This window comes from Trichomycterus rosablanca, chromosome 18 (genome assembly GCF_030014385.1).
Source record: "Trichomycterus rosablanca isolate fTriRos1 chromosome 18, fTriRos1.hap1, whole genome shotgun sequence".
NCBI classification, from domain to species: domain Eukaryota; kingdom Metazoa; phylum Chordata; class Actinopteri; order Siluriformes; family Trichomycteridae; genus Trichomycterus; species Trichomycterus rosablanca.
The window spans coordinates 998,535-1,134,271 of record NC_086005.1 but is presented as its reverse complement, the minus strand read 5'-3'; the positions used below and the strand labels follow the sequence as shown (position 1 = coordinate 1,134,271).

Sequence of the window (135,737 nt, the reverse complement as noted above, 5' to 3'; positions counted from 1 at the left end):
GCGGAGAGGTGGGCGCTGATGTCCTGTGAAAGCTCTTCATGACCTTGTTACCTGCTGGCTCTCCCTTTTAGTTCTGCTGTAATAATTCAGGGTGTCGGAGTCTAAAGCTACTCTCTGCAGAACTGATATTTTACCCTTAATGATTCACATTTTAACTCCATTTTCTGTTGTTTTACCCCGAGGTTGAATCCTGCAAGTCGAGACTGCAGTGCCAACAATGCTGCTCCCGCTAGATGTGACGGTGACCTGGCGTGTTTGCACCAAAACTGTTAAGAACTCATTATGGACCTTATCACAGACTGGACTGAATGATGAAGAACTCACATTATTTTTTGCTAGTTATAACCTTTATAAGTTGCTTTGAGACGATGTCCATTGTAAAAAGCGCTATACAAATAAAAAACTTGACTTACTCTTGCCCCTTACATTAGGGGCAATTCAAACTTGTGAAAACCTTCTCTACAGGGAATAAACTTACATACTGAAAACAGTTGTAGTAAAGGTTAAAGTAAACTATTCTTTTACCGGTAAAAGCAGGTCAGAAAAATCCGGGAGTCCTTGTGAGTTCACCATACACAGATGAAAAAGCAAAATGGCTCCAAATCCCAGGACACACTGTGATGATCTTCCTGTACAGTAAAAAGTAAGAAATAAAACATGTGGAGAGCTGAATTACCACAGTCAACACAGAGGGGCCAAAACTATGTTCAACATTCAGTTCAGTGAGGTTGTTTTTAACAATTAAACACTGAAAATAACACAAATATAATATAAACACACTGAAATACAATTAAAAATCAATAGAAATACAATAAAAGCTGCACTTTAGCTTTACTACTTTATTAATGGTGGAGATGCTTGATGTTGGAATAATGTATTCTCTTCAGCACCAGCGCATTCACAAGAGAAGTGACAAAACCGCTTTTGCGCTGCTGTGCCGTTATTTCCTATGAAGTGTGACGACGGTGCACAAAACTTAGCGTGACTTATTGTAGTAAAACAACGAGTGAGGAATGTGATTAGTGGAGGAACTTATGAGCAGTAATAATGAAGAGAAGTTTAGTGCTCCTGTCTCCTTCTTTTACTACTTTAAACCACGTTAAGCTTTATTTTCAACCAGAAGCGTTTTAGACTCTGGGAGAAGCTGATTCTGATTCTGTAACACAAGTTTAAAAGTGAAACAGGGAGGAGAATCCAGATAAACACAGATACATGTGGAGCTGTAACCCTGGATCTGACGCTTATTCCACACTGATGCAGATTCAGCTCAGATTCACACGCTGATCAGCTTTTACTGTTCATTGTTCATTTTTTTAAAACAAACTGAACACGTCGAGTTTAAGGGAACAAATTTCTCGATCAAGGGCGTCGAGTTTCAAAGAGTTTGACTTTAGGTTGAGTAACCGCTGTATTTGTTATGAGGTGGGGAGGAAGGACCCAAGGATGCGGAGGTTTAACTAAAAAGGGTTTTATTTATTAAATCATAAACATAATATACATAAAATAAAAGGAATAACAATAACAAAAAACACTTCGGGGAATCCCGAAGGCAGCCGGACGTCGGGGGCTGAAAAGGAACAAAAAAAGCATACAAAAGAAAAGGGGAAGCGCGAGGCGCGAACTTAGGACTCCTGCCTCCCGACCGGGAGCTTTAACAGCCTGCCACAGCGGCGCTAGTGGCAGACTCGCTCCCGGCGCTATTGAGGCAAAGAGTGGGTTCGCGAGATGGAACACCTCGCGCTGTTGGCCGAAGAAGGGGAGGTAACACCGACAATAGCTGCGTGGCATGGCGCTTTCCAGCAACTTATGCTGGCTAGAGCCATGCCAGCTACCGGGTGTGATTGATTTGCGGGTTTCAAAAGTTAAACGCAAAGGCGCTGTCACCAGCCAGGGTGGCTGGGAAGTGGCCATTTGCTCAAGCGCTCCAGAGGGCGGAACGTGACGCTGTCACCAGCGCTTTGCGCTGGGAGGGGGTCACGTTCCTCTGGGCGCAATAGCGGGGTCTCTCGGTGGCGGCGGCACGGCGGCTCGACGGCTCGGCGGCAGCGGCCTGACGGCGACCTGAAGGCGGCGACCAGGCGGCGGCGGCGGCACTATGGCGGCGGCGGCGGCCTGGTGGCGCCCCACTAGCGGTGGCCCGGCAGCGGCGGCACGGCGGCGGCGGCAAAGTGCGGCGGCACAACCTAAAGATAAAAAACAACAAACATAAAAGGACACCGCAGTGCCAAACAAACTCAAAGAAAGAAAAAAGAATCAGCCAACAAGAGCAGAAGGTGCGACGGCTACAACTCTGCACCTATCCCTTAAATAAGGGAAGGCACAGGTGCAGCCACTTCGCCCTAACGAGCTGGCCAGGTAATTAAAGGCACAGCTCGTTTCTGCTCTGTAAGGCCTGTGGCGTCAGGGAGAGATGGTACATTCCCCTGATGCCACAGAGCCTAACAGTATTATTATTTTTTGAAGTTTGATAGTCTGAATGATTAGTCATGTGACTTTTAGATAACAATCTCCTGATCATAAAGTGCTTATCGGTGGGATCTTTTTCTGCTCAGAAATGAACTTTCTCATAAACACAGTGTGGAAATCTCCTTCTGTAAATGCTCCTGTGTTCTTGAAACATGAAAAGCATTTGACTAGTGAAGAAATGCAAAATGAGCTTGTGCTGAAGTACAGCTACTGACATCGTGCTTACTGACTGTTGTAGGTGCTCTGGTGGCACGGTGGTAAAACTCGCTAGCCCACCAGTGCTGAGATCTCATGAGTAGCCCTACATGCAGACATGATTTGCTAACGTCTGCCGGGGGAAGAGATTCCTCATCACTGCAGTGGCGGCCTCTGCTAACTGGTTGAGGCGCTGCACAGAGACGGTGAATAGTGGACAGCAGTGCGTGACACTTTGTACGTCAAACTGATCTCACGCAGGTGAAAAGAAGCAACTGCACATGTGGATGGTTGTAGGCTTTAGACCTCAGCATTGGGCACATTGTGTCTTTGAGTAATTTCATTTGATGTATTTTCATGTATGTATGTTTTACCACCACTGTACCCTGGCCAGTTTAGAGGCAGGTCTGGTTTTCCCCAAATCACTGCTGCACCACCCGAGAACCCTGACGTACATGACATATATGGACAAAGATATTGGGACACAACTCTTAATTACTGAGTTCAGATATTTTACACACACCCATTCCTATCAGATGTATAAAATTATTGATGTAAAATAAATATGCTTCTATATACACCGATCAGGCATAACATTACGACCACCTTCCTAATTATGTGTTGGTCCCCCTTTTGCTGCCAAAACAGACCCCTGAAGGTGTGCTGTGGTATCTGGCACCAAGATGTCAGCAGCAGATCCTTAAACTCCTGTAAGTTGTGAGGTGGGGCCTCCATGGATTGGCCTTGTTTGTCCAGCACGTCCCACAGATGCTGGATTGGATTGAGATCTGGGGAATCTGGAGGCCGAGTCAACACCTCAAACTGGTTGTTGTGCTCCTCAAACCGTTCCTGAAGCGTTTTAGCTTTGCGGCAGCCTTTGCTTCCCACGTGCATCAATGAGCTTTGGTCGCCCATGACCCTGTCACCGGTTTACCACTTTTGATAGATACTGACCACTGCAGACCGGGACACAAAATGTCACTTGCTGCCTGATACCTGCTAATGTTACACCTGCTCGGTGTATTTGGCAACAGTTTGGATAAGGCTGCTTCCCTTTTCTCCAGTACGACTGTTCTCCAGTACAGAACTCAGTAAACTCATGGTTTGGTTTGACAAGTCTGAATTGGACAAACTGTTCAAAGCCATGACCTTTAACCCTAGTTTTGTCGAACCCTTGTTGAACACAAGTGCCTGACCTCTCAAGTGTTCTGTTCACTAAATAGCCATAAATTCCCACAGACAATCTCCCAAATCTTTCCCAAAAAAGTAATGTCTGTCATTGCCTAAAGAAGAAGGTGGTCCTGCCACATTTTCACTACCCATGATTTTGGAATGGGTACAAATACAGTAGCAAGTCACAAACAAAGCGCGGCATTTAGGGCATGACAGTGACGTGACAGTGCAGACGGGTAAGACTTGTATGGCGGGTTTGTTTAACAACACAATCTCACAAAAAGTTGGGACAGTATGGAAAATGCAAATAAAAATAAAAACACAGAGTTTCTTACATTGACTTTTATTTGATGTCAGACAGGATGAACCTGAGATATTTCATCTTTTATCTGCTCAACTTCATTTCATTTATTATTAAACATCCATTCCTGCATTTCATGCTTCTGGACATGGTTACCATAAGGCTTCTTTTTTGCACAGTAAAGTGTTAAGTATGATTAGTGCAGTAACTCTGTATTGTAGTGCTTGATAAAGGTTTGATAAACTAATCCCTCACCCATGTGGTTATATCAGCTAGTGTTGAGTGGAGGTTCTTGATGGCGTCTGAGGGATGGAAGATCACGAGTGTTCAGATTAAGTTTGCATCCTCGACCTTTACACAATGAAATTCCTCCTGATTCCTTGACTGGTTTAATGATATTCTGCACTGTAGAGGGAGAACATGCAAATCCCTTCCAGTCTTTCTTTGAGGTTCATTGTTTTTAAACATTTCAATAATTTTCTCACACATTTGTGGACAAACTGGATCCTCTGATCATCTTTACTCATCAGAGACTCTCAGCCTTTCCTGGATGCTGCTTTTGTACCAAACCATGATCACAATCACCTGTTTAACATCACATCATTATTTAGTGTTTTCACCTCATTACTAGCCCTAAATTGCCCCCGTCCCAACTTTTTTTGGAATGTGTTGCAGGTCTGAAATGCAGGAATGGATGTTTATTAATAAATGAAATGAAGTTGAGTGGATAAAAGATGAAATATCTCAGCTTCATCCTGACTGACATCAAATAAAAGTCAATAAAAGTCAAGTAAATGTAAGGAACTCTGTGTTTTTATTTTATTTACATTTTCCATACTGTCCCAACTTTTTCTGATTTGGGGTTGTATTTAGTCCTTACTGAAACTCTGCTGCTCGCCTACAAAGACAAAAATGGACCAGCCCCAATCTACCTATTCATCATACCTCATTATATAACCACAAATCTGGCTCATCTTGATTCTCCACCCAGAACATGAGGAAACCGTCAAGCATTCAGGTCTTTCTTTGTACCAGCACCCACGAGAAGTGATGGAATTAACCTCCCCAGGATGAAAGAACTTCTGTTGACAATAACATGCACTTGCTGGCCGTCAGTAATTGTGTATCCTTAAAACCTTGTCTGCCTACACACAAAAATAATGACTTACCTTTATTACTCATGATGCTCCTTCAGTGTCACTATAAAACACACAATACGTTCCTTACATTCACAGATCAGGTAGCAAAACAAGCTTCATTTAATTACAGTAGTTACAGTACAGAAGCTGTTTTATATAGTAAATATGATCAGCACTTAGCAGGAATGTCCACAGTTTTAAGCTATATTATTCCCCCCCTACACTATATATTTTAAATCATTTAAATTTAATAATTTACATCCATTGTTTTAGGAAGCTGAATAATAACCAAGGAGTTCTGAATCTCGTCGCTAGTATGCTAGAGGAATTTCTCGTTATGCCACGTGGGTGCTTGGTAAACTTTTTTTGTATTTATTTTTTAGAATTTGTGCTAAAATGCTTATTTATTGTAAACTATACTGTATTTTGTGCACTTATTATAAAAAGTCACTGGCTAACACGTGCTCTCCTGTATTGAAAACAAGAATTAATATTACAGATGCATTTTAAAGATTAGAATATCAAGAAAAACTTCATTTATGTCTGTAAGCCGTACTGATCAACATTAAATCATTAAACATGGCTTCAAATGTGTCACTTTACAAATAATGAATATAAGGCAAATGACGGTTTGCCTGTTTGAATTAAATTATGAACACAAACAAACATAATCACAATGTTCTGTATTTACATGATCATTCATTCTAAACAAACATTCTGATGAATCTGTTGTGCAGGATTTTACCTCAACTTCAACAAGACGACGTGTATCTCAGCGGTGACCATCAGCCAGCTCGTCTGAAACCTGCTGATTGTTTGTGATCTGCATGCTGGTAGCTTAAACAGGTCAGGAATGAAAGTAACTCGATTAACCAGTTTTACTTTTGCTATAGTTTCCTCCTTCTGTTGTGTCACGAACAAAACTTGATCTCACGATCTTTTCACTGAAATCAAAAAGTCACTGACCTAACTGTGTGCTGTCTGCACGACCGGTCAGAAGTTTAAATGTCCTGACTGGGTGAAGAACAAGCAGCAACAAGCGTCGCAGATCTGAGTCCTTCATGGACGCTTAGCACTGGCTGAATGTCAGGAGTTTACAAAGCTGTAATTAAGAGTGCTCGTTTTTAATAGAGCACTAATTATCCTTAAAATAATATCAGGTCTATTTTAATTATAATGTGTTCATTATGAAGCAGTAATCATTTAATTAAGTCTCTAAGTAATAAAAGTCAGGTAAACTATTTCAGGTTGGTGCTGCTTTCCATGATACGTTTTTAATGACAGTCAGTCAGAACCTTCATAGTCTGTAATGTGATGGCCGGCACGGTGGCTCGGTGGGTACCACTGTCGCCTCACAGCAAGAAGGTCCTGGGTTCGATCCCCAGGCAGGGCGGTCCGGGTCTCTTCTGTGTAGAGTTTGCATGTTCTCCCCATTTCTGCATGGGTTTCCTCTAGGAGCTCCGGTTTCCTCCCACAGTCCAAACACATGCAGCCAGGCTAACTGGAGACCCAGACATTCAGACTCGACTGCATCGTTTCAAATGGCTCTGACTCGACTCGTGACTCACAAAAAATGACTCGTATACAACATAATATGATCCGACAAATAATAATAACGCTCCGGCCGTCTTAACCCGCAACACACACAATGTGTAAATGTTCCAGCCAGCTTCCGGTGTAGTGATGAAGCGTCGCTCCCTACTCCCTACACAGTCTGAAGTTCACTTTATTTGAACATTCTCGTTACCTTTGGATTGGAATCTCACTTAAAGTGGTGGAATACCCTACGTAGTGCACTTCACAGTAACAGATAACGTGAATGGAACGCTCCTACAGAATCGGCGCTAATGGTTGAAAGACGCTTTCTGAACCAATCAGAGCTTCTGATTGTAATTGTTAGTAAGAAATGCTGTTATTTGCATTTATTCGGTTTGTGTCACACAGATGACGTGGTAATGAAACGCTCGATCGGCTTTCTAACCACTTCCTGTTTTACTTCACGACCGGGAAAAGTTTGGAGGTTTTTAATTATAAGCACATTTACAAAATAACGGATTCTGTTCCTAACGGGACGCACGCTTATAAATGTAATAGCATCTGGAAGAACAGAAGCTAAGGTAAGCAGCGGTTATGATTGTTTTTGCCGTGTTTGGGATTTTGGCCGCTGTGCCGTGATTTATCGAGCGCTTTTGTTCTGTAATGAAAACAAAACGTATCAGTTGAAGCTTTTAACTGGAACCTTCTTGTTACAGAAATTACATTCATTTACACAATGAGGAGGAAAGTAAAGACACGAAGTAAAACGGCTAAATACACTCGCTAATCTGTTGTTGTTTTTATCTGAACTTACAGATTATTTCTTTATTTCTACGCTACATTTATAATATATGTTTTGTGTTTGTTATATTGACTCGTGACTTGACTCGGACTCTAGCCTAAAGACTCGTGACTTGACTCGGACTCGTATTTTGTGACTTGTGAACATCTCTGACCTAGCCGCTAGGATGCATAAACCAGTGCATCGTAGTGCCGGTCCCAAGCCCGGATAAATAGGGAAGGTTGTGTCAGGAAGGGCATCCGGTGTAAAAACTGTGCCAAATCAATAATGCGGATCACGATCCACTGGCGACCCCTAACGGAAGCAGCCGAGGAAATAGAGATAAAGTCAGAACCTTCATTTAAAATAAAGATCCAAAAACCGCTGCTATAAATTTAGTACATGTGTTAGTCTGTAATGTGATGGATCCTGAACTATTGCTGTACACGTGCTCACCAGACATTTATACAAGACCACCATCATGAGTGCAGAGAATTTTGAATTATTCAGGCTTATAATTTATGCTGTAATTTATGTAAATGAATGTTTGGTTTGTACCTGAACCTTAATGCTTCTGTAACGTTCTGTGGCGTCAGTGGAACTTACCACTCTTCCCTGACGTCACAGGCCTTACAGAGCAGCAACGAGCGTGGCCTTAAGTAATTGGCCAGCTCGTTAGGGCGAACGACCTGCAGCTGCGGTTCCCTTATTTAAGGGAGCCTCGCCAGGCTGCAGGCGTCGCACCTTCTGCTTTCGTTTCCTTTGTTTGTTTGGCACTTCGGTGTCCGTGAGGGCTGATGGCGGCTCCTCCACGCTTCTTTCTTATGACTAGGTGGTACCCCTGGTGGCACAAGGCCATTCGGGTGTGTAGACTGCAAGGTCGAGGTAGTTAGTCTTTTGCTTTTGCTTCTCTTAGAATTAGCGTGGTGTGATGCCGTGCAGCCCTCGTACTGCTTTTGTTTTCACGCTTAGCCTTTAGCACTAGCGGTAGCGATCAGCGTCGAGCTACAGCGCTGGTTGTGAACTCTGCTATAGTGCTTTTAATTATTATTATCATTGGATTTCAAAACCGCTGGGTGGCGACACCGTTAAGCGTTCGGCTGTATCGCCAGCAACCCCGGTTCGAATCCGCATCTATGAGCTTGCTTAACTGAGTCCCTGCCGGGTTCTCTTGCTCTCATTTGGCAGTGCTCCCACGCTCCTTTCTTTGGACTAGGTGGTACCCCTGGTGGCACAAGGCCATTCGGGTGTGTAGACTGCAAGGTCGAGGTAGTTAGTCTTTTGCTTTAACCTCTCTTAGAAATAGCATGGTGCAACACCGTGTAGTTTTCGTATTCCTTTTATTTTCAACGCTAGTGGGTTCAGGAACCGCGGGATGGCCATGCCGTTAAGCGTTCGGCTGTGATGCCATAACCCGGTTCGAATCCACCTTCTTTTCGGTTTCCTATAACAGACTGGCTTCCTTCCAGCTATGGCGGATGATGGAGTCTTCTGTTCCCCCAAACTGCGCCATAGGTGATTTCGGGGGGCTTTTCAACGCTAGTGGGTTCAGGAACCGCGGGATGGCCACGCCGTTAAGCGTTCGGCTGTGATGCCATAACCCGGTTCGAATCCAATTCCTTTTCGGTTTCCTATAACAGACTGGCTTCCTTCCAGCTATGGCGGATGATGGAGCCTTCTGTTCCCCCGAACTGCGCCATAGGTGATTTCGGGGGGCTTTTCAACGCTAGTGGGTTCAGGAACCGCGGGATGGCCACGCCGTTAAGCGTTCGGCTGTGATGCCATAACCCGGTTCGAATCCAATTCCTTTTCGGTTTCCTATAACAGACTGGCTTCCTTCCAGCTACGGCGGATGATGGAGTCTTCTGTTCCCCCGAACTGCGCCATAGGCGATTTCGGGGGCTTTCTAGTTTTTTAACAGGCGTGCTTCTGCCTGATATCAGAAACCCCCCCTATCATGCATCTAAGTAGTATCGTCATCGGGTTTCGAAACCGCTGGTTGGCGACGCCGTTAATCGTGCGGCTATACTTCCAGCAACCCCGGTTCGAATCTGCATCTGTGAGCCTGCTTAACTTAACTTTTAACTTTCTCTCTTCTTTCAGATCGGTGTGTTTCCACTGCTGTGTCGACAAGCGAAGGGTCCGCCGATCGCTACCTACACTAGCCAACCGCTGTGCTGGGGCTAGGTTTCCAGCGGAGGTTTTTATCCCCGCGTCAGCTCGCTTTAGCGCCTACACACACACACACTTGCTCACCCGTGCTACATTCGCGCGCTGGTAACGCGCCCGGCTCCCTCCGAAACGACCGGGGTTCGTGTCCAGCATCAATTACTTTTTCCCTTTTTGTTTTGTAGCCTGCAGCGCCCAGCGGCATCCATCGGGGTTCCCGATTGGTTTTTAGTTTTGTTATGTGTTTGTGTTCATTATTTTCTATTTTAAAAATAAAATTATTATTTATACAATCTCCGCACTTGAGTCCCTTCTCTCCCACGTAACAGCTTCATATTGTTTTACTCATTAAATAATATGCCTGAAAATATGACCATCACATTTAATATACCAAACTTTATCAGTCAGGATTTAATATCCCATTATTGTTATTATTATTATATTGGTTGTTGTTATTGTTATTCTTCTGCTATTATTATGGTTCTGTAGGTTATACATGATTATCTGTGTATATTTCTGCCTGCTGAAGAATGTCTGTAATCTAACCGGTTTGTTTTCTTTGTTTATGAAGCTGCGCGACTGAATGTGAACTGAATGTGAACTTTTATCACACAATAATGTTCAGGTATTAAAGTGAAAGTGAAACTCGACGTCTAAACCTGTTTATCAGAGGAAAATATTCATCCTGTTTACCATCTTTTGTTCAGACTCAATCCCCAGAAAAACCTTACTCTTAAAATACACATGACTGTATAAAATAATACATTATAATTCTGGCTGATTTATATTGTGATTAAATAATGATCGACTACAACTGGTGACTTCTCTACGCCCATATAAATAGGACTAATCTGACTCCACCCATTAGCCACAGGCGTCATATCAATATAAAAGTATTTGACAAAGAAGAAAGACATCAGGTAAACGACAGGCCGTGACCTCTAAAACCATGACGTACACTGTCGAGTCACATTATTATGACCACCAGCTAATTTCCAGAGTAAGCGGCGTGTGCAGCACGAACTGCAGCTAGACGGGCTCGGAGAGACTCAAAAAAGTCCTGGTAGGTCGTCACAGGTATCCTGGCTGCAGTGCATCCCACAGCTGCTGGAGGGGGTGTGGGAGAGGATCCATAAAGCCAACACCACCATCGAGGTGCTCCCACACATGCTCAACTAGGTTTAAGTCTGGGGAATTAGGTGGCCAGGGTGGTACTTGGGAGTCTCGGTCATGCTCTTCCAACCAGTGATGGACATTTCTAACCGTGTGACGTGTCGCATCGTCTTGCTGGAAGCTCCAACCTGCCCCAGGGGAGATGATCAGAATGTTTGGGTGTACATGATCTGCAAGGAAGAGAGTCTATCACATGGATGCATGGGCCCAGAGCCCATAACGCTGCCACAGCCGTCGGAAAGTAGGGAGTGGTCATAATAATGTGACCCGACAGTGAAGTTTTTGTGCTTCAGTTTGTTGTTTTGTTGCATAATTAAAGTACTATAAAGTTTGATGACCAGATCCTTTACTTCAAAATGTTCAGGTTTTGTCAACAATGGCCAGAATCAAGTGATTAAATCAGCCAGGTCCTAAAGCAGAGAAGCATTCCAACTCTACCATACCACCACCACCACTATGTTTGGCTGTTGATATAATTCTTTACAGAAGATAATAGACACATAACTAACAAGAAGTTCCAGTTTTGACTCATTAGGTTTCTAAAATTGGATGAAATTGCTCTGCATTAGAAATGGCTTTGATGGGAAGCTTTAATTTAAGTGTTTAAATAAACGTTTTCCAAGGCAAAATAAAAAAAACACTATTTAATGTGCATGACCTTTGAGCCAACAAAAACTGTGTATGACACCATCATGCTGCTGTGATAAATAAAACCACATGGGCTCTAGATTTCTTCAAAAAACTGTTGTCACTTAACCATCCACCATTACATTAGGAAAAGCAACCTGAAACTCTATTACACACAGAGGAAGCTGTACATCAGTTCTATACAGAAACAATACCGAGTTCTCTGAAGACAGGAGGCACCAGCACATTCACACATGTAGATCTGCTGGTTTCTTTCTGAATGAAGCAGCATGGACACAGTAAACTCCTGCACACTACACAGCTCTCCCTCACTCCTCATACACACGTCCACTATTCTTTTATACAATTTTACAAAGCATATAAAACACATTCACATAGTTTCATTCATGACTGAAATCTGGTCGGATTCTTTCCTTTGTTTAAGGTCATTTTGGAGAACCTGAAACTGCGATTTAGATGAAGTACAAATCTATTCACATCTAGTCCAATAGAGTAACATAAACGCTCAAGTAACATAAACAAATACAGCCACATCAAAACCACTTTCAATTCATCTGTGATCATAAATCATTATAATACACATTTTACAATCCGACAGATCTCGAAATATTTCATTTAAACCTAAATTACAATCACATAAAGCATGATTATAATGAAGAGAAAGAGCATTTACCACAGTAAGCTTACCCAGACAACACAGCTCTCTCACTTCATACTGTTAGCCGAGAGCTAACCGACCGAGCTAAACATGGTCAAATGTTCACACACGGTCGATATAAAATCTTCACACGGTGCTTAAAACACGATCTGTGTCTCAATCATTATAATTTACAAACAAGATACATGACTTTTATACACTTATTAATACATTTTAGGTGGAGAACCTTTATGATGATGAGGGTTGCAGGAGGTAAATCTAGATATAACGATCATAACAACCCCAGCTACACCACAAACCAAAGATTTATACAATAATCATAATAATTATCTCAAACTATTCAACTTTTAACAACAAAAATGATGCTGTGGCATTCCGTAAAACACCAACATAAAGGTTTAGTAATAAAAGTTCACATCACAAATATCTCATGATTAATATTTGCTTTGCCATAATAATATAAAACGTGTATGTATTAAAATAATAAATATATTCCAGCTACACAAGCTTATCTCAGATAAACCATTAAAATACAGTAAAACGTGTTCTGTGGTCAAATAAGTCCACGGTTCATTACCAGAAAGGCTGTGAAAACTTTTTTTGGAGTGTTACACAATTTAAATTCTAAACGTGTTTCTATTTACAAACTACAATTAACTTGGTCAGTGAAAACATTGGAAATTTTTCATTTCTACTTTTATCAGTTAAATAAAGATTTAAGAGATTTTTTTTACTGCATTTTACAAAATTTATCTTTTACTAAGTTAAATCAAATCAGTAAAATCTTATATTAGAATTAGTTAAAAACTGTATCCGAGTTGCTTGAAGATAAAGATGAAAATGATGAAGACAACATTCGTCCCTCTGATGAATTGTACACATCTGCAAAACAACAACAACTAAACTTTAATGACAGTGATACTTACAAAGACCAGCAATGTTTAAATGTTTAACAGTTAAAACACATCGTTCTTGATTTTCAGCTCTTTTACAAATGTCCAAAAAATTGATAGATCAAAAATGTACAAACATAAACTTTGGAAATTAGGTGATGTAAGTAGCTCTGTAATATAATTTAACTTTGTAGCATGGACTTCAAATTACTTGTTATAATAGACTAACTAGGTTGGTGTTTGAACATCTTTTATTTTCTTTTTTGCCCTGACGGATTTAACAGAATTTCCAGTCTCACTTTGTACATATACGTACAGTCACATCGGGACGCGATCGTTTTGGTCCTATTAACCGGCTGGTCCGATTACACGAACATGCCCTATGTTACAAGACGGGACGTGCTATAATTTATGTAACATATTAAATGTTTATTAAACCTTTATTGTGCGATATACTCACACGCCGGACACTCTTGTTTACGCTTGACTTCATTTCGCCGAAAAGCGGAGATGTGATGGATCCAATAACCACGCTGCTGGTACTGGGTGCTTCGTTGTGGGAAAGAAAGTGGTGGGCGTGTTCACCTCCCGCTGGTTTTGCTCTCGTCAACACAACTTTTGGGATTTCCTGATCCATGATAAAAGCATAAATTCTCCCGGGGAGCCCAGGAATCCTCCCATATCTCGCTGACCCGCTTTGCATCCGCTCTAAGTGGCGACTTGTGGCTTCTTTTTCTTATTCGCTCTCACGTTCTTTGGTCCGATTAAACGGAATTTTGGTCCAAATAAGCGAATAACATTACACGTACATAATAGATTTGTTTCGGTACTTTAGGATTCGGTCCGAATAAGCGGCTGGTCCGATTAACCGGTGGTCCAATTAACCGGATTCGACTGTATATATATATGTTACAAATACAATATATGATCCTTACAATTGTGAAGTACAAAATGGTAGTAATGTAATGGTAATATGTCCAAGATCCATATGTCAAAAGTATACTAATAATTTTAGCCCAACTGAGCAGATAGCAGTGGATCAGTTAGCTGTGTTGGTGGAAGTATAGTATAAAGAAAGTAGACTTGACTGGCTAAAGTTGCTGCCAGTAAAATGATGCTTAGCAAAAATGCTCAGTAATTGTTACTCTAACATAGAAAAGCTAAAATTGTCTTATTTATGTATGTGGTCAATAAAAACACTGAAGGCCCACCTACAAAACCCAGTGATGTGCTTAAACATATTTAAAAAATCAGAATTCTTTACTTCACTGTCGTAGCCTCTGAAATAAATGAAGTCCACTCGAGGATGATGGTCCTTGACCTGTGCTCTGTAATATACGAACAGTGTCAGTAACAACATCATAAAAGGTAAATAAAATAAAACACAGTAGTAGATGAAGGATTTTTACCCTGGTGGGCAGAGAGCTGAGATTCCTCAGCGCCAACTTTCCTGCCAAGGCTTCTCTAACCTGCCACAGCAAAACAAGCAGAAACAGTTTAAACACAGTCGTGAGCAACAATAAAACCACAGCGGCATCCGAGTCTCAATGAGTTCTGCAGATGTTCTTTATTTGTAACTGAATAACTAGAAGATGTTTGTTTTACAACTCACAGATTTGTGTTCTTTTATATTTGTTTGTAGTTTATTATTGCCATCAACAAGACCCTGCCTGGGTGTGGCTAATGAAACTAAACCTGTCTATTAAATATGGTTAAATAGTTGATTTAGCTAAAGAGGTGATTCATGGGTTAAAGGATCTTGGTGCCAGATACCACAGCACACCTTCAGGGGTCTAGTGGAGTGTCGATGGGTCAGGACCAACACAATATTAAAAAGGTGGTCATAATGTTATGCCTGACTGGTGTATGCAACATATGGTGCTGTATGTTTATTAATAGTGCACATTCCAATCACTCAGTCACAGAACAGGAACAGATGCAGAATCACTGAAATCCCCAGATTACACGATATAATGAACACACACCTTACTGTCCAGCAACAGTCCAAATACTAGAATGAAGAAACCCTGTAAAGAGAAAATCATTTTTCATAGATTTATATTTATATTTACAATGTTTAATAATGCGGTAGCAATAAGATGTGAGCAATTCCAATTACAGAGAGAATAAATGTGTATAAAATTAGTACCTGTAGTGAATTGAGCAATGCGAACACCACATGGAGTCCAAACACCGGCGACACCATGGTCCCGATACCGAATCCCCACGTCAGACCAAAGAGAGGTGTTAAGATTCCTACACATTTAGCGATGACCAGCAGGGCGTGTTTCTCATCTCGCTGAACGCTGGCGTTTAATCCTCTCCTCAGGATCTTATACAGAACCACGACCATCACCAGGAGGTTTATAGCTACGATAGTCAGAGCAGGAAGCACAAACCCCAGGAGAGCTTTGCTTTTATCCCAGTTCAGCCAGCAAGCATTAGCTGCCGTGACGTATCCTCCACCTCCAGCTGTAGATGCCACAGTAATGACGGCGATGAGTAACGGCGCTCCGTACCCAACACTGAACGCTGTAGCCATCATCGCAGATTTGGAAAGTCGGTTGAAGACCATGATGGTGCGGTACAGGAGCAGGAGCGCTAACAACAACATCCAGAAGAACAGAGCGAGATAGAAGAAGTGCATGAAGAAGGTTACAGCGGTGCAGGAGGGTACTGGTGTCTTCTCTCCGTTTTTAACAATGGCTGCTCCGATGATGAAGCATATATCTGCGATCAGCAGGGAGACGGCCATGTTAACGATGGAGACGTGGCGCATGTATGATGTTTCGTTTCTTCTTACTGATTTCCAGATGAGGATTTCAATGATGAGGCACAAAACCAAGCAGGCCATTGAAATACCGACGCCGATGTAAGTGATTTTGTCCAAATAAGGCGCAATTAAAGTTAACGGCGACATCAGGATTGAAAAAGAGGTCGTGTGATCGCACTCACATGTAACTGATCCGTTCTGATCCTGTATTAATTTACATCCAGTCGAGTCCCATCCTCCAGAGTTATTCCAAAAACTAAAGTTCCAGAAGACACACTGAGGGTTTCCCAGCGTCGTATTTTTGACAGTGTATTTAAGAGAGATGTTATTAATTTTTGGCTGAGTTTGGACCACAACAACATCTCCATTAATCCTGGTGCCATTGAGACTACAGTCTGTGCAGGTCTGGTTTCTAACAGGTAAGATATTACCAAAAGCTGATAAGACTATAATGGTGATGGAAGTATTTTCCTTGATGTCTGGTATATTTATGTGGGTAGTTAAATTTGTACCAAATTTCTCAGAAATGGATTTATTGGTGGTTTTTCTTGCTATATAGGTAGAGGTTGTTGAAGTGGTAAAGGTCACATCTGAGAGTCTGCTTGCAAAATCCTCAAGAGACTTCAGAAGATCAGAACTGGTGTGTTTGGTTGTGCTGTTCTTGTTTATTTCCACCCATTGCTTCTCTGCTGATCCAAGAACATCCACTGTGTTTAGAAAATCCTAAAATAGAAATTTCAGAGCACGTTAGCAATCTTATTTAGCAAGTGAGCCGTTACCATTTATCACTGTACTGTGGTGTGATAAAGTAACTGCCCCCATTAATGCATATTTATCACACAGAATTACAGTATATCATAATAAAATACATCTAGGCTTGTTTTAGCCAGCCCTGTTATCCTGAAGTTGGTAGCATTTCCCAAAAAACTGGATCCAAAAAAGATCCAAACCTATTTTTATGATTCTATTTTTATGATTCTTAGCAGCATCTCATTCAGGAAGTCATGGCAGATTTCAGGAAGAAAAACATCCATCAAGATGCAGGAAGTGCTAGCTTTAGCTCAGTATGAAAGAGACATGGGAAGGTGGAAAGAAGTACAAAAATAAACCCTGAGTGCAACTCATCATTAAATGAATCAAAACATTTTATTTTATTTTTTTTTATTGTCCTGGTCTTAGAGAAACTATAAAGTTCTAAAGTGGATCCAAAATTCCCTTCTTCCACAGAAATAACAAAGACTGATGTTGAATTAAAAAGTGTTTAGTTGCCGTTCAGGTGGCGCAGCGGTAAAAACCGGAGCTGGATCTCGAGTACCTCGTATCGAATCCAGCTCTGCCTCACCGACTGGGGCTGAGCGGCTATATGGACAACGATTGGCCTGTTGTTCAGATGGACGGGACTAAGGTTAGAAGTGGGTCTACACAGAGATGAGGAAGAAGTGCTCTTAGGGTGTGTCTCTCCGCACGCAACGCTAGGTGGCGCCACACTCGTCAATGTGTGGGTGGCAAGATGCATGCGACTTATACTGTATGTCGGAGCGGATGTGGGTTAGCTTCGATCTCCTCGGTCAGGGCAGAGATCGGCAGAGAGGATGCGTGATGCAAATTGCACAATTTAGGGTTTAGTTGCAGTTAGTTGAAGTATTTGCTGGGGCAAGCTGTAGCCTAGTGGTTAAGGTACTGGACTAGTAGTCAGAGGGTTACTGGCTCAAGCCCCACCACTGCTAGGTTGCTGCTGTTGCCCTCAATTGCTCAGACTGTATACTGTAACTGTAATGTAAGTCACTTTGGATAAAGGCGTTTGCTAAATGTCGTAAATGTAAATGTTATATTGTGTTGTGATACAGGTGTTGGATAACTTTGTTCCCTAAATCAATGAAATATTTTCAATTACAATATCTAAAGCAACTGAAACAGGTCTGATTCTCATTTTACACCATTATATAATGAACATAGTTCTATAAAACCAGAAGCAGATTGAACTTGAGTAAACTTACCAGCATGGTGGCTTCATTAACTAAGATGGTTTGAGAGACGCTGGCAATTTGCTTAAGAATGTCGACGATGGTTAATATGGTCGCTTGTGAGTTTTGGATCACAGAAGAATTTTTCTGAGTAACTTCACTAAGGTTCACCACAAATGTAGGGAGGTCAGTAGCCACTAAATTCTTCAGAGGAAAAAAACAGGTATAAATTACAACCCCAAAATGCAGATAAAAAAAGCTCCTTACATTGACTTTAACTTTTATTAGAAGTCAGACACGATGAACCTGAGATATTTCACTTTTTATCTGCTCAACTTCATTTCATTTATTAATAAACATCACTCAACACTAGCTGATATAACCACATGGGTGAGGGATTAGTTTATCAAACCTTTATCAAGCCCTACAATACAGAGTTACTGCACAAATCATACTTAAAACTTTACTGTGCAAAAAAGATGTGGGTCAGTACCAGGGTCTGTCATGGTATGGGGGGTGTCAGTACCAGGGTCTGTCATGGTATGGGGGGGTGTCAGTGCCAGGGTCTGTCATGGTATGGGGGGTGTCAGTGCCAGGGTCTGTCATGGTATGGGGGCGTGTCAGTACCCTTGATAAAGGTCATTTACACCCTGTGATGCAGCATTAATACAGAAAAGTATGTTGAGATCTTAGAGCAACATGTGCTGCCTTCAACACGTCGTCATTTCCAGGGACGTCCAGCATTCTTCAACAAGGCAACACAAATCCACCTGCTGCACACATTACAAAGGCGTGGCTATGGAAGAAGAGGGTACGGGTACTTGACTGGCCTGCCTGCAGTCCTGATCTGTCCCCAATAGAGAACGTGAGGAGGATTTTACATCCTCAGGATATCGAGCCCCCCCATCTTAAGACGTGTTTGCAGGAAGAACGAGACAAAATAAAAGCTGCAACACCAAATCACTTGGTCTCCTCTGAGCCAAAACCTCTTTTAAGTGGTGAAAAGGAACAACGACATTACAAAGTGGTAAATGCTTTACTGTCCCAACTTTTATTGAAATGTGTTGCAGGCCTAAAATGCAGGAATGGATTTTTATTAATAAATGAAATAAAGTTGAGCAGATAAAATATGAAATATCTCAGGTTCATCCTGTCTGACATCAAATAAAAGTCAAAGTCATTGTAATTTACACAATTAAACACACAATTAGGTAAATCATTTATACAATTATTTTCTGTAAGGTTTGATAAAAGATAAAAGAATAATCGCTATAAAATGAGATTACCTGAGATTCAGTTTTCAGATTTTGAATGACTTGCAGGACACAGTTGTCTTCTATCACCTCCCATTTTCCTGTTGATTTACACTCAGCTGTTTGATAGCCGACCAGGCCGACACCACAGTCAGCAGTGCGGTTGGTTCCCAGAGATCCAACTCCAAATGTACCATCAGAACAGTCAACACTCTCTAAAACACAATGTAACAAACTTTACAAAAATGGAGCTGCTCTTCCTTGAAGAAATACAGGCTGCGAACTCAAACAGAAGGCCGGATGTTCTGGAAAACCACTATACGAGGAGTCAGAATTAAACTGACGTCACTTAATCATAATAAAATTAAATTAAATACAAAAAACTCACTATTTTGTGTTGTAATTTTGATCTTGTTTGATTTGTTAAAACCTCCACTGACAGCTGGATTGAGTTGGCACGAGACTTCAACTGGATCTGGTGTGGCACCTTGGCACCTCTGTTTGTTCATCTTATATTCACATGAAATGCAGCCTTGTGCTGTCAATACAATAAACCACCATCATTTATTTATTTAGCTTAACAACAATTTATGTATTTTTAATCATTAAAGTTTTCATTTAAATTAACAGATTGGATTAATCCACAAATCCTTGTACAATATTTGGTCGAAAGTAAGTGGACACCTGACCATGAGCTTCATTTCAAACCCATTATAATGGAGTTGTCTCCTCCGCCTCACTTTGTAGCTCTTAAAGCCTCCACTGTTTTAGAAAAGGATTTTTCTTCTACAGGATGTTGAAATGTGTCTGGGGGGGGTTTGTGCTTCTTTTGTCATAACAGCATTTGTAAGGTCAGGTGCTGGTGTTGGGCAAGAAACCCCGACTCCAATCAACATTTCAGTTCATTCCAAAGGTGTTAACTGGTTGAAGTTGGTGCTTGTTTAGGCAAATGGAGATACTTTATTGGGTGTCCAAATACTTTTGGCCATATAAAGCTTTAACTGTAACTGTAGAAAGCATGTTTTTAATAATGTACTGCTAATTTATCACATTGAATGAAAAAGGTTGTGTGTATGACCTGCTGAATTGTTGGTACAACCCGAGTTGCTCCATTCCACTGTATAACCGTCCTGAACGCAGCATTGCAGAGAGACGGTCGTAACATCACAGGAAATCACCTTCTCATTGCTCACTTGGATTTCAGGATATGGCCGGACTGTAATTCTCTGCCAGACCACATAGGGCATCGAGTTCTCATATGTTAAGCAGGAATATTCACCTAAAATAAACATTAAAACAAGTATAAAGTTTAATTCTCAGGTTACGTTCATGCTGCAGAAAGAAGAAACCGAGGCTTTCACATCATCATCACATGAAAATCTTCTTCCCCTTAAAGCTTCTTTCAGCATCCAAAAAAGGTGGAAATTAGATGGAGCTAAATCTATAAGTGTCTCTCAGTCTCTCAGTCTTGAGCGATTACTCCTCCTCCTACTGCACCCTCACCGCTTATAACCACAATATAAAAGTGAGGAAACTTTTTAAAGATTTTTCGTATTTACACTTCATCTGTATGATCAACAACAAACATTCAGGCTTCAGGGCCCAGGAGCTTATAATGAGATTAATATAAAACCTGCTTCACTGGGCACAGAGTCACCTACAGTCCAAAAGCTACTAATTTATGACAGACCTCCTCTCCGGATCATTTTCTTATACAGTATATAGTTCTTATTTTATAAAAGACTACAAAGTAGTCAAAAGTATATATGTGTGTGCATATACAGTATATAAAACATTAAAACCACCTCCTTGTTTCTACACTCACTGTCCATTTTATCGGCTCCACTTACCATATAGAAGCACTTTGTAGTTCTACAATTACTGACTGTAGTCCATCTGTTTCTCTACATGCTTTGTTACCCCCTTTCATGCTGTTCTTCAATGGTTAGGACCCCCACAGGACCACCACAGAGCAGGTATTATTTAGGTGGTGGATGATTCTCAGCACTGCAGTGACACTGACATGGTGGTGGTGTGTTAGTGTGTGTTGTGCTGGTATGAGTAGATCAGACACTCACTGTCCACTCACTGTCCACTCTATTAGACACTCCTACCTAGTCGGTCCACCTTGTAGATGTAAAGTCAGAGACGATCGCTCATCTATTGCTGCTGTTTGAGTCGCTCATCTTCTAGACCTTCATCAGTGGTCACAGGACGCTGCCCACGGGGCGCTGTTGGCTGGATATTTTTGGTTGGTGGACAATTCTCAGTCCAGCAGTGACAGTGAGGTGTTTAAAAACTCCAGCAGCGCTGCTGTGTCTGATCCACTCATACCAGCACAACACACACTAACACACCACCACCATGTCAGTGTCACTGCAGTGCTGAGAATCATCCACCACCTAAATAATACCTGCTCTGTGGTGGTCCTGTGGGGGTCCTGACCAATAAAGAACAGGGTGAAAGGAGCTAACAAAGCATGTAGAGAAACAGATGGACTACAGTCAGTAATTGTAGAACTACAAAGTGCTTCTATATGGTAAGTGGAGCTGATAACAAGGACAGTGAGTGTAGAAACAAGGAGGCAGTTTTAATGTTATGCCTGATCAGTGTATATAATATGAGGTTCAGATGTGACGTGATGAATAATTAATGTTGATTAGTTATTTTTGTTAGTTAACATGACAGAACTAGAATATTAATAACTTACCACTGTGTGTAGAAGTAACAGTGTTGATGTTGTAGGTTTCATTTATACTCAATATCTTTTGCCCATTTAGAGTCCAGGTTATGATTTTATTTGTTGAGTTGTTACACTTCAGGGTGAGATTTTCTCCAGGATAAATGTGGACATCATTAAACTCTGACTTATACAGTCCACCATACACTGAAATCCAGAAACATGCACAACATTTACACACCTGTCATTTAATAAATCAAACCATTTGTGGTGTAAAGGAGCAGCGAGTTAGTCCACTGGACTGTAAAACCAAACTGGAGAGTAAAAGCAGTTCAAAATACTTGTGTACATGTGTGTGTGTGTGTGTGTGTGTGTGTGTGTGTGTAATATGATGTTTAGATGTGACTTGTGATACAACAATAATAACAATAAAAGTAATAATCATCATCATCAAAATAATCATTGAACTGAACTTACCACTCCAAGCGATTGAATCACTGCTTACATTCAAATTGCCTGTAGTGAGATTACTAGCAAGTTCCACATTTGCTTTAGTTAAATTAAGTTTATCACTTGATGCTGTAATACTGTAGTCTACAATCACACTGCCGGGCCTGTTAACACACACACACACACACACACACACACACACACACACACACACACACACACACACACACACACACACACGTCATGTTATACGTAGAAGGTGGATGAAGGCATTGTACATTGATTGAAGTGATGTCTTGTGTATGTTGTGTCTCATTCGTCCCTGTGCACAACTGTTATGAGCAGCGTGGCTTTAACCATCACACCACACCAGCTCACAGATAAATAATAAATATTTAACATGAAATGATGTAATAAATGATTTTTACCTAAAACCTGTCACTGTTGTAGAGCCCAAGTATCCTGGTACAGCTGAGTAACTGTTATGGATCTATAAAAATAAGTACATAAATATTTCAGTTACATTCACAGAGTTTTGTTTTATTTATTTCTTTAATCAAAAGTATTAAATTGTATTACTAATGCTGCTTATAATAATAATAATACAAATAATAAAAATAGTAATAATAATGATAATGATTATGATGATGATGTACGTAACACTTACACTTTTCTCGATTTTGTCTTTATATTTTTTGTACATTTCACTTGTAGTGTTGGAGAGGGTAACATCAAAAACCTGGTTTATTTTTATTGAATAACTTAAAACATGTTTGTCTGTAAAAAGAATAAAGCAGATTATATAAACACTGGATCAAATATGTAAAATGATAAAAACTATGTATGATATAGTGTAGATTTTATATATATATATATATATATATATATATATATACAGGTCCTTCTCAAAAAATTAGCATATTGTGATAAAGTTCATTATTTTCCATAATGTAATGATAAAAATTAAACTTTCATATATTTTAGATTCATTGCACACCAACTGAAATATTTCAGGTCTTTTATTGTTTTAATACTGATGATTTTGGCATACAGCTCATGAAAACCCAAAATTTCTATCTCAAAAAATTAGCATATTTCATCCGACCAATAAAAGAAAAGTGTTTTTAATACAAAAAAAGTCAACCTTCAAATAATTATGTTCAGTTATGCACTCAATACTTGGTCGGGAATCCTTTTGCAGAAATGACTGCTTCAATGCGGCGTGGCATGGAGGCAATCAGCCTGTGGCACTGCTGAGGTGTTATGGAGGCCCAGGATGCTTCGATAGCGGCCTTAAGCTCATCCAGAGTGTTGGGTCTTGTGTCTCTCAACTTTCTCTTCACAATATCCCACAGATTGTCTATGGGGTTCAGGTCAGGAGAGTTGGCAGGCCAATTGAGCACAGTAATACCATGGTCAGTAAACCATTCACCAGTGGTTTTGGCACTGTGAGCAGGTGCCAGGTCGTGCTGAAAAATGAAATCTTCATCTCCATAAAGCTTTTCAGCAGATGGAAGCATGAAGTGCTCCAAAATCTCCTGATAGCTAGCTGCATTGACCCTGCCCTTGATAAAACACAGTGGACCAACACCAGCAGCTGACATGGCACCCCAGACCATCACTGACTGTGGGTACTTGACACTGGACTTCAGGCATTTTGGCATTTCCTTCTCCTCAGTCTTCCTCCAGACTCTGGCACCTTGATTTCCGAATGACATGCAAAATTTGCTTTCATCCGAAAACAGTACTTTGGACCACTGAGCAACAGTCCAGTGCTGCTTCTCTGTAGCCCAGGTCAGGCGCTTCTGCCGCTGTTTCTGGTTCAAAAGTGGCTTGACCTGGGGAATGCGGCACCTGTAGCCCATTTCCTGCACACGCCTGTGCACGGTGGCTCTGGATGTTTCTACTCCAGACTCAGTCCACTGCTTCCGCAGGTCCCCCAAGGTCTGGAATCGGCCCTTCTCCACAATCTTCCTCAGGGTCCGGTCACCTCTTCTCGTTGTGCAGCGTTTTCTGCCACACTTTTTCCTTCCCACAGACTTCCCACTGAGGTGCCTTGATACAGCACTCTGGGAACAGCCTATTCGTTCAGAAATTTCTTTCTGTGTCTTACCCTCTTGCTTGAGGGTGTCAATGATGGCCTTCTGGACAGCAGTCAGGTCGGCAGTCTTACCCATGATTGCAGTTTTGAGTAATGAACCAGGCTGGGAGTTTTTAAAAGCCTCAAGAATCTTTTGCAGGTGTTTAGAGTTAATTCGTTGATTCAGATGATTAGGTTAATAGCTCGTTTAGAGAACCTTTTCATGATATGCTAATTTTTTGAGATAGGAAGTTTGGGTTTTCATGAGCTGTATGCCAAAATCATCAGTATTAAAACAATAAAAGACCTGAAATATTTCAGTTGGTGTGCAATGAATCTAAAATATATGAAAGTTTAATTTTTATCATTACATTATGGAAAATAATGAACTTTATCACAATATGCTAATTTTTTGAGAAGGACCTGTATATATATATATATATATATATATATATATATATATATATATATATATAATATAGATTAGATATAGTGTAGATTAGATATAGTGTAGATTATATATATATATATAGTGTAGATTAGATATAGTGTAGATTATATATATATAGTGTAGATTAGATATAAAACTAAGTTATTGACTTTTTTGGTGCTGTAGTGGTTGACCAAAATATCATTGAGCTTTTTATACTGTGTAGCTTCATATAGATTATAAAATGAAAACGTAATCATGATCATTTAATAATGGAGAGATACATTTTAAAAAGTAAAAAGGTTTTAAAAGCTTACTTGTGATTGATGTTGTCGTAGCTGTTGTGGGTGTTGTGGTGGATTCAGTTGTGGGTGTTGTGGTGGATTCAGTTGTGGGTGTTGTGGTGGATACAGTTGTGGGTGATGTGGTGGATTCAGTTGTGGATGATGTGGTGGATTCAGTTGTGGTGGATTCAGTTGTGGATGCTGTGGTGGATTCAGTTGTGGGTGGTGTGGTCGATTCAGTTGTGGATGATGTGGTGGATTCAGTTGTGGGTGATGTGGTGGATTCAGTTGTGGGTGATGTGGTGGATTCAGTTGTGGTGGATTCAGTTGTGGATGCTGTGGTGGATTCAGTTGTGGATGCTGTGGTGGATTCAGTTGTGGATGATGTGGTGGATTCAGTTGTGGGTGATGTGGTGGATTCAGTTGTGGATGATGTGGTGGATTCAGTTGTGGGTGATGTGGTGGATTCAGTTGTGGGTGTTGTGGTGGATTCAGTTGTGGATGATGTGGTGGATTCAGTTGTGGATGATGTGGTGGATTCAGTTGTGGGTGATGTGGTGGATTCAGTTGTGGATGATGTGGTGGATTCAGTTGTGGGTGTTGTGGTGGATTCAGTTGTGGATGATGTGGTGGATTCAGTTGTGGGTGTTGTGGTGGATTCAGTTGTGGGTGATGTGGTGGATTCAGTTGTGGGTGTTGTGGTGGATTCAGTTGTGGATGATGTGGTGGATACAGTTGTGGGTGATGTGGTGGATTCAGTTGTGGGTGATGTGGTGGATTCAGTTGTGGGTGTTGTGGTGGATTCAGTTGTGGATGATGTGGTGGATACAGTTGTGGGTGATGTGGTGGATTCAGTTGTGGATGATGTGGTGGATACAGTTGTGGGTGATGTGGTGGATTCAGTTGTGGGTGGTGTGGTGGATTCAGTTGTGGGTGGTGTGGTGGATTCAGTTGTGGGTGATGTGGTGGATTCAGTTGTGGATGATGTGGTGGATTCAGTTGTGGATGATGTGGTGGATTCAGTTGTGGGTGATGTGGTGGATTCAGTTGTGGGTGATGTGGTGGATTCAGTTGTGGGTGTTGTGGTGGATTCAGTTGTGGGTGTTGTGGTGGATTCAGTTGTGGGTGGTGTGGTGGATTCAGTTGTGGGTGGTGTGGTGGATTCAGTTGTGGGTGTTGTGGTGGATTCAGTTGTGGGTGGTGTGGTGGATTCAGAGGTGGGTGTTGTGGTGGATTCAGTTGTGGGTGTTGTGGTGGATTCAGTTGTGGGTGTTGTGGTGGATTCAGTTGTGGGTGGTGTGGTGGATTCAGTTGTGGGTGGTGTGGTGGATTCAGTTGTGGGTGTTGTGGTGGATTCAGTTGTGGGTGGTGTGGTGGATTCAGAGGTGGGTGTTGTGGTGGATTCAGTTGTGGGTGATGTGGTGGATTCAGTTGTGGATGCTGTGGTGGATTCAGTTGTGGGTGTTGTGGTGGATTCAGTTGTGGGTGTTGTGGTGGATTCAGTTGTGGGTGTTGTGGTGGATTCAGTTGTGGGTGGTGTGGTGGATTCAGTTGTGGGTGGTGTGGTGGATTCAGTTGTGGGTGTTGTGGTGGATTCAGTTGTGGGTGGTGTGGTGGATTCAGAGGTGGGTGTTGTGGTGGATTCAGTTGTGGGTGTTGTGGTGGATTCAGTTGTGGGTGTTGTGGTGGATTCAGTTGTGGGTGGTGTGGTGGATTCAGTTGTGGGTGGTGTGGTGGATTCAGTTGTGGGTGTTGTGGTGGATTCAGTTGTGGGTGGTGTGGTGGATTCAGAGGTGGGTGTTGTGGTGGATTCAGTTGTGGGTGATGTGGTGGATTCAGTTGTGGATGCTGTGGTGGATTCAGTTGTGGGTGTTGTGGTGGATTCAGTTGTGGGTGTTGTGGTGGATTCAGTTGTGGGTGGTGTGGTGGATTCAGTTGTGGGTGATGTGGTGGATTCAGTTGTGGATGCTGTGGTGGATTCAGTTGTGGATGCTGTGGTGGATTCAGTTGTGGGTGATGTGGTGGATTCAGTTGTGGGTGATGTGGTGGATTCAGTTGTGGATGCTGTGGTGGATTCAGTTGTGGGTGATGTGGTGGATTCAGTTGTGGGTGTTGTGGTGGATTCAGTTGTGGGTGTTGTGGTGGATTCAGTTGTGGGTGGTGTGGTGGATTCAGTTGTGGGTGGTGTGGTGGATTCAGTTGTGGGTGTTGTGGTGGATTCAGTTGTGGGTGGTGTGGTGGATTCAGAGGTGGATGGTGTGGTGGATTCAGTGGTGGATGGTGTGGTGGATTCAGTGGTGGATGATGTGGTGGATTCAGTTGTGGGTGATGTGGTGGATTCAGTTGTGGGTGATGTGGTGGATTCAGTTGTGGGTGATGTGGTGGATTCAGTTGTGGGTGATGTGGTGGATTCAGTTGTGGGTGTTGTGGTGGATTCAGTTGTGGATGATGTGGTGGATTCAGTTGTGGGTGATGTGGTGGATTCAGTTGTGGGTGATGTGGTGGATTCAGTTGTGGGTGATGTGGTGGATTCAGTTGTGGATGATGTGGTGGATTCAGTTGTGGGTGATGTGGTGGATTCAGTTGTGGGTGATGTGGTGGATTCAGTTGTGGGTGATGTGGTGGATTCAGTTGTGGGTGATGTGGTGGATTCAGTTGTGGGTGGTGTGGTGGATTCAGTTGTGGGTGATGTGGTGGATTCAGTTGTGGATGATGTGGTGGATTCAGTTGTGGGTGATGTGGTGGATTCAGTTGTGGATGCTGTGGTGGATTCAGTTGTGGGTGATGTGGTGGATTCAGTTGTGGATGGTGTGGTGGATTCAGTTGTGGGTGGTGTGGTGGATTCAGTTGTGGGTGTTGTGGTGGATTCAGTTGTGGGTGGTGTGGTGGATTCAGAGGTGGATGGTGTGGTGGATTCAGTGGTGGATGATGTGGTGGATTCAGTTGTGGGTGATGTGGTGGATTCAGTTGTGGGTGATGTGGTGGATTCAGTTGTGGGTGTTGTGGTGGATTCAGTTGTGGATGTTGTGGTGGATTCAGTTGTGGGTGATGTGGTGGATTCAGTTGTGGGTGATGTGGAGGATTCAGTTGTGGGTGATGTGGTGGATTCAGTTGTGGGTGTTGTGGTGGATTCAGTTGTGGATGATGTGGTGGATTCAGTTGTGGGTGGTGTGGTGGATTCAGTTGTGGGTGTTGTGGTGGATTCAGTTGTGGGTGGTGTGGTGGATTCAGTTGTGGGTGGTGTGGTGGATTCAGTTGTGGATGCTGTGGGTGATGCGGTGGATTCAGTTGTGGGTGATGTGGTGGATTCAGTTGTGGATGATGTGGTGGATTCAGTTGTGGATGATGTGGTGGATTCAGTTGTGGGTGATGTGGTGGATTCAGTTGTGGATGATGTGGTGGATTCAGTGGTGGATTCAGTTGTGGATGCTGTGGTGGATTCAGTTGTGGATGATATGGTGGATTCAGTTGTGGGTGATGTGGTGGATTCAGTTGTGGGTGATGTGGTGGATTCAGTTGTGGATGATATGGTGGATTCAGTTGTGGGTGATGTGGTGGATTCAGTTGTGGGTGATGTGGTGGATTCAGTTGTGGGTGATGTGGTGGATTCAGTTGTGGATGATATGGTGGATTCAGTTGTGGGTGATGTGGTGGATTCAGTTGTGGGTGATGTGGTGGATTCAGTTGTGGATGATATGGTGGATTCAGTTGTGGGTGATGTGGTGGATTCAGTTGTGGGTGATGTGGTGGATTCAGTTGTGGGTGATGTGGTGGATTCAGTTGTGGGTGATGTGGTGGATTCAGTTGTGGGTGGTGTGGTGGATTCAGTTGTGGATGATATGGTGGATTCAGTTGTGGATGCTGTGGTGGATTCAGTTGTGGGTGATGTGGTGGATTCAGTTGTGGATGCTGTGGTGGATTCAGTTGTGGATGATGTGGTAGATTCAGTTGTGGGTGATGTGGTGGATTCAGTTGTGGGTGGTGTGGTGGATTCAGTTGTGGATGCTGAGGTAGATTCAGTTGTGGGTGATGTGGTGGATTCAGTTGTGGATGATGTGGTGGATTCAGTTGTGGATGCTGTGGTGGATTCAGTTGTGGGTGATGTGGAGGATTCAGTTGTGGGTGATGTGGTGGATTCAGTTGTGGATGATGTGGTGGATTCAGTTGTGGATGATGTGGTGGATTCAGTTGTGGATGCTGTGGTGGATTCAGTTGTGGATGATGTGGTCGATTCAGTTGTGGGTGGTGTGGTGGATTCAGTTGTGGGTGATGTGGTGGATTCAGTTGTGGATGCTGAGGTAGATTCAGTTGTGGGTGATGTGGTGGATTCAGTTGTGGATGATGTGGTGGATTCAGTTGTGGATGCTGTGGTGGATTCAGTTGTGGATGATGTGGTCGATTCAGTTGTGGGTGATGTGGTGGATTCAGTTGTGGGTGATGTGGTGGATTCAGTTGTGGGTGATGTGGTGGATTCAGTTGTGGGTGATGTGGTGGATTCAGTTGTGGATGATATGGTGGATTCAGTTGTGGGTGATGTGGTGGATTCAGTTGTGGGTGATGTGGTGGATTCAGTTGTGGGTGATGTGGTGGATTCAGTTGTGGGTGATGTGGTGGATTTAGTTGTGGGTGATGTGGTGGATTCAGTTGTGGATGATGTGGTGGATTCAGTTGTGGATGATGTGGTGGATTCAGTTGTGGGTGATGTGGTGGATTCAGTTGTGGATGATGTGGTGGATTCAGTTGTGGGTGATGTGGTGGATTCAGTTGTGGATGATGTGGTGGATTCAGTTGTGGATGCTGTGGTGGATTCAGTTGTGGGTGGTGTGGTGGATTCAGTTGTGGATGCTGTGGTGGATTCAGTTGTGGATGATGTGGTGGATTCACTTGTGGGTGATGTGGTGGATTCAGTTGTGGGTGGTGTGGTGGATTCAGTTGTGGATGATGTGGTGGATTCAGTTGTGGGTGGTGTGGTGGATTCAGTTGTGGATGCTGTGGTGGATTCAGTTGTGGGTGATGTGGTGGATTCAGTTGTGGATGATGTGGTGGATTCAGTTGTGGGTGATGTGGTGGATTCAGTTGTGGGTGATGTGGTGGATTCAGTTGTGGATGATGTGGTGGATTCAGTTTTGGATGATGTGGTGGATTCAGTTGTGGGTGGTGTGGTGGATTCAGTTGTGGGTGGTGTGGTGGATTCAGTTGTGGATGCTGTGGTGGATTCACTTGTGGGTGGTGTGGTGGATTCAGTTGTGGATGCTGTGGTGGATTCAGTTGTGGGTGATGTGGTGGATTCAGTTGTGGATGATGTGGTGGATTCAGTTGTGGGTGATGTGGTGGATTCAGTTGTGGGTGATGTGGTGGGTTCAGTTGTGGATGCTGTGGTGGGTTCAGTTGTGGGTGTTGTGGTGGATTCACTTGTGGGTGGTGTGGTGGGTTCAGTTGTGGGTGGTGTGGTGGATTCAGTTGTGGATGCTGTGGTGGATTCAGTTGTGGGTGATGTGGTGGGTTCAGTTGTGGATGCTGTGGTGGATTCAGTTGTGGGTGATGTGGTGGGTTCAGTTGTGGATGCTGTGGTGGGTTCAGTTGTGGGTGTTGTGGTGGATTCACTTGTGGGTGGTGTGGTGGGTTCAGTTGTGGATGCTGTGGTGGATTCAGTTGTGGGTGGTGTGGTGGATTCAGTTGTGGATGCTGTGGTGGATTCACTTGTGGGTGGTGTGGTGGGTTCAGTTGTGGATGCTGTGGTGGATTCAGTTGTGGGTGATGTGGTGGATTCAGTTTTGGATGATGTGGTGGATTCAGTTGTGGATGCTGTGGTGGATTCATTTGTGGATGCTGTGGTGGATTCAGTTGTGGGTGGTGTGGTGGATTCATTTGTGGATGCTGTGGTGGATTCAGTTGTGGATGCTGTGGTGGATTCAGTTGTGGGTGATGTGGTGGATTCAGTTGTGGATGCTGTGGTGGATTCAGTTGTGGGTGATGTGGTGGATTCAGTTGTGGATGCTGTGGTGGATTCAGTTGTGGGTGATGTGGTGGATTCAGTTGTGGGTGTTGTGGTGGATTCAGTTGTGGATGCTGTGGTGGATTCAGTTGTGGATGCTGTGGTGGATTCAGTTGTGGGTGATGTGGTGGATTCAGTTGTGGGTGATGTGGTGGATTCAGTTGTGGGTGATGTGGTGGATTCAGTTGTGGATGCTGTGGTGGATTCAGTTGTGGGTGGTGTGGTGGATTCAGTTGTGGGTGGTGTGGTGGATTCAGTTTTGGATGATGTGGTGGATTCATTTGTGGATGCTGTGGTGGATTCAGTTGTGGATGCTGTGGTGGATTCAGTTGTGGGTGATGTGGTGGATTCAGTTTTGGATGATGTGGTGGATTCATTTGTGGATGCTGTGGTGGATTCAGTTGTGGATGCTGTGGTGGATTCAGTTGTGGGTGATGTGGTGGATTCAGTTGTGGATGCTGTGGTGGATTCAGTTGTGGGTGATGTGGTGGATTCAGTTTTGGATGATGTGGTGGATTCAGTTGTGGATGCTGTGGTGGATTCAGTTGTGGATGCTGTGGTGGATTCACTTGTGGGTGGTGTGGTGGGTTCAGTTGTGGATACTGTGGTGGATTCAGTTGTGGGGGGTGTGGTGGATTCAGTTGTGGATGATGTGGTGGATTCAGTTGTGGATGCTGTGGTGGATTCAGTTGTGGATGCTGTGGTGGATTCACTTGTGGGTGGTGTGGTGGGTTCAGTTGTGGATGCTGTGGTGGATTCAGTTGTGGGTGATGTGGTGGATTCAGTTGTGGTGGGTTCACTTGTGGATGTCGAAACTGTTGGGGTAGTAAAAACGAGCATGAACCACTTTTTATGATAAAATATAGTAATATTTAGATGCTGTATATGTGTACAGGATTAACAAGAACTCCAAACCCACAGTGGAATTCAGAAGTGGGAGCATCATGATAAATTATATGATATTATATGATAGTTAATAACTTCTGGAATATTCCATAACAGAACACGCTGTATTGTTCCTGGTCACCCCGTCCACACACCCAGGGTCGTTGCTAAGGTATCTGGCCCCTGATTTTCATTCTTCTGTATTTCCTGCCTTAACCATCTCTACACACCAACATCTAACTCCACACACTCTTCTGAGCTGCTACCAACGATGGTAAAGCCTTTAAACGTACAGGTCCATTAACGGGACTCTCGATAACTTGTGGAACTTGGGTGGTAAAAGCATTTTATTTCATGTGTGTAAGACATTTTATCATCAAACCACTACAATCAAGCTCAAAAACAAAGTGCTGTCAGTTCTAACAGGGTGGTGACCTGTGACGAGAACACACAAAACACCAAACGGCAAAAACGTACATTTGCACATTTTATCATCATTCAAACTTTAAGCCATTAAGAAGCCTGAAGACCCAAACAGAAGACCCGATGTTCTAGATAAACTCCACATATCCACATGATGCTCAGGAGTCCGAATGGACTTAACATCTCTTAATCATAATAAACTGTAATGAAACTAAATATAATGAAATAAAATACTCACCTGTCTGTGTGGTAATTTTGATCTTGTTTGATCTGTTAAAACCTCCACTGGCAGCTGGATTGAGTTGGCACGAGACTTCAGCTGGATCTGGTGTGGCACCTTGGCACCTCGTTTCGTTCATCTGATATTCACATGAAATGCAGCCTTGTGCTGTAAAAAATTTATTTTACTTTGTTACGTTTAGCTGATCTGTAACAGCTTCTAACCAATAAACTTTTAATTGAAACTGCTGATAAAACTGCTCCATAAATCCTTCTGCACTATTTGGTCAAAAGTAAGTGGACACCTGAGCATGAGCTTCATTTCTAACCCATTATTATGGAGTTGTCTTTTCCGCCTCACTTTGTAGCTCTTACTGTTTGTGCTTTTTTACTTTTGTAAAGTCGAGCACTGATGTTAAACAAGAAACTCCAGCTCATAATCGACACTTCAGTTCATCCCAAAGGTGTTAATTGGGTTTGATGTCAGAGCTTTGTTTAGGCAAATGGAGTTTCTTCTCGAGGTGTCCAAATACTTTTGGTCATATAAAGCTTTAACTGGTAACTGTAGAAAGCATGTTTTTAATAATGTACTGCTAATTTATCACACTGAATGAAAAAGGTTGTGTGTAATGACCTGCTGAATTGTTGGTACAACCCGAGTTGCTCCATTCCACTGTATAACCGTCCTGAACGCAGCATTGCAGAGAGACGGTCGTAACATCACAGGAAATCACCTTCTCATTGCTCACTTGGATTTCAGGATATGGCCGGACTGTAATTCTCTGCCAGACCACATAGAGCATCGAGTTCTCATATGTTAAGCAGGAATATTCACCTAAAAAAAACATCAGGTGGCACAACAAATCAGGCTTCAGGGCACAAGAGCTTATAAACATGAGATTAATATAAACTAGCTTCACTGGGCACAGAGTCACCTACAGTGTGAAGGCTACTACTTTATGACAGATGTCCTCTTGGTGATTCTTATGTCAAGTTCATACTACACGACTGGATCTCTTGTAATCGGGAGTCTTTTAACTCAGTGTGTATTTCACACTACACGACTGATCGGTGATAGGGGGTTTCACACTAAACCATCTATCACCAACTGGAATCACAGGCAAGCTTCTCTGCTCTCCCAAACTACGTTTAGTCACAAAAACAAGTGTGAGAAGTGACGAGGGGTTTAATGACACCACGTCCAAAAATGCACGTCAACAAGTAGCGAGCGATCAGAATTTGTGTGCTGATGTGCAGCGTAAAATCAAAGAGAAAAACAAATGAATCTGAGTGGATTTGGCAACACGAGCAGCATGGATTGTTCTATAGTGAGTTGGAGGTTAATAAATATTTTTTTGCAATGCAGTGTGGGTATTATATTTTGTAGTTTGTGAAAGTTTGTGAACCCTTTAGAATTTGCTATAATTCTGCATAAATATGACCTAAAACATCATCAGATTTTCAAGTCCTAAAAGTAGATAAAGAGAACCCAGTTAAACAAATGAGACAAAAATGTTGTACTTGGTCATTTATTTATTGAGGAAAATGATCCAATATTACATATTTGTGAGTGGCAAAAGTATGTGAACCTTTGCTTTCAGTATCTGGTGTGACCCCCTTTTGAAGCAATAACTGCAACTAAATGTTTCCGGTAACTGTTGATCAGTCCTGCACACCGGCTTGGAGGAATTTGAGCCCATTCCTCCGTACAGAACAGCTTCAACTCTGGGATGTTGGTGGGTTTCCTCACCTTAACTGCTCGCTTTAGGTCCTTCCACAACATTTCCACTGGATTAAGGTCAGGACTTTGACTTGGCCATTCCAAAACAAGAACTTTATTCTTCTTTAAGTATTCTTTGTAGAACGACTTGTGTGCTTAGGGTCGTTGTCTTGCTGCATGACCCACCTTCTCTTCAGATTCAGTTCATGGACAGATGTCCTGACATTTTCCTTAAGAATTCTCTGATATAATTCAGAATTCATTGTTCCATCAATGATGGCAAGCCGTCCTGGCCCGGATGCAGCAAAACAGGCCCAAACCATGATACTACCACCACCATGTTTCACAGATTGGATAAGGTTCTTATGCTGGAATGCAGCGTTTTCCTTTCTCCAAACATAACGCTTTTCATTTAAACCAAAAAGTTCTATTTTGGTCTCATCCGTCCACAAAACATTCTTCCAATAGCCTTCTGGCTTGTCCACGTGATCTGTAGCAAACTGCAGACGAGCAGCAATGTTCTTTTTGGAGAGCAGTGGCTTTCTCATTGCAACCCTGCCATGCACACCATTGTTGTTCAGTGTTCTCCTGATGGTGGACTTATGAACATTAACATTAGTCCATTTGAGAGAGGCCTTCAGTTGCTTAGAAGTTACCTCCTTTGTGACCTCGCCGACTATTACATGCCTTGCTCTTGGAGCGATCTTTGGTCGACTACTCCTGGGGAGGGTAACAATGGTCCTGAATTTCCTCCATTTGTACACAATCTGTCTGACTGTGGATTGGTGGAGTCCAAACTCTTTAGAGATGGTTTTATAACCTTTTCCAGCCTGATGAGCATCAACAACTCTTTTACTGAGGTCCTCAGAAATCTCCTTTGTTCGTGCCATGATACACTACCACAAACGTGTTGTGAAGAGCAGACTTTGATAGATCCCTGTTCTTTAAATAAAACCAGGTGCCCACTCACACCTGATTGTCATTCCATTGATTGAAAACACCTGACTCTAATTTCACCTTCAAATTATTTGCTAATCCTAGAGGTTCACATACTTTTGCCACTCACAAATATGTAATATTGGATCATTTTCCTCAATAAATAAATGACCAAGTATAATATTTTTGTCTCATTTGTTTAACTGGGTTCTCTTTATCTACTTTTAGGACTTGTGTAAAAATCTGATGATGTTTTAGGTCATATTTATGCAGAAATATAGAAAATTCTAAAGGGTTCACAAACTTTCAAGCACCACTGTATATTATTGTGCGTTTCCTTTTACACCGTGTCGTGCGTTCTCATTGGCTGTTCGACATAGCACTCATTGCCAGTTGTGAGACTCAGATCCAGATATCTAACAAGCTGAATATCTAATCTCGGTCGCTCGGATCGAGTTATTGATTAGTTCACACACAGCAATTGAGAGCCGAGATTCGATCGCCAAGAGAACGGCGAGTCGCTCCCGAGCCGGCAAATCTAGCGCCAACCAGTCGCCAAATAAGTAAGAAAAAACAATAAATGAGAAGGTTTGTCCAAACATTTGACTGGTTCTGTATATACAAACTAATCCTGAACAGCAGATAGTTCATTATTAAATCAGTAAATAAATTTAAATAAAGTTAGTTAACATGACAGAACTAGAATATTAATAACTTACCACTGTGAGTAGAAGTAACGTTGTTGATGTTGTAGGTTTCATTTATAACCAATATTTCATCATTGCAAATCCAGAGTATGATTTTATTTGTTGAGTTGTTACACTTCAGGGTGAGATTTTCTCCAGGATAAATGTGGACATCATTAAACTCTGACTTATACAGTCCACCATACACTGAAATCCAGAAACATGCACAACATTTACACACCTGTCATTTAATAAATCAAACCATTTGTGGTGTAAAGGAGCAGCGAGTTAGTCCACTGGACTGTAAAACCAATTCACACCACAAATAGTTTGATGTATTTATATCTTGATTTATATATAAAGCAGATTTATATCTTATTTATACAACAGTGATCATTAAATGAATCATTTGAACTGAACCTACCTCTCTGTATGAATGAATCACTGAACACATCAAATCCGTCTGCAGTGAGATTTTTAACAACATCTGAGTTTGCTGAGGTCAAATTAAGTTTATCACTTGATGCTGTAATATTGTAGTCTACAATCACACTGCCGGACCTGTTAAACACACACACACACACACACACACACACACACACATACACACACATCATGTTATAGACAGACAGACAGAGACAGATAGATAGAACTTTATTAATCCAGAGGGAAATTGTTTCGTTACAGCAGCAACTCTACACATATTGCACAACCATACAGTATATATACTGTATATGTATATATTTAATACGTATATGTATATATATGAAATGGTGGATAAAGGCACTGAGGAATTTGTCAGCTTAGAGTCTATAGAGTTAAACGTGTGTGTGTGTGTGTTGCGGGGGTGGGGGGGGGGGGGGGTAGAGGTCGATGATGGCTGTATGTGAGACGGGACATTGTTGAATCTTGTGTAAAATGGCTCGTTTGCATGATCACGAATCCCTTCACATGGAACGGGCCGTTGCTGATATCAGTTGACACTGATCGTCTGTCCATCGATCAAAGTGTTTTGTGTATAATGGCTTTAACCGCTTTAACCATCACACCACACCAGCTCACGGATAAATCATAAATATTTAACATGAAATGATGTAATAAATGATTTTTACCTAAAACCTGTCACTGTTGTAGAGCCCAAGTATCCTGGTACAGCTGAGTAACTGTTATGGATCTATAAAAATAAGTACATAAATATTTCAGTTACATTCAAAGAGTTTTGTTTTAGTTCTGTAATCAAAAGTATAAATTTTTTTTTACTATTGCTGCTTATAATAATAATAATAATAATGATAAAAAATAAAAAAATAATAATAATTAAATAATAATAATGATAAGATAATAATGAAAATAATAATGAAAATAATAATGATAGAATTAATAATAATAATAAAAATAATAATAATGATAATAAATTTAATAGAAATTAAATAATAATAATGATAATAATGATAGAAATAATAATAATAATAATATAATAATAATAATAATAATAATAATAATAATAAAAATATATAATAATAATAAAAATAATAATAATAATGATGATGATGATGTTGATGATGATGATGGATGTTACACTTACACTTTTCTCGATTGTTCCTTCATATTTTTTGTACATTTCACTTGTAGTGTTGGAGAGGGTAACATCAAAAGTTTGGTTTATTATCATTGAATAACTTAAAACATAGTAGTCTGTAAAAAGAGTAAATCAGATTATATAAACACTAGATCTGTGTGTAAAATGATACAAACTATGTATGATATAGTACAGATTAGATATAGTGTAGATTAGATATAGTGTAGATTAGATATAGTGTAGATTAGATATAAAACTAAGTAACTGACTTTTTTGGTGCTGTAGTGGTTGACCAAAATATCATTGAGCTCTTTATACTGTGTAGCTTCATATAGATTATAAAATGAAAACGTAATCATGGTTGATGCTGTTGTGGTCAATACAGTAAACACAGTCAATACAGTAAACCCAACTAAAGCCATAGTTGTGTTTACTGTATTGACTGTGTTTACTGTATTGACTGTATTTACTGTGGTGGTTAAAACGAGCATGAACCACTTTTTAAGATAAAATACAGTAATATTTAGATGCTGTATATGTGTACAGGATTAACAAGAACTCCAAACCCACAGTGGAATTCAGAAGTGGGAGCATCATCATAAATTATATGATATTATATGATAGTTAATAACTTCTGGAATATTCCATAACAGAAAACGCTGTATTGTTCCTGGTCACCCCGTCCACACACCCAGGGTCGTTGCTAAGGTACCCGGCCCCTGATTTTCATTCTTCTGTATTTCCTGCCTTAACCATCTCTACACACCAACATCTAACTCCACACACTCTTCTGAGCTGCTACCAACGATGGTAAAGCCTTTAAACGTACAGGTCCATAAACACGACTCTCGATAACTTGTGGAACTTGGGTGGTAAAAGCATTTTATTTTATGCGTGTGAGACATTTTATCATCAAACCACGACAATCAAGCTCAAAAACAAAGTGCTGTCAGTTCTAACAGGGTGGTGACCTGTGACGAGAACTCACAAAACACCAAACGGCAAAAACTTACATTTGCACATTTTATCATCATTCAAACTTTAAGCCATTAAGAAGCCTGAAGACCCAAACAGAAGACCCGATGTTCTAGATAAACTCCACATATCCACATGATGGTCAGGAGTCCGAATGGACTTAACGTCTCTTAATCATAATAAACTGTAATGAAACTAAATATAATGAAATCAAATACTCACATTTTTGTGTTGTAATTTTGATCTTGTTTGATCTGTTAAAACCTCCACTGGCAGCTGGATTGAGTTGGCACGAGACTTCAGCTGGATCTGGTGTGGCACCTTGGCACCTCGTTTCGTTCATCTGATATTCACATGAAATGCAGCCTTGTGCTGTAAAAAATGTATTTTACTTTGTTACGTTTAGCTGATCTGTAACAGCTTCTAACCAATAAACTTTTAATTGAAACTGCTGATAAAACTGCTCCATAAATCCTTCTGCACTATTTGGTCAAAAGTAAGTCAAATCATGTTAAATCATGTTCAGTCATAACTGTAAGTCGCTTTGGATAAAAGCGTCTGCTAAATGCTGAAAATGTAATGAAAATGTAAAATGTAAGTAAGTGGACACCTGAGCATGAGTTTCATTCCAAACCCATTATTATGGAGTTGTCTCTGGCCAAATACTTTTGGTCATATAAAGCTTTAACTGGTAACTGTAGAAAGCATGTTTTTAATAATGTACTGCTAATGTATCACACTGAATGAAAAAGGTTGTGTGTATGACCTGCTGAATTGTTGGTACAACCCGAGTTGCTCCATTCCACTGTATAACCGTCCTGAACGCAGCATTGCAGAGAGACGGTCGTAACATCACAGGAAATCACCTTCTCATTGCTCACTTGGATTTCAGGATATGGCCGGACTGTAATTCTCTGCCAGACCACATAGAGCATCGAGTTCTCATATGTTGAGCAGGAATATTCACCTAAAATAAACATTAAAACAAGTATAAAGTTTAATTCTCAGGTTACGTTCATGCTGCAGGTAAAAGAAAGAAATCGTGGCTTTCAGGTGGCACAACAATCTATTACACTTCATCTGCATGATCAACAACAACAAACATTCAGGCTTCAGGGCCCAGGAGCTTATAAACACCAGATTAATATAAACCTGCTTCACTGGGTACAGAGTCACCTACAGTCCAAAAGCTACTAATTATTGACAGACCTCCTCTTGGTGATTAGACGAGTTATCTGACAGCAAACCTTGGCATGAGACGACATGTTTTTCTTTAATAGATGCAGTCAAACTATCCCTATTTAAATGGATACAAAGAGGTAACCATTCATTCGTCCCACACAGTGAGAAAGAGCTGAAGGTGTTAAAACAAGAAACAAATCAGAGCCGAGGGGTGGAGACCGAGGGGGGTGTGGAACACAAACCTAAACTCCACATGAGAGTCCACATGACAAGCGACAACAGAAGTGTGTAACAATCACTGACTTTTCTCCTAATAAAAATAGCCAAGCATGACGGCTCGGCTTTAACAAATAACAGCACATCATTAATCATTAAATCAGTAAATAAATAAATAAACTTCGTTAACATGACAGAACTAGAATATTAATAACTTACCACTGTGATTAGATGTAACGTTGTTGATGTTGTAGGTTTCATTTGAACTCAATATCTTTAGCCCATTTAGAGTCCAGGTTATGGTTTTATTTGTTGCGTTGTTACACTTCAGGTTTAGATTCTCTCCAGGATAAATGTGGACATCATTAAACTCTGACTTATACAGTCCACCATACACTGAAATCCAGAAACATGCACAACATTTACACACCTGTCATTTAATAAATCAAACCATTTGTGGTGTAAAGGAGCAGCGAGTTAGTCCACTAGACTGTAAAAACAATTCACACCACAAATAGTTTGATGGATTTATATCTTGATTCATATATAAAGCAGATTTATATATCATTTATACAACAGTGATCATTAAATGAATGGTTTGAACTGAACCTACCTCTCTGTATGAATGAATCACTGAACACATCAAATCCGTCTACAGTGAGATATTTAACAAGACATGAGTTTGCTGAAGTCAAATGAAGTTTATCACTTGATGCTGTAATATTGTAGTCTACAATCACACTGCCGGACCTGTTAAACACACACACACACACACACACACACACACACACACACACACACACACGTCATGTTATAGATAGATGGATGGATGGATGGATGGATGGATGGATGGACTGATAGATAGACTTTTATTAATCCAGATGGAAATTGTTTCGTTACAGCGGCAATTCTACACATATTGCACAACATCCTTTAACCGCTTTAACCATCACACCACACCAGCTCACAGATAAATAATAAATATTTAACATGAAATGTTATGTAATTATGTAATAAATGATTTTTACCTAAAACCTGTCACTGTTGTAGAGCCTAAGTATCCTGGTACAGCTGTGTAACACTTATTGATCTATAAAAATAAGTACATAAATATTTCAGTTACATTCACAGAGTTTTGTTTTAGTTCTGTAACCAAAAGTATATAATTGTATTACTAATACTGCTTATAATAATAATAATAATAATAATAATAATAATAATGATAATAATAACAATAATAATAATGATAATAATAACAATGATGATAATAATAATAATAATTATAAAAATACTAATAATAATAATAACAACAATGATAATAATAAAAATGGTAAAAAATAATGATAAAAATAATAACAATAATACTAATAAAAAAATAATGATAAAAATAATAATAATAAGAATAAAAATAATAAGAATAATAGTAATAATAATAATAATAATAATAATAAAAATAATTAAAATAATAATATAAAGATAAAAGTAATAATAATGATAAAAATAATAATGTAATAATAATAATATTAATACGAATAATGATAACAATAAAAATAATAATATTAATATTAATTATGATAATAATAATAATAGTATTAATAATACTTATGATAATAATAATATTAAACATAAAAATAGTGATAATAATAATAATAATGAAAATAATAATAATGATAAAAATAATAAAAATAATGATTATAATAATAATAATAAAATCAAGCATATTAATAATATCAATAAAATAATAAAATAATAATAATAATAAAATAATAATAATGATAATAATAATAATAAATTATTATAAAAAATAAAGTAATAATGAAAATAATAATAATAATAACAATAATAAAACAAATATGATGGATGTAACACTTACACTTTTCTCGATTGTTTCTTTATATTTTTTGTACATTTCACTTGTAGTGTTGGAGAGGGTAACGTCAAAAGTTTGGTTTATTTTCATTGAATAACTTAAAACATAGTGGTCTGTAAAAATAGTAAAGCAGATTATATAAACACTAGATCAAATATGTAAAATGATACAAACTATGTATGATATAGTGTAGATTATATATAGTGTAAATTATATATAGTGTAGATCAGATATAGTGTAGATTATATATAGTATAGATAGTGTAGATTATATATAGCGTTTATTAGATATTATGTACATTATATATAGTGTAGATTATATATAGTGTAGATTAGATATAGTGTAGATTATATATAGTGTAATTATATATAGTGTAGATTAGATATAGTGTAGATTATATATAATATAGATAGTGTAGATTATATATAGCGTAGATTAGATATTATGTACATTATATATAGTGTAGATTATATATAGTGTAGATTAGATATAGTGTAGATTATATATAGTGTAATTATATATAGTGTAGATTAGATATAGTGTAGATTATATATAATATAGATGATAGTGTAGATTATATATAGCGTAGATTAGATATTATGTACATTATATATAGTGTAGATTATATATAGTGTAGATTAGATATAGTGTAGATTATATATAGTGTAATTATATATAGTGTAGATTAGATATAGTGTAGATTATATATAATATAGATGATAGTGTAGATTATATATAGCATAGATTAGTTATTATGTACATTATATATAGTGTAGATTATATATAGTGTAGATTAGATATAGTGTAGATTATATATAGTGTAATTATATATAGTGTAGATTAGATATAGTGTAGATTATATATAATATAGATAGTGTAGATTATATATAGCGTAGATTAGATATTATGTACATTATATATAGTGTAGATTATATATAGTGTAGATTAGATATAGTGTAGATTATATATAGTGTAATTATATATAGTGTAGATTAGATATAGTGTAGATTATACAGTGAGGGAAATAAGTATTTGATCCCCTGCTGATTTTGTAAGTTTACCCCCTTATCAAAGACTTGAACAGTCTATAATTTTTATGGAAGGTTTATTTTAACAGAGAGAGAAACAGAATATCAACAAAAAATCCAGAAAAAAAACATTAAATAAAAGTTATAAATTAATTTGTATTTAATTAAGGGAAGTAAGTATTTGATCCCCTACCAACCAGCAATAATTCTGACCCCCACAGACCGGTTATGTGCACAAAAGGCACACAAATTAGTCCTGTCCCTGTATAAAAGACACCTGTAACAGAATCAGTTACAAGATCACCGTCAATCGCCCTCGCTCTGGAGCTCCATGCAAGATCTCACCTCGTGGGGTAAGAATGAATCTGAGAAAGGTGAGGTCAGTCCAGAATTACACGGGAGGAGCTTGTCAATGATCTCAAGGGAGCTGGGAGCAGAGAAATGCTGGATATGACCCCAAGAACACCATCCCCACTGGGTATTCCTCTGCCTCCAAACACGGCGAGTGGAGTTGATGCCAAAGAGCTCAATTTTGGTCTCATCTGACCATATCACATTCTCCCAAGCTTTCTCTGAATCATTCAGGTGTTCATTGGCAAACTTCAGACGGGCCTGTACATGAGCCTTCTTGAGCAGAGGGACTTTGCGGGCACTACAGGATCTCAATCCATTACGGCGAAGTGTGTTACTGATGGTTTTCTTGGTGACTCTGCTCCCAGCTCCCTTGAGATAATTGACAAGCTCCTCCCGTGTAATTCTGGACTGACCTCACCTTTCTCAGAATCGTTCTTACCCCACCAGGTGAGATCTTGCATGGAGCTCCAGAGTGAGGGTGATTGACTGTGATCTTGTATTTCTTCCATTTTCGAATGATCGCACCAACAGTGGTCTCTTTCTCACCAAGCGTCTTGCTGATGGTCTTGTAGCCCATTCCAGCCTTGTGCAGGTCTACAATCTTCTCCCTGACGTCCTTTGATAGCTCTTTGGTCTTGCCCATGGTGGTCGAGAGATTTGAATGGAAGAAACTGATTCTGTTACAGGTGTCTTTTATACAGGGACAGGACTAATTTGTGTGCCTTTTGTGCACATAACTGGTCTGTGGGGGTCAGAATTCTTGCTGGTTGGTAGGGGATCAAATACTTATTTCCCTTAATTAAATACAAATTAATTTATAACTTTTATTTAATGTTTTTTTCTGGATTTTTTGTTGATATTCTGTCTCTCTCTGTTAAAATAAACCTTCCATAAAAATTATAGACTGTTCAAGTCTTTGTAAGGGGGTAAACTTACAAAATCAGCAGGGGATCAAATACTTATTTCCCCCACTGTATATAGTGTAAATTATATATAGTGTAGATTATATATAGTGTAGATTAGATATAATGTACATTATATATAGTGAGGATACTGAGCTCTTTATACTGTGTAGCTTCATATAGATTATAAAATGAAAACTTAATCATGGTAGTTGATGCTGTTGAAGCTGTTGTGGTAGGGGGGGTTTCTCCTGTGTAATGCAAACAGGACAAGTGGATATATCTCACAATAGTTGTTTTTAATTGAAATATAATAGAAAAAACATGTTGATACAACATTTAAAGCATTTAGGGATGTGTAATGTGTTATTTTAGTACAGACCATCCCATAAAACATTTTCAAACTGTATAACCACTGAAGTTGGCATTAATTGTGGATTCAATAGAGCAGCCTTCTTTTCATCACCAACAAATACCAAACAACATCATACTGCAGATCTCATAACTCAAAACAAGTCAGGGTTACAAGTGTTGTGACTTTCACTAAATGACCCAAAGAAAACCTTCAAGATGTAAGACAATTCTGGGAATAATGGATCTTTGAAGGGAGCTGGATCTTTAGGTTTCTGGCAGCAAAGAGTAGGTAAAAGAAGCTTATGTTCTGAAGAATTGTTCATGTTCTGAACTGTTATTAATAAAGATTGAGAAGTTTGGATCAGTTGTACTTTTGTTTGGAATACCTGAAACCCTTTTTTTTGTGGAATACTTGATGCGGCCCAGCCGCTCCTAGACTCTACCTCCAGCGGCCCCCAGATAAATTGAGTTTGAGACCCCTGCTTTAAGCTATTAGCCCTTTGATGCACAAGCTAAGCAAACCCCTTCTAATGCACAACATGGGTCAAAAATGACCCAAATTCATCCATTCAAGAATATTTTCATATGCACATTTGTCAGTTATTCATGTATTTGCTGTCTTAGCTAATAAACGCTATCTATACTAGAATATGTAAACAGCTAGCAAGCAAATAGTATTGGACATATTCAAGATTCAAGAGCCTAATCTTTGGTTGTCTTTCAAAAGATCAGTAAATATGTTTTTGACTACAAACACTTACAAATGTCAGTAGTTTCTGTCAAATTCCATAGTAAATAAATGTTGTGCATTAGAAGCGTAGTGATACAAAAATGATTTTTATTAAAAAAGCAAAAAATATAAAACTGAAATAAGGATTTGTGATGATCAAAAACAAGTTAATTGAAAAATTCATGGAAGCTTGAATGACAAAATTAATTTATTGCAAAGATATAGAAAATAAAAACTCAGTTGGGTCACTTTTGACCCAGGTTGTGCATCAAAGGGTTAAGAAGCCTGAAGACCCAAACAGAAGACCCGATGTTGTAGATAAACTCCACATATCCACATGATGGTCAGGAGTCCGAATGGACTTAACGTCTCTTAATCATAATAAACTGTAATGAAACTAAATATAATGAAATAAAATAATCACCTTTTTGTGATGTAATTTTGATCTTGTTTGATCTGTTAAAACCTCCACTGGCAGCTGGATTGAGTTGGCATGAGACTTCAGCTGGATCTGGTGTGGCACCTTGGCACCTCGTTTCGTTCATCTGATATTCACATGAAATGCAGCCTTGTGCTGTAAAAAAATTATTTTACTTTGTTACGTTTAGCTGATCTGTAACAGCTTCTAACCAATAAACTTTTAAATGAAACTGCTGTTAAAACTGCTCCATAGATCCTTCTGCACTATTTGGTCAAAAGTAAGTGGACACCTGACCATGAGCTTCATTCCAAACCCATTATTATGGAGTTATTTGGCCATATAAATCTTTAACTAGTAACTGTAGAAAGCATGTTTTTAATAATGTGTTGCTAATTTATCACATTGAATGAAAAATTTTGTGTGTATGACCTGCTGAATTGTTGGTACAACCCGAGTTGCTCCATTCCACTGTATAACCGTCCTGAACGCAGCATTGCAGAGAGACGGTCGTAACATCACAGGAAATCACCTTCTCATTGCTCACTTGGATTTCAGGATATGGCCGGACTGTAATTCTCTGCCAGACCACATAGAGCATCGAGTTCTCATATGTTGAGCAGGAATATTCACCTAAAATAAACGTTAAACCAAGTATAAAGTTTAATTCTCAGGTTACGTTCATGCTGCAGGTAAAAGAAAGAAATCGTGGCTTTCAGGTGGCACAACAATCTATTACACTTCATCTGCATGATCATCAACAACAAACATTCAGGCTTCAGGGCCCAGGAGCTTATAAACACCAGATTAATATAAACCTGCTTCACTGGGCACAGAGTCACCTACAGTCCAAAAGCTACTAATTTATGACAGACCTCCTCTTGGTGATTAGACGAGTTATCTGACAGCAAACCTTGGCATGAGACGACATGTTTTTCTTTAATAGATGCAGTCAAACTATCCCTATTTAAATGGATACAAAGAGGTAACCATTCATTCATAGTCTGTTTTACCAGCACTTTATCCTGGTCAGGGTCGCACTGGGTCAATTAATGTGTGAAAGACAGGCACACACCCTGGACACTTTTGACATTCTTTCAATGGTTTTAATAAGGTAGCAACCTGGAATGGTTTTTCTTTAAGGTGTTTCTAGAGCTGCTGAGCACTTGTTGGCTGCTTTTCCTTCACTCTGTTGTCCAACTCATGCTAAACCAAATGGGATGGCATGTCCCTGCAGAATGCTCCTCTAAACACTTGATGTTGAGATGTGTCTGCTTCTTAAACTCTGTTAAGCATCTATTTAACTCTAATCTGAGGTGTTGTTAATTTGCAGTTTATTGGGCTGGTAACTATAATGAACTTATCCTCTGCAGCAGAGGGAACTCTTGGTCTTCCTTTCCTGGGGTAGTCCTTACAAGAGCCAGTTTCATCCCAGGTTTTTGTGACTGCACTTGAGGATACGTTCAAAGTTCGTAAAAGGTTCTCAACTGACTGACCTTAGTGTTTTAAAGTAATGATGGATTGTCATTTCTCTTTACTTAGTTGAGTGATTCTTGCCATTATATGGATTGTACCAGTAGTGGATTAGGGCTATTCACTGTATAGAACTGTATACCAATCCCACCGCTGCAGAAAACAACTGATGATCAAGCGCATTACGAAGACAAGAAATTCCTCCAATGAACTCTTGACAACCCTTCACAACTGTTAACTGAAAACCATTCCAGGTGACGAGCTCATGAATCTGATTATTGTGATGTGTAAAAGGAGAGGAATCGATTCTTCTAGATTACATTCTGGTTTGTGTGGGTTTGTGTAACTATCATTTGGGTAAAGCTGTATATAATTGGGGACCTGACCCCATATTTGGTTGGGTGGGTAGCCTCAAGGAGAGGTAGTGTGTGCCTGTTTTCCACTGATTTATATCAGTGATTGAAAAGTTCTTTTTTTATTAGAAAGAGAAAAGAATGATTCCTATAGAGACTCAAGCTCTGTTTGTGTCGATGCCACATTATTCTGGTTTAACACTTTTTTTAGTTACTACATAATTCCACACGTGTTCTTTCATAGTTCTGATCTCTTCAATATTAATCTACAGTGTAGAAAACAATTCAAAGTAAGAAACAACAATAAATGAGAATAAATGTCCAAACATTTGACTGGTTCTGTATATACAAACAAATCCTGAACACAGTGAGAAAGAGCTGAAGGTGTTAAAACAAGAAACAAATCAGAGCCGAGGGGTGGAGACCGAGGGGGGTGTGGAACACAAACCTAAACTCCACATGAGAGTCCACATGACAAGCGACAACAGAAGTGTGTAACAATCACTGACTTTTCTCCTAATAAAAATAGCCAAGCATGACGGCTCTGCTTTAACAAATAACAGCACATCATTCATTATTAAATCAGTAAATAAATAAATAAACTTCGTTAACATGACAGAACTAGAATATTAATAACTTACCACTGTGATTAGATGTAACGTTGTTGATGTTGTAGGTTTCATTTGAACTCAATATCTTTTGCCCATTTAGAGTCCAGGTTATGGTTTTATTTGTTGCGTTGTTACACTTCAGGTTTAGATTCTCTCCAGGATAAATGTGGACATCATTAAACTCTGACTTATACAGTCCACCATACACTGAAATCCAGAAACATGCACAACATTTACACACCTGTCATTTAATAAATCAAACCATTTGTGGTGTAAAGGAGCAGCGAGTTAGTCCACTGGACTGTAAAACCAATTCACACCACAAATAGTTTGATGGATTTATATCTTGATTTATATATAAAGCAGATTTATATCTCATTTATACAACAGTGATCATTAAATGAATGGTTTGAACTGAACCTACCTCTCCGAGTGAATGAATCACTGAACACATCAAATCCGTCTGCAGTGAGACTTTTAACAACATCTGCGTTTGCTGAAGTCAAATTAAGTTCATCACTTGATGCTGTAATATTGTAGTCTACAATCACACTGCCGGACCTGTTAAACACACACACACACACACACACACACACACACACACGTCATGTTAACACTGATCATACATATAGATTCAAATAAATTCACATACATTTCTATACCTCATACATACAGTATCTGCACATGTATCATGTAGTTTATTCTCTTTATCAGGACAAAAACTTTTATCCCAATTACAATCCATCATCAGCATATTAACACTCTTCACACTGTGTACTTATTTAAACGGTGTCATTATTTAAAATGACTTAATTATCCTTTTTATATTTAATCTGAAGTGTTTTTCTAAGCAATTATTGAAATATTTATACTATTTTAATCATTGCACCCCGAGCAGAGTTTAATACGTATGAAGCTCAGGTGCAATAAGAATGATGAGCTACAATTTTAGTAATGTGAAAACTAATGCCATTTACAATACAGATTTACAGAATATACAAACATTTTGGCTATTCCTGTTAGGCATCACAGCAGATAGTTAGGTTTACGTAATGACATGCGCCAGAGCAGAGGTGCCTTATGGGGCTCAAGCCCTGGATGTTTAAAGTTTCTGGCACTGTCTCTGTGCACAACCGTTATGAGCAGCGTGGCTTTAACCATCACACCCCACCAGCTCACAGATAAATAATAAATATTTAACATGAAATGATGTAATAAATGATTTTTACCTAAAACCTGTCACTGTTGTAGAGCCCAAGTATCCTGGTACAGCTGAGTAACTGTCATTGATCTATAAAAAATAAATACATAAATATTTCAGTTACATTCACAGATTTTAGTTTTAGTTCTGTAATCAAATGTATATAATTTTATTACTGATGCTGCTTAATAATAATAATGATAATAATAATAATAAAAAGAAGAATGATAATAACAATAATAATAATAATAATATAATAATAATAAAAATAGTAATGATGATGATGATGGATGTAACACTTACTCTTTGCTCGAATTTTTCTTTATATTTTTTGTACATGTCACTTGTAGTGTTGGAGAGGGTAACGTCAAAAGTTTGGTTTATTTTCATTGAATAACTTAAAACATTGATGTCTGTAAAAAGAGTAAAGCAGATTATATAAACATTGCGGCTCAATATTTAGTGGATTCAGAATGTATTCAGACCCCTTGACTTTGCACACTTCGTTGTGTAGTAGATTTGCAATTCCCGTTTGCAGCTTCCTGCCACTTACACCACACTCCTGTACTGACCATGGAGAGCCTTAGTCTATAACCTCCCACCCTCCATCCAACATGCATGCAGTTATTGCCTGCCTTTATTTACCTCTAGTGGTGCAGTCTCACAGAGAGACGTATCTCTAATGGAGAGTCATGCTATGTTCTCTGTGAATTGTCCACCACTTTTAATCAGGCATCTAAACAGCAGTGGTTGGGCCAGTGATAGCTCAGTGGTTAAGGTACTGGACTAGTAAACAGAAGGTTGCCGGTTCAAGCCCCGCCACCACCAAGTTGCCACTGTTGGGTCCCTGAGCAAGGCCCTTCACCCTCAATTGCTCATCGTGTTCAGCTCATTGTGTAAGTCGCTTTGGATAAAAGCATCTGCTAAATGCTGAAAATGTAAAATGTAAATGGTTGTGTGTGCTTAATAGCAATTAAACCCAGCATTGGACCACTGCATCACCCATGCACCCTATTGTTCATAGCAGATGTCAGATTGGATGATGGGCGTGTGTAAACTAAAATGTCTTGTTACTAAATTATAGAGGCTACAGAGATGGTTGCCTATCCATCAGCTTCTCCCATCTCTCCATCTCTGCACACGACCTTTGGAGCTTTTGCAGAAGGACTGTTGCGTTACTTCTTGTGATTAAGACCTTGCTGCCCACCTTAAAACAATCTGGAGTGCCACAGCAAAGGGTCTGAATACTTTCTAAAAAATGTTTTAGTTCATTATTATCAGTGATTAGATGTAAAACAGCAATTACACAAATCCACAACACAGTAAAGAGAAAAAGTCAAGGGGTCTGAAAACTTCCTGATTATTTGTGTTCATTTAAGTTACATTTAGAGAACTAGAGTATACTGCTAAACTAAAAAATCCAATAACAATTTCTCTGTTTAGCTGGCACATAAACCTCCTAAATAAATAAATTGTTTTAAAATACTAATTAACAAAACGTGCATCATGCCAGTGATTTATTAAATATAAGATAATATTGATGAATGTGTAATGAACACCCAGTAAGAACTCTTCATATAAACTGTTACTTATGATGTTTACTTTGGAATTTTTATTTACCTGCTCGTTTGTGTCTTATGTGAGGATGCAGCCCATCTGTGCAGTTAAACTAAACAATAAAAATAAGCAGGCTGTTTTACTTCAGTTTAAGCAAATATCTACCAATATTATAACTTATCTGTAAACAGTCTTAAAACAGGACAGAACCTTTCAGGAATCAAAATGAGGTCGATGATTAAAGTTCAACATGTATATATATTTATTAACAATCAAACAAAATACTATAAATGACACATAAAACACAAATGACCATAACAATACTAATCTATGCAACACAAAGCAACCAAAGAACCACCTCACCATTCAGCTACTTAAATCATCATCCTGCCACCTCTTAAGACTGGGAAGCCCTTTCAGTCCTGGCAGAAGCTCAACTGATCAGGGCAGTGCATCCACTCCACAGATGAGCTTCAGCCAAACTGAGGGGCGCTCAAGTATGCGAGTAGGTTTTATAAGTGACATTTGTGTCAATATGTAAAAAACAGGTTTCTCAAAAGAGCATCTTGTATAAAAACTGTCAAATCAGGTATAAAGTTCAGTAAAATTCACTGTGGCAACACCTAAATATGGCTGCAGCAGAAAAGAAAACTGATCATGCTGCCTCTGAGGCAATCTGATCTCCCAGGTCGGCTCCCATGGAAGGCCCAACAAGCCATGATAGCAGTGGATGTGGCAGAAACGACTAAATTCAATCATTATGAGAGGTGTCCACATATTCTTGGACAAAAAAAGCATATATAACATCACTGACAGAAAATAAAAAATATTCATATTATCTACCCGGTGAGGTGTTGTGTAGTTATGAATAATTAGTGGGAGGTGCAGCATGTCTATTCATGTCTAAAACTTATTTGAAGTAACAGAAATAGACTTAACATGTAACATAAACAAGGAATCAGGAAATAAAAAAATAAAAAACCTCGATGTACCAGGTTTATAATATAATAAAAATAATAGCTGTTCTATTACTCATGCAGAACCCAGCCCACAATTACAGTAAAACTGTTCTTCATTTACCAGTAATTCTCATCATACAGGTAGTAATTATAGTGCATTATAGCACATAATCAGAGGAGTATAATAAAGAAGAATAGAAGAATTTTTAAAGCAGAAAAAACCTGCTCACTTTACTGTGTGTAAAGGAGGCACAATTGATTAGTTTAGGTTATGGAGGTTAAAACAAATATCAGCTTTACCTGTACTGGTGTTTTTGAGACATTTGAGACCTCTTGTGAATCCACCAAGCTCGTATGAATGTGCAAAAGGGCGACAAATATCAGGTAATAATTTGGTGTTCGACCTGTAAAATAAAAGTGAAAACAGCAGGTTAAATATTTACATTAGAAAAATCATTTAATTAAACTGGTCCACACACTTGACTAAATCATTCATTATGAAACATACACAATATGAAATGTTAATATTATAGCAGGTATAAACTCAACAGTAATGAGTGCACAGAATTTGATTGAAGGTCTATCAGTGCTATTGCTGACCCAAACCTTAAAGAAATTACTTCGATGTTTTATAAGTTGGGGTTATAACACAAGCTACATTACACAATAATGCCGTTGATTTTACTGACACTGATGAGGCCTCACAATGACCCCTGGTCCACCTTAAAAATGGTCATGAGACTTAAACATCGTGTACAGGAGGAGTAATTAATTATGTAAATATGTATGTCTGTAAGAAGTCTGTAAATAAATACGTTCTACCAATAAAGACAGATAACATGCTAAAGCACATTTTAAAACAAAATTGTGAAGGTGTAAAATATCTAACTTACTTTTTCTGTCCATGATGCTTCTGCGAACTTCAGTTCATCCCTGTTGGTCACACACAGCGTCAGGAGTTTCATTTATAAACCATCTTGTTATAAATCAAATCATTCTGACTTCTTATATGTTATAAACAACAGTGAAATGTTTAAAAAGCATCAGTGAACAAACTAACAATATACTCCCCAAGTTGCTGCTGCTGCTGTATTATGTGTATAATACAGCAATTATATTGCAATTATATTGAATTTGAACTGAATTTGTATGAGAAATCTAAACAGTTGAACTACCAACACCTCTAAAGCTGTTGTCAAAGTCAAACCAAACTATAAGGCAAGATGACAGCGCCAATTCAAAATAGTCTCCGCTAACTAATCCACAGCTGCCCCCTTATATGCCATGGGCAATCTACTTGGGATGAGGAATAATCAGCAGGAGACCAAACCTGAGGGGTCGTTGGCATTGGTTGACAATGAAAACAAACATTTATCTCGAACATGTGCTCCTGGAGAGGTGGGCGTGGCAGGTGCACCTGAGTTCCAGGTTTCACATCAATTAATCTGAGAGCCAGAAATAGTCCGGTATTGTGGTTTAGTTTAGTTTGGTATTGTGTTTTAGTTTAGTTTGGTATTGTGGTTTAGTTTACAACCCCAATTCCAATGAAGTTGGGACGTTGTGTAAAACATAAATAAAAACAAAATACGATGATTTGCAAATCCTTTTCAACTCATATTCAATTAAATACACTACAAAGACAAATATATTTAATGTTTAAATGGATAAACTTTTTAGTTTTTTTGCAAATATTCACTCATTTTGAATTTGATGTCTGCAACACGTTCCAAAACAGTTGGGACAGGGGCAACAAAAGACTGGGAAAGTTGAGGAATGCTCAAAAAACACCTGTTTGGAACATTCCACAGGTGAACAGTTTAATTGGAAACATGATTGGGTATAAAGGGAGCATCCCCGAAAAGCTCAGACGTTCACAAGCAAGGTTCACCACTTTGTGAACAACTGCGTGAGTCCAACAGTTTAAGAACAACATTTCTCAACCTGTAATTGCAAGGAATTTAGGGATTTCATCATCTACAGTCCATAATATCATCAAAAGATTCAGAGAATCTGGAGAAATCTGTGCAAGTAAGCGGCAAGGCCGAAAACCAACATTAAATGCCCTTGACCTTCGATCCCTCAGGCGGCACTGCATTAAAAACCCACATCATTCTGTAACGGATATTACCACATGGGCTCAGGAACACTTCAGAAAACCATCGTCAGTGAACACAATTCGTCGCTCCATCTACAAGTGCAAGTTAAAACTCTACCATGCAAAGTGAAAGCCATATATCAACAACACCCAGAAACGCCACCGGCTTCTCTGGGCCCGAGCTCATCTGAGATGGACCGCAAAGTGAAAAAGTGTCCTGTGGTCTGATGAGTCCACATTTCAAATTGTTTTTGGAAATCAAGAGGAAAAGGACGGTCTGGATTGTTATCAGCGCTAAGTACAAAGGCCAGCATCTCTGATGGTATGGGGGTGTGTTAGTGCCCATGGCATGGGTAACTTGCACATCTGTGAAGGCACCATTAATGCTGAAAGGTACATCCAGGTTTTGGAGCAACATATGCTGCCATCCAAGCAACGTCTTTTTCAGGGACGTCCCTGCTTATTTCAGCAAGACGATGCCAAGCCACCTTCTGCACGTGTTACAACAGCGTGGCTTCGTAGTAAAAGAGTGCGGGTACTAGACTGGCCTGCCTGCAGTCCAGACCTGTCTCCCATTGACAATGTGTGGCGCATTATGAAGAGCAAAATATGACAACGGAGACCCCGGACTGTTGAGCAACTGAAGTTGTACATCAAGCAAGAATGGAAAAGAATTCCACCTACAAAGCTTCAACCATTAGTGTCCTCAGTTCCCAAACGCTTATTGAGTGTTGTTAAAAGGAAACGTGATGTAACACAGTGGTAAACATGCCCCCGTCCCAACTGTTTTGGAATGTGTTGCAGGCATCAAATTCAAAATGAGTGAATATTTGCAAAAAACAATAAAGTTTATCCGTTTGAACATTAAATATGTTGTCTCTGTAGTGTATTCAATTAAATATGGGTTGAAAAGGATTTGCAAATCATCGTATTCTGTTTTTATTTATGTTTTACACAACGTCCCAACTTCATTGGAATTGGGGTTGTAGTATTGTGGTTTAGTTAAGTCTGGTATTGTGGTTTAGTTTGCAAAGATTTATTCTGGTTCTTCGTAATAAATGCAGAAAAGAAAATCAGATCCTGCTTGTGCACAAGGTTTTATTCATAACACTCTGTGCCTCCCTTGTACAAGTAGCTGTTAGTGAGCTAAGCTTAGCAACATTAATAAACAATAAAACCATTGCACAACATTAGATTTTAGTAAAAAAAAATGTATATTTAAGGCTTTCACAATTGCAGATAACCAAAGCAGTTGTTCTGAGTGTCACAGATGTGAAAATTAACTATGCGAAATTATTTTCCCACTGAATTGTGAGTGTTCACACAATAAATCTTATATCATCCAATTTTCTACTCATCTCAAACCTAATTTACAACCCTAAATCAGAACAAGTTAGGACAGTATGGAATATATACAGTACATACAATTACCCAAGCTGCTTGAAATCACATAATTTTCTACACTTAAATTGCCCATGTCCTAACTTTTTTTAAATGTTTTGCAGGCAAATATTAAAACCTGAAATATCACAGGTTCATAATAAAAGTAAATGTAAGAAACATTGCATGTTGTTTTTATCTGCATTTACCATACTGTCCCAACTTTTTCTGATTTGGTGTTATAGTGTCAACAGTCAAAAATTTGGCAAACATGTCTATTTATATAATTATTATGATTTTATTCTTGAGAAATGATTATTAAGATTAACTGAGAGGTGAAAGGTCCATAAAAACAGAAGCTAGTCAGTTGAATTTTTTTGAAACACAGATTACACAGTTTTAATTTACTTTTAACATCAACTCAGTCATTTACGATTTCTGCCTCACAGTCTGAACAACTTCCCTGTGTTAAATATTAATGGTAGCATAGTGGGTAGAACTTAGGGCTATCAACCGGAAGATTGGCGGTTCAAATCCAAGTTCTGCTATGCAGCCACTGGATTTGGCTGTTGGGTCCTTGAGCGAGGCCCTTAACCCTGTCTGCTCCAGGGGTGCGGTACGATGGCTGACCCTGCGCTCTGACCCCAACTTTCAAACAAGCTGGGATATGCGAAGAAAGAATTTCATTGTACTGTACACGTGTATATGTATATATGACAAATAAAGTATAACTTCTTCTTCTTCTATCTAAAGCAAACAACACAACTGAACCAGATCCTGTTATATAAACAGTGTAAAATTTGCACCTGATGGAATAGAAATCTTACCTTAGTTTCACTCAGTCCAAGTTCATCTCACTTATGATGAGCAGGTTGTTTGCAGCCACAGCTAATAAATCTAGTACGTAGTGAGATAATAATGCCATAGTATTACACGCTCACTTAACCAGTTTCTTTTCTCTTCTCTTTGTTTATCTGATTGTGTGTAATTAGCAATTATAAAATGATAATCACAACACAATAGGCTTTACCCAAAATGACTGTCTGATTGTTCTTAATACAAAAGATGTTTGGGAAAAGGTGCGGTTACAGAAAAAGGTGTGAGAATCTACAACCCCAATTCCAATGAATGAATGTTGGGACATTGTGTAAAACATAAATAAAAACAGAATACGATGATTTGCAAATCCTTTTCAACCCATATTCAATTGAATACACTACAGAGATGTAGTGTTCTACATCTTTTTCTTTCCCATTCTTGCTTGATGCTCTTCATAATGCGCCACACATTGTCAATGGGAGACAGGTGTGGACTGCAGGCAGGCCAGTCTAGTACCCGCACTCTTCTACTGTTGTAACACGTGCAGAAGGTGGCTTGGCATTGTCTTGCTGAAATAAGCAGGGACGTCCCTGAAAAAGACGTTGCTCGGATGGCAGCATATGTTGCTCCAAAACCTGTATGTAGCTTTCAGCACTAATGGTGCCTTCACAGATGTGCAGGTTACCCATGCCATGGGCACTAACACACCCACATACCATCAGAGATGCTGGCTTTTGTACTTAGCGCTGATAACAATCCGGACAGTCTTTTTCCTCTTTGGCCCGGAGGACACGACGTCCATGATTTCCAAAAACAATTTGAAATGTTGACTCGTCAGACCACAGGACACTTTTCCACTTTGCGTCGGTCCATCTCAGATGAGCTCGGGCCCAGAGAAGCCGGCGGCGTTTCTGGGTGTTGTTGATATATGGCTTTCGCTTTGCATGGTAGAGTTTTAACTTACACTTGTAGATGGAGCGACGAACTGTGTTTACTGACGATGGTTTTCTGAAGTGTTCCTGAGCCCATGTGGTAATATCCGTTACAGAATGATGTGGGATTTTAATGCAGTGCCGCCTGAGGGATCGAAGGTCACGGGCATTCAATGTTGGTTTTCGGCCTTGCCGCTTACTTGCACAGATTTCTCCAGATTCTCTGAATCTTTTGATGATATTATGGGCTGTAGATGATAAAATCCCTAAATTCCTTGCAATTGCACGTTGAGAAACGTTGTTCTTAAACTGTTGGACTATTTGCTCACACAGTTGTTCACAAAGTGGTGAACCTCGCCCCATCCTTGCTTGTGAACGACTGAGCCTTTCGGGGATGCTCCCTTTATACCCAATCATGACACTCACCTGTTTCCAATTAACCTGTTCACCTGTGGAATGTTCCAAACAGGTGTTTTTTGAGCATTCCTCAACTTTCCCAGTCTTTTGTTGCCCCTGTCCCAACTGTTTTGGAATGTGTTGCAGGCATCAAATTCAAAATGAGTGAATTTTTGCAAAAAAACAATAAAGTTTATCCGTTTGAACATTAAATATCTTGTGTTTGTAGTGTATTCAATTGAATATGGGTTGAAAACGATTTGCAAATCATTGTATTCTGTTTTTATTTATGTTTTACACAACGTCCCAACTTCATTGGAATTAGGGTTGTATATAAAACATGAATGTTGGAGAAAAAAATATTAAATGTTCAAGATTATAAAGCATGATTATTTTCTTGTAACTTTATGTCAGTGATTTTTTTAGCAACAATTTTCAGACAGGATATGACAATGTGAAGTGATGTTTTATGCAGCAGGTCTGTCAGTAATCACGCCTGGGTGTGGCTGGTGAAACGGAACCCAATTAACCTTTTTTTGTGGGTAATAACAAATACATACCTTACTATCCAGCAACAGTCCAAATACTAAAATGAAGAAACCCTTTAAAGAGAAAATATGATCATTTTAATGGATACACTAGGTCAGGTATGATTGTACAAGATTATATAATGTATAAAGTAATTTTTGTTTGATAGATTCAAACCTGAAAGGATGAAAATATGTTAAATCTTTTTGTGGGTAATACGCCTCTAATATGTCACGATAACCAGCTTTGATCAAGACTTTGGACAGTTGACCAAATACAAAACATACAGTAGCTTCTTCTATGGCATAATGACCCACTTACCTCTAATTGGTTCACCCAGCACCACAACCCCTATCCCGACATGATTACCTGTCTCTAATTTACTAATTCCACATCACCACCCCTCACTTCACATGTATAATTACTCTTGCATTTGGAACTATAAATGAGAAAAAACTATAGACCCTCATCCTCTATTCCTCTGCAAAGGAACATCACACAGTAGAGACAAATTCCAGTCTCAGGTAAGTATGTTTTCTCTCAAATTAATTTATCTGCTGGACTGCCCATTTTTGTATTTTTGTTTTAGGGTTAGAGGTTTAAGAATAGATTTCTGATTCTTCTCTGTTGTAAGAGTACTGTCTGAAGTAGCTCTTGCTGTTAAAGCACGTTTTACATACATAAAAGTAGTCTTGGATTGCCTATCTGACTTTTTGTGCAATGTAAAGGCATGGTTTGGAATGATTGCACTGTATTGTCATTTGATAAGTGCTTTGTGTTTTCGTTTTGAGATCCCCTGTTTGCCTTTTATAAGGTGTTTTGTTAAAAACTATTACTATGCATTCCCAAAAACTAAAAAATATTTTGTAACTACTGTGGCCGAGCAGTTACAAAAAGCATTTCACTGCCAGTTGTACTGACTCTGTATGTGACAAATAAACCTTGATTTGATTTGATTTAAAATAAAAAAATAACAATTACTCTGCATTTCCAATCGACTGGCCCTGATTATTATCACACTGCAGTTTATCTGCTGCACATAAGACTGTTATTAGCAACGTCTCTAAACCAAAGACTGTTAAAGCTATGCTGAGCTTCCTAGGTTTGGTCAACTTTTGTCACCAATGGCTTACTTCCTGTTCTTATTACGACCGCTTTTTACGAGAAGGATGCTGCAATATCGATTTTTCTGCCAAGGTGGACAGGACTTCTGAAAAGATGTCCACTTTCCAGACTCTGTAGTCAGCTCTCTGCAGGTCTCCTTCTATGAGCCTTCCACTGTATTACCTGCGCTTCCACTTATATGTCTGCAAGAATGGCTCATCTCTCTCTGTAGTGCTCACCCAAGAGCACGGTGGACCAGGTTTGAGACCCGTGGCATCCTTTTCCAGGCCATGCCAGCTTGTGTTAGTGTTATAGCTCCCTGTCACCTTTAATTCTACTCACACCACATAAAGTTTTTCATGTTCTGCAAAAGTTTCAAACATAACACGTTTGTACAATGTAGAACATCTTATGAACAACGTGTGGATATGCTGTATACAGTGGGGGAAATAAGTATTTGATCTCCTGCTGATTTTGTAAGTTTACCCCCTTACAAAGACTTGAACAGTCTATAATTTTTATGGAAGGTTTCTTTTAACAGAGAGAGACAGAATATCAACAAAAAATCCAGAAAAAAACATTAAATAAAAGTTATACATTTATTTGTATTTAATTAAGGGAAATAAGTATTTGATCCCCTACCAACCAGCAAGAATTCTGACCCCCACAGACCGGTTATGTGCCCATGAGGCACACAAATTATTCCTGTCCCTGTATAAAAGACTCCTGTCACAGAATCAGTTTCTTCTGTTCAAATCTCTCGACCACCATGGGCAAAACCAAAGAGCTATCAAAGGACGTCAGGGAGAAGATTGTAGACCTGCACAAGGCTGGAATGGGCTACAAGACCATCAGCAAGAAGCTTGGTGAGAAAGAGACCACTGTTGGTGAGATCATTCGAAAATGGAAGAAATACAAGATCACAGTCAATCACCCTCACTCTGGAGCTCCATGCAAGATCTCACCTGGTGGGGTAAGAATGATTCTGAGAAAGGTGAGGTCAGTCCAGAATTACACGGGAGGAGCTTGTCAATGATCTGAAGGGAGCTGGGAGCACAGTCACCAAGAAAACCATTAGTAACACACTTCGCCGTAATGGATTGAGATCCTGCAGTGCCCGCAAAGTCCCTCTGCTCAAGAAGGCTCATGTACAGGCCCGTCTGAAGTTTGCCAATGAACACCTGAATGATTCAGAGAAAGCTTGGGAGAATGTGATATGGTCAGATGAGACCAAAATTGAGCTCTTTGGCATCAACTCCACTCGCCGTGTTTGGAGGCAGAGAAATGCCCGGTGGGGATGGTGTTCTTGGGGTCATATCCAGCATTTCTCTGCTCCCAGCTCCATTGAGATCATTGACAAGCTCCTCCCGTGTAATTCTGGACTGACCTCACCTTTCTCAGAATCATTCTTACCCCACCAGGTGAGATCTTGCATGGAGCTCCAGAGTGAGGGTGATTGACTGTGATCTTGAATTTCTTCCATTTTCGAATGATCGCACCAACAGTGGTCTCTTTCTCACCAAGCTTCTTGCTGATGGTCTTGTAGCCCATTCCAGCCTTGTGCAGGTCTACAATCTTGTCCCTGGCGTCCTTTGATAGCTCTTTGGTCTTGCCCATGGTGGTGGAGAGATTTGAATGGAAGAAACTGATTCTGTGACAGGAGTCTTTTATACAGGGACAGGACTAATTTGTGCGCCTCATGGGCACATAACCGGTCTGTGGGGGTCAGAATTCTTGCTGGTTGGTAGGAGATCAAATACTTATTTCCCTTAATTAAAATACAAATTAATTTATAACTTTTATTTAATGTTTTTTTTCTGGATTTTTTGTTAATATTCTGTCTCTCTCTGTTAAAAGAAACCTTCCATAAAAATTATAGACTGTTCAAGTCTTTGTAAGGGGGTAAACTTACAAAATCAGCAGGGGATCAAATACTTATTTCCCCCACTGTACATGCTTCCAGATACCGTCATTGAGGCATCCCCGCTTCCCTACAGATTTGCACAAGCTGCTGAATTGGTAGCTCTGACAAGAACCTGCACTATTTTTATCTAATCTAGTCACAGTTAACACAGATAGCCATTATGCTTTTGAAGTGGTAAAATCTGGTTGTATGGTTTTGTCTCTGCCGATGGTAAGCCTATTGTAAATTCTCAACTTGTAGCTGAACTTATTCAAGCATGTAAGTTGCCATCTCAGCTGGCAATAGTCAAGGTTTAGGGTCATGATCCCTCTAATACCGATATAGCGAATAGCAGTACCGCTCCAATCTATCAGTTAAACAAGCTGCTAAAGGTGTGCTACTTACTGATACTAACCTGTCTTTTCTGTCCTAGCAGGAAAACTCAATGATGCAGCATCCATTCCTACAAAATCTACTCAACATTACTTATTTGCAAGCCCATCCATCACACGGAGGCCACTGGTCTAAACATAGTTGCACACTGATGGCGTCATTCGTGATTCATCACAATGTTTAGCTCTTCTCTCTGTTATTTTGCCTTTCCTCATTTGACAAAAATAAAGGAGTGGTACTGATGATTGAACAGTTATTTTGTATACTCAAATGTGTTGGTGAATTCATGTTTGACTTGTGCTAGGGTCAACAATACCACCCAGAACGCTATGCATGATGCCCTTCCTGCCCCACAACAACCGTTTACTCATTTACAAATGGCTTTCACTCATATGCCACCTAGTGGACGAATTAAATATCTATTAGTAATAGTAGATACATTTTCTAAGTGGGTAGAAGCCTTTCCTATGTCAAATGAGAAGCCTAAAACTGTAGTAAAAATAACAGGAAAATTACTTCAAGGTATGGCTTGTCAAATAGTGTTGATAGCGATCAAGGCATGACATTCACTTCTAGGATTAATCATACGGTTCATTGGCTTGGTTGCCACACAGTGATTCTGGCAGTGATGTGGACCGGAATTTTGACAGACTCTGAAACCCAGTGAATCGAGAGTGTAGACCTACCGTCCCCAACTACTTTTCTGACACCTCTGTGTCCAGCTCAGCTTGCGGGATGTGCAGCGGCGCTGTATAGATGCAGATCAAGAATACTTTACTTGGTAATAATGAATCTGATACTGATTTAAATTTGACTTGTTTATTTTCCCCATACCCCACACCTTACACAGACATCATAAACACACACCAAATCAGTAATTATAATATATAGGATTTAAAAATGAATGCATTGGCCTCACATACATGTAGATTAACACGGCAAGTCAACCCTTGTAAACTGTGTTACCCAAAAGAGGAAAATACTTTAGCTTAGCATTTACTTTTACTTCTACTTTTAATACTTAAGTACATTTAATATCAGATACTTTTGATACTTAAGTACATTTAACATGAGATACTTTTAGACTTTTACTCAAGTAATATTTTAAAAGGTAACTTTTACTTCTATCAAAGAACATTTCTTGTAAAATACTTGTACTTTTACTCAGGTATGGAATTCAAGTACTTTATACACGCCTAAACATACAATTCACACAGCAACAACAAACGCACCAACGAAATTTTTCATATTTCCAAAGAAGAAATATAAGGAGGAGGAAAAACAAGGTGACAGTTGAACCGCCAGTGGCAATACCAATTTTTTTAGATAAGGCATTACTGCCCACAGTGGACGGCGACATCAGGATTGAAAAAGGGGCCGTGTGATCGCACTCGCATGTAACCTCTCCATTCTGATACCGTATTAGTTTACATCCAGTCGAGTCCCATCCTCCAGTGTTACTCCAAAGACTGAAGTCCCAGAAGACACACTGAGGGTTTCCCATTGCCTTATTTTTGACAGTGTATTTAAGAGAGATGTTGTTAATTTTTGGTTTAGTTTGAACCACAACAACATCTCCATTAATCCTGGTGCCACTGAGACTACAGTCTGTGCAGGTCTGGTTTCTAACAGGTAAGATATTGCCAAAAGCTGATAAGACTATAATGGTGATGGAAGTATTTTCCTTGATGTTTGGTATATTTATGTGGGTAGTTTTTTCTTTTCCGATGTTCTCAGAAAGAGGGGTATTGGTGGTTTTTCTTTCTATATAGGTAGAGGTTGTTGAAGTGGTAAAGCTTTGATTTGAGATTCTGCTTCCAACATCCTCAATAGCCTTCAGAAGATCAGAACTGGTGTGTTTGGTTGTGCTGTTCTTGTTTATTTCCTCCCATTGGCTCTGTGCTGATCCAAGAACATCCACTGTGTTTAGAAAATCCTAAAATAGAAATTTCAGAGCACATCTCAGCACAGAATTATTTCAGGTCATTAAACACAAACAAAACAATAATCCAGTTTACCAAATATAACTGGTGAGCAAATTTAAGTAACAGAATAGATTTAGGTTTGTTTTAGCTAGTCCTGTTCCAAGACCATTTCTACTAGTACAGGTTTCCTCTTAACCACAGTGAACATGAACTCCAAACAGAGGAAACTTGGAGCAGTTATGAATCTACCCAGAGACGGAAAATGCCCTCCCAGCTGGAGGCTGCAACAGATTTACAAAGTAAATTCCAGCAAGATGCAGGAATTGCTAGTTTTAGCTTTGGTTAGTGTTTTTGACACGACAAAATGGGTAGAGAGAAGTAACAGTGCAAACAACCAACTTCAACTTGTCTTTATTAAATAAACAACAACATTCACTCAAATTACTAACAGGTTCTTAAGAAAATCTGTTTATAAGTAGAGGCTGACTGGGTCAGTAGTTGTAGCATTGCTGCTAAAAGTGTTGGAGTACAGATGTTGGAGTATTTTGTTCCTTAAACTAATAAAATTATTTTTCACAAACTGTTGCATTTTATAATATTTAAAACAACTAAAACAGGTCTGATAATTTTTTTAACCATTATATAATTAACGTAATTATATATAAAACCAGATGAGGATTAAACTTGAGTAAACTTACCAGAATGGTGGTTTCATTAACAAAGACCATTTTAGAGATGTTGGCAATTTTCTGTAGAATTTCATCGATGGTTAATGTGGTCGCTTTAGAGTGTTGGATCACAGAAGCATTTTTCTGAGGAACTTCACTGAGGTTCACCATCAATCTGGGGATGTCAAGAGGCACTGGATTCTTGAGGGGGAGGAGGGAGAAAATAATTACTATTAACAAACAAAATTCACATCATTTATATAATTATTTTCTGTAACGTTTGATAAACAAATACTCGCTATAAAATTCTATCACCACACAATTTTCCTGTTGATTTACACTCAGCTATTTGATAGCCGACCATCCCGACACCACAGTCAGCAGTGCGCTTGGTTCCCTCAGATCCAACTCCAAATGTACCATCATCAGAACAGTACAATACAAAAGCATCTAAATGAATCCTATATTTTTAAAATTAGCACTAATAACAAGGTCAGTGGTCAGAGGTCAGAGGTTTCTCTCTCTCTCTCTATCTCTCTCTCTCTCTCTCTCTCTCTCTCTCTCTCTCTCTCTCTTTTAGTGGCAGTCACAAGCCTGAATAAAAATAAGAAGAACTACAGTAGGAAGAGCATCCTGTATATCAACTGTGTCCAATCAGGTATATAGTCCAAAATTATTCACCCAACAAGCCATGACACTGTACACTATCATTTTATATACACCAGTTAGCAGTGGATGTGGCAGAAACAACTCAATTTATTCATTGGGAGGGGTGTCCACATACTTCTGGCCATATAGTGTATACAACATAATTGGTAGAATATAAAAACATTTATATTGCCTGCTTGGAAATACCCAGTGAGGTGGTGTATAGTTATGTATTATTACTGGACGGTGTGTCACGTTTAAATCTATATAAAATATAGGAATCATGAAATAACCGTTCTATTACTCATACAGAACCCAACCCACAATTACAGTAAAACTGTTCTTCATCTACCAGTAAATAAATCATACAGCTTGTGATTATAGTGCATTATAGCACATAATCAGAGGTGTACTTTACTGTGTGTAAAGGAGGCGAGTTCAGTATTATCCTTTTAAATAGTATTTACTAGTTAGTGCACTAGTTATGGTGTTGGTACACACTATGTACTAGATATACAATGTTGATTTGTCTGGAATCCTATAAACATTGTATTATTTATTACAATTGTCAATCCTGCTTTTAATAAAAGCAACTTCTTTTTATTTATTTTTTAATAATGTAATTTAAATAAAGGCATGTAGCTTAATACCAGGACCAAAACTTCAATTCCGTCCTGATTTGGTTGTGAAAATGACGTCAGTTTAGAAATCTGAATTGCTTTATTTATTTATTAGGTGTCACCTTCTCACAGAGCTCATGATTTTAAATAAAACCCTACAGAGATTCTCTGATTGATTTAGGTTACGAGACTGTCAATATGGATGTTAAAAATAAACAAGCTTCACCTGCACCAGTGTTTCTGAGATATTTAAGACCTCCTGTGAATCCACCAAGCTCAGATGAATGTGCAAAAGGGCGACAAATATCAGGTAATAATTTGGTGTTCGGCCTGTAAAATAAAAAAGAAAACAGCAGGTTAAATATTTACATTTAAAAAATCATTCAATTAAACTGATTCACACACTTGTCCATGCGCTTGTTTTTAACATCTTAAACCGTGAGCATTAATATATTTCATTAATAGTTGCTGGTATGTTTGTGGAGTTTGAACTGCCTTAAACTACTAAAAATAGTAACAGTACTACAAATCTGTTATGTCTCAGATAAATTGTGTTAAAGGACTTTATTTCACTTATTGAATGAATACATTGGAACCTTGGATTTGTAAAATCATGTTTCTACAATGTCCAGTTCCAAAATGTACCAAAATGTAGAACCACTGATGTGTAACTCATTGTTTTAGACTACATCAGTTTATATAAAACATTAAGCGATATGAAATGTAAATATTATATGAGGTATTAAATTAATATATACCGACAATGAGTGCACAGAGTTTATTTGAAGGTCTATCAGTGCTATTGTTGACCCAAAAGCTTGGTTATAACACAAGCTACATTAAGCTTCACATGGAGACTCTTGGCTTTGTCACAAACACAATAATGCCGTTGATCTTACTGAGACTGATAAGCTCTCATAATGACGCCTGATCCACCTTAAAAAAGGTTACGAGTGTTAAACTTCAAGTAAAGCAGAAAGAGTCTGAAAATAAATATTTATAAAAAGACACATAATGCTGAACCACAAAAATAAACTAATGTCTAAAATATATAACTTGCCTTTTTTGTCCATGATGCTTCTGATGATGTGATGATGTTTCTGTAAGATGCCCTGAAACACAGATTACACAGTTTTAATTTACTTTTTACATGAACTCCACGTTACCAACTTCCTTGTGTTATAAATTAATATAACTCACACAATAAAACTGAACCAGACCCCGTTATATAAACAGTGTAAAATTTGCACCTGATGGAATAGAAATCTTACCTTAGTTTTAATCAGTCCAAGTTCATCTCACTTATGATGATCAGATCATTTGCAGCCTCGGCTAATAAATCTAGAATGTAGTGAGATAATAACGTCATTACAAGCTCACTTAACCAGTTTGCTTTTCTCATCTGTTTGTTTACTGATTGTGTGTGATTAGCAATTGGAAAATGATCATTACAACAACACATCCACACTTGTGACAATAGGCTTGACCCAAAATAACTGCCTGACTGATCTTAATACAAAAGATCTTTGGGTAAAGGTGCGGTTACAGAGAAAGCTATGAGAATCTGAACATGAACATGAGTTCTTGGGTATGTCTGTACAAGCTTGGCACACCTGTTTTTGGGCATTTTCTCCAATTCTTCTCTGCAGATCTTCTCAAGCTCAGTCAGGTCGGATGGGCAGCGTCTGTCATTTTTAGGTCAATGTTCAATTTGATTCATGTGCCTTTTAGTGAGGAGTGGCTTCTATCTGGCCATTCTACCATAAAGGCCTGATTGGTGGAGTGTGTTAGCAATGGTTGACCTACTGGATGGTTGTCCTATCTCCACAAGGGAACACTGGAGCTCTGCCTTAGTGACCATTGGGTTCTTGGTCACCTCTCTGACCGAGGTCCTTCTTCCCCGATTACTCGGTTTGGTCGGGCGGCCAGATCTAGGGAGGGTTCTGGTGGTTCCAAACTTCTTCCATTGTCGAATAATGGAGATTACTGTGCTTTTTGGGACCTTCGATGCTGCCAAAAATTTTTGTGCCTTGACACAATCCGGTCTCGGAGGTCTAAAGACAATTCCTTTGACTTCATTGCTTGGTTTCTGCTCTGATATGCACCGTCAACTGTGAGACCTTTTATAGACAAGTGTGTGCCATTCCAAATTATGTTCAATCAACTGAATTGACCACAGGTGGTCTCCAATGAAGTTGTAGAAGCATCTCGAGGATGAACAGTGTAAACTGGACGCACCTGAGCTCAATTTTGAGCGTCATAGCAAAGGGTGTGAATACTTATGTACCTATTATGTTTAAATGTTTACATTTTTTTTATATTTGCAAAAATGTCTGAAAACATGTTTTCACTTTGTCATTATGGGCTATTTCATGTAGATTTTTAAAAAGAAAACAATACTCAAATTGGATTTTAAATACTGTATGTCTGTAACATAACAAAATGTGGAAAAAGTGAAGGGGTGTGAATACTTTCTGATGGCACTGTATCTACAAACTACAGACTTAAAACAGGACAGAACCTTTCAGTAATCAAAATGAGGCAGAGGATTAAGGTTTTTTAAGCCAAATATTCTTAATGACACATATGATGTATTATTACTGGAAGGTGCGTCACATTTAAATCTATATAAAGTATAGGAATCAGGAAATAATAACCGTTCTATTACTCATACAGAACCCAACCCACAATTACAGTAAAACTGTTCTTCATCTACCAGTAAATAAATGATATACCTTGTTATCATAGTGCATTATAGCACATAATCAGAGGTGTACTTTACTGTGTGTAAAGGAGGCAAATTCAGTATTATCCTTTTAAATAGTATTTACTAGTTAGAGCACTAGTTATGGTGTTGGTACACACTATGTACTAGATATACAGTGTTAGTCTATCATTGTGTTATTAGACTTTATCACAGATCTGTTGATTTGTCTGGTCTCCTATAAACATTGTATTATTTTTTGTCGATCCTGCTTTCAATAAATGAAACGACTGTTCTTTTTATTTATTTTTTAATAATGTAATTCAAATAAAGGCATGTAGCAAAATGAACAGAGATTAAAATCTAAAACAATTCATGTCCATTTTAATACCATAACTTCACTGTTTTCCTGATTTGGTTGTGAAAGTGACGTCAGTTTAGAAATCTGAATTGCTTTATTTATTAGGTGTCACCTTCTCACAGAGCTCATCATTTTTTAAATAAAAGCCTGCAGAGATTCTCTGATCGATTTAGGTTACGAGACTGTCAGACACCAAAAGTGGCAGAAAAAGTATGCTTATAAAGGTATGAAGATGTTGAGGATCACTGAAACAACTCTAACAACGTTATCACTTATCTCCAAACAGACTTAAAACAGGACAAAACCTTTCAGGAATCAAAATGAGGCAGAGGATTAAAAATCAACGTGTGTATATACTGTATATTTATCAAGCAAAATATTCTAAATGACACATAAAGCACACAAATGACCACAACAATACTAATCTATGCAACATGTAGCAAAATATAAAAGAACCACCTCATTGCTCAGCTATTTAAATCATCATCCTGCCACCTCGGAAGCCCTTTCAGTCCTGGCAGGAGTTCAACTGATCAGGAAAAATCCTGGTCCACTCTGCAGATGAGCTTCAGCCAAAGCCAGGGGTTCTAAAGTGTGTGAAAACAGGTTTTATAAGTAACATTTGTGCCAATTTGAAAAAAAAACGAAAAAAAAAACAAACAAAAAAACAAATAGGTTTAATAAGGGGGTCAGGATTACCCTTACCTCTCAAGTGAGTAGAAAAACAAGTTTCCTAAACAGGTTAGGATGAGGTAACAGACAGTACAGTCATCATATTCTGTCATGCTTCAATGACTATCGTCCCGTAGCACTCACGCCTATCATCATGAAGTGCTTCGAGAAACTAGTCATGAGGCATATTAAGACCCTACTGCCTCCCACCATGGACCCACTGCAGTTTGCGTACCGTCCTAACCGCTCAACGGACGACGCCATATCCACTACACTTCACCTGGCTTCTACACACCTGGACAGAAAGAACACTTACGTCAGGATGCTGTTCATAGACTTTAGCTCAGCATTCAACACCATCATTCCTCAGCATCTAATTGGAAAGCTGAGCACGCTGGGCCTGAACACCTCTCCCTGCAACTGGATCCTGGATTTCTTGACTGGAAGACCTCAGTCCGTCCGGATCGGTAAGAACACCTCCAGCACCACCACACTGAGCACCGGCGCTTCCCAAGGCTGTGTGCTCAGTCCACTGCTGTTTACTCTGCTTACGCACGACTGTACAGCAATGCACAGCTCGAATTCCATCGTTAAGTTTGCAGACGACACAACTGTGGTGGGACTCATCAGCAACAACGATGAGTCAGCGTACAGAGAGGAGATACAACATCTAACGGACTGGTGCCAAGTCAACAACCTGTCTCTGAACGTGGATAAAACCAAAGAGATGGTCATTGACTTTAGAAAGACACTAAGGGACCACTCCCCACTGCACATCGACGGCTCATCTGTTGAGATCGTCAAGAGCACCAAATTTCTCGGTGTTCATCTGGAGGAGAATCTCACCTGGACCCTCAACACCAGTTCTATCACCAAGAAAGCCCAGCAGCGTCTCTACTTTTTGAGAAGACTGAGGAAAGCTCATCTGCCACCCCCCATTCTCACCACGTTCTACAGAGGAACAATCGAGAGCGTCCTGAGCGGCTGCATCACTGTCTGGTTCGGAAATTGTACTGCGTCGGACCGCAGGACCCTCCAGCGAGTAGTGAGGACAGCTGAAAAGATCATCGGGGTCGCTCTTCCATCTCTCACGGACATTTTTAACACCCGCTGCATCCGCAAAGCTCTCAGCATTGTGGACGATCCAACCCATCCATCACATGGACCTTTTACTCTGCTCCCGTCTGGGAGACGATACCGCAGCATCCGGACTAACACAACCAGACTGTGTAACAGTTTTATCCCACAAGCAATCAGACTCCTCAACTCAGTACTGTAACAATTTCCTCCGGAAATTTTCTGCTGCCACACACTGAACTGTATTGACTATGTTACTTGCATTTTTTTGCACACCTCCTGGAACTGCACAAGTAATTTCTGCACCTCACTTGTATTTTTGCACCTTATTTACTTTTTAGGCACCTTATCTGCATTGCCAATTTTACGCTGCTAATGTACAACATGTCACTACCTCATGAACCATTGTACCATCTATTCACCATCATGTACTAACACTTGTCTTTAGTCCTGTCTTCTAATTACTTGTTTAGATTAGGGATAATTAGGAATATCTTTTGTAGTTATTTATTATAGGATTTTTTGTATTTATTGTTGTATTTACAGTGTTTTGTATTGTCTTGCACTTTTTGTACCGTGTTACACCGTGATCCTAGAGGAACGCTGTTTCGTTTCAATATGTACTTGTATGTAGCTGAAATGACAATAAAACCTCTCTGTCTCTCTCTCTCTCTCTCTGACTCTGATATTTTAATATAGAGGGTTACACAATAAAGAGCATCCTGTATAAAACTGTGTCATAATCAAGTATATAGACCAGAATAATTCACTGTGGCAAAAACACCTAAATACATGAGCAGCTGACAGCAAAATAGTATTATCTAAATTAATATTTGTACATACATTTCCTTTCTGTATCAACACATTTGCAGCTATAACAGTTTTAGTGAGAAACAAAACAACTGAATGTTTTTGTGACAAAAGGTCTCAGATCACCTTCTAGAGGCCCAAACTAGTGAAAGTTTTCTGTTTGAAGGTTGACAGAAGTTATGTGGGCATGGCACCATTTGGAAATTGCGTCTAAAGTTTTATTGGCTAGACCTGCCAAAAAGCCTGCCCTCTGTCAGAGCGAGCAAAAGGTCGTACCCAGTTAGAACAAAAAAGAAAAGAAGAAAAAAAGGAACTTCAGTTACAGAGAAGTTGAGGCCTGGAAGAAAGAAGCTGCTGCAATCTGCCTACAGACCAGCTCAATTATCAGCAGGTGTTTTTAACAAAGATCCCAGACTGGTTTTAAGATGCTGTGATAGAGATTGAGAGTGAGGTCAAATAAATTGTGGAAGCTTGTGGTGCCTCATTTTGTTGATAAATGAAGTGTTATGGCCTAGTCTAGGTTAGACTGCTACACTGTTTGAGAGATGGTAAAATAAGGGAGTAAGTTTAACCAAGTGTATTTACAATTCTGTGACACAAAACAACCTTCAAGAGTGACCCAGGCCTAAATAACAAACAAAACAAACACTGTCTAATATACCCACAAACTATCTTCCCTAACCAAAAGAAAAATCAAAATAAAAAGCAAAGTACTTCCCTACCACCTTAACTAACATAAACAGAGACAAAACACAGATTACTAGTGATGTCACACTTGAATCTGAAACTTCGAGACAACACGCGTTGCTTCGAATCACCGTGTCGATGCTTGATTCGTTCTACAATGATCACGTAACCAATGACGTCTTCAGGGAAAGATTCGAAGCAGCAAATACTGGTGCACGCTTCGAGGGTCGTTCGAATTAAAGACATTAAAAAAGATACTGATACACAGAAAAATAGCGAGTGAGACCAGTGAGAAAAAGAGGCCGTTCTGAAGTGTGCCTTATCAAAATATGTTCTGAGTGTATTATTCAGAATATATTACTGTTTAATGTCTTCTAATAAAATAAATTACATTATTCAGCCATCAAAGTATTCCGCCAAACCATGAATGTACAGTATGTACACCTCAGCAATGACATTTTGAAGACATGCACAACAAACAATTTAGTTGTATCAGTTGCTTTTATTTAAACATTGAAGGTCATGTTTTTAATGCACTGGAACCCAGTTTTAAAAGCTGTACCACCAGATACACAATGGACTTTGAGGTTTTGGCCACCAGGTGCTGCTAATGTGCACTGTGTTATGAAGCTTCGAGTAATGAACCTCCTTTCAATACAGTTAGGAGGAAAGCTTCAGTGCTTCAGAAAGCTTCATTTTGCCATCACTACAGATTACAAACAACATATACAGTGGAAACTTGACTTACGAGTGACCCAATTTACGAATTTTCTGAGATACGAGCTGTCACTTGGTCGATTTTTTGCTTGTGATACGAGCCGAGATCTGAGTTACGAGCGAGCGAGCTTACGCCACCAAAATACTGCCTAAATAAACCTTGAAGTGTTGCAAGGCAAGAAGAAGAGCTAAAGCCTCTTTCTCAATGGTACTATAAGCAAGTTGGTGTTTGACAAATTTACGGGAGAAATAACAATTAGGAGGATTAATCTGGCGATTGTGCTCCTGCAATAGGACAGCGCCGGCACCTGTTTTGCTGGCATCCACTTCCATTTTAAACAGCTTATCGAAATCAGGTGTGGCGAGAACAGGGAAACTAATTAATGGAGCCTTCAAGGAATCAAAAGCGGATTGACAAGCAGAGGACCAGACGGATGGGAAATTCTTACGTAACAGGTTAGTAAGAGGCAACACCTGATGAAGAAGACATTGGCTGCGCCAGGGACACCTAGACATTTATATTGCTTAGGAAATGAGATGTGAGTCTTTGGCTGTAGGGCTGTTACAGTGGTGGTGATTTACACACAATATGAGCCTTCCATCTTCTAACTTCTGCCATGCTGCTGGATCGAGAGTGTAGACCTACCGTCCATACCTACCCTTCTGACACCTCTGTGTTTAGCTCAGCTGGCGAGACGTGCAGCAACGCTGTAGATACGCAGATCAAAAATACTTTACTTGGTAATAATGAATCTGATACTGATTTAAATCTGACTTGTTTATTTTCCCCCATAACCCCACACCTTACACAGACATCATAAACACACACCAAATCAGTAATTATAATATATAATATTGGCCTCCCATACATGTAGATTAACACGGCAAGTCAACCCTTGTAAACTGTGTTACCCAAAAGAGGAAAATACTTTAGCTTAGCACCGGCTCTGCATCCATGGTATCTGGGTCTTAGTTCCTCTGGTATGAGATGTACGATGCCGGCATTCCATCTCATCCTCAAAGAGAGTAGTTGTTCCCTTAAATAAATGCAATATCTGCAGTCCTCTTGTAAAGATAGTAGATCCATATTAAAAGATCGACTCATATCGTCCAGTACACACAAGAAATAGCAACACAGACAAAAAAAAAACACTGACGGAGCTACTGGAGAAGCTGCTCCCGACAGCGCCTGAGAGGGTTGAACATGGGGTCGAATATTTAATTTCTTCTTACATATTTTTAAATAAGAAATATAATGATGAGGAAACAAAACAAGAGGGCAATTGAAATGCCAGTGTTATTAGATGAGGCATTAGTGGATGGCGACAGGATTGAAAAAGAGGTCGTGTGATCGCACTCACATGTAACCGATCCGTTCTGATACTGTATTAGTTTACATCCAGTCGAGTCCCATCCTCCAGTGTTATTCAAGAGACTGAAGTTCCAGAAGACACACTGAGGGTTTCCCAGCGTCGTATTTTTGACAGTGTATTTAAGAGAGATGTTATTAATTTTTGGCTGAGTTTGGACCACAACAACATCTCCATTAATCCTGGTGCCATTGAGACTACAGTCTGTGCAGGTCTGGGTTCTAACAGGTAAAATATTACCAAAAGCTGATAAGACTATAATGGTGATAAAAGTATTTTCCTTGATGTTTGGTATATTTATGTGGGTAGTTAAATTTTTACCGATGTTCTCAGAAAGGGATTTATTGGTGTTTTTTCTTTCTATATAGGTAGAGGTTGTTGAACTGTTAAAGCTCTGATCTGAGAGTCTGCTTCCAAAATCCTCAATAGACTTCAGAAGATCAGAACTGGTGTGTTTGGTTGTACTGTTCTTGTTTATTTCCTCCCATTGCTTCTGTGCTGATCCAAGAACATCCACTGTGTTTAGAAAATCCTAAATAGAAATTTCAGAGCACATGTAAGCAATCTTATTTAGTAAGTGAGCCGTTACCATTTATTACTGTACTGTGGTGTGATAAAGTAACTGCCCCCATTAATGCATGTTTATCACACAGAATTATTTCAGGTCATTAAATACAATCAAAACAATAATTCAGTTTACCAAACATAACTAGTGAGCAAATTAAGCTAATAAAATACAACCCCAAATCAGGAAAAAGTTGGAAAAATTAAAAATGATTAAAATGTTTAAAAACAATGAACCTCAAAGAAAGATTGGAAGGGATTTGCATGTTCTCCCTCTACAGAGCAGAAAATCATTAAACCATTAAAGGAATCAGGAGGAATTTCAGTGTGTAAAGGTGGAGGGTGCAGCTTAATCTGAACGCTCGTGATCTTCCATCCCTCAGACGCCATCAAGAACCTCCACTCAACACTAGCTGATATAACCACATGGGTGAGGGATTAGTTTATCAAACCTTTATCAACTCTACAATACAGAGTTACTGCACAAATGATACTTAAAACTTTACTGTGCAAAATGAAGTCTCATGTTAACCATGTCCAGAAGCGGCATCCACTTCTCTGGGCTCAGAGGCATCTAGGATGGACCATCACACAGTGGAAACGTGTATTGTGGTCAGATGAATCAGCATTCCCGGTCTTTTTTGATGTGTCAGTGCTCTTGGCAAAGTTAATTTACACTCTGTGATGCAGCATTAATACAGAAAAGTACGTTGAGATCTTAGAGCAACATGTGCTGCCTTCAACACGTCGTCTTTTCCAGGGACGTCCAGCATTTTTCAACAAGACAATGCAAATCCACCTGCTGCACACATTACGAAGGCGTGGCTGTGGAAGAAGAGGGTACGGGTACTGGACTGGCCTGCCTGCAGTCCTGATCTGTCCCCAATAGAGAACGTGTGGAGAATTTTGAAACAATGACGACCCCCCGTACTGCTGCACATCTTAAGACGTGTTTGCAGGAAGAACGAGACAAAATAAAAGCTGAAACACTAAATCACTCGCTCTCCTCGGTGCCAAAACCTCTTTTAAGTGGTGAAAAGGAACGACAATATTAAAGTGGTAAATGCTTTACTGTCCCAACTTTTATTGGAATGTGTTGCAGGCCTGAAATGCAGGAATGGATGTTTATTTATTTAAGTTGAGCAGATAAAACATGAAATATCTCAGGTTCATCCTGTCTGACATGAAATTAAAGGCAGGAAGTCACAACAGATTAAAAAACTCCAACTAGATGCAGGAAATGCTAGTGTTAGCTTTGGTTTATGGCCATGACTCAATAATATGAAACACATGACAAATGGGATTCATGGGGGGGTAAGAATAAAAAAAAAAAAGTGTGCTTGTCTGACAAGTGATCTCTTGAACTCTTTCACCCACATAGAAAAACTTCTTAAGAAGAATCTGTTTATAAGCAATGACTGACTGGGTCAGTTGAAGATTTGTTTGTTCTTTTCCTGGTTTTGGAAAAGTTCTGTTAAGAAGAGTGGATGTTGAATTGGGAGGGGGTGGCTCGGTGGCTCGGTGGCTCGGTGGGTAGCACTCTTGCCTCGCAGCAAGAAGATCCTGGGTTTGATCCCTAGGCAGTCCTTTCTGTGTGGAGTTTGCATGTTCTCCCCGTGTCTGCGTGGGTTTCCTCCTGGAGCTCCGGTTTCCTCCCACAGTCCAAAAACATGCAGTCAGGTTAATTGGAGACACTGTATTGCCTTACAGGTGAATATATGTGTGTGTGTGTGTGTGTGTGTGCCCCGTCTAGGGTGTTACTGTGTGCCTTGCGCCCATTGAAAAGCTGAGATAGGCTTCAGCCCCCATTTCCTCCTCAACCCTAATTGGATAAGCGGTTAAGAAAGTGAGTGAGTGAATTAGGAAGTGTAGGTGTAGTTTAGTTGTAGTATTAGCTGTTATGTTGTTTTCCATTTGGATTCCCAATTAAAATTTGATACTCATATAAAGAAATTATCCAAAAATATTAAAACTAACTTAAACTGCTTTTGAATGATAAGACCTTGCATTTCACTGAAGGCTGCAAAGATGTACTGTATGTGCATGCTATGATTCTATCGCATACAGTATGTCATATTGTGCAACTCTATGGGGTCAAGCTTCTCAAACAACAATCAAACCTATAATGTCATTATATAAACAGGCGTTAAAAGTGATGGATCGGAAATCAATGAGATGGCATCATTGTGAAATTCTAAAAAGATACAACTTGGTGAGTTTTGATAATTTTATAAAATTCTCTATCCTAAAGCTCGTCTTTAAGTGTGTGAATAATCTTGCACCAAAAATATTGTGCCAGTTCATTACAAAGCAGGAAAACAAAGGAGTGACAACCAGGGGAGAAGTAAGTGGCAACTGTAGAATGCCGGTCTATAGAACAACTTTTGGTCAGTCATCTTTTACAGTTAAAGGTGGAATTTATTACCTTCAGAAATCAAAACTCAAAATGAATTAAAAGTTTTTAATATAAATTTAAAGCAATGGTTTAAACATGTGAACACCCTGTAAGTATTAATTGATAAACAGATATAAAGATGGACTCATCATAAATGGAATTGCTCAAATCAGTATGTTGTTTTATGTATTTTATGTATTTACGTTTTGTACTTTTTTGTTATAAAAGCCTAAGCACGGACTGGGGCTGCACATTAGCGTATGCTAGAAGCCTCTTATACAATACATCTGGTGCATTTTATTTAACAATGTTTATTTGTATTGTCCCTGTTAAATAAACTATTAAAATAAAATAAAAATACAGGTGTTGGATAATTTAATGCAAACTGTGTTGCATTTTTATAATATCTAAAACAACTGGAACAGGTCTGATTCTCATTTTACACCATTATATAATGAACACAGTTATATAAAACCAGAAGCAGATGGAACTTGAGTAAACTTACCAGCATGGTGGCTTCATTAACTAAGATGGTTTGAGAGACGTTGGCAATTTGCTTAAGAATGTCGACGATGGTTAATATGGTCGCTTGCGAGTTTTGGATCACAGAAGAATTCATCTGAGTAACTTCACTAAGGTTCGCCACAAATGTAGGGATGTCAGTAGCCACTAAATTCTTCAGAGAAAAAACAGGTATAAATCACTAACAAACAAAACTCACATTATTTATATTAAATCATTTTCTGTAAGGTTTGATAAAAGATAAAAGAATACTCGCTATAAAATGAGATTACCTGAGATTCAGTTTTCAGATTTTCAACAACTTGCAGGACACAGTTGTCTTCTATCACCTCCCACTGTTTTGTTGAGTTACACTGAGCTGTTTGATAGCCGACCTTGCCGACACCACAGTCAGCAGTGCGCTTGGTTCCCAGAGATCCAACTCCAAATGTACCATCAGAACAGTCAACACTTGCTAAAAAACAACGTAACAAAATTTACAAAAATGGAGCTGCTCTTTTTTGGAGAAATACAGGCTGCATATGTTTAACCCACAGTGGAGTTTGCAAGTGGGAGCATCATATATGGAGATGTTTCTCTGCAAACAGTCCTGCACATCACATACCACTGAATGAAACATGAATGGAGCAGATGAACTGGGACGTGTTATAAGAAGAATTTTCTCTGATTGGCCGGGAAACTGAAGCTCATTATTTTAACAACAAACCCAAACATGAAGCCACCAAAACTCAAGAGTGGTAACAAAAAAGAATGATGTGGCTTGTATGACCTAGTCAATCTCCTGAATATTTCATTCCACAGTTTGTAAATTATCAGTCCATTAATGGAACTGTTGTTACCTTGGTGAACTAAAAATGGGGGTAAAATATGGTGATATTTTACAGATTATACAGGTGTTGCTTATGGCTATAAGTTGATATTATTATCAAACTACTACAATCTAGTTCAAAAATAAACTGCTGTATATTCTAGAAGGGTGGCAGGAGCAGGCAAATTACATTATTTATCAGAACACCTAAATATATATATACTGATCAGCCATAACATTAAAACCACCTCCTTGTTTCTACACTCACTGTTAATTTCATCAGCTCCACTTACCATATAGAAGCACTTTGTAGTTGTACAATTACTGACTGTAGTCCATCTGTTTCTCTGCATGCTTTGTTAACCTGCATTCACCCTGTTCTCCAATGGTCAGGTGGTGGTGTGTTAGCGTGTGTTGTGCTGGTATGAGTGGATCAGACGCAGCAGCGCTGCTGGAGTTTTTAAATACCGTGTCCACTCACTGTCCACTCTATTAGACACTCCTACCTAGTCGGTCCACCTTGTAGATGTAAAGTCAGAGACGATCGCTCATCTATTGCTGCTGTTTGAGTCGGTCATCTTGTAGACCTTCATCAGTCGTCACAGGGCGCTGCCCACGGGGCACTGTTGGCTGGATATTTTTGGTTGGTGGACTATTGTCAGTCCAGCAGTGACAGTGAGGTGTTTAAAAACTCCAGCAGCGCTGCTGTGTCTGATCCACTCATACCAGCACATTACACACTAACACACCACCACCATGTCAGTGTCACTGCAGTGCTGAGAATCATCCACCACCTAAATAATACCTGCTCTGTGGGGGTCCTGTGGGGGTCCTGACCATTGAAGAACAGGGTGAAAGGGGGTAACAAAGCATGCAGAGAAACAGATGGACTACAGTCAGTAATTGTAGAACTACAAAGTGCTTCTAGACGGTAAGTGTTATATATTACATATATTCTTGCATGGAAGAGGTGAAGGTAAAAGAAGTCCACATGGAGGAACCGGAAGTCGCAATCGAGTAATGAAATGGAATAAAATAAAGAATCACCTTTTTGTGTTGTAATTTTGATCTTGTTTGATCTGTTAAAACTTCCACTGGCAGCTGGATTGAGTTGGCACGAGACTTCAACTGGATCTGGTGTGGCACCTTGGCACCTCTGTTCGTTCATCTTATATTCACATGAAATGCAGCTTTGTGCTGTAAATGCAATAAACCACCATCATTTATTTATTTAAATAACATGTTTTTTAACATATTGAATTAACCCACAAATCCTTGTGCACTATTTGGTCAAAAGTAAGTGGACACCTGACCATGAGCTTCATTCCAAACCCATTATAATGGAGTTGCCTCCTCCGCCTCACTTTGCAGCTCTTAAAGCCTCCACTGTTTTAGAAAAGGATGTTGGAGTGTGTCTGTGGAGGTTTGTGCTTCTTTAGTCCTATGAGCATTTGTAAGGTCAGGTGCTGGTGTTGAACAAGAAACCCCGGCTCACAATTGACATTTCAATTAATTCCAAAGGTGATAATTTGGGTTGGTGTCGGTGCTTTGTTTAGGCAAATAGAATTTATTTACAACTTCACAACTCATCAATGTCTTTATAGATCTTTTTGTGCACAGGGACACAGTCATGCTAAAAACAGAAGAGGCTCTGCTTTAAAAAACCATGAAACTGGAGACATACCTACAGGTCTGACTAAAGTCAATAATTAGGAGGGGTGTCCAAATACTTTTGGCCATATAGGGCTTTAAATGGTAAATGAAAGTATGTTTAAATGATTTATTGCTTTTGTCACCCCTAATGAAAAGGTTGTGTGTATGACCTGCTGAATTGTTGGTACAACCCGAGTTGCTCCATTCCACTGTATAACCGTCCTGAACGCAGCATTGCAGAGAGACGGTCGTAACATCACAGGAAATCACCTTCTCATTGCTCACTTGGATTTCAGGATATGGTCGGACTGTAATTCTCTGCCAGACCACATAGGGCATCGAGTTCTCATATGTTGAGCAGGAATATTCACCTAAGAAAGAACCAAAATAAAAGAGAAATAAAAGTCAACAATTTTTCATTCATTATCTGACAGTATAAGGTCACGTGCTTGTTTATGTTTTCCTCCTGACCTAGACTACTATTCCATGTACGTTTTAATGGATGCAGTCAAACTATTCCTATTTATATGGATACAAAGTGTTAATTATAGCGATATGGAGTCGATCCCAAGTTAAATTTAGAGAAATTATAGACTACTGGTATCACAGTGTCTGTTTTTATATATATAGTTCTCATTTCATAAAAAAGGTCTGGAATAACAGCATTTTCTACTATTAAAATAGAAAAGCATGATTGTTCCACACTAACAAATAACAACAAAAAATTACAACTAGAATATTACTAACTTACCACTGTCAGTAGATGTAACGTTGTTGATGTTGTAGGTTTCATTTGTACTCGATATCTTTTGCCCATTTAGAGTCCAGGTTATGATTTTATTTGTTGGGGTGTTACACTTCAGGTTTAGATTTTCTCCAGGATAAATGTGGACATCATTAAACTCTGACTTATACAGTCCACCATACACTGAAATCCAGAAACATGCACAACATTTACACACCTGTCATTTAATAAATCAAACCATTTGTGGTGTAAAGGAGCAGCGAGTTAGTCCACTGGACTGTAAAACCAAACTGAAGAGTAAAAGTAGTTCAAAATACTGTCTGTGTGTGTGTGTGTGTGTGTGTATATGTATGTGTGTGTGTGTAATATGATGTTTAGATGTGACTTGTGATACAAGAACAATAATAAAACTGAACTTACCACTCTGAGTGAATGAATCACTGTTTACATTCAAGTTGTCTGTAGTGAGATTACTAGCGAGTTCCACATTTGCTGAAGTTAAATTAAGTTTATCACCTGATGCTTTAATATTGTAGTTTACAATCACACTGCCGGGCCTGTTAAACACACACACGTCATATTAACACTGATCATTCACCCATTGAAGTGTTGTCTTGTGTATGTTGTGTCTCATTCGTCCCTGTGCACAACCGTTATGAGCAGCGTGGCTTTAACCATCACACCACACCAGCTCACAGATAAAATAATAAATATTTAACATGAAATGATGTAATAAATGATTTTTACCTAAAACCTGTTACTGTTGTAGAGCCCAAGTATCCTGGTACAGCTGAGTAACTGTTATTGATCTATAAACATAAGTACATAAATATATCAGTTACATTCACAGAGTTTTGTTTTATTTCTGTAATCAAAAGTATAAAATTTTATTACTGATGCTGCGTATAATAATAATAATAACAATAGTATTAATGATGATGATGATGAATGTAACACTTACTCTTTTCTCAATTGTTTCTTTATATTTTTTGTACATTTCACTTGTAGTGTTGGAGAGGGTAACATCAAAAACCTGGTTTATTTTCATTGAATAACTTAAGACATAGATGCCTGTAAAAAGAGTAAAGTAGATTATATAAACACTAGATCAAATATGTAAATGATATAAAATATTTATTATATAGTATACATTATATATAAAACTAAGTAACTGACTTTTTGGTGCTGTAATGGTTGACCGAAATATCATTGAGCTCTCTATGCTATGTAGCCTCATATAGATTATAAAATGAAAACTTAATCATGGAAAAATACATTTTAAAATGTTTTAAAGGCGTACCTGTGATTGAGGGTGTTGAAGCTGTTGTGGTGGCTTCAGTTGATGTTGTTGAAGCTGTTGTGGTGGCTTCAGTGTTTACTGTATTGGTTGTGTTTCCTGTAGTGGTCAAAAAAATACATTAACAACTCTAACCCAGTGGCTAAATATTTAGTGGATTCAGAAGGTATTTGGACCCCTTGACTTTGCACACTTCAGTGTGTAGAGGATTTGCAATTCCAGTTTGAAATTTCCCTGCCACTTACACTCCTGTACTGACCATGGAGAGCCTCAAACTATAGATTACAGCCTGCATTTATTTACCTCTAGTGGTGGAGTCTCACAGAGAGACGTATCTCTAATGGAGAGTCATGCTCTGTTCTCTGTGAATCGTCCACCACTTTTAATCAGGCATCTAAACAGTAGAGGTCATGTGTGCTTAATGGACCACTGCACCACCCATGCACCTTATTGTTCATAGCAGATGTCAGATTGGATGGAGAGGATCTTCACAGATGTTAGATGAGGTTTAAGTTTGGGCTTTGACTTGACCACTCAAGGACATAGAGAGAATCGCTCAGAAGCCACTGCATTGTTTTTTTGTCAGTTGTAAAGTTTAACTGTTGCATTAGTTTGATCTTGTTTGCACCTGGAGGTTTTCTTCAAGTAATTTCTCAAATTTGGCTGCTGTTATCCATTTCTCAATTTTTACTTGTCTCCCTGCCACTGTAAAGCACTCCTATAACTGTTTTTTACATGTTGTTTAGCTGGCACATAAACCTCCTAAATAAATTAATTGTTTAAAAATATTAATTAACAAAACGTGCATCATGCCAGTGATTTTTTAAATATAAGATAATATTGATGAATGTGTAATAAACACCCAGTAAGAACTCTTCATATAAACTGTTACTTATGATGTTTATATTGGAATTTTTATTTACCTGCTCGTTTCTGTCTTATGTGAGGATGCAGCCCATCTGTGCAGGTAAACTAAACAGTAAATTAAATAAACCATATTAAAAGCTACATATTTACATAGGTAAATAAGCTGTAAACTGAATAAAAATGAGGTGTTTTAGTTTGGTTTAAGCAAATATCTAACAACGTTATTATTATTATTATTATTATTATTATCATCAGCAAACAGTCAAACAGGACAGAAGCTTTCAGGAAACAAAATGATGTCAAGGATTAAGGTTCAACATGTATATATACTGTATATTTATTAACAAGCAAGCAAAACACTATAAATGACACACAAATGACCATAACAATACTAATCTATGCAACACAAAGCAAAATAACCAAAAGAACCACCTCACCATTCAGCTACTTAAATCATCATACTGACAAACTTCAGACAAACTGGGGGGAGCTCAACTATGCGAAAACAGGTTTTATATGTAACATCTGTGTCAATATGTAAAAAACAGGTTTCATTTCAAAAGAGCATCTTGTATAAAAACTGTTTCAAATCAGGTATACATTTCAGTATAATTCACTGTGGCAACACCTAAATATGGGTGCAGCAGTCTCCCAGGTCGGTTCCCATGTAAGGCACCAGTTAGCAGTGGATGTGGCAGAAACAACTAAACTCAATCATTATGAGAGGTGTCCACATATTCTTGGCCAAAAAAGCATATATAACATCACTGGGTAATATAAAAATACTTTTCTGATTTGGGGTTATAAAAATATTCCTATTATCTGCTTGCAAATACCCGGTGAGGTGTTGTGTAGTGTTGAATGATTACTGGGAGGTGCAGCATGTTCAAATCTATTTACAGTAAAACAAATAATATGAAGACGTTACAAAAACAAGGAATCAGGAAATACAAAACAAGAATAACCTCGAGGTACCAGGTTCAGAAAATAATAGCTGTTCTATTACTCATACAGAACCCAACCCTCAATTACAGTAAAACTGTTCTACATTTACCAGTAATTATCATCATAAAGGTAGTAATTGTAGTGCATTATAGCACATAATCAGAGGTGTAAAATAAACAAGAAATGACGAGCAGAAAAAACTGCTCATTTTACTGTGTGTAAAGGAGGCACAATTGATTAGTTTAGGTTAGGGAGGTTAAAAAAATATTAGCTTTACCTGTACCAAAGTTTTTGAGACCTCTTGTGAATCCACCAAGCTCATACAGATGTGCAAAAGGGCGACAAATATCAGGTAATAATTTGGTGTTTGGCCTGTAAAATAAAAAAGAAAACAGCAGGTTAAATATTTACATTAAAAATTACAATAATCATTCAATTAAACTGATTTGGACACTTCACCATGTGCTTATTTTTACATCCTTCTCTTAAACCGTGAGCATTAATATATTGCATTAATAGTTGCTGGTGTGTTTGTGGAGGTTCAACTGCCTTAAACTACTAAAAATAATAAGCATACTTCAACTTTGTTATGTCTCAGATAAATTACTGAGAACTTACTGAGAAATAAAGAACTTTATTTCACTTACTGAATGAATAAATTGCCATCTTGGATTTGTAAAATCATGTTTCGGTAACACTTTACAATACGTGTACATAACTAAGCATATACTAACACTTAACTACCAGTGTATTAACAATAAGTTATAACTAATAATTAGTGCATCATGAATTAATGATGAAATAATGATATGTATACATGAACAAATTAATGAGTGACATATGAATAGCCATGAATAAAGCCATCTGTTAACTATTAACATATTATTAACTAATGCTGTTAACTAATTAATTACTTACTGTATTAATTAACATTCTTTCAGTAATGCACAATAAAATTGTATATGCAGAGACTATTTAAATTAGACACTGTTAATATATTATATTTATATATACAGTGTATCACAAAAGTGAGTACACCCCTCACATTTCTGCAGATATTTAAGTATATCTTTTCATGGGACAACACTGACAAAATGACACTTTGACACAATGAAAAGTAGTCTGTGTGCAGCTTATATAACAGTATAAATTTATTCTTCCCTCAAAATAACTCAATATACAGCCATTAATGTCTAAACCACCGGCAACAAAAGTGAGTACACCCCTTAGTGAAAGTTCCTGAAGTGTCAATATTTTGTGTGGCCACCATTATTTCCCAGAACTGCCTTAACTCTCCTGGGCATGGAGTTTACCAGAGCTTCACAGGTTGCCACTGGAATGCTTTTCCACTCCTCCATGACGACATCACGGAGCTGGCGGATATTCGAGACTTTGCGCTCCTCCACCTTCCACTTGAGGATGCCCCAAAGATGTTCTATTGGGTTTAGGTCTGGAGACATGCTTGGCCAGTCTATCACCTTTACCCTCAGCCTCTTCAATAAAGCAGTGGTCGTCTTAGAGGTGTGTTTGGGGTCATTATCATGCTGGAACACTGCCCTGCGACCCAGTTTCCGGAGGGAGGGGATCATGCTCTGCTTCAGTATTTCACAGTACATATTGGAGTTCATGTGTCCCTCAATGAAATGTAACTCCCCAACACCTGCTGCACTCATGCAGCCCCAGACCATGGCATTCCCACCACCATGCTTGACTGTAGGCATGACACACTTATCTTTGTACTCCTCACCTGATTGCCGCCACACATGCTTGAGACCATCTGAACCAAACAAATTAATCTTGGTCTCATCAGATTATAGGACATGGTTCCAGTAATCCATGTCCTTTGTTGACATGTCTTCAGCAAACTGTTTGCGGGCTTTCTTGTGTAGAGACTTCAGAAGAGGCTTCCTTCTGGGGTGACAGCCATGCAGACCAATTTGATGTAGTGTGCGGCGTATGGTCTGAGCACTGACAGGCTGACCCCCCACCTTTTCAATCTCTGCAGCAATGCTGACAGCACTCCTGCGCCTATCTTTCAAAGACAGCAGTTGGATGTGACGCTGAGCACGTGCACTCAGCTTCTTTGGACGACCAACGCGAGGTCTGTTCTGAGTGGACCCTGCTCTTTTAAAACGCTGGATGATCTTGGCCACTGTGCTGCAGCTCAGTTTCAGGGTGTTGGCAATCTTCTTGTAGCCTTGGCCATCTTCATGTAGCGCAACAATTCGTCTTTTAAGATCCTCAGAGAGTTCTTTGCCATGAGGTGCCATGTTGGAACTTTCAGTGACCAGTATGAGAGAGTGTGAGAGCTGTACTACTAAATGGAACACACCTGCTCCCTATGCACACCTGAGACCTAGTAACACTAACAAATCACATGACATTTTGGAGGGAAAATGACAAGCAGTGCTCAATTTGGACATTTAGGGGTGTAGTCTCTTAGGGGTGTACTCACTTTTGTTGCCGGTGGTTTAGACATTAATGGCTGTATATTGAGTTATTTTGAGGGAAGAATAAATTTACACTGTTATATAAGCTGCACACAGACTACTTTTCATTGTGTCAAAGTGTCATTTTGTCAGTGTTGTCCCATGAAAAGATATACTTAAATATCTGCAGAAATGTGAGGGGTGTACTCACTTTTGTGATACACTGTACATGTATATCGGTCAAATTATTTTCCTGTAGTTATCAGGTCTTGAACAACAGCTGTAGTTGGTGTTTTTGAGAAGGTAAATGGAATCAGTATTCCACAGTTTTCTTGTCCTTTATGTTTCACACACAACACTGAATAAAGCTGACACTATTTTTTGAATGGTAGACCATTCTGAACACACCTGTGGCCTATCCTGTGACTTGTGACATGACATGTTAATATATATATATATATATATATATATATATATATATATATATATACAGTATATGCTAATGTAATTTAAGTAATGTAATAATTTCGTATGAAAAAGTTTTAAAACTAGAAATGTTTAGGTAAAGTAAACTCGTTTCATGCGCATTTCAGTCTGCACTTTGCAGTGCGCATGTGCAAAGAAGCAACGCAGGAGAACTTGTCAAACGCAGGTTTCCTTAGTCGCAACTGCTTTTCATATGCCAATATTTTAGTCTAAAGCAATAACTGCCAGAAATTAAAATTCGAACATTAAACAATTAGCTTGCTAGCTGACATGTCACACAGCCTCAACATAACAACACATTTTTGACAAAATTGTTGACCTGGCTCATTTTTATTGACAAATTAAGTGATAATTTGATGTGTTTATTTAAAATGTAGTTAGTGTTTCTCTAGTCAGACGACAGGACGAGTATGAATTGTAATGAAATGTGATTCATTACTAATCACTAATCTCTGCACTACAATTCTGATGTTTATAACCGTGTTGCTTTAGTCTGACAGACTCGCTATACACAATAAGAGAACGGCTGGCTGTGCTTTGTGATTATGGTTATATTTACTGGTTGCCAGGTCGGCAACATTTTCAGTCAGCTTTTAAATATACTTCAAATTTGACTCTATGCACATACTGCAACATGTCTACAAACATCAGAGACACAATAATGCGAATAAAGAATCTCACTGTACTGTAAACATGCATATGTATAAATGACAAATTCATTCCATCTGCCCTAGATTATCCAGATCCTTTACAGTATTTTTGTCTGCAGGACTCAGATGCTGTTACAGATTTCTTGCAGACTCCTGTTGGGATAATAACTGTTATAACTGAAGACAGTCAGCAACCAGGTCCAAATACTCTGCACCTTGAGCCATCCAGCACTGGTATCATACTGGAATGTAATATCATTATGGATGGCATTGCAAGTCACACTCACTCTATTTGCTTGACTTGTGGACAAATACATTAAACATGATTGAACATTTGTGCTTGTTAAACTGTGCCAAATTAAGTAATATTTTGATTGTCTTAAATGTGGATGTTTTATTTGTGTAATTAATAATAACTCTTTAATGTTATTTACATGTTACATGTATATTCTGTTTAAAGTAGGAACTTAAGTACACTTTAATGGTAGACATTAAGTAACCATAATTTGAAAATAAGTGTTATATTTACTTAACTTTTTCAATGCAACCTGTTTCCTGGATTTCTTTAAGTAAGATCAACTTAGCACATTTTACAGTGTAGAGATGTTTTTGTATAATTTTAAATGTTATAAGTATAAGTATATGCTAAAGACAAAGTAAAACATAGTCTGCAATGCTGGTTTGATCAGTTTGTTTCTTATTATCTCATATTTTATGTAGCAAAAAAAGGTTAGGAAATTTTAGTAGATGAACTTCAAAAGATATGCAACTTATTAGCAGGCATTTCACTCATTTTAAAGTTACCCCCTACTTAATTAATGATTTATTAATATATACATATGATTAGTAAATGTATATGTATGTCATGACTTTACTTGGTGGGGCACATCATCATGAATTCTTGCTGAATGTAGACAAATTTCATGATGCATAGATACATTAACTAATGATGTGCAAATATGTAGTTAATTAATAAATGGATAGTTTATTTAAAAATTGAAATTTGAATCATAAAACAGTGCACCAAACCAAAATATCCAGTCAACAATGGATGGGCTATAGCCTCTAACTATAGCATAACAGCAAGGTGGAGCTGCAAGGTAGATATGGCTAATAAAATGGCAGGTAAGTGTACACTACAACATCTCAGCAATGCTGTTTTGCCAGAAACATTCATGTCGTTGCAACACACATTAACATGTCACTACCAGGATAGGCCACAGGTGTGTTCAGAATGGTCTACCATCTGAAAAATTGTTGGTCAGTGATGGGTTATGTATAGCATTTTTTCCATGCATTTCCCAGCTTTATTCAGTGTTGTGTGTGAAACATAAAGGACAAGAAAACTGTGGAATACTGATTCCATTTACCTTCTCAAAAACACCAACTACAGCTGTTGTTCACGACCTGATAACTACAGGTATATAATTTGACCGATATACATGTACAGGTATATATAAATATAATATATTAACAGTGTCTGATTTAAATAGTCTCTGCATATACAATTTATTATGCATTACTGAAAGAATGTTAATTAATACAGTAAGTAATTAATTAGTTAACAGCATTAGTTAATAATATGTTAATAGTTAACAGATGGCTTTATTAATGGCTATTCATATGTCACTCATTCATTTGTTAATGTATACACATCATTAAGTAGTTAAGTGTTAGTATATGCTTAGTTGTGTACACGTATTGTAAAGTGTTACCCATGTAATGTCCAGTTCAAGTTCTACCAAAATATTGAATCACTGATGTTTAACTCATTGTTTCAGACTACATCAGTCATAATAAAAACAGTAAGCAAAATGAAATGTGAATATTATATCAGGTATAAACTTAACAGTAATGACAATTAGTGCTATTGTTGACCCAAAAGCTTGGTTATAACACAAGCTACATTAAGCTTCACAAGCTTCACAGACTCTTGGCTTTGTCACAAACACAATAATGCTGTTGATCTTACTGAGCCTGATAAGCTCTCATAATGACGCCTGATCCACCTTACAAAAGGTTACGAGTGTTAAACTTCAAGTAAAGCAGAACGATTCTGTAAATAAACATGTTTATAAAAAGACACATAATGCTGAAATTATATAACTTGCCTTTTCTGTCCATGATGCTTCTGATGATGTGATGTGTTTCTGATGAAGAGTGTCTGTAAGATGCCCTGAAACACAGATTACACTGTTTTAATTTACTTTTAACTCTGACCAACTTCCCTGTGTTATATATTAATATAAATCACATAATAAAACAGTTTGTTATACAAACAGTATGATAAAACCTGATGGAATAGAAATCTTACCTTAGTATCACTCAGTCCAAGTTCATCTCACTTATGATTAGCAGGTTGTTTGCAGCCACGGCTAATAAATCTAGTACGTAGTGAGATAATAATGCCATAGTATTACACGCTCACTTAACCAGTTTCTTTTCTCTTTGTTTATCTGTGTGGAATTAGCAATTAGAAAATGCTAACCACAACACATAGCTAAAATTCCTACTTTGACAGTAGGCTTAACCTAAAATAACTGCCTGTTCTTAATACAAAAGATGTTTGGGAAAAGGTGCAGTTACAGAGAAAGGTATGAGAAGCTAAATATGAACATAATTAAATGTTCCAGATGATAAACAGCAAGATTATTTTCTTGTAACTTTATGTGACTGAATTGTTGAAGTGAAGTTTTTCTCTCAGTATTTTGATAGATTAGCTCTGTTAGAGTTTTTACTCTAGAATTGAACCTGGAATCATTAAAATAAGGGTACACCTAAAATTATTATTATTATGGTTATTATTATTGGTATTATCATTAATACAAAAAAATCATCATCATATACACTGTATACAGGTGCTGGTCATAAAATTAGAATATCATGAAAAAGTTGATTTATTTCAGTAATTCCATTCAAAAATGAAACTTGTATATTATATTCATTCATTACACACAGACTGATTGTTTCAAATGTTTATTTCTTTTAATGTTGATGATTATAACTGACAACCAATGAAAACCCCAAATTCAATATCTCAGAACATTAGAATATTACTTAAGACCAATACAAAAAAAGGATTTTTAGAAATGTTGGCCAATTGAAAAGTATGAAGATGAAAAGTATGAGCATGTACAGCACTCAATACTTAGTTGGGGCTCCTTTTGCCTGGATTACTGCAGCAATGCGGCGTGGCATGGAGTCTATCAGTCTGTGGCACTGCTCAGGTGTTATGAGAGCCCAGGTTGCTCTAATAGTGGCCTTCAGCTCTTCTGAATTGTTGGGTCTGGCGTATCGCATCTTCCTCTTCACAATACCTAAAGAACATTAGAATATTACTTAAAAATAGAAAATCCTTTTTTTGTATTGGTCTTAAGTAATATTCTAATGTTCTGAGATACTGAATTTGGGGTTTTCATTGGTTGCCAGTTATAATCATCAACATTAAAAGAAATAAACATTTGAAACAATCAGTCTGTGTGTAATGAATGAATATAATATAATAAGTTTCATTTTTTAAATGGAATTACTGAAATAAATATACTTTTTCATGATATTCTAATTTTAAGGTCAGGCGAGTTTGCTGACCAATTAAGAACAGGGATACCATGGTCCTTAAACCAGGTACTGGTAGCTTTGGCACTGTGTGCAGGTGCCAAGTCCTGTTGGAAAATTAAATCTGCATCTCCATAAAGTTGGTCAGCAGCAGGAAGCATGAAGTGCTCTAAAACTTCCTGGTAGACGGCTGCGTTGACCTTGGACCTCAGAAAACACAGTGGACCAACACCAGCAGATGACATGGCACTCCAAACCATCACTGACTGTGGAAACTTTACACTGGACCTCAAGCAACGTGGATTCTGTGCCTCTCCTCTCTTCCTCCAGACTCTGGGACCTTGATTTCCAAAGGTAATGCAAAATTTACTTTCATCAGAGAACATAACTTTGGACCACTCAGCAGTCCTTTTTGTCTTTAGCCCAGGCGAGACGCTTCTGACGCTGTCTCTTGTTCAATGCGACAGCTGAAACCCATGTCTTGCATACGTCTGTGCGTGGTGGTTCTTGAAGCACTGACTCCAGCTGCAGTCCACTCTTTGTGAATCTCCCCCACATTTTTGAATGGGTTTTGTTTCACAATCCTTTCCAGGGTGCGGTTATCCCTATTGCTTGTACACTTTTTTCTACAACATCTTTTCCTTCCCTTCGCCTCTCTATTACTGTGCTTGGACACAGAGCTCTGTAAACAGCCAGCCTCTATAGCAATGACCTTTTGTGTCTTGCCCTCCTTGTGCAAGGTGTCGATGGTCGTCTTTTGGACAACTGTCAAGTCAGCAGTCTTCCCCATGATTGTGTAGCCTACAGAACTAGACTGAGAGACCATTTAAAGGCCTTTGCAGGTGTTTTGAGTTAATTAACTGATTAGAGTGTGGCACCAGGTGTCTTCAATATTGTACCTTGTCACAATATTCTAATTTTCTGAGATACAAGTTTCACTTTTTGTATGGAATTACTGAAATAAATCAACTTTTTCATGATATTCTAATTTTATGACCAGCACCTGTATAATAATAATAATAATCATCATCATCATCGTCATAACAGTTATAAAATAATTAATTAATAACTTAACTGCTTACCCTCCTGTACCCATTGTTTCATCTTTTACCCTTTTAATCATTTCAATTATTCCAGAGTTACTTCTATAGGGGAACATAATACAAAGAACACACACGGGTGTCATTAATTGACCTAAAAAACTAAACAAAACTTTTCAACTTGACTTTAGAGTAAAAATAAGTGTGTTTTTAAATTCCCAACACAATTATGCTTTTGGTGAATCAGCTTTCAACATGTGTATATACACCGAGCAGTTAGAACATTCTGAGCACTGACAGGTGACGTGAATAACACTGATTATCTCTTCATTACGGCACCTGTTAGTGGGGGGGGGGGGGATATATTAGGCAGCAAGTGACATTTTATAAGTTGATGTTAGAAGCAGGGAAAATGGGCGAGTGTGAGGATTTTAGCGAGTTTGACGAGGGCCAAATTGTGATGACTAGGCGACTGGATCAGAGCATCTCCAGAACTGCAGCTCTTGTGGGGTGTGTCCAGGTCTGCAGTGGTCAGTATCTATTAAAAGTGCTCCAAGGAAGGAACAGTGGTAAACCGACGACAGGGTCAGTGCATCCTCTCCAATGATGATGAGCTTCAGCTAAACTGAGGGGCGCTCAAGTATGCTTTATAAGTAACATATGTGTCAATATGTAAAAACAAGTTTCATTAGTAACATCTGCACCAATATGCTTAGGTGGTCCAGTATGAACAATGTTTGTATTATATATAAATAATATATAACATGCAGAGAATGACTGACGAGATGCATTTTAAATTAAGTTTTAATGTCACATAGAAACTGTTTATAATTATAAATAAGAAATTCATTGAAATTTATCAAATAGATTTCTTAGTTCTGTATACAAATTATTATTATTTAGTTACACAGAAAACAGGCTAAGGTCATTTTTAAGAAATAATTTTAAATTAAATGTATTTAAAAGTCTGAGGTTTGAGCGGAGTTAAAGTCCAGGTTTAGGTTTCAGTCCAGTTCAGGATCTATAAGTTGAAGTTTCAGCTTAAAGCTGAATATGAGTTGTTTGAAGAAAAGGCTGAAGAAGATGAAGATAGATTTTGTGCCCCTGATACATTGTACATGTCTGAAAAACAACAAAACATGAATGACAAAGTTACTCACAAAGCAAAACTAAGTTTAAATATTTTGTAAAGGATTATTTACAAAGTGAAACTATTTCTTATAGCTAAAGTTAAACCTTTACCTTCACCTCTGAAGGTACTGTAGGTGCATTTTATAGCAACTTTTTGTGCATAAACAAAAAATAAAGCAAATTCCATGAGCTTTTTTGTGTCAAGAAATATACATACAGCACAAATCTTTCGATTTGGTGGTGCCACATTCTCAAGATGTTTAACTTTGCAGCATGTCCTTCCAATTAATTTTGATTATTGATTTTGATCAAGTGGTTCAGTGGGTAGCACGATCACCTCACAGCAAGAAAGTCCTGGGTTCGATCCCCAGGCAGGGAGGTCCGGGTCCTTTCTATGTGGAGGACTGGTGCCCCGTCCAGGGTGTTACTGTGTGCCTTGCGCCCATTGAAAAGCTGGGATAGACTCGATAAGAATGATATGGTCAAACGATCCAAACAAAAACTATCAGTTTATTAAATAAGATGAGCTACCAAACACCAAAACACATTGGCACATATTCTACAAGTATTTGCAATTGTACTGTAGGAGTGGACCACTATTCTTTTCTTATATGGGTTGAAATTTGGTGACTGTGAGGGACAGATGCTGTAAGTGAGTTTTCTACTTATTTTTAGCTTGTTTCACATTGTGGGTTCCAAAATAGTATTAATAGAAATAATATTTATCCATATAAATGTAAGAAGTAAATAAAGTAATATCTTGGGTGTTCTAGTTGTTTGGCTGTATGGTATTAGGAAAGTAACCCTCACTTTTACTGGGTGGTCGTCAAAACACCTAGGTGGCCCATATTACGTTAATAATGACATATTATAAAACATGTTATAAAATAAAAAATACGTTTCTACATACTTCTCTGTCGTAGCCTCTGAAATAAAGAAAGTCCGCTCGAGGATGATGGTCCTTGACCTGTGCTCTGTAACATACAAACAGTGTCAGTAACAACATCATAAAAGGTAAATAAAATAAAACACAGTAGTAGATGAAGGATTTTTACCCTGGTGGGCATAGAGCTGAGATTCCTCGGCACCAACTTTCCTGCCAAGGCTTCTCTAACCTGCCACAGCAAAACAAGCAGAAACAGTTTAAACACAGTCGTGAGCAACAATAAAACCACAGCGGCATCCGAGTCTCAATGATTTCTGCAGATGTTCTTTATTTGTGACTGAATAACTAGAAGATGTTTGTTTTAAAACTCACAGATTTGTGTTATTTTATATTTGTTTGTAGTTTATTATTGCCATCGACAAGACCCTGCCTGGGTGTGGCTAATGAAACTACACCTGTCTATTAAATATGGTTAAATAGTTGATTTAGCTAAAGAGGTGATTCATGGGTTAAAGGATCTTGGTGCCAGATACCACAGCACACCTTCAGGGGTCTAGTGGAGTCTCGATGGGTCAGGACCAACACAATATTAAAAAGGTGGTCATAATGTTATGCCTCACTGGTGTATGCAACATATGGTGCTGTATGTTTATTAATAGTGCACATTCCAATCACTCAGTCACAGAACAGGAACAGATGCAGAATCACTGAAATCCCCAGATTACACGATATAATGAACACACACCTTACTGTCCAGCAACAGTCCAAATACTAGAATGAAGAAACCCTGTAAAGAGAAAATCATTTTTCTTAGATTTATATTTACATTTACAATATTTAATAATGTGGTAGCAATAAAATGTGAGTAATTCAAATTACAGATAGAATAAATGTGTATAAAATTAGTACCTGTAGTGAATTGAGCAATGCGAACACCACATGGAGTCCAAACTTCTGTGTTACCATGGTCCCGATACCGAATCCCCATGTCAGACCAAAGACAGGTGTTAAGATTCCTACACATTTAGCAATGACCAGCAGGGCGTGTTTCTCATCTCGCTGAACGCTGGCGTTTAATCCTCTCCTCAGGATCTTATACAGAACCACGACCATCACCAGGAGGTTTATAGCTACGATAGTCAGAGCAGGAATCACAAACGCCAGGAGAGCTTTGCTTTTATCCCAGTTCAGCCAGCAAGCATTCACTGCTGTGACGTATCCTCCACCTCCAGCTGTAGATGCCACAGTAATGACGGCGATGAGTAACGGCGCTCCGTACCCAACACTGAACGCTGTAGCCATCATCGCAGATTTGGAAAGTCGGTTGAAGACCATGATGGTGCGGTACAGGAGCAGGAGCGCTAACAACAACATCCAGAAGAACAGAGCGAGATAGAAGAAGTGCATGAAGAAGGTTACAGCGGTGCAGGAGGGTACTGGTGTCTTCTCTCCGTTTTTAACAATGGCTGCTCCGATGATGAAGCATATATCGGCGATTAGCAGGGAGACGGCGATGTTAACGATGGAGACGTGGCGCATGTAGGATGTTTCGTTTCTTTTTACTGATTTCCAGATGAGGATTTCAATGATGAGGCACAAAACCAAGCAGGCCATTGAAATACCGACGCCGATGTAAGTGATATAGTCCAAAATGACGATATCAGCCGGACTTAAAGTTAACGGCGACATCAGGATTGAAAAAGAGGTCGTGTGATCGCACTCACATGTAACTGATCCGTTCTGATCCTGTATTAGTTTACATCCAGTCGAGTCCCATCCTCCAGTGTTATTCAACAGATTGAAGTTCCAGAAGACACACTGAGGGTTTCCCATTCTCGTATTTTTGACAGTGTATTTAAGAGAGATGTTATTAATTTTTGGCTGAGTTTGGACCACAACAACATCTCCATTAATCCTGGTGCCATTGAGACTACAGTCTGTGCAGGTCTGGTTTCTAACAGGTAAAATATTGTCAAAAGCTGATAAGACTATAATGGTGATGGAAGTATTTTCCTTGATGTCTGGTATATTTATGTGGGTAGTTAAATTTTTACCGATGTCCTCAGAAAAGGATTTATTGGTGGTTTTTCTTTCTATAAAGGTAAAGTTTGTTGAAGTGGTAAAGGTCACATCTGAGAGTCTGCTTCCAAAATCCTCAATAGCCTTCAGAAGATCAGAACTGGTGTGTTTGGTTGTGCTGTTCTTGTTTATTTCCTCCCATTGCTTCTCTGCTGATCCAAGAACATCCACTGTTTTTAGAAAATCCTAAAATAGAAATTTCAGATCACATCTGATCAAATCTCATTTAGTAAGTGAGCTGTTACCATTTATCACTGTACTGTGGTGTGATAAAGTAACTGCCCCCATTAATGCATGTTTATCACACAGAATTCTATCAGGTCATTAAATACAATCAAAACAATAATCCAGTTTACCAAACTTAACTGGTGAGGAAATTAGCTAATAAATACATCTAGGCTTTTTTCAGCTAGTCCTGTTAGCTTGAAGTTAGGAACAAAACTATTTTTACAGGTCTAGGATTCTTAGCAGCATCTCATTCAGGAAGTCACAGGAGATTTCAGGAAGAAAAAACATCCATGAAGATGCAGGAACTGCTAGTATTTAGCTCAGTATGAAAGAGATATGGGAAGATGGCAAGAGGTACAACACTGTTAACAATAAAACCCTAAGTGCAACTCATCATTAAATGAATCAAAAACGTGTTGTTATTATTTTTGTTGTTGTTGTCCTGGTTTTAGAGAAACTATAATTTTTTTAAGTTCTGTCAACAGGTATGATTCTCTTTTTACACCATTATATAATGAACATAGTTAGTTAAAAACCAGAAGCAGATTGAACTTGAGTAAACTTACCAGCATGGTGGCTTCATTAACTAAGATGTTTTTAGAGACGTTGGCAATTTTCTTAAGAATGTCGACGATGGTTAATATGGTCGCTTCTGAGTTTTGGATCACAGAAGAATTTTTCTGAGTAACTTCAGTAAGGTTCGCCACAAATGTAGGGATGTCAAGAGGCACTAAATTCTTCAGAGAAAAAAAACAGGTATAAATTACAACCCCAAAATGCAGATAAAATAAAAACACAGAGTTCCTTACATTGACTTTAACTTTTATTTGATGTCAGACAGGATGAACCTGAGATATTTCATCTTTTATCTGCTCAACTTCATTTCATTTTTTAATAAACATCCATTCCTGCATTTCAGGCCTGCAACACATTCCAAAAAAAGTTGGGACGGGGGCAATTTAGGGCGAGCAATGAGGTGAAAAAACTGAATAGTGAATTCATGTGCGCAAAGGCCAAGGGTGCGAGATTAATCTGAATGCTCATGATCTTCCATCCCTCAGACAGCATCAAGAACCTCCAGCATCAAGAAGTTACTGCACAAATTATACTTAAAACTTTACTGTGCAAAAAAGAAGCTTCATGGGGGTGTGTCAGTACCAGGGTCTGTCATGGTATGGGGGCGTGTCAGTACCAGGGTCTGTCATGGTATGGGGGCGTGTCAGTGCCCTTGGTAAAGGTCATTTACACTCAGTGATGCAGCATTAATACAGAAAAGTACGTTGAGATCTTAGAGCAACATGTGCTGCCTTCAACACGTCATCTTTTCCAGGGACGTCCAGCATTTTTCAACCAGATGATGCAAAACCACCTGCATCTTGCAGGAAGAACGAGACCAAATAAAAGCTGAAACACTAAATCACTTGGTCTCCTCGGTGCCAAAACCTCTTTTAAGTGGTGAAAAGAAACAACAACATTACAAAGTGGTAAATGCTTTACTGTCCCAACTTTATTTGGAATGTGTTGCAGGTCTGAAATGCAGGAATGGATGTTTATTAATAAATGAAATGAAGTTGAGCAGATAAAACATGAACTATCTCAGGTTCATCCTGTCTGACATCAAATAAAAGTTAAAGTCAATGTAATTTACACAATGAAACACACGATTAAGTAAATCATTTATTATTAATTTATACAATTATTTGCTGTAACGTTTGATAAAAGATTAAAGAATAATCACTATAAAATGAGATTACCTGAGATTCAGTTTTCAGATTTTGAATGTTCTGCAGGACACAATTGTCTTTTATCACCTCCCACTGTTTTGTTGAATTACACTGAGCTGTTTGATTGCCGACCAGGCCGACACCACAGTCAGCAATGCGGTTGGTTCCCAGTGATCCAACTCCAAATGTACCATCAGAACAGTCAACACCCGCTAAAAAACAACGCAACAAAAATTTACTAAAATGGAGCTGCTCTTCTTTGAAGAAATACAGGCTGCAAACTCAAACAGAAGGCCGGATGTTCTGGAAAACCACTATACGAGGAGTCAGAATCAACTTGACGTCACTTAATCATAAAATTAAATAAATAAATAAAAAAACTCACTATTTTGTGTTGTAATTTTGATCTTGTTTGATCTGTTAAAACCTCCACTGGCAGCTGGATTGAGTTGGCACGAGACTTCAGCTGGATCTGGTGTGGCACCTTGGCACCTTGTTTCGTTCATCTTATATTCACATGAAATGCAGCCTTGTGCTGTCAATACAATAAACCACCATCATTTATTTATTTATTCAGCTTAATGACAATTTATGTATTTTTAATCAATAAAGTTTTTATTTAAATTAACAGATTGGATTAATCCACAAATTCTTGTACAATATTTGGTCAAAAGTAAGTGGACACCTGACCATGAGCTTCATTTCAAACCCATTATAATGGAGATGTCTGCTCTGCCTTTGTAGCTCTTAAAGCCTCCACTGTTTTAGAAAAGGATTTTTCTTCTACAGGATGTTGAAATGTGTCTGGGGGGGTTTGTGCTTCTTTTGTCATAACAGCATTTGTAAGGTCAGGTGCTGGTGTTGGCCAGTGATAGCTCAGTGGTTAAGGTACTGGACTAGTAAACAGAAGGTTGCCGGTTCAAGCCCCGCCACCACTAAGTTGCCACTGTTGGGTCCCTGAGCAAGGCCCTTAACCCTCAATTGCTCATTGTGTAAGTCGCTTTGGATAAAAGCGTCTGCTAAATGCTGAAAATGTAAATGTGTTGGGCAAGAAACCCCGACTCCAATCAACATTTCAATTAATTCCAAAGGTGATAATTGGTTGAAGTTGGTGCTTGTTTAGGCAAATGGAGATACTTTATAGGGTGTCCAAATAATTTTGGCCATAAAAAGCTTTAACTGTAACTGTAGAAAGCATGTTTTTAATAAGGTGTTGCTAACTTATCACATTGAATGAAAAAGGTTGTGTGTATGACCTGCTGAATTGTTGGTACAACCCGAGTTGCTCCATTCCACTGTATAACCGTCCTGAACGCAGCATTGCAGAGAGACGGTCGTAACATCACAGGAAATCACCTTCTCATTGCTCACTTGGATTTCAGGATATGGCCGGACTGTAATTCTCTGCCAGACCACATAGAGCATCGAGTTCTCATATGTTGAGCAGGAATATTCACCTAAAATAAACATTAAATCAAGTATAAAGTTTAATTATTTGGCTATGTTCAGGTAAAAGAATCTGTGGCTTTCACATCATCATCACATGAAAATCTTCTTCCCCTTAAAGCTTCTTTCAGTGTCCAAAAAGGTGGAAATCAGATGGAGCTAAATCTGGACTATAAGCGTCTCTCAGTCTTGAGCGATTACTCCTCCTCCTACTGCACCCTCACCGCTTATAACCACAATATAAAAGTGAGGAAACTTTTTAAAGATCCTTCGTATTTACACTTCATCTGTATGATCAACAACAAACATTCAGGCTTCAGGGCCCAGGAGCTTATAAACACGAGATTAATATAAAACCTGCTTCACTGGGCACAGAGTCATCTACAGTCCAAAAGCTACTAATTTATGACGGATTTTGCATTCTCATCTCTGGATTCTTTTCTTATATATAGTTCTTATTTTATAAAAGACAACAAAACCAAATAGGAGAGTAAAAGTAGTCCAAAGTATATATGTGTGTGTATATACAGTATATAAAACATTAAAACCACCTCCTTGTTTCTACACTCACTGTCCATTTTATCAGCTCCACTTACCATATAGAAGCACTTTGTAGTTCTACAATTACTGACTGTAGTCCATCTGTTTCTCTGCATGCTTTGTTACCCCCTTTCACCCTGTTCTTCAATGGTCAGGATTGCCACAGGACCACCACAGAGCAGGTATTATTTAGGTGGTGGATCATTCTCAGCACTGCAGTGACACTGACATGGTGGTGGTGTGTTAGTGTGTGTTGTGCTGGTATGAGTGGATCAGACACAGCAGTGCTGCTGGAGTTTTTAAATACCGTGTCCACTCACTGTCCACTCTATTAGACACGCCTACCTAGTCGGTCCACCTTGTAGATGTAAAGTCAGAGACGATCGCTTGTCTATTGCTGCTGTTTGATTCGGTCATCTTCTAGACCTTCATCAGTGGTCACAGAACGCTGCCCACGGGGCGCTGTCAGCTGGATATTTTTGGTTGGTGGACTATTCTCAGTGAGGATTTTATGGAGGTTTATAAAAACTCCAGCAGCGCTGCTGTGTCTGATCCACTCATACCAGCACAACACACACTAACACACCACCACCATGTCAGTGTCACTGCAGTGCTGAGAATGATCCACCACCTAAATAATACCTGTGGGGGTCCTGACCATTGAAGAACAGGTTGAAAGGGGGTAACAAAGCATGCAGAGAAACAGATGGACTACAGTCAGTAATTGTAGAACTACAAAGTGCTTCTATATGGTAAGTGGAGCTGATAACATGGACAGTGAGTGTAGAAACAAGGAGGTGGTTTTAATGTTATGGCTGATCGGTGTATGTAATATGATGTTCAGATGTGACTTGTGATACATAAATAAAGTTAGTTAACATGACAGAACTAGAATATTATTAACTTACCACTGTGAGTAGATGTAACGTTGCTGATGTTGTAGGTTTCATTTGAACTCAGTATCTTTTGCCCATTTAGAGTCCAGGTTATGATTTTATTTGTTGCGTTGTTACACTTCAGGGTGAGATTTTCTCCAGGATAAATGTGGACATCATTAAACTCCGACTTATACAGTCCACCATACACTGAAATCCAGAAACATGCACAACATTTACACACCCGTCATTTAATAAATCAAACCATTTGTGGTGTAAAGGAGCAGCGAGTTAGTAAAGCGACTGTAAAACCAAACTGAAGAGTAAAAGCAGTTCAAAATACTCGTGTACGTGTGTGTGTGTGTGTGTGTAATATGATGTTTAGATGTGACTTGTGATACAAGAACAATAATAAAACTGAACTTACCACTCTGAGTGAATGAATCACTGTTTACATTCAATTTGTCTGTAGTGAGAGTACTAGCGAGTTCCACGTTTGCTGAAGTTAAATTAAGTTTATCACTTGATGCTGTAATATTGTAGTTTACAATCACACTGCCGGGCCTGTTAAACACACACACACACACACACACACACACACACACACACACACACACACATCATGTTAACACTGTTAGTCCATCCATCCATTGAAGTGATGTCTTGTGTATGTTGTGTCTCATTCGTCCCTGTGCACAACCGTTATGAGCAGCGTGGCTTTAACCATCACACCACACCAGCTCACAGATAAATAATAAATATTTAACATGAAATGATGTAATAAATGATTTTTACCTAAAACCTGTCACTGTTGTAGAGCCCAAGTATCCTGGTACAGCTGAGTAACTATTATGGATCTATAAAAATAAGTACATAAATATTTCAGTTACATTCACAGAGTTTTGTTTTACTTATTTCTTTAATCAAAAGTATATAATTTTATTATTAATACTGCTTATAATAATAATAATACAAATAATAATAAAAATGATGATGATGATGGATGTAACTCTTACTTTTTGCTCGATTAATTCTTTATATTTTTTGTACATGTTACTTGTAGTGTTGGAGAGAGTAACGTCAAAAGTTTGGATTATTTTCATTGAAAAACTTAAAACATGTTTGTCTGTAAAAAAAAAGTAAAGCAGATTATATAAACACAAGATCAAATATGTAAAATGATATAAAATATGTATTATATAGTATAGATTATATATAGTGTAAATTATATACAGTGTAGTGTAGATAGTGTAGATTATATAGTGTAAATCAGTGGCGATTTCTCTAAGACTGCAAGGGAAGCTCAGCTTCCCTTAAAATGTCAAAAATTAAATGGTCAAATATGTACATTTGTGTTAACATTTCATTGACTACAAATGCGTTAGAACACGTTCATCTTGAAGACGAGTTTGTTCAGAATCAGCTACTTATCACAAATCGACTGACTTGAACTTCTCATACATTCCCGGAGCGTCGATGCATTTACCCGCAGAAGCTGAGCGTCTCTGGGGGTAAATGGAGCTGTGGGCATGTCTGGATGCGAAGCTTCTGCGAGATGGGGGTAAATGGAGCTGTGGGCATGTCTGGATGCGAAGCTTCTGCGAGATGATTGGAGGATCAGTCGAAAGGCTGAATCCCGTTTTTATTGAAAGCTATTTTGAGATCTACACTGAAAAGACGAAAGTCAAAAACAAACTGCAACCCATTTGAGAGGGCACCGGTCAAGTCCCTGGAAAAGACGCCTACTTGGTACGATAGGATCACAGGCCATTTTCTTGAAAAGGAACGGAGGGCGGAATTTATGTATAAAGAAATTAACAAATTTTATGATGTAAGCCGAAAATGAGCTTCCCCTCTTTGAAAGACCAGCAGCCACCACTGGTGTAAATTATGTACAGTGTAGTGTAGATATATTAGATTATATATAGTGTATTATATATAGATTATATATAGTGTAAATTATATATAGTGTAGATTATATATGGTGTAAATTATATATAGTGTAAACTATACATAGTGTAAATTATACATAGTGTAGATTATATATAGTGTAGATTATATATATAGTGTAGATTATATATAGTGTAGATTATACATAGTGTAAATTATATATAGTGTAGATTTTATATAGTGTAGATTATATATAGTGTAGATTATATATAGTGTAGATTATACATAGTGTAAATTATATATAGTGTAGATTATATATAGTGTAGATTATATATAGTGTAGATTAGATATAGTGTAGATTAGATATAGTGTAGATTAGATATAGTGTAGATAGTGTAGATTATATATAGTGTAGATTATATATAGTGTAGATTATATATAGTGTAGATAGTGTAGATTATATACAGTATAGTGTAGATTATATATAAAACTAAGTAACTGACTTTTTTGGTGCTGTAGTGGTTGACCAAAATATCACTGAGCTCTTTATACTGTGCAGCTTCATATAGATTATAAAATGAAAACTTCATCATGATCATTTAATAATGGTAAAATACATGTTAAAAAGTAAAAAGGTTTTAAAGGCGTACCTGTGATTGATGATGAAGTAGCTGTTGTGGATTTTGTGGCGGCTTCAGTTATGGTTGTTATGGTGGGTTGAGTTGTGGTTGTTGTGGTGGGTTCAAATGTGGTTGTTGTCGTTGGTTCAGTTGTGGTTGTTATGGTGGGTTCAGTTGTGGTTGATGTGGTGGATTCAGTTGTGGTTGTTGTGTTGGGTTGAGTTGTGGATGCTGTGGTGGATTCAGTTGTGGGTGTTTTGGGTGTTGTGGTGGATTCAGTTGTGGTTGTTGTGGAGGGTTGAGTTTTGGTTGTTGTGGTGGGTTCAGTTGTGGTTGTTGTGGAGGGTTTAGTTGTGGTTGTTGTGGTGGGTTCAGTTGTGGTTGTTGTGGTGGGTTCAGTTGTGGGTGTTTTGGTGGGTTGAGTTGTTGTAGTTGTGGTGGGTTCAGTTGTGGTTTTGGTGAATTCAGTTGTGGTTGTTGTGGTGGCTTCAATTGTGGCTGTTGTGTTGGATTCAGTTGTGGTTGTTGTGGTTGTTGTGGTGGGTTCAGTTGTGGGTGTTGTGGTTGTTGTGGTGGGTTCAGTTGTGGTTGTTGTGGTGGATTCAGTTGTGGTGGGTTGAATTGGGGTCATTGTGGAGGGTTCAGTTGTGGTTGTTGTGGTAGGTTGAGTTGTGGTTGTTCTGGTGGGTTCAGTTGTGGTTTTGGTGGATTCAGTTGTGGTTGCTGTGGATTCAGTTGTGGTGGATTCAGTTGTGTTGGCTGTTGTGGTGGATTCAGTTGTGGTTGTTGTGGAGGGTTGAGTTGTTGTTGTTGTGGTGGATTCAATTGTGGGTGTTGTGGTGGGTTCAGTTGTGGTTTTTGTGGTGGATTCAATTGTGGGTGTTGTGGTGCGTTCAGTTGTGGTCGGTTCAGTTGTGGATGCTGTGGTGGATTCAGTTGTGGGTGTTGTGGTGGGTTGAGTTGTGGTTGTTGTGGTGGATTCAATTGTGGGTGTTGTGGTGCGTTCAGTTGTGGTTGTTGTGGTGAGTTCAGTTGTGGTTTTTGTGGTTGGTTGAGTGGTGATTGTTGCGGAGGGTTCAGTTGTGGTTGTTGTGGTGGATTCAGTTGTGGATGATGTGGTGGATTCAGTTGTGGCTGTTGTTGTGCATTCAGTTGTGGGTGTTGTGGTGGCTTCAGTTGTGGTTGTTGTGGTGGGCTCAGTTGTGGTTGCTATGGTAGCTTCAGTTGTGGTTGTTGTGGAGGGTTCAGTTATGGGTATTGTGGTGGATTCAGTTGTGGGTGTTTTGGTGGATTCAGTTGTGGGTGTTGTGGTGTATTCAGTTGTGGGTGTTGTGGTGGATTCAGTTGTCGATGTTGTGGTGGGTTGAGTTGTGGTTGTTGTGGTGGGTTGAGTTGTGGCTGTGTTGCGTTCAGTTGTGATTGTTTTGGATTCAGTTGTGGTTTTTGTGGTGGATTCAATTGTGGGTGTTATGGTGCGTTCAGTTGTGGTTGCTGTGGTGGGTTCAGTTGTGGTTGTTGTGGTGGCTGTTGTGGTAGCTTCAGTGTTGGTTGTAGTGGTGGGTTCAGAGTTGGGTGTTGTGGTGGATTCAGTTGTGAATTTTGTGGTGGGTTGAGTTGTGGTTGTTGTGGTGTTTTCAATTGTGGGTTCAGTTGTGGTTGAGTTGGATTCAGTTGTGGGTGTTGTGGTGGATTCAGTTGTGGATTTTGTGGTAGCTTCAGTTGTGGTTTTTGTGGTGGGTTCAGTTGTGGTGGCCATTGTAGCTTCAGTTGTGGTTGCCATTGTAGCTTCAGTTGTGGTTGTTGTGGTGTATTCAGTTGCGGGTGTTGTGGTGGATTCAATTGTGGATTTTGTGGTAGCTTCAGTTGTGGTTTTTGTGGTGGGTTCAGTTATGGTGGCCATTGTAGCTTCAGTTGTGGTTGTTGTGGTAGGTTGAGTTGTGGTTGTTATGGTGGATTCAGTTGTGGGTGTTGTAGTTGATTCAGTTGTGGTTGTTGTGGTGAGTTGAGTTGTGGGTGTTGTGGTGGATTCAGTTGTGGTTGTTGTGGTGGATTCAGATGTGGGTGGTGTGGTTGGTTCAGTTGTGGTTGTTGTGGTGGATTCAGTTGTGGTTGTTGTGGTTGGTTCAGTTGTGGTTGTTGTGGTGGATTCATTTGTGGGTGGTGTGGTGGATTTAGTTGTGGTTGTTGTGGTTGGTTCAGTTGTGGTTGTGGTGGATTCAGTTGTGGTTGTTGTTGTGGATTCATTTGTGGGTGTTGTGGTGGATTTAGTTGTGGGTGGTGTGGTGTATTCAGTTGTGGTTGTTGTGGTTGGTTCAGTTGTGGTTGTTGTGGTGGATTCAGTTGTGGATGATGTGGTGGATTCAGTTGTGGGTGGTGTGGTTGGTTCAGTTGTGGGTGATGTGGTGGATTCAGTTGTGGTTGTTGTGGTGGATTCAGTTGTGGTTTTTGTGGTGAATTCATTTGTGGGTGTTGTGGTGGATTCAGTTGTGGTTGTTGTGGTGGATTCAGTTGTGGTTGTTGTGGTTGGTTCAGTTATGGTAGTTGTTGAGGGTTGAGTTGTGGGTGTTGTGGTAGATTCAGTTGTGGTTGTTGTGGTGGGTTCGGTTGTGGATGCTGTGGTGGATTCAGTTGTGGATGCTGTGGTGGATTCAGTTGTGGTTGTTGTGGTGGATTCAGTTGTGGTTGTTGTGGTGGGTTCGGTTGTGGATGCTGTGGTGGATTCAGTTGTGGTTGTTGTGGTGGATTCAGTTGTGGTTGTTGTGGTGGATTCATTTAAGGATGCTGTGGTGGATTCAGTTGTGGTTGTTGTGGTGGATTCAGTTGTGGTTGTTGTGGTTGGTTCAGTTGTGGTTGTTGTTGAGTGTTGAGTTGTGGGTGTTGTGTTAGATTCAGTTAAGGATGTTGTGGTTGGTTCAGTTGTGGTTGTTGTGGTGGGTTGAGTTGTGGTTGTTGTGGTGGGTTGAGTTGTGGTTGTTGTGGTGGGTTCAGTTGTGGTTGTGGTGGGTTCAGTTGTGGTGGGTTCAGTTGTGGTTGTGGTGGGTTCAGTTGTGGTTGCTATGGTAGCTTCAGTTGTGGTTGTTGTGGTGGGTTCAGTTGTGGATGTCGAAACTGTTGGGGTAGTTAAAACAAACATGAACCACTTTTTAAGATAAAGTATAGTAATATTTAGATGCTGTATATGTGTACAGGATTAACAAGAGCTCCAAACCCACAGTGGAATTCAGATGTGGGAGCATCATGATAAATTATATGATATTATATGATAGTTAATAACTTCTGGAATATTCCATAACAGAACACGCTGTATTGTTCCTGGTCACCCCGTCCACACATCCAGGGTCGTTGCTAAGGTATCTGGCCCCTGATTTTCATTCTTCTGTATTTCCTGCCTTAACCATCTCTACACACCAACATCCAACTCCACACACTCTTCTGAGCTGCTACCAACGATGGTAAAGCCTTTAAACGTACAGGTCCATTAACGCGACTCTCGATAACTTGGAGAACTTGGGTGGTAAAAGCATTTTATTTTATGTGTGTAGGACATTATATCATCAAACCACTACAATCAAGCTCAAAAACAAAGTGCTGTCAGTTCTAACAGGGTGGTGACCTGTGACGAGAACACACAAAACACCAAACGGCAAAAACTTACATTTGCACATTTTATCATCATTCAAACTTTAAGCCATTAAGAAGCCTGAAGACCCAAACAGAAGACCCGATGTTCTAGATAAACTCCACATATCCACATGATGCTCAGGAGTCCGAATGGACTTAACATCTCTTAATCATAATAAACTGTAATGAAACTAAATATAATGAAATAAAATACTCACCTGTCTGTGATGTAATTTTGATCTTGTTTGATCTGTTAAATCCTCCACTGGCAGCTGGACTGAGTTGGCACGAGACTTCAGCTGGATCTGGTGTGGCACCTTGGCACCTCGTTTCGTTCATCTGATATTCACATGAAATGCAGCCTTGTGCTGTAAAAAATGTATTTTACTTCGTTACGTTTAGCTGATCTGTAACAGCTTCTAACCAATAAACTTTAAATTGAAACTGCTGATAAAACTGCTCCATAAATCCTTCTGCACTATTTGGTCAAAAGTAAGTGGACACCTGAGCATGAGCTTCATTCCAAACCCATTATTATGAAGTTGTCTCTGGCCAAATACTTTTGGTCATATAAAGCTTTAACTGTAACTATAGAAAGCATGTTTTTAATAATGTACTGCTAATTTATCACATTGAATGAAAAAGGTTGTGTGTATGACCTGCTGAATTGTTGGTACAACCCGAGTTGCTCCATTCCACTGTATAACCGTCCTGAACGCAGCATTGCAGAGAGACGGTCGTAACATCACAGGAAATCACCTTCTCATTGCTCACTTGGATTTCAGGATATGGCCGGACTGTAATTCTCTGCCAGACCACATAGAGCATCGAGTTCTCATATGTTGAGCAGGAATATTCACCTAAAATAAACATTAAAACAAGTATAAAGTTTAATTCTCAGGCTACGTTCATGCTGCAGGTAAAAGAAAGAAATCGTGGCTTTCAGGTGGCACAACAATCTATTACACTTCATCTGCATGATCAACAACAACAAACATTCAGGCTTCAGGACCCAGGAGCTTATAAACACCAGATTAATATAAACCTGCTTCACTGGGCACAGAGTCACCTACAGTCCAAAAGCTACTAATTATTGACAGACCTCCTCTTGGTGATTAGACGAGTTATCTGACAGCAAACCTTGGCATGAGACGACATGTTTTTCTTTAATAGATGCAGTCAAACTATCCCTATTTAAATGGATACAAAGAGGTAACCATTCATTTGTCCCACACAGTGAGAAAGAGCTGAAGGTGTTAAAACAAGAATCAAATCAGAGCCAAGAGGTAAAGACCGAGGGGGGTGTGGAACACAAACCAAAACTCCACATGAGAGTCCACATGACCAGTGACAACAGAAGTGTGTAACAATCACTGACTTTTCTCCTAATAAAAATAGCCAAGCATGACGGCTCTGCTTTAACAAATAACAGCACATCATTCATTATTAAATCAGTAAATAAATAAATAAAGTTAGTTAACATGACAGAACTAGAATATTACTAACTTACCACTGTGATTAGATGTAACGTTGTTGATGTTGTAGGTTTCATTTGAACTCAGTATCTTTTGCCCATTTAGAGTCCAGGTTATGATTTTATTTGTTGCGTTGTTACACTTCAGGTTTAGATTCTCTCCAGGATAAATGTGGACATCATTAAACTCTGACTTATACAGTCCACCATACACTGAAATCCAGAAACATGCACAACATTTACACACCTGTCATTTAATAAATCAAACCATTTGTGGTGTAAAGGAGCAGCGAGTTAGTCCACTGGACTGCAAAACCAATTCACACCACAAATAGTTTGATGTATTTATATCTTGATTTATATATAAAGCAGATTTATATCTCATTTATACAACAGTGATCATTAAATGAATCGTTTGAACTGAACCTACCTCTCTGTATGAATGAATCACTGAACACATCAAATCCGTCTACAGTGAGACTTTTAACAAGACATGAGTTTGCTGAAGTCAAATGAAGTTTATCACTTGATGCTGTAACATTGTAGTCTACAATCACACTGCCGGACCTGTTAAACACACACACACACACACACACACACACACACACGTCATGTTATAGATAGATAGATGGATAGATGGATGGATGGATGGATGGATGGATGGATAGATGGACGGACTGATAGATAGAACTTTATTAATTCAGAGGGAAATTGTTTCGTTACAGCAGCAAAACACAGAACTCTACACATATTGCACAACCATACAGTGTATATATATTTAATACGTATACTGTATGTATATATATGAAACGGTGGATGAAGGCACTGAGGAATTTGTCAGCTTAGAGTCCATAGAGTTAAATGTGTGTGTGTGTGGGGGGGGGGGGGGGGGGGGGGTTGGGGCCTTACCGATGAATGCTGTATGTGAGAAGGGACATTGTTGAACCTTGTGTAAAACGGTTCAGCTCGTTTGCATGATCACGAGTCCCTTCACATGGAACGGGCCGTTACTGATATCAGTTGACACTGATCGTCTGTCCATCCATCAAAGTGTTTTGTGTATAATGGCTTTAACCACTTTAACCATCACACCACACCAGCTCACAGATAAATCATAAATATTTAACAGGAAATGATGTAATAAATTATTTTTACCTTAAACCTGTCACTGTTGTAGAGCCCAAGTATCCTGGTACAGCTGAGTAACACTTATAGATCTATAAAAATAAATACATAAATATTTCTGTTACATTCACAGAGTTTTGTTTTAGTTTTGTAACCAAAAGTATATAATTTCATTACTAATGCTGCTTATAATAATAATAATAATAATAATGATAATAATAATATTAATAATAAAAGAATAATAATAACAATGATGATAATAATAATAATAATAATAATAATAATAGTAATAGTAAAAATAATGAAAATAATAATATAAGGATAAAAAAAATGATAAAAACTATGTAATAACAATAATATTAATAATAAAAATAGTATTAATAATAATTATGATAATAATAAAGATAACAATAGTGATAAAAATAATAATAATGATTATAATAATATTAAAAAAACAAGGATAATAATAATATTAATAAAATAATAAGGATAAAAATAATAATTATAAAATAAAATAAATAAAACAATAATGATAAAAAAATAATAACCATAATAGAAAAATAATATTAAAAAAATAATAATAATAACAATAATAATAGATGTAACACTTACTCTTTTCTCAATTGTTTCTTTATAATTTTTGTACATTTCACTTGTAGTGTTGGAGAGGGTAACATCAAAAGTTTGGTTTATTTTCATTGAATAACTTAAAACATAGTAGTCTGTAAAAAGAGTAAAGCAGATTATATAAACACTAGATCAAATGTGTGAAACGATATGAACTACGTATGATATAGTGTAAATTATATATAGTGTAGATTAGATATAGTGTAGATTAGATATTATGTAGATAGTGTAGATTATATATAGTGTAGATTAGATATAGTGTAGATTATATATAGTGTAGATTAGATATAGTGTAGATTAGATATTATGTAGATAGTGTAGATTATATATAGTGTAGATTAGATATAGTGTAGATTAGATATAGTGTAGATAGTGTAGATTATATATAGTGTAGATTAGATATAGTGTAGATTAGATATAGTGTAGATAGTGTAGATTATATATAGTGTAGATTAGATATAGTGTAGATAGTGTAGATTATATATAGTGTAGATTAGATATAGTGTAGATTAGATATAGTGTAGATAGTGTAGATTATATATAGTGTAGATTATATATAAAACTAAGTAAATGACTTTTTTGGTGCTGTAGTGGTTGACCAAAATATCACTGAGCTTTTTATACTGTGTAGCTTCATATAGATTATTAAATTAAAACTTAATCATGGTAGTTGATGCTGTTGAAGCTGTTGTGGTGGCTTCAGTTATGTTTACTGTATTGATTGTGTTTACTGTATTGATTGTGTTTACTGTATTGATTGTGTTTACTGTATTGATTGTGTCTACTGTATTGGCTGTGTTTAATGTATTGATTGTGTTTACTGTATTGATTGTAAGTAAGTAAGTAAGTAAGTAAATTTTATTTATAAAGCACTCTTAAAACAACTTACGTTGACCAAAGTGCTGTACATCGAATAAGCAAACATAACACAACATTATATTAAAAAAGTAAGAACCAAATAAAAATACAGAGTAAGAGACAAAATAAAACAAATACAAATAGACTAAACAATTAAAATTAACACAGCTCCTCACTGTTCAAATGCCAGCTTATAAAGGTATGTTTTTAGGAGTGATTTAAAAACAGCGGCCGAAGGTGCTTGTGTTTACTGTATTGATTGTGTTTACTGTATTGATTGTGTTTACTGTATTGATTGTATTTACTGTGGTGGTTAAAACAAGCATAAACCACTTTTTAAGATAAAGTATAGTAATATTTAGATGCTGTATATGTGTACAGGATTAACAAGAACTCCAAACCCACAGTGGGATTCAGAAGTGGGAGCATCATGATAAATTATATGATATTATATGATAGTTAATAACTTCTGGAATATTCCATAACAGAAAACGCTGTATTGTTCCTGGTCACCCCGTCCACACACCCAGTGTCGTTGCTAAGGTATCTGGCCCCTGATTTTCATTCTTCTGTATTTCCTGCCTTAACCATCTCTACACACCAACATCCAACTCCACACACTCTTCTGAGCTGCTACCAACGATGGTAAAGTCTTTAAACGTACAGGACCATTAACGCGACTCTCGATAATTTGTGGAACTTCGGTGGTAAAAGCATTTTATTTTATGTGTGTAAGACATTATATCATCAAACCACTACAATCAAGCTCAAAAACAAAGTGCTGTCAGTTCTAACAGGGTGGTGACCTGTGACGAGAACACACAAAACACCAAACGGCAAAAACTTACATTTGCACATTTTATCATCATTCAAACTTTAAGCCATTAAGAAGCCTGAAGACCCAAACAGAAGACCCGATGTTCTAGATAAACTCCACATATCCACATGATGGTCAGGAGTCCGAATGGACTTAACGTCTCTTAATCATAATAAACTGTAATGAAACTAAATATAATGAAATAAAATACTCACCTGTCTGTGTGGTAATTTTGATCTTGTTTGATCTGTTAAAACCTCCACTGGCAGCTGGATTGAGTTGGCACGAGACTTCAGCTGGATCTGGTGTGGCACCTTGGCACCTCGTTTCGTTCATCTGATATTCACATGAAATGCAGCCTTGTGCTGTAAAAAATGTATTTTACTTCGTTACGTTTAGCTGATCTGTAACAGCTTCTAACCAATAAACTAATTGAAACTTCTGATAAAACTGCTCCATAAATCCTTCTGCACTATTTGGTCAAAAGTAAGTGGACACCTGAGCATGAGTTTCATTCCAAACTCATTATTATGGAGTTGTCTCTGGCCAAATACTTTTAATCATATAAAGCTTTAACTGTAACTGTAGAAAGCATGTTTTTAATAATGTGTTGCTAATTTATCACATTGAATGAAAAAGGTTGTGTGTATGACCTGCTGAATTGTTGGTACAACCCGAGTTGCTCCATTCCACTGTATAACCGTCCTGAACGCAGCATTGCAGAGAGACGGTCGTAACATCACAGGAAATCACCTTCTCATTGCTCACTTGGATTTCAGGATATGGCCGGACTGTAATTCTCTGCCAGACCACATAGGGCATCGAGTTCTCATATGTTGAGCAGGAATATTCACCTAAAAAACATCAGGTGGCACAACAAATCAGGCTTTAGGGCACAAGAGCTTATAAACATGAGATTAATATAAACCAGCTTCACTGGGCACAGAGTCACCTACAGTGTGAAGGCTACTAATTTATGACAGACCTCCTCTTGGTGATTCTTATGTCAAGTTCACACTACATGACTGGATCTCTTGTAATCGGGAGTCTTTCAACTCGGTGTGTATTTAACGCTACTGGTCGTGATGGGGGGTCACACACTACACCATCTATCTGGGACGAGGGGTTTAATGATACCACGTCCAAAAATGCACGTCAACAAGTAGCAAGAGATCAAAGTTTGTGAGCTGATGTGCAGCGTAAAATCAAAGAGGAAAATTAAATGAATCTAAGTGGATTTGGCAACACGATTGTTCTGTAGTGAGTTGAAGGTTAATAAATATTTTTTGCAATGCAGCGTGGGTATTATGTTTTAAAGAGAATGATAAGCTCAGAAATACTATAAAACTTGTGTGTGTCGATGTGTTCTGATATAAACTATATTATTCTGTGTTTCCTGTCACACCGTGTCGTGCGTTCTCATTGGCTGTTCGACATAGCAGTCATTGCCAGTTGTGAGACTCAGATCCAGATATTTAACAAGCTGAATATCTCATCTCGGTCGCTCGGATTGAGCTGTTGAATAGTTCACACACAGCGATTGAGAGCCGAGATTCGATCACCAAGAGAACGCCGAGTTGCTCCCTAGCCGGCAAATCTAGCGCCGACCAGTCGACGAAAATCAGGCCAAAAAACGTGGTGTGAAAGGACCTTTAGACGAGTTATCTGACAGCAAACCTTGGCATGAGACGACATGTTTTTTAATAGATGCAGTCAAACTATCCCTATTTATTTGTGTTCCTTCATAGTTCTGATCTCTTCAGTATTAATCTACAGTGTAGGAAACAATTCAAAGTAAGAAAAAACAATAAATGAGAATAAATGTCCAAACATTTGACTGGTTCTGTATATACAAACAAATCCTGAACAGCACATCATTCATTATTAAATCAGTAAATAAAATAAATAGTTAGTTAACATGACAGAACTAGAATATTACTAACTTACCACTGTGAGTAGATGTAACGTTGTTGATGTTGTAGGTTTCATTTGTACTCGATATCTTTTGCCCATTTAGAGTCCAGGTTATGATTTTATTTGTTGCATTGTTACACTTCAGGTTTAGATTCTCTCCAGGATAAATGTGGACATCATTAAACTCTGACTTATACAGTCCACCATACACTGAAATCCAGAAACATGCACAACATTTACACACCTGTCATTTAATAAATCAAACCATTTGTGGTGTAAAGGAGCAGCGAGTTAGTCCACTGGACTGTAAAACAAATTCACACCACAAATAGTTTGATGTATTTAAATCTTGATTCATATATAAAGCAGATTTATATCTTATTTATACAACAGTGATCATTAAATGAATGGTTTGAACTGAACCTACCTCTCTGTATGAATGAATCTCTGAACACATCAAATCCGTCTACAGTGAGATATTTAACAACATCTGAGTTTGCTGAAGTCAAATTAAGTTTATCACTTGATGCTGTAACATTGTAGTCTACAATCACACTGCCGGACCTGTTAAACACACACACACACACACACACACACACACACACACACACACACACACACACACACACACACACACCATGTTAACACACACGTCATGTTTAGATAGATAGATAGATAGATAGATAGATAGATAGATAGATAGATAGATAGATAGATAGATAGATAGATAGATAGATAGATAGATAGATAGATAGATAGATAGATAGATAGTCTGTCCATCCATCAAAGTGTTTTGTGTATGATGGCTTTAACCGCTTTAACCATCACACCACACCAGCTCACAGATAAATAATAAATATTTAACATGAAATGATGTAATAAATGATTTTTACCTAAAACCTGTCACTGTTGTAGAGCCCAAGTATCCTGGTACAGCTGAGTAACTGTTATTGATCTATAAAAATAAGTACATAAATACTTCAGTTACATTCACAGAGTTTTGTTTTAGTTTTGTAACCAAAAGTATATAATTTTATTACTAATGCTGCTTATAATAATAATAATAATAATGATAATAATATTGTTAATAATAAAAGAAGAAGAATAACAATGATGATGATGATAATAATAATAATAATAATAGTAATAGTAAAAATAAAGAAAATAATAATATAAGGACAAAAAAAATGATAAAAATAATGTAATAATAATAATATTAATAATAAAAATAGTATTAATAATAATTATGATAATAATAAAGATAAAAATAGTGATAAAAATAATAATAATGATTATAATAATAATAAAAAAACAAGGATAATAATGATATTAATAAAATAATAAGGATAAAAATAATAATTATAAAATAAAATAAATAAAACAATAATGATAAAAAAATAATAACCATAATAGAAAAATAATATTAAAAAAATAATAATAATAACAATAATAATAATAGATGTAACACTTACTCTTTTCTCGATTGTTTCTTTATAATTTTTGTACATTTCACTTGTAGTGTTGGAGAGGGTAACATCAAAAGTTTGGTTTATTTTCATTGAATAACTTAAAACATAGTAGTCTGTAAAAAGAGTAAAGCAGATTATATAAACACTAAATCAAATGTGTGAAACAATATGAACTACGTATGATATAGTGTAAATTATATATAGTGTAGATTAGATATAGTGTAGATTAGATATAGTGTAGATTAGAAATAGTGTAAATAGTGTAGATTAGATATAGTGTAGATTAGATATAGTGTAGATTAGATATAGTGTAGATAGTGTAGATTAGATATAGTGTAGATTAGATATAGTGTAGATTAGATATAGTGTAGATAGTGTAGATTATATATAGTGTAGATTATATACAGTATAATGTAGATTATATATAAAACTAAGTAACTGACTTTTTTGGTGCTGTAGTGGTTGACCAAAATATCACTGAGCTTTTTATACTGTGTAGCTTCATATAGATTATTAAATTAAAACTTAATCATGGTAGTTGATGCTGTTGAAGCTGTTGTGGTGGCTTCAGTTATGTTTACTGTATTGATTGTGTTTACTGTATTGATTGTGTTTACTGTATTGATTGTGTTTACTGTGGTGGTTAAAACGAGCATGAACCCCTTTTTAAGATAAAGTATAGTAATATTTAGATGCTGTATATGTGTACAGGATTAACAAGAACTCCAAACCCACAGTTGAATTCAGAAGTGGGAGCATCATGATAAATTATATGATATTATATGATGGTTAATAACTTCTGGAATATTCCATAACAGAACACGCTGTATTGTTCCTGGTCACCCCGTCCACACACCCAGTGTCGTTGCTAAGGTATCTGGCCCCTGATTTTCATTCTTCTGTATTTCCTGCCTTAACCATCTCTACACACCAACATCCAACTCCACACACTCTTCTGAGCTGCTACCAACGATGGTAAAGCCTTTAAACGTACAGATCCATTAACGCGACTCTCGATAACTTGGGGAACTTGGGTGGTAAAAGCATTTTATTTTATGTGTGTGAGACATTATATCATCAAACCACTACAATCAAGCTCAAAAACAAAGTGCTGTCAGTTCTAACAGGGTGGTGACCTGTGACGAGAACACACAAAACACCAAACGGCAAAAACTTACATTTGCACATTTTATCATCATTCAAACTTTAAGCCATTAAGAAGCCTGAAGACCCAAACAGAAGACCCGATGTTCTAGATAAACTCCACATATCCACATGATGGTCAGGAGTCCGAATGGACTTAACGTCTCTTAATCATAATAAACTGTAATGAAACTAAATATAATGAAATAAAATACTCACCTGTCTGTGTGGTAATTTTGATCTTGTTTGATCTGTTAAAACCTCCACTGGCAGCTGGATTGAGTTGGCACAAGACTTCAGCTGGATCTGGTGTGGCACCTTGGCACCTCGTTTCGTTCATCTGATATTCACATGAAATGCAGCCTTGTGCTGTAAAAAATGTATTTTACTTTGTTACGTTTAGCTGATCTGTAACAGCTTCTAACCAATAAACTTTTAATTGAAACTGCTGATAAAACTGCTCCATAAATCCTTCTGCACTATTTGGTCAAAAGTAAGTGGACACCTGAGCATGAGCTTCATTCCAAACCCATTATTATGGAGTTGTCTCTGGCCAAATACTTTTGGTCATATAAAGCTTTAACTGTAACTGTAGAAAGCATGTTTTTAATAATGTACTGCTAATTTATCACACTGAATGAAAAAGGTTGTGTGTATGACCTGCTGAATTGTTGGTACAACCCGAGTTGCTCCATTCCACTGTATAACCGTCCTGAACGCAGCATTGCAGAGAGACGGTCGTAACATCACAGGAAATCACCTTCTCATTGCTCACTTGGATTTCAGGATATGGCCGGACTGTAATTCTCTGCCAGACCACATAGAGCATCGAGTTCTCATATGTTGAGCAGGAATATTCACCTAAAATAAACATTAAAACAAGTATAAAGTTTAATAATTCTCAGGCTACGTTCATGCTGCAGGTAAAAGAAAGAAATCGTGGCTTTCAGGTGGCACAACAATCTATTATACTTCATCTGAATCATCAACAACAACAAACATTCAGGCTTCAGGGCCCAGGAGCTTATAAACACCAGATTAATATAAACCTGCTTCACTGGGTACAGAGTCACCTACAGTCCAAAAGCTACTAATTATTGACAGACCTCCTCTTGGTGATTAGACGAGTTATCTGACAGCAAACCCTGGCATGAGACGACATGTTTTTTTTTTAATAGATGCAGTCAAACTATCCCTATTTAAATGGATACAAAGAGGTAACCATTCATTCGTCCCACACAGTGAGAAAGAGCTGAAGGTGTTAAAACAAGAAACAAATCAGAGCCAAGAGGTAAAGACCGAGGGGGGTGTGGAACACAAACCAAAACTCCACATGAGAGTCCACATGACCAGTGACAACAGAAGTGTGTAACAATCACTGACTTTTCTCCTAATAAAAATAGCCAAGCATGACGGCTCTGCTTTAACAAATAACAGCACATCATTAATCATTAAATCAGTAAATAAATAAATAAAGTTAGTTAACATGGCAGAACTAGAATATTAATAACTTACATTTACAGCATTTAGCAGACGCTTTTATCCAAAGCGACTTACAGAATGAGCGGAACACGATGAGCAATTAAGGGTTAAGGGCCTTGCTCAGGGACCCAACAGTGGCAACTTGTTGGTGGCGGGGCTTGAACCGGCAACCTTCTGCTTACTAGTCCAGTACCTTAACCACTGAGCTATCACTGGCTATCACAACTTACCACTGTGATTAGATGTAACGTTGTTGATGTTGTAGGTTTCATTTGAACTCAATATCTTTTGCCCATTTAGAGTCCAGGTTATGATTTTATTTGTTGCGTTGTTACACTTCAGGTTTAGATTTTCTCCAGGATAAATGTGGACATCATTAAACTCTGACTTATACAGTCCACCATACACTGAAATCCAGAAACATGCACAACATTTACACACCCGTCATTTAATAAATCAAACCATTTGTGGTGTAAAGGAGCAGCGAGTTAGTCCACTGGACTGTAAAACCAATTCACACCACAAATAGTTTGATGTATTTATATCTTTATTTATATATAAAGCAGATTTATATCTCATTTATACAACAGTGATCATTAAATGAATGGTTTGAACTGAACCTACCTCTCTGTGTGAATGAATCACTGAACACATCAAATCCGTCTGCAGTGAGATATTTAACAAGACATGAGTTTGCTGAAGTCAAATGAAGTTTATCACTTGATGCTGTAACATTGTAGTCTACAATCACACTGCCAGACCTGTTAAACACACACACACACACACACACACACACACACACACGTCATGTTATAGATAGATAGATGGATGGATGGATGGATGGATGGATGGATGGATGGATGGACGGACTGATAGATAGAACTTTATTAATCCAGAGGGAAATTGTTTCGTTACAGCAGCAAAACACAGAACTCTACACATATTGCACAACCATACAGTGTATATATATTTAATACGTATACTGTATGTATATATATGAAACGGTGGATGAAGGCACTGAGGAATTTGTCAGCTTAGAGTCCATAGAGTTAAATGTGTGTGTGTGTGTGTGTGTGTGTGTGTGTGTGTGTGAGGTGGGGTGGGGTGGGGGCCTTACCGATGAATGCTGTATGTGAGACGGGACATTGTTGAACCTTGTGTAAAACGGTTCAGCTCGTTTGCATGATCACGAGTCCCTTCACATGGAACGGGCCGTTACTGATATCAGTTGACACTGATCGTCTGTCCATCCATCAAAGTGTTTTGTGTATAATGGCTTTAACCACTTTAACCATCACACCACACCAGCTCACAGATAAATCATAAATATTTAACATGAAATGATGTAATAAATGATTTTTACCTAAAACCTGTCACTGTTGTAGAGCCCAAGTATCCTGGTACAGCTGAGTAACACTTATGGATCTATAAAAATAAATACATAAATATTTCAGTTACATTCACAGAGTTTTGTTTTAGTTTTGTAACCAAAAGTATAAAATGTTATTACTAATGCTGCTTATAATAATAATAATAATAATGATAATAATAATATTAATAATAAAAGGAAGAAGAATAATAACAATGATGATGATAATAATAATAATAATAATAATAGTAATAGTAAAAATAATGAAAATAATAATATAAGGATAAAAAAAAAGATAAAAATAATAATGTAATAATAATAATATTAATAATAAAAATAGTATTAATAATAATTATGATAATAATAAAGATAAAAATAGTGATACAAATAATAATAATGATTATAATAATAATAAAAAAACAAGGATAATAATAATATTCATAAAATAATGAGGATAAAAATAATAATTAAAAACTAAAATAAATAAAACAATAATGATAAAAAAATAATAATCATAATAGAAAAATAATAATAAAAAAAAAATACTAACAATAATAATAGATGTAACACTTACACTTTTCTCGATTGTTTCTTTATGTTTTTTGTACATTTCACTTGTAGTGTTGGAGAGGGTAACATCAAAAGTTTGGTTTATTTTCATTGAATAACTTAAAACATAGTAGTCTGTAAAAAGAGTAAAGCAGATTATATAAACACTAGATCAAATGTGTGAAACGATATGAACTACTTATGATATAGTGTAAATTATATATAGTGTAGATTAGATATAGTGTAGATTAGATATAGTGTAGATTATATATAGTGTAGATTATATATAGTGTAGATAGTGTAGATTAGATATCGTGTAGATTAGATATAGTGTAGATTATATATAGTGTAGATTATATATAGTGTAGATAGTGTAGATTATATATAGTGTAGATTAGATATAGTGTGGATTATATATAGTGTAGATATAGTGTAGATTATATATAGTGTAGATAGTGTAGATTATACATAGTGTAGATTATATATAGTGTAGATTAGATATAGTGTAGATTATATATAGTGTAGATTATATATAGTGTAGATAGTGTAGATTAGATATCGTGTAGATTAGACATAGTGTAGATTATATATAGTGTAGATTATATATAGTGTAGATTATATATAGTGTAGATTAGATATAGTGTAGATAGTGTACATTATATATAGTGTAGATTATATATAGTGTAGATTAGATATAGTGTAGATAGTGTAGATTATATATAGTGTAGATTATATATAGTGTAGATTAGATATAGTGTAGATAGTGTACATTATATATAGTGTAGATTATATATAGTGTAGATTATATATAGTGTAGATTAGATATAGTGTAGATAGTGTACATTATATATAGTGTAGATTATATATAGTGTAGATTAGATATAGTGTAGATAGTGTAGATTATATATAGTGTAGATTAGATATAGTGTAGATAGTGTACATTATATATAGTGTAGATTATATATAGTGTAGATTAGATATAGTGTAGATAGTGTACATTATATATAGTGTAGATTATATATAGTGTAGATTATATATAGTGTAGATAGTGTACATTATATATAGTGTAGATTAGATATAGTGTAGATAGTGTAGATTATATATAGTGTAGATTATATATAGTGTAGATTAGATATAGTGTAGATAGTGTAGATTATATATAGTGTACATTATATATAGTGTAGATTATATATAGTGTAGATAGTGTACATTATATATAGTGTAGATTAGATATAGTGTAGATAGTGTAGATTATATATAGTGTAGATTATATAGTGTAGATTAGATATAGTGTAGATAGTGTAGATTATATATAGTGTAGATTATATATAGTGTAGATTAGATATAGTGTAGATAGTGTACATTATATATAGTGTAGATTATATATAGTGTAGATTAGATATAGTGTAGATAGTGTAGATTAGATATAGTGTAGATAGTGTACATTATATATAGTGTAGATTAGATATAGTGTAGATTATATATAGTGTAGATAGTGTAGATTATATATAGTGTAGATATAGTGTAGATTATATATAGTGTAGATAGTGTAGATTATATATAGTGTAGATTAGATATAGTGTAGATTATATATAGTGTAGACAGTGTAGATTATATATAGTGTAGATATAGTGTAGATTATATATAGTGTAGATAGTGTAGATTATAAATAGTGTAGATATAGTGTAGATTATATATAGTGTAGATTATATATAGTGTAGATTATATATAGTGTAGATTATACTGTATATAAAACTAAGTAACTGACTTTTTTGGTGCTGTAGTGGTTGACCAAAATATCACTGAGCTCTTTATACTGTGTAGCTTCATATAGATTATAAAATTAAAACTTAATCATGGTAGTTGATGCTGTTGAAGCTGTTGTGGTGGCTTCAGTTATGTTTACTGTATTGACTGTATTTACTGTGGTGGTTAAAACGAGCATGAACCCCTTTTTAAGATAAAGTATAGTAATATTTAGATGCTGTATATGTGTACAGGATTAACAAGAACTCCAAACCCACAGTGGAATTCAGAAGTGGGAGCATCATGATAAATTATATGATATTATATGATAGTTAATAACTTCTGGAATATTCCATAACAGAACACGCTGTATTGTTCCTGGTCACCCCGTCCACACACCCAGGGTCGTTGCTAAGGTATCTGGCCCCTGATTTTCATTCTTCTGTATTTCCTGCCTTAACCATCTCTACACACCAACATCCAACTCCACACACTCTTCTGAGCTGCTACCAACGATGGTAAAGCCTTTAAACGTACAGGTCCATTAACGGGACTCTCGATAACTTGGGGAACTTGGGTGGTAAAAGCATTTTATTTTATGTGTGTGAGACATTATATCATCAAACCACTACAATCAAGCTCAAAAACAAAGTGCTGTCAGTTCTAACAGGGTGGTGACCTGTGACGAGAACACACAAAACACCAAACGGCAAAAACTTACATTTGCACATTTTATCATCATTCAAACTTTAAGCCATTAAGAAGCCTGAAGACCCAAACAGAAGACCCGATGTTCTAGATAAACTCCACATATCCACATGATGGTCAGGAGTCCGAATGGACTTAACATCTCTTAATCATAATAAACTGTAATGAAACTAAATATAATGAAATAAAATACTCACCTGTCTGTGTGGTAATTTTGATCTTGTTTGATCTGTTAAAACCTCCACTGGCAGCTGAATTGAGTTGGCACGAGACTTCAGCTGGATCTGGTGTGGCACCTTGGCACCTCGTTTCGTTCATCTGATATTCACATGAAATGCAGCCTTGTGCTGTAAAAAATGTATTTTACTTTGTTACGTTTAGCTGATCTGTAACAGCTTCTAACCAATAAACTTTAAATTGAAACTGCTGATAAAACTGCTCCATAAATCCTTCTGCACTATTTGGTCAAAAGTAAGTGGACACCTGAGCATGAGTTTCATTCCAAATCCATTATTATGGAGTTGTCTCTGGCCAAATACTTTTAATCATATAAAGCTTTAACTGTAACTGTAGAAAGCATGTTTTTAATAATGTACTGCTAATTTATCACATTGAATGAAAAAGGTTGTGTGTATGACCTGCTGAATTGTTGGTACAACCCGAGTTGCTCCATTCCACTGTATAACCGTCCTGAACGCAGCATTGCAGAGAGACGGTCGTAACATCACAGGAAATCACCTTCTCATTGCTCACTTGGATTTCAGGATATGGCCGGACTGTAATTCTCTGCCAGACCACATAGAGCATCGAGTTCTCATATGTTGAGCAGGAATATTCACCTAAAAAACATCAGGTGGCACAACAAATCAGGCTTTAGGGCACAAGAGCTTATAAACATGAGATTAATATAAACCAGCTTCACTGGGCACAGAGTCACCTACAGTGTGAAGGCTACTAATTTATGACAGACCTCCTCTTGGTGATTCTTATATCAAGTTCACACTACATGACTGGATCTCTTGTAATCGGGAGTCTTTCAACTCGGTGTGTATTTAACACTACTGGTCGTGATGGGGGGTCACACACTACACCATCTATCTGGGACGAGGGGTTTAATGATACCACGTCCAAAAATGCACGTCAACAAGTAGCAAGAGATCAAAGTTTGTGCGCTGATGTGCAGCGTAAAATCAAAGAGGAAAAATAAATGAATCTAAGTGGATTTGGCAACACGATTGTTCTGTAGTGAGTTGAAGGTTAATAAATATTTTTTGCAATGCAGCGTGGGTATTATGTTTTAAAGAGAATGATAAGCTCAGAAATACTATAAAACTTGTGTGTGTCGATGTGTTCTGATATAAACTATATTATTCTGTGTTTCCTGTCCCACCGTGTCGTGCGTTCTCATTGGCTGTTCGACATAGCAGTCATTGCCAGTTGTGAGACTCAGATCCAGATATTTAACAAGCTGAATATCTCATCTCGGTCGCTCGGATTGAGCTGTTGAATAGTTCACACACAGCGATTGAGAGCCGAGATTCGATCACCAAGAGAACGCCGAGTTGCTCCCTAGCCGGCAAATCTAGCGCCAACCAGTCGCCGAAAATCAGGCCAAAAAACGTGGTGTGAAAGGACCTTTAGACGAGTTATCTGACAGCAAACCTTGGCATGAGACGACATGTTTTTTAATAGATGCAGTCAAACTATCCCTATTTATTTGTGTTCCTTCATAGTTCTGATCTCTTCAGTATTAATCTACAGTGTAGGAAACAATTCAAAGTAAGAAAAAACAATAAATGAGAATAAATGTCCAAACATTTGACTGGTTCTGTATATACAAACAAATCCTGAACAGCACATCATTCATTATTAAATCAGTAAATAAATAAATAAAGTTAGTTAACATGACAGAACTAGAATATTACTAACTTACCACTGTGATTAGATGTAACGTTGTTGATGTTGTAGGTTTCATTTGAACTCAGTATCTTTAGCCCATTTAGAGTCCAGGTTATGATTTTATTTGTTGAGTTGTTACACTTCAGGTTTAGATTTTCTCCAGGATAAATGTGGACATCATTAAACTCTGACTTATACAGTCCACCATACACTGAAATCCAGAAACATGCACAACATTTACACACCCGTCATTTAATAAATCAAACCATTTGTGGTGTAAAGGAGCAGCGAGTTAGTCCACTGGACTGTAAAACAAATTCAAACCACAAATAGTTTGATGGATTTATATCTTTATTTATATATAAAGCAGATTTATATCTCATTTATACAACAGTGATCATTAAATGAATGGTTTGAACTGAACCTACCTCTCTGTATGAATGAATCTCTGAACACATCAAATCCGTCTACAGTGAGATATTTAACAACATCTGAGTTTGCTGAAGTCAAATGAAGTTTATCACTTGATGCTGTAACATTGTAGTCTACAATCACACTGCCGGACCTGTTAAACACACACACACACACACACACACACACACACACACACACACACACACACACACACACACACACCATGTTAACACACACGTCATGTTTAGATAGATAGATAGATAGATAGATAGATAGATAGATAGATAGATAGATAGATAGATAGATAGATAGATAGATAGATAGATAGATAGATAGATAGATAGATAGATAGATAGATAGATAGATAGATAGATAGATTAACACTGATCGTCTGTCCATCCATCAAAGTGTTTTGTGTATAATGGCTTTAACTGCTTTAACCATCACACCACACCAGCTCACAGATTAATAATAAATATTTAACATGAAATGATGTAATAAATGATTTTTACCTAAAACCTGTCACTGTTGTAGATCCCAAGTATCCTGGTACAGCTGAGTAACTGTTATTGATCTATAAAAATAAGTACATAAATACTTCAGTTACATTCACAGAGCTTTGTTTTAGTTCTGTAATCAAAAGTATATAATTTTATTACTAATACTGCTTAATAATAATAATGATAATAATAATAATAGTAATATATGAATACAGTAATGATAATAATAATAATAACAATAATAATAATAGTAATAATAATGATGATAATAATAATAATAATAGATGTAACACTTACACTTTTCTCGATTGTTTCTTTATAATTTTTGTACATGTCACTTGTAGTGTTGGAGAGGGTAACGTCAAAAGTTTGGTTTATTTTCATTGAATAACTTAAAACATAGTAGTCTGTAAAAAGAGTAAATCAGATTATATAAACACTAGATCAAATATGTACAATTATTAAACATTTATTATATAACTAACTCAAACCCTGACCTAATAAACTTTGATTAATTAACTTTACTCTTTGGCCACAATGACTAAAAGTATGTTTGAAAAATTATTTGATAAAAAGAACATGAGTGCAAGAATAAGTTGGTGTAAATCCATAGGAAAACAATTCTAGCCAATACAAAACCTGATTGCAAAATGTGATATTTATATACAGTGTATCACAAAAGTGAGTACACCCCTCACATTTCTGCAAATATTTAAGTATATCTTTTCATGGGACAACACTGACAAAATGACACTTTGACACAATGAAAAGTAGTCTGTGTGCAGCTTATATAACAGTGTAAATTTATTCTTCCCTCAAAATAACTCAATATAAAGCCATTAATGTCTAAACCACCGGCAACAAAAGTTATTTGATGTGTTAATTGCTAAATACAGACCTTGTAGAATGTTTAAACTTTTGCACAACATGATAACTCTTTTAAACTCATCAAATATAAACTAACTGTGCAATACAATCTGCACAAAATTAAACAGGCAGCTAAATACTTTTGGCTATGTGACTGTTGTGGCTTATTAGGAAAAAAATCATGTTTGAAGAAGCATTATCCAAAAAGCACAAGTACAGTTATAGTAATATAGTATAATAATAATAATAATAATAATAATAATAATAATAATAATATGTCACAGGTTACATTTAGAGAACTGGAGTATACTTTTAAAATGTTTAAACAAATATTTAATAATAAATGTCTCTGTTTATCTGGCATATAAACCTTCTAAATAAACTGACTAAATGAAAAAATATGTATTAAAACAATAGTGCATCAGTCAGTGATTTATAAAATATAAGATAATATTTATGAATGTTTAATGAAGACTCACTGAGGATATAAACTTCATATAAACTGTTACTTATTTTGGTTTTTTTAGGAATTTTTTGTTTACCTGCTCGTTTTTGTCTTATGTGAGGCTGTAGTCCGTCTGTGCAGTTAAACTAAAAATAAAATAATAAAACCATATTGTAAGATACATATTTTAAAACAATATTAAGTTATAGGTTAAAGAAGTAAATTAACAGTTGACTACTAAAATTGAAAGTCTAACAATGATGTCAAAAATTAGCACGTCTAACAATGTCAGCCTCTCTTAGTGTCGGTCTCAAGGAGGGTGTTTTAACTCAGTTTAAGCAAATTTCTGCAAACAATCATAAACAGGACAGAAGCTTTTTAGGAATCAATAATGTGTCAGAGGAATAAGGGTTAACATATATATATATACAGTGTATCACAAAAGTGAGTACACCCCTCACATTTCTGCAAATATTTCATTATATCTTTTCATGGGACAACACTAGAACTAAAACTTGGATATAACTTAGAGTAGTCAGTGTACAGCTTGTATATCAGTGTAGATTTACTGTCTTCTGAAAATAACTCAACACACAGCCATTAATGTCTAAATAGCTGCAACATAAGTGAGTACACCCCACAGTGAACATGTCCAAATTGTGCCCAAAGTGTCAATATTTTGTGTGACCACCATTATTATTCAGCACTGCCTTAACCCTCCTGGGCATGGAATTCACCAGAGCTGCACAGGTTGCTACTGGAATCCTCTTCCACTCCTCCATGATGACATCACGGAGCTGGTGGATGTTAGACACCTTGAACTCCTCCACCTTCCACTTGAGGATGCGCCACAGGTGCTCAATTGGGTTTAGTCCATCACCTTTACCTTCAGCTTCCTCAGCAAGGCAGTTGTCATCTTGGAGGTTGTGTTTGGGGTCGTTATCCTGTTGGAAAACTGCCATGCCAGTTTTCGAAGGGAGGGGATCATGCTCTGTTTCAGAATGTCACAGTACATGTTGGAATTCATGTTTTCCCTCAATGAACTGCAGCTCCCCAGTGCCAGCAACACTCATGCAGCCCAAGACCATGATGCTACCACCACCATGCTTGACTGTAGGCAAGATACAGTTGTCTTGGTACTTCTCACCAGGGCGCCGCCACACATGCTGGACACCATCTGAGCCAAACAAGTTTATCTTGGTCTCGTCAGACCACAGGGCATTCCAGTAATCCATGTTCTTGGACTGCTTGTCTTCAGCAAACTGTTTGCGGGCTTCCTTGTGCGTCAGCTTCCTTCTGGGATGACGACCATGCAGACCGAGTTGATGCAGTGTGCGGCGTATGGTCTGAGCACTGACAGGCTGACCTCCCACGTCTTCAACCTCTGCAGCAATGCTGGCAGCACTCATGTGTCTATTTTTTAAAGCCGACCTCTGGATATGACGCCGAACACGTGGACTCGACTTCTTTGGTCGACCCTGGCGAAGCCTGTTCCGAGTGGAACCTGTCCTGGAAAACCGCTGTATGACCTTGGCCACCGTGCTGTAGCTCAGTTTCAGGGTGTTAGCAATCTTCTTATAGCCCAGGCCATCTTTGTGGAGAGCAACAATTCTATTTCTCACATCCTCAGAGAGTTCTTTGCCATGAGGTGCCATGTTGAATATCCAGTGGCCAGTATGAGAGAATTGTACCCAAAACACCAAATTTAACAGCCCTGCTCCCCATTTACACCTGGGACCTTGACACATGGCACCAGGGAGGGACATCGACACATTTGGGCACAATTTGGACATGTTCACTGTGGGGTGTACTCACTTATGTTGCAGCTATTTAGACATTAATGGCTGTGTGTTGAGTTATTTTCAGAAGACAGTAAATCTACACTGCTATACAAGCTGTACACTGACTACTCTAAGTTATATCCAAGTTTCATGTCTATAGTGTTGTCCCATGAAAAGATATAATGAAATATTTGCAAAAATGTGAGGGGTGTACTCACTTTTGTGATACACTGTATATATATATATAAATGTATACACATGTTGACCTTAGGGGAGCTCAAGTATGCGAAAACAAATTTCATAAGGTGACAGAAAAAAAAAAACCATTAAACAAAAAAAATGATCAGGCTGCCCAACAAGCCATGACACTGTACACTATCATTTTATATACACCAGTTAGCAGTGAGTGTGGCAGAAACAACTATTAGGAGGGGTGTCCACATACTTCTGGCCATATAGTGTGTAAACATCACTGGTAGAATATAAAAAACATTCATATTGCCTGCTTGGAAATACTCAGTGAGGTGTTGTAAAGTTAAGATGTATAATTACTGGGAGGAGCACCATGTTAAAATCTATTTAAGGAACAGGAATCAGGAAATAGCTGTTCTATTACTCTATTACCAGTAAATAAATCATACAGCTTGTAATTATAGTGCATTATAGCACATAATCAGAGGTGCATATGTGGCTGTACCAACTGTGGGATAGATTACAATCTTTGCAATTGTAAGCAATCACTACAGACAACCCCACCCTGGGAATTTCACCCAGAGAAATATTTACCCCAAAAAAGGTGGAAAGGCACTCAGGTTCAAATAGTAACAAGAGGTTTGTGTTTATTTCTCCAAACCAATATTCTCAAGACAAGTCATAAAACACATCTAACAAATACAGTACAATTAAAACTAAACTAAAAGGCCCAATATTTTGATTGCAGGTTATATGACACAAAGAACACTCCTACAAACTGAAACAAACAAAAATAAAGAAAAATAAATACATAACTACAATGAACCCTACCAAAATAAATCTAAGGGGTCACCCAAAGTACAACACAAAATATATACGTGCTGGCACAGCAAACCACATCACAAGTGTTATAACACTACACACATTATAGTTTGGAGTTCCACTAAAATTACCCAACAAAGATAATAAAAGAAAAGAAAATTGTGACTAATTTAAATGTATTACTAATAATAGTAATACTAATATTTTTCAATAACCATTACCACCTTAGCTTTGGGTTATTTCATCATTAAAATGTAACTACGTTTAGGCATAGGCTCACATTTCTCATCTACTATATATGCTGGAAGCTGAGCAGCAACATTTCTTTAAAAAGATGTTCTAACACCCACTCACCTGTCTTTAAATACCCTATAAGCACCCAAACATCATGCTAATTATCCAATCCTCCTTAAAATCGCCAAATATGAACAAAAATACACCAGATGTTTTACTTGCAGTTGTTTTATTTGATTGAGTTTTGATAAAACAACAATATCATGACTAACCTGAACTTAACATATTCGATTAAATAATAAAGAACAAAATTCAGCTTCTAGCAACTTGCCCCGCCCACACAGACAAATTGGAATTCCCCTGCATATGCCTGGTCCTCTTCTCTTGATTGTGGACAATTCATGAAAAACGGAGCACGTTTTTCATAAGCAAGGTGTTCGAACCTTTGCAAACATTTTTATGACCCACACAGCCGGGTAACATTGCTTTTGTGATGGATTAACTCCTGATTTGCTGCTATATTGAAGGAAGGTTGGTATTCACACAGTAATTAGCTAGTTAGCTAGGCTGCTTTTTTTTAAGTTCACCATAGACCGTGTTATAACCACTTTGAAGTTGAAGTTCGGTAGGAGAGAGAGAGACTGCTGTGCAAATTAGCGAGCTAACCAGTCATCTAGCTTTTGTTAAATCTGTCATAGAAAGTGTTATATCCGCTACAGGCACATATAGCTAGGAGCTAGTCAAACATTTAAATTAATGTTTAAAGATTTTAGGCTACAATAGTATTTAAAAATGTAATAAATATTAAGTAGAAACAAATGGACAGCTTGATTTCTTTAATATTCATTCAACTTAGAAATATCTGTTCATGTTGACAGTTATTAAAATCATGTTATTTAAAAATGATTTTTACTAAATTATGAAAAGCTAATCCACCAAACTTAAAATTGTGTTGGATCACCGTAATTCTACGAGCAGTTGGCATAACTCAAAAAGACTAATGCAAAACGTTGCCTTCATTTATTTTGTAGAGTGTAGTTATGGTGTTGGTACACACTATGTACTAGATATACAGTGTTTATTGTGTTATTAGACTACATCACAAATTTATTGATTTTTTTTCTGGTCTCCTATAATTGTATTTTATTTTTATAATCTAATTCAAATAAAATAATGTCACAAAATAAACTGAGATTAAAATCTAAAACAATTCACGTCCATTTTAATACCAGAACCAAAACTTCAATGTTTTCCTGATTTGGTTGTGAAAGTGACGTCAGTTTAGAAATCTGAATTGCTTTATTTATTTATTAGGTGTCACCTTCTCACAGAGCTCATGATTTTAATTAAAAGCCTGCAGAGATTCTCTGATCGATTTAGGTTACGAGTCACTGTGGAGGTTAAGACAAAACAAGCGTTACCTGTACCAGGGTTTCTGAGATATTAAAGACCTCTTGTGAATCCACCGAGCACGTAGGAATGTGCAAAAGGGTGACAAATATCAGGTAAAAATTTGGTGTTTGGCCTGTAAAATAAAAAATAAAACAGCAGGTTAAATATGTACATTAAAAAAATCTTTTAATTAACCTGATTCAGACACTTCAAGTCAAAATTTATTTATATAGCGCTTTTTACAATAGACATTGTCTCAAAGCAACTTTACATAAACCAGGACCAACAAACCAAAAACCCCTGTTGAACAAGCCGAGGGCGACAGTGGCAGGAAGAACTCCCTTAAAATTACAGGAAGAAACCTTGAGAGGAACCAGACTCAGCAGAGACCTCCATCCTCCTCGGGTGACACTTGACCATGTGCTTATTTTACATCCCAATCTTAAACCATGAGCATTAATATATTGCATTATATAGTTGCTGGTGTGTGTGTGGTTTGTGTACTACAAATGTGTTATGGCAAAGGTCTATCAGTGCTATCGTTAAGACAAACCTTAAAGAAATGAATTGAATGTTTTATAAGTTACGGTTATAACACAAGATTATGTTACAAACACAATAATGCCGTTGATTTTACTGAGACAGTTCTCAAATTGAACCCTGGTCAACCTTAAAAAGTTCATAAGGTTTGAACATCATGTACAGCAGGAGTAATTAATTATGTAAATATGTATGTCTGTAGGAACTCTGTAAATAAATACACATACAGATAACATGCTAAAGCACATTTTAAAACAAAATTGTAAAGGTGTAAAATATCTAACTTACCTTTTCTCTCCATGATGCTTCTGCAGGTTGAACTTCAGTTTGTCCCTGCTGTTCACGCACAGCGTCAGGAGCTTAAGCAAGTTTCACTTATAAACCATCTTCTTATAAATCATTCTGACTTAAAAGGTATCAGTGAATTAGGAAAATACCGCCCAAGTTGCTGCTGTATTATGTGTTTGTAATTACAGTGTTTTTGATCTCGTAGTAAAATAATTACGCTGGCTTAACCAGTCCACTTTAAGCAATTAGAAATTAGAAAAATAATCACAACACAAAGCTAAAATTACAATTTTGACACTAGGCTTGACCCAAAATGACTCCCTGGTTGTTCTTAATACAAAAGATCTTTGGGTAAAGGTGCGGTTTCAGAGAAATCTATGAGAGTCTAAATATGAACATGAGTGTTTCTGAGAAACAGATTATTAAATAATTCAGATTTACTTCTACAGGGGAACAGAATACAAAACACACACGTGTGTCATTCATGGACCTGAAAAACTCATGTTTTACTGCATTAATGTGCTTTTGATTGTTGTTGGTTTGATGTGAAACAAAACTTCTCAACTTAGAGTGAAAATGGTGAGTAAGCTTCATCTCACCCTGGAAATGTGTCGTGTCTAAACACACTTACAAATAATACTTTCAATAAAGAAATCAAACTAACAGATGAAGTATGAAGATGTTGAGGATCACTGAAACAACTCTAACAACGTTATTACTTATCTCCAAACAGACTTAAAACAGGACAGAACCTTTCAGGAATCAAAATGAGGCAGAGGATTAAAATTCAACGTGTGTATATACTGTATATTTATCAAGCAAAATATTCTAAATGACACATAAAGCACACAAATGACCACAACAATACTAATCTATGCAACATGTAGCAAAATATAAAAGAACCACCTCATTGCTCAGCTATTTAAATCATCATCCTGCCACCTCGGAAGCCCTTTCAGTCCTGGCAGGAGTTCAGCTGATCAGGAAAAATCCTGGTCCACTCTGCAGATGAGCTTCAGCCAAAGCCAGGGGTTCTAAAGTGTGTGAAAACAGGTTTTATAAGTAACATTGAAAAAAAAAAAAAAAAAAAAAAACAGGTTTACCTCTCAAGTGAGTAGAAAAACAAGTTTCCTAAGTAGGTTAGGATGAGGTAACAGACAGTACAGACATCATATTCTAATATAGAGGGTTACACAATAAAGAGCATCCTGTATAAAACTGTGTCATAATCAAGTATATAGACCAGAATAATTCACTGTGGCAAAAACACCTAAATACATGAGCAGCTGACAGCAAAAAAACAGGTTGGGAGTATTATCTAAATTAATCTTTGTACATACGTTTCCTTTCTCTATCAACACATTTGCAGCTATAACAGTTTTAGTGGAACAAAAAAAACAACTGAATGTTTTTGTGACAAAAGGTCTCAGATCACCTTCTAGAGGCCCAAACTAGTGAAAGTTTTCTGTTTGAAGGTTGACAGAAGTTATGTGGGCATGGCACCGTTTGGAAATTGCGTCTAAAGTTTTATTTGCTAGACCTGCCAAAAAGCCTGCCCTCAGTCAGAGCGAGCAAAAGGTCGTACCCAGTTAGAACAAAAAAGAAAAGAAGAAAAAAAGGAACTTCAGTTACAGAGAAGTTGAGGCCTGGAAGAAAGAATCTGCTGCAATCTGCCTACAGACCAGCTCAATTATCAGCAGGTGTTTTTAACAAAGATCCCAGACTGGTTTTTAGATTAATGTTTTTTCCCTTGCTTTTCCAAATAAAAAATAAGCTTGTGGTGCCTCATTTTGTTCAGATTTTTGTCCCAGAGAAAGAAGAAAGATAGTTGCGCTACACAAAGAAAACCCAAGTAAACACAGAAGTATTTAACGCGTTAAAAAAAATGAACGCAATTAACGCAGCTGGGTGTTTACTTTGGACCATGTTTGTGTGTGTGTTTAATCTTTCTTCACATGTATTTATGTGTGTGTCTGTTCCTGCTCTCTGTCCACTTATGGGATTCGAAAGTTTTCCACATTCCCCTGTGTAATCATCTTGCTCACTCTTCCCTGGATCATCTATGTGTATGCAGGCATTTGTACATACAGACAGGAAAGTAGCGAGTGTCTGTCTCTGTAACAATTTACTAACATGTTTAAAACATCCTGTGCTTTCTATGTCTGCTATTTAGTGGTGTTGCAGCTTTATGCCACTTGTTTATGTGTAGCCCTCAAACGATGATCCAGTCTATTTAGTGAGGTTCAAGCCTGTATAACGGCCTTGAAAGAAGAGAAGGTCTGTCTTCTTGCTGGGTTCTTCTGATACAGATACTGATAAAGTGGAAGAGTCTATAGAACAATGTCTGAACCACTATAAAGCAGAGCCCAAAGTGGAAATGGAGGGGTGTCCACTACAGTGGTGGTCAACAAGAGAAAGAGCAAAAGCAAGTCTGGCACCCATTGCACACAAATACCTGTCAACCCCTCCAACTACAGGAAAATCTGTGTTTAAAATTAAAAAAGATACAATTAAACAAAAGTATCTGAATATAGATATTATTCCATTGAGTTTATTTTACAATTACATGTTCATTATTAAAAGCTTCTGTATTAAAGAAAAATGCAATTAATCGTGATTAATTACAGCAAATTGTGCGATTAATTAGTTAATTTTTTTTAATCGCGCTAGTTTTAATGATAACTGAATTAATTAAAGAAAAAAGTTTTTCAGCCCTACTTGGCCCCATGTGGTAAAACCAGTTGTCTCCAAATTCAAACCAAATAATAGACAAAAGGTCTCGATTTTCTAGCCATACCGAGGCAGGATTACCGCCAGACCTGTTGAATCTAAACTTCCCTTAAATCAGTGGTTCTCAAACTATTTCTGTCACGCCCCCCTTTGGAAGATGAAAAATTTTCATGCCCCCCCCCCAACAAAATGCTGACAAAAATAGGTCAAGTTTAACATTGTTGAAATAACTTGAAAGATCATGAATGTTCCTTTCACCTTTATTCCAGTCACTTCTGTTGTACTTTATCAAACCACTTTTTGACATATCACTAAACTGCTCCTTTAATCAGTCTGATATTTCAAATATAAAAAAATGTAATACATTTTGCAAACACTTTGCAAAAAAGATAAAGTTGAATCTGTGCCAAAAACATGATTTGTGAGAGATCTGGTCTCATCACTGTATTAGTGGCTGTTTTTCTTTTCATCCCTGTCAAATACCCCTGTATCCACATCCACATTTACCTTCTGTAAATCTAGACCAGGAGTGCCCACACGTTCATGGCTTGAGATCTACTGATTCAGTCTTCAGGTCATCACCATCGACTTTTTAAGGTTGGCCTCATCATTTTTCTAAAAAGCTTTGAAGCTTTTTGAATGCGCTTCAGTTCCTATATTGATGTTCAGCTTTACAGGGCAAGTGACTGAAAGTTCACACTGACTTTATTCTGATGATTTGCTCTGAATGGTATCAGGCAGGTTTATCTGGTCTGGACAGGAGCTGCTGATTCTAATTCTCAAGCAGTTTTTCAGCTGTTCATCAGTAAGGGGGGACCAATATTTACACTTCATCATTTTCATGTGGGAAAAGGTCGATTCACACAAGTAGGTTGATCTGAAAAAGTCAAATATTTGGCAGTCAAATATGTGGAAGTTCCAAAATTGATGCTATCTAATGCTTTTATGGTTACAGCACCTTCTCATGTAGAGTTGTAGAAATTTTTACAGGATCCAGTGAAATTTTCTATATTTATAATTTAAGTGGCTTGTTTCACCTAAGTGCAGCATTTCATATGAATGTCCGATAACAAACCGCAAATTAAACAAACAGTGGCCACATTTCATGTCAGTCACATTGACCTGTTTGAATGAGGCACGATGTACCAGCATGCACAGTGCGATCGACATATTGGGCACCCCTGATCTAGACTCTGTCAGAAGGAATACTTCACCCCGGAAAGCACGGATTGTTTATTGTAAGTCGCTCTGGATAAGAGCGCCTGCCAAATGCCGTAAATATAAATGTTTATTGTACACCGTAAAAAGATTCCGACGTTCCGGGGAGGGGGGTTGGGGGGATACACTTTGAGAGACGCTGCCTTAAATAGAGACTGTTTTGCATTACAGGTTCATATAGAATAAAGAAAAATGCAGGAAAGCATTGTCAGAACTACCAGTTATAGCTCACAATAGCCAACAACTCCGGTCCAGTAACAGATAACCTTTTCAGTTCTTGTGTGAGAGCGGTGCATGACTAAGCATTTTATTACCTTCTAATTCAAAAATACTAAAGTTGTCTTAATTATTTTTTTAATTTGTAATAAATGCAGCCTTTTTGTGATCCTCATCAGCAGACAGAAGAGTGTAAGTGAAGAAGACATTGGCTGCTCCTGGACACCTAAATGTTCATCCTTCTTAGAAAGGAGATGTGAGTCTTTGGCTGTAAGGCTGTTACGGCAGTGCTAATCTACACAGAATATGAGCCTCCCATCTTCTAACAGACTAGGATGACATCCACATTAACAATAATCGCCTGTACAACATGCTTTAAATGTTTCTTTAAGTTACCCCAGAACCCTAGACATGCTGCCCTACTTTCTGATAAACCAACCG

At 37.9% G+C, this 135,737-nt stretch overlaps 3 protein-coding genes across 3 annotated transcripts; all 3 read right to left on the bottom strand.

The window, feature by feature from the left end:
• Positions 1–14,397: 14,397 nt before the first annotated feature.
• Positions 14,398–26,034, bottom strand: LOC134332856 (adhesion G-protein coupled receptor F1-like; the record flags this gene model as incomplete). Its single annotated transcript, XM_063014689.1, has 10 exons — positions 14,398–14,460; positions 14,542–14,601; positions 15,118–15,159; positions 15,282–16,628; positions 17,903–18,073; positions 19,156–19,337; positions 19,511–19,654; positions 20,201–20,401; positions 20,448–20,454; positions 25,435–26,034. Coding segments are annotated over 10 exons (2,817 nt in total), but the record flags the coding sequence as incomplete, so codon positions are not given.
• A 45,281-nt stretch (positions 26,035–71,315) lies between these two features.
• LOC134332855 (adhesion G-protein coupled receptor F1-like) lies at positions 71,316–78,938 on the bottom strand. Its single transcript, XM_063014688.1, has 5 exons — positions 78,818–78,938; positions 77,235–77,416; positions 76,946–77,116; positions 73,404–74,013; positions 71,316–71,332 (listed from the first exon to the last, which is right to left on the bottom strand). The coding sequence occupies exons 1-5, from the start codon at positions 78,936–78,938 to the stop codon at positions 71,316–71,318; spliced, it is 1,101 nt and encodes a 366-aa protein (XP_062870758.1).
• A 13,535-nt stretch (positions 78,939–92,473) lies between these two features.
• Positions 92,474–131,145, bottom strand: LOC134332854 (adhesion G-protein coupled receptor F1-like). Its single transcript, XM_063014687.1, has 11 exons — positions 131,133–131,145; positions 102,887–104,074; positions 98,742–98,942; positions 97,871–98,014; positions 97,516–97,697; positions 96,328–96,498; positions 94,364–95,719; positions 94,200–94,241; positions 93,624–93,683; positions 93,479–93,542; positions 92,474–92,559 (listed from the first exon to the last, which is right to left on the bottom strand). The coding sequence occupies exons 1-11, from the start codon at positions 131,143–131,145 to the stop codon at positions 92,474–92,476; spliced, it is 3,507 nt and encodes a 1,168-aa protein (XP_062870757.1).
• Positions 131,146–135,737: the final 4,592 nt, after the last annotated feature.

Excerpts from the sequence above, each read along its gene's own strand:
- LOC134332855 (XM_063014688.1), bottom strand. The coding sequence starts at position 78,938 with ATGAACGAACAGAGGTGCCAAGGTGCCACACCAGATCCAGTTGAAGTC. Across the intron at positions 77,417-78,817 it reads CAAAATTACAACACAAAAAG|CAAGTGTTGACTGTTCTGAT; the intron begins GTGATTCTTTAT and ends GTTGTTTTTTAG. Across the intron at positions 77,117-77,234 it reads ATCTGAAAACTGAATCTCAG|AATTTAGTGGCTACTGACAT; the intron begins GTAATCTCATTT and ends TTTTCTCTGAAG.
- LOC134332854 (XM_063014687.1), bottom strand. Across the intron at positions 94,242-94,363 it reads CATTGCTCAATTCACTACAG|GGTTTCTTCATTCTAGTATT; the intron begins GTACTAATTTTA and ends TTCTCTTTACAG. Across the intron at positions 92,560-93,478 it reads TCAGAGGCTACGACAGAGAA|ACATGTACAATGTATCAGGG; the intron begins GTATGTAGAAAC and ends GTTGTTTTTCAG.